General features: G+C 40.3%; 5 protein-coding genes across 8 annotated transcripts; 4 read left to right on the plus strand and 1 right to left on the minus strand.

Annotated features, from left to right (window-relative positions):
- Nucleotides 1-5,742: 5,742 nt before the first annotated feature.
- Nucleotides 5,743-13,766, plus strand: usp2b (ubiquitin specific peptidase 2b). Its single transcript, XM_085289731.1, has 12 exons — nucleotides 5,743-6,089; nucleotides 10,444-10,491; nucleotides 10,585-10,708; nucleotides 10,800-10,911; nucleotides 10,992-11,102; nucleotides 11,400-11,464; nucleotides 11,566-11,669; nucleotides 11,837-11,917; nucleotides 12,018-12,096; nucleotides 12,363-12,470; nucleotides 12,561-12,681; nucleotides 12,934-13,766. The coding sequence occupies exons 1-12, from the start codon at nucleotides 5,904-5,906 to the stop codon at nucleotides 13,037-13,039; spliced, it is 1,245 nt and encodes a 414-aa protein (XP_085145857.1). The 5' UTR covers nucleotides 5,743-5,903; the 3' UTR covers nucleotides 13,040-13,766.
- An 11,531-nt stretch (nucleotides 13,767-25,297) lies between these two features.
- Nucleotides 25,298-29,070, minus strand: LOC146566183 (uncharacterized). 2 transcript variants are annotated; one of them, XM_085289736.1, is made up of 4 exons: nucleotides 28,949-29,070; nucleotides 27,725-27,820; nucleotides 26,494-26,883; nucleotides 25,298-26,088 (listed from the first exon to the last, which is right to left on the minus strand). In XM_085289736.1, exons 2-4 carry the CDS (start codon nucleotides 27,768-27,770, stop codon nucleotides 26,045-26,047), a joined length of 480 nt encoding a protein of 159 aa, XP_085145862.1. In that variant the 5' UTR covers nucleotides 27,771-27,820; nucleotides 28,949-29,070; the 3' UTR covers nucleotides 25,298-26,044. The 2 variants fall into 2 exon arrangements, with proteins under 2 accessions (XP_085145862.1, XP_085145861.1); XM_085289735.1 differs by lacking the exon at nucleotides 28,949-29,070 and adding an exon at nucleotides 28,236-28,323.
- An 8,089-nt stretch (nucleotides 29,071-37,159) lies between these two features.
- On the plus strand, nucleotides 37,160-90,268 carry tlcd3a (TLC domain containing 3A). Its single transcript, XM_085289746.1, has 5 exons — nucleotides 37,160-37,504; nucleotides 55,898-55,984; nucleotides 61,111-61,330; nucleotides 70,309-70,404; nucleotides 81,810-90,268. Exons 1-5 carry the CDS (start codon nucleotides 37,374-37,376, stop codon nucleotides 82,122-82,124), a joined length of 849 nt encoding a protein of 282 aa, XP_085145872.1. The 5' UTR covers nucleotides 37,160-37,373; the 3' UTR covers nucleotides 82,125-90,268.
- A 1,316-nt stretch (nucleotides 90,269-91,584) lies between these two features.
- LOC146566185 (uncharacterized) lies at nucleotides 91,585-107,026 on the plus strand. 3 transcript variants are annotated; one of them, XM_085289738.1, is made up of 13 exons: nucleotides 91,585-91,734; nucleotides 91,871-92,672; nucleotides 97,139-97,205; nucleotides 97,282-97,392; nucleotides 99,021-99,152; nucleotides 101,558-101,767; nucleotides 101,852-102,001; nucleotides 102,129-102,191; nucleotides 102,301-102,358; nucleotides 102,464-102,589; nucleotides 102,676-102,790; nucleotides 104,464-104,615; nucleotides 105,250-106,610. In XM_085289738.1, exons 2-13 carry the CDS (start codon nucleotides 92,190-92,192, stop codon nucleotides 105,524-105,526), a joined length of 1,944 nt encoding a protein of 647 aa, XP_085145864.1. In that variant the 5' UTR covers nucleotides 91,585-91,734; nucleotides 91,871-92,189; the 3' UTR covers nucleotides 105,527-106,610. The 3 variants fall into 3 exon arrangements, with proteins under 3 accessions (XP_085145864.1, XP_085145863.1, XP_085145865.1); XM_085289737.1 differs by having other exon boundaries at nucleotides 91,587-92,672; XM_085289739.1 differs by lacking the exon at nucleotides 105,250-106,610 and adding an exon at nucleotides 106,617-107,026 and having other exon boundaries at nucleotides 91,589-92,672.
- Nucleotides 107,027-108,211: 1,185 nt separating this feature from the next.
- LOC146566186 (adapter molecule crk-like) lies at nucleotides 108,212-119,436 on the plus strand. Its single transcript, XM_085289747.1, has 3 exons — nucleotides 108,212-108,711; nucleotides 112,829-113,433; nucleotides 117,061-119,436. The coding sequence occupies exons 1-3, from the start codon at nucleotides 108,492-108,494 to the stop codon at nucleotides 117,193-117,195; spliced, it is 960 nt and encodes a 319-aa protein (XP_085145873.1). The 5' UTR covers nucleotides 108,212-108,491; the 3' UTR covers nucleotides 117,196-119,436.
- Nucleotides 119,437-121,754: the final 2,318 nt, after the last annotated feature.

Below are 121,754 nucleotides of genomic sequence, written 5' to 3' on the forward strand. Positions count from 1 at the left end.
ACAGTTTGAACTTTGTCTTGATCATGCCTGCATGAGTTGTTGCCATGTGACCATAAGACGTTTGAGAGGCTGAAGAACAGCTGCACCTCAGAAAGTGATCGGCGGGTGTAAAAGTATTGCATTTCTACTGTCCTCCACAGTCACCAACCACAACAGACCAAAGCATTTCAGCGTGCATCTGTTCCTCATTTCATAACGCTGCTGGTATTTCATTGTTCTTTATTTGCTGCTCTTTGTGAAAGCAGTTAAGTGAGTGACTCAGTGTAAACTTTATGTAATTGCATAGCTTATAAGAAAGGATTCCCTGGGTTTGTTCAGGCACGAGTATTTCCACAGGCACAAAGGCCTCGCCTGGGCGTGGAGCAGCAAAGTGGAAGTGTTTGCACGAGAGGATTAATGCCATCTTTAAAACAGGGTGTGATTTTGTTGCAATTGTTTCTTGTATAATTATTTGGGGCAGAGCTGGCAGGGTGAGTTTCCCTCACAGTGCCGACCTTAAACGCGCATTTGTTTTTTTTAGTTAATTAATTTTTATGGCATGCATGTGCTCTGGCTGGTTGCATAACACAGCTTTCAGGCATGATTATTATTTAGAGGTCTTATCCCAGTCTCGGTTCTTATCTCAATTTTATCAAGTGCAATTTCCCCCTGTTATTAATTCACCATGGTTCAAACTGAGATACTTGAACACTTCAACGCTGATGAGATTGTGCACAGTAAGAATGTACATTTCCTTCATTAACTAGCCAGGTTAATAATTAATCATCTATTACAGGCTTGAAGTAAATCAAATTATTTGAACGCATATAAATCCTGCTAAGCAACAACATCCAGCCCATATAATCAGACACACGACGGTAGCTCATTAGAAATTAAGGCTTTCAACCTACCAATGCAACCTATAGGATACAATATATCTTTACAACCCCATATTTGTTTTTACAATACAAAAAAAAATTATATCAAATGTTTAAACTGAGACGTTTCACTATGTCATGAAAGTATTCGCTTATTTTGAATTTTATGGCAGCAACGTCTCACAAAACTCAGGATGACGTCAACAAAATGCTGAAAGAGAAAGCAAGAAACAGCTGGAGGAACTGGTCAGGTTAACTGGCTGCAGATCAGTAACATGACTGGATATAAAAAGAGGATCTTAAAGAGGCAGAGTTTCTCAGAAGTGAAGACGGGCAGAGGATCACCAATCAGCAAAATAAATAAATGAAAACTCTACAAATTGCGAAACAATTTCAAAGTGATGGTCCTCAATGTGAAAATGTGAAGACTTCGAGTATTTCATCATCTACAGTCTATAAAATTATCAAGAGATTCAGAACATCTGGAGAAATCTGGAGAAAATTTGTGTTCTGCATTAAAAACCACTTCATGGGTTCAGAAAGACTTCCAGAAATCATCGTCTGTGAACACTGTGTCATTCACAGAGGTTAAAGCTCTATCGTGCAAAGAAAACGTCGCATGTGAAGATGATCCAGAAATGCTGCTGTCTTCTTAAAAGAGACTGAGCCGAAGTGGAAAACTGTTCTGTGCTCAGACGAGTCCAAGTTTTCTTTGTGGAGAACTTGAACACCACTCCCTCCGGACTAAAGAGGAGAGGGACCATCTGGTTTGCTATTAATCAACAGTCCGCTTGCTAAATACAATTTCCACCCATCTGTTGAAGCAACCTGGCAACACACAACCTGATTCAAAGAGTGTGTGCAGCTAATCTCACTGCAGACAGCAGCTAGATGCTGAATGAATTAGCTGCTATCTTAGCGGCTGTTTGACTATTTAGGGTCTCGGTGCTTCAAAGTAAGAAGTGAACATTTAATAACAGATAGTAAACAAATAACGGCAAGTTGAGCCATTTTTGTGATTTTGGAGTTCTGAAATCGGCACAGCTGCGAACATTTTCAACATTTTTTACTGATTCAAGCTTCCAGAATTATTAAAAATAATCAAAATGTCTGATGCATCGTTCCAACTGGCTCTCTTCCACACCATGTTTTTTTTATCCTGTCACTCTCCCATCACTGGTGGTAGAAGATGGCTGTCCCTCCCAGAGCCTGGTTCTGCCGGAGGTTTCTTCCTGTGAAAAAGGAAGTTTTTCCTTCCTGCTGTCATCAAATGCTTGTTTATACAGGGTCGTCTGATTGTTTAGGTTCAAATAATTATTAAATATTAAATAAATATATGAATATATGAATTGAACTGCAGGCAACAACCTATAAACATTTCCATCAAATTTATCTGAGGTGGACAAACAGCACTGGTCTCTATGTAATCAGCTGTGAGACGAGTCCCTAAGGGGCCGTCTACGAAGTGTGACACAGGGAAAACTTCAAAAAATAAACATTTAAAAGCTCATCAAAATGATTTCACACATTTGTTTTCCTTTTGGTCACTAGACCAGTTGGTGACCAACTTGGCAACCACTGGTCGCTGTAGATGATTGTGTATTCCCAACCAGTTGGTGACTGGTTGTTGGGCGTCACTGGGTATTTTAATGTTGGTTTCATTTTCAGTTCTGGAGCCCGGTTTACCTCACAGCTTCGGTTTTATTTTTTAGGTATGTTTATTTACATGTTACCCTCAGGATGTAGTCCTGATTTAAATATCTGAACACTTATCGTAAGGACTCAAGTAAACCCATTCCTTCATATCGGGTTCACAGGTTGGTTTTGGACCAAACATCTGCAACACTTTCATCATCCTCACCTGAAGTCTGTGGTCATTTTCAAAATACAGATTGTGACGATGGGAAACGCAACACATGCTGTTCCAGGTGACTCACTGTGACTCGGTGGGTTGGGTGAGCGAACAGTTTCTCTCTGAGTGTGCTGCTACAGAGAGTTCAAAAGGTTAGACAAGAGGAAAAAGGTCAAGCTTAATCAGCAGAAAAACTACAAAAAAAACCCTTTTTCTTATTTTTTCTTTTATACCAGCTGCATCAGTGCAGCAGCACACGAGACAGTGAACAATTACTGAAACTCTCACAGATTATCATCCTAAATTCACCCTCTCATCGAAAGCTACTAAGCCAGTTCTCCCTGATAAACCTGCAGCTTTACCCAGTGAAATGTGTGTCATGTTTAACATGCAGTAACAATTATCCATGGCTGGAATGTCAAGAAGCTTCATTCTTCCTGTGCGTATGGAGAGTTTAATTATAGGGTTGATTAAAAATAATTCTCGAACTCTGTCTTTTAGCTGTGCTTGCTTTGCTATTGTTTCAGGCGTTGCCTCACTGACCTACTTAGTGCACATTCATTTTTTCCACAGTGTGGTAGTTTGACGGGGATCGGGCTGCATGTTTGAATGTTATGTGCTACAAATCTGTAAGTGGTCAGATTCTCATTAAATGTGGAGCTAATACTCATAAAATCCAGAGGACACTAATGATTGACTTCCCTCAACCTCTCTTCTATCTCTTCTGTCCACATTTTCGATTATGTCATTTTCAAAATGACATCATTTGTGGAACTAAAAGCGTGGTTTCACCTTTTCCTCATGCAGTGCTACATATAGGTATAAAATCTGATTCACCAGCTAAGCGTTGCGCTACGTGACTATGAGGCCACCGGACTTTGCTCCAGGATTTTAATGGTCCTGCCGTTGCAGCCAGTAGATGAAATCATAGAAGCAAACATGGACCTGTTAAAGTTTACAAGCCTCTTATCAAACTCAAAGCTGTTTTATATAGTTTCTATAAACCAAAATCATTGAGATAAAACATGACTGTTTCTTTCCTATAGCAGTGCAGCAAACTATTCCTTGCTGTGTGATGTTGAAAACATCTTGTTAGAAAGCTGTAAGCAGAAATACTTTCATCTCTGCCTCCTCGTTTATGCTGTTGTTGATGAATATCCTTCATTAAAACACACAATACAAGAGATCAGCTGCTCTTTGAGCTGTGTCTGAATTATCAGAGCTGATAGGCTGAAAGAAATTGTGATCAAGCTCAAACATTACCTTTGTCCACGTGGCCATAAAATGTAAAGCTCCTTCTTATACATTGTGTACTTCGTATAAAAGATATTCACCTCTTAAAACAACAGAAGGTTACAATATGACTTTTATTGTATTTACTTACATACAATGCAATACTTATTGTAACAAAGTAACTTATTAGAGAAAAAGTGTTCAGGTTGTTTACTTACATTAGAGTCAACTGAACATTTGAACTATTATAATTAATATTGTATGTTTTGGACCTTTAATTCAATTCAATTAAATAAAACTTTATTGATCCTGAACGTTGGCCCCGAAAGAAATTGGGTGAAGGCTGTCGACCTTACCCCAGTGCCATCTTACCCTTCCAACCATACATACATTACACAAACATCACATGGGGAAGACGGGGCAGAGAGGTATAACAATGGAAAAAGCACAACATGAGGAAAGACGAGGAGAAAAAAGAACTCCCCCCAGACTGAGCTCCTTACGTATGGATGATAGGTATAGTAAATAAAACCCATAAACACATAAAAACAAGACAACACAAAGAAAAACAAGTTAGGGGGGTTATGACCCTCCAAATAAAATTATGAATTATCTTGCATAAATAGGCTGTTGATTTTCTTCACTCATTTCAGTGATTATCAGCAAAATAGTTGCATTTTTAATCATCTGGGAATTTACCCAGATTTATTTATTTATTTAGACAGAGCTCTCGACCCCTCAATGTTCAGCACAAAGTTACGCCCATGATAGGACAAACTAAGTAGAGAGTAAATACGGTGTTTGTCTCCCAAACACAAACTGGGAGCTGTTTCCACAGGACTGGAGCCTGAAACTCAAGTAACCGCAAGCAAGATGCCAATATGCAAGAAATATGCACTCTTTTTCTAGTCCCTGTAAGAATTTATTAAGAATTGTCATTGAAAGTAAAACTTAAATTAAGCGTCACTTTAAGAATAATGTAAAACAGCTTACTAACAGTAAGCTATTATAGTAAGTTACTATAATGACATACAGCATTAGTATTTAGTGCTCTAAAACTGGTGCAGTTTTGCTATTGAAACTCTGACAAAACCCATGATAATGACGCTCAAAGTGGGTTCTAATAATTGCATTAAAAAAATAGAGATTGTGACACGTGTTTAAAGAAAGAAAGAAACAAACAAAAATGAACTTGCTTGCAGTTTTTAACAGAGCTTAATTTTCATTTTAAGTCATGAAAATGTAATACAGACATCTCCTGTAGAACAAAGACATTAAGTGAGTTACGTTAATTATTGATCGTGAATTGCCCACATGTATGAATGTGAGTGTGACTGGTCGTCTGTCTCTCTGTGTCGCCCTGCGACAGGCTGGCGACCTGTCCAGGATGTACTCCCCCTTTGCCCTACGGTAGCTGAGACAGGCTCCAGCTGATGGATGGATTGATGATCTCCTGTAGTTATGAGGAGCACAAATTTCAACCCATTCCTGTGTACTTCAAGGGAATGTAATTTAGAAAACTTTGCTTTTGTAAGGAGGTAAAATTGTGGATGGCGTCATTAAATATACAAAAGTTGTAAATTTTTTAACGGACTTTGCAATGCTTTACATACTGATTTCCTGAAACAGGTTTTTGAATAAGTGATTTAATCGAAGGTCACAGCTGCTTATTTCACACCTGTCGATGCGCAAAGTAGAGGTAATCAGATTTCCCACAGCACGTAAAGGCAGCACCAGTCATTTCGGAGTGGGAGGGGACGCACGCAGTAAAAACTCCAGCTCACGCGCTCTGATAGTCACAACACAGGAGATCTGCGTGCAGGTGAGATACAGAAGAGACATACTGACTTTGCGCACGCACAGCGGGATCCCACGCGCGTCAACTCAGCATCCATTTACCTACACTTGACTTCGTCTTCAGTGAACGACCTGCGTGTGCGCGATTTGGAGCTGCTATTTGGATGACGCTACAATCTTTCTATCGGACAACGAACATGCCGTCTCTGCGACACTCTTACACCGTGACGGTGCCGGAGGACCCGGCCGCTCTCCCCTGTGACAGACCGGAGATGAGGCGCAGGAGCCACCCGCTGTCCCGGTCCGTGCTGGTGTCCACATTCATGGGTCTGATCATCAACCAGGCCAAGGTGAGTCCAGCACCCCCTGGATCTGTCTCATCTGTGTCAAAGCATCCTCCTTCTGCATGATTTTATTTTGGTGCCTCTCTGAATTTATCAGACTTTCTGAAAATATATAAAGAACTAAAGTTTTTATGCCTTTGTATATAGTCCTAAACTGATTTTCCAGGGGTGTCACCACGATATATGGTCGTGAGGGGGCCTAGGCCCTGACGAGGCTAACGTTTCAGTATATTACTGCACAGGTATTGGGATGAAATTATTAGCAATGATGCATAAAGAGTAAAAATATGATGATAAATGAGGAGAAATGGGATTACAAGAGCAAAATAGACAGCAGATACGTAAGGATCACACAAACTAGATGAATTTGTGAGTGAGGCATAAGGTACACTGACTTAAAGGAGTCAGTTTTAACAGCTCTTGAGCCTTTAGTCATTAAACTTGTAAACCCTGTGAAGAGCCAGAGGATTTGAGGTGGAGGTCTCAGTTTGACCTTTAGCCAGTCATTGGTGTCGAAATGGAGAAGTACTGGGCTGAAAGCGCACACGCACACACAAGCGGGCAGGTGTAGGGGGGGTTAAGGGCTGCTCTAACCCCTGCATCATCATTATTTACTATTCAAGCTGGTTGTGTAATAGGAAGAAAAGCTGTTGATAAGGAATGTCCACTTATCATTTACGCAGGACATTTTGTTCACACGTAGAGCTGCACATGTGGGTCCATGTGGGTCTGCGGTGTTTACCTGAGGTCACAACGTACACACATCCAGTCGTCGCTGATGGGGGATATTATTGGTTTACTCAGAAAGTGCATTTGTCGGTGTTTACACTGTCAATAAGTCTCTAATTAAGTCGCTTTTGAAGGCGTATTTTAATATTTTGGCTTTCAGTGAAATCCCCACCCCTGCCGAACAGATGCCCAAGAAAACCTGGTCAAGACTTTCTTGGTTGTTTTGTTTGTTTGTGATGATGGCATCAGACATATTTAGTTTATGGTCACTTAAAAAAAGCAGAAGATCTGTATATTTTGCAGGACATTTTCTGAATATCTGAAAAGGTGGAAAGAAATCTACAGCCGATTAGTTTATCCGCTGACTGTAGCAGAAATGCCAGCAGCAGTGAATGCCTCTCAAAGTCAGAATTTCTTGGGTTTTCTTTCTTTCTTTTTTTTGTTTTACTTTAAACATATCAGCATGCTTTAGCTGACTTTAGCCTTCAACTCAAAGTCAAAGTACAGCCAGAGGGAGCTGTTAGCAGGAGCTTATCCGCAGCATCAGGGTGCAGCTTTTCACAGCTGCCTTCAAACATCTGAAACTGGCTGTTCATTAAAAAATAATAATCGGATAACTTATAAATTCCTCTGTTCCTGCTCATTATTTCGTATCCTAAGCACAGTCTAGGGAAAGTAATAGTACTTCTACTTGAGTATTCTGGACTTTTCCCAGCTTTGCTTTTCATGAAGCAAAGATTTATGTTTCTACTGTTTCCAAGGGAGTGGTGTAAGCTGGCACCATGCGTATGCAGGAGGGCTGCCTGCTTCATCACATGTTATATGGCCTTGTGCAGGCATGCAGAGCTGCTTTAGGGCACATCCTTGCGCTTTCTCTCTCTGTCTCTCTGTTTTTCTTTGAAGTCACAAAGACCAGCGTGGCGAGCTCCGGTTCACCTGAACGCATCGCTTCCACCGATTTTTGGACGGGTCGTTTAAATCAAAAGGCGCCCGCTGAGTGTGCCGAGCCCCGCCGGCTGGTGCTCACCGGAGCAGATGGGGGGCCCACACCATATGGTCACCTTCGAATAGTGCACAGAGGAAGAGAAACACAAAGATTTTAGGCAAAGGGGAATTAATCGCTTGTTTAGTCATACTTCTATTTTGAGGGATGGAAACAGTGATCACGAGGCACCAAAGCTCTCAGCTAGAAGTACTTATAATCACAGCGGCACATAAGAGGGAGGAAAGGCGGGAACAATCACATTACTTTGTTCAAATATATTAGATTTGTTAATGTTCAGCATTACTAACTAGTAATCTGATACACTCATCCTGCTCGGCTCAGGTTTCCAAGGTTAAGCACTGCAACGCAGATATAATCCGGTTGTCACGGAAGAATTCCACCGGACGCTATAAAGACAACGTGGAATTTTTCTTGCAAATGTTTGTTTCCAAGGTTCCAAGGTTTCTCAAATGGCCAAAATCCCTCTCTTTCTGCTCGGTTCAGCCAGTTTCTTCCTGTTAAAAGCGAGTTTTTCCTTCCTGCTGTTGCCAAGTGCTTTCTCATAGGGGGTCATGTGAGTGTTGGGGTTTTCTCTGTGGTATTTTAGGCTTTTTACCTTACGATATACAATATAAAGCACCTCGAGGGGCAGTTGTTGTGATTTGATGCTATATAAACAATATTGAATTGAACTGCCCATCAGGAGATTTAAAGGGAGCGTTCTGATTATGTAACCACTTACATCCAGATGTAATCCAGAACCCAGGATGCCTGCAACCTGTGCTGCTTTAATATGGATTAAAAATGCACTATTAGAGGATTAATACTTAATGGGCTGCAGAAATGAAATGCATAAATGTAATTAGTGTACTATAGTTGCAACTAGCTTGGTTGTTCTTTGTGGAGACGGCTCTTAAAAACAGACTAGAGTCCCACAAGCTAACCCCAGCATGTCATTTCATTTAAAAAGAAAGAAACCATCAGGCTTTAAGTTCATTTTGGGTCTGATACAAGCTACAAACTAGATTTAAGTGTCAGTCTTTGGCTCTTCCAGGACATTGTTAATACTAAAAATGTGAAATAAATGGATTCCATGCTCTTTAATAAATGTCATCATTGTTTCTTCTGACATGCATGATAGCTGTTAACAGGTTTGTGACCTGTAGCCCGTCCTGCATAAGGGAACATTATAATAAGAGTGTATCATGATGTCGAAGAGCAGCTCGGCACTGTCACGCATCGACGCCTTTGCTGACAGGAGCAGCGTGCAGAAGTACCGTCATCGGGGCGCTGACGGAAACATAGGCGGCACAAAGTTTTACGCACACGCTGACTGTGAACCGAGCAGCAACATCAGCTCTGACTCATGATCTTTGTTTAATTATGTTGCAGATGTTCAGGTTTTTGAGCTGAATGTCTTTTCCACCCTCATACTTTGTGGGGGATAAAAAAAAAAAAAAAAAAAAAAAAAAGCCATAAAGCATAAAAATGTCATAATCACACATCAGCTGTCTCGCTCTGTAAAAGGATCCTGTCAGCTCATGCACAGCAGACTTTTTTTTTTTTGACACCTGCATCACTCCCGGGCCACAGATGATTTACTCCAACCTACGGCGGCACGAGTTATGTCCAAAACTAAACCAGCTGATCCGTGACTTCAGGCAGTGATGTGAAACTTTACACAAACAACTGAAAGCCACGCTGCGCTCCTGCAGACCGGGGGGACTTTTTGTCTCCGGTCAGCGTCACATGCTCACGTTATGTCACCGTTGGCGTGAGCTGGTGGGCTCACCACAGTCACGGGTGCAGGGAGGCGTCCCAGCGAACCGTGGTATCTAATCTAAGCACGTGGAACTCTAGCCGATAGCCACGGCAGACCCGTGCCAGCAATGTGACCGTCATAACGCACACATTGCACGAATGCCATCCTGTCTTTTAAGACTCGTTCACTCTTAAGGAATCTGACAAAGCTGCTGTTCACACAGTGGTTTGATCACACTGATGGTGCATGCAGATCTGTTGGCTTCTTCGGCCTTTGTTTTGTTTGTTTGTTTTTTTAGCAGGTTTGCATTCATTACAATAAAGTGCATTTTGAGTAGGCTGCACTTGTTTTCTCGTAAAAATGGTGACACTTAACCACAGAGCCGAGAAAATAGAGATTTAAAAGTGGCAACAACTGTGTTTTAATCCAAACCATGATCTATTTCAAAACTTAACCGATTAGCCTTTTTATGAGGATAAATAAAATATTAAAAAACAATACAATATGTTTAGGATTCAAACTCAAAGTCAAGCTGACTCTCCCTAATCCTGGTTCTTCCTGTTAAAAGGGAGATTTTCCTTTCTACTGTCGCCAGTGCCTTGAAAGAACAGTTGCTGTTTAACACGTTATAGATGCAATTTATAGAATTTTGACCTGTTGTTACACATGTTGGAAAAAACACTATAATTTTGCATATTCCATTCGATTCCATTTTTGTTGTGCATGGTGAGACTTTCACTGGTTTACTGTCCTTCTCACTACCAAGTGCTTGTGAATAAATGTAGCAGTGCCTCCGATCAGTTGCTCTGTCATTTGAAAAACACATTTACTGTCATGTAAATCTTTAATGTTGACATCTCTCTTTTCTTTTTTTCTGTGAGCAGAACAAGAGTCTTCAGGGCCTGGTGGGTTTGAAGAACCTGGGTAACACTGTAAGTGTCACGTTTTGTCCTTTAAGTGCAAATAACTCTGTTTAGTCTTCACTTTAATAATTACCGGGCCTCTCTGTTTGATGTGATTTGCAGTGCTTCATGAACTCCATCCTCCAGTGTCTGAGTAACACTTTAGAGCTGAGAGATTACTGTCTGAGAAACGGCCACATCACAGACCTCAACAACAACTGCAGGTCAAACACTGCTCTCATCGAAGGTACGATGAGTTATTTTTGCAGATCTTAAATCGAGTTAATTCCCTACCAAGTTGAGATGGTGGTCTGATTTCTGCAATTTGTCTACCTCAGAGTTTGCAAAGCTGACTCAGAGCCTGTGGACCTCTGCAAACAATGAGCCCATCAGTCCCTCTGAATTCAGGAACCAGGTCCAGAGGTGTGCTCCAAAATTCGTTGGCTGCAAGTGAGTTTTCCGCCTTCTTTTAAAGTCAACCTGAAGCCGTGCACATCAGTAAAATCAAGTAAAAACGTCTCCCTCTACAGCCAACAGGATGCTCAGGAATTTCTCCGCTTCTTGTTGGACGGTCTCCATAATGAAGTCAACCGGGTGACGGTCCGCCCTAAAGTGTCCGTCCTGGACTTTGACCACCTCGCGTAAGTGTGGCCTCACACTCAGCCTGTCTGGGTGACTGCTGTATCCCTGATTGGGCTGCAGTGGTCAACATAGCGAGCTTTCATCTATAATTATCGTGTAATTGACATTTTGTGGCCATTGGAGGAGAAACGAACCCCAAAATTGGTGAATTAATATTAACAATAAGTTTACTTATCAATATCTGAGTTGCAAAGGATCTTAAAGAGGCTTTAATTGAAGTTTTTATCACTGGTTTGCAGGTGAACATAACATCGGTTTGACTTTGCTGTTTTGTTTTGTTTTTTTTTATTTTACAGGGATGACGAAAAAGGCAGAAGGATGTGGAACATGTACTTGGCGAGAGAGGACAGCAAAGTAGTGGGTGAGTGATTTCTTTATTTTTTAACCCATAGCTGCATAATAATCTTAAATAAGCCTTAAAGGAATATAAATGTTTAACATGGCCCTCCATCCTGCCCATAGATCTGTTTGTGGGGCAGCTGAAAAGCTCTCTGACTTGCACAGCTTGTGGTTTCCGCTCCACTGTGTTTGATCCATTTTGGGACCTCTCGATACCTATTGCACAGGTAAAATGCCTGCTGTGGTCTTGGATTATCGCATTGCATAAGCCACGGATTTAAAAATTATATCCACGTTGTAAATGTAATTTTTGTAGAGGTTACCGATCTTAATCATAAGCGTTAGGCAAGTCTTCACGCAGGGCTTGATTTCTAACACTTGTCTGCCTCCACAGAAGAGTTCAGGCGAAGTGACTCTCAAAGACTGCTTGAGACTCTTTACAAAGGAAGATGTGTTGGATGGAGAGGAGAGACCGGTAAGAGGCAATGCATAAATAACCCAAGTCTCACTTTCCTCTGTAAAGATGATGCAATGTATTGATTACACTGCCTACACCGTGTTCATCTCTTTCTTAGACGTGCACCAAATGCAAAGCCAGACGAAAATGCACCAAGAGGTTCAGCATCCAGAAGTTCCCTCAGGTCCTCGTACTTCGTATCCTTTCCTCACATCTTTGCATTTTAATATTTCCAGAAAGCAGAGAGATTTCAATGATGCCATGTGCGATAAATATATTGAGCATGGAGACTGGCTGCTCACACCCTGGTAATCTCCAGTCACTAGGAAAAAAATGTCCATTTCCTGACCATTGGGCAGGTGTTCCCTGGAAGTTGCTGCCTGTTGCCAGTCGGTTGTAGCTCGCATGATCGATGCAAGCTATCTTTGAACCAGTTTTGATCCTTGACCCAGTGTTCCCTCAGACCTTAAACGATTCTCAGACTCCAACGTCCGAGCCAGCAAGCTCTCCACTTACGTCAACTTCCCTCTTAAAGATCTGGACCTGCGGGAGTTTGCCTCAGAATCCAGCGGTATGTATTTTCCAGAGGAGAGAAGGACAATCAATCTATTTTAGCTTTGCCGCTGTGTTGACTGACAGCTGTGTTGTCTCTTCTCTGCAGAGCGCCCTGTGTATAACCTCTATGCAGTGTCCAACCACAGTGGAAACGCTTTGGGAGGCCACTACACAGCCTACTGCAAAAACCCAGCTCTGGGAGAGTGGTACAGCTACAATGACTCCAGGTATCAGCTCTCGCATCATCGTGTTACTTAGCGTATCATCTTATCAGACTGGCAGAAAGGGTTAAAGTCTAATTAAGCTGTATATACCTGCTGTCACATGAAAGTGACCTAATCTTAATTGCATCAAGCTGACCTCATTACAGCTTTACAGCAAAGTGTGCATGTTTGGAGCCTGGTTCATAATGTGCAAATATTTAACTTTGTGCTAAGCTGCCCTCGCTTCAGTGTTTCCCGTGTGCTCTCTCTGTGCAGGGTGAGCCCGATGTCCTCCAGCCAGGTTCGCAGCAGCAATGCCTACGTCCTCTTCTACGAGCTGGCCACCCCTTCACACAGCAAATACCAGACGTGTCGGCTTTAGGTGCCATCGAGGAGCGATAAGCCGTGCTAAACTCGGACTGATAACAGGGAAGGAAAAACAAAGGAGTCAGACGCTGCCTGCTGGGAGATGGCTCCACCTAGTGGAGAGAGTCCGACCAATGCAAGCTGTGAAAAAGGAGCGCCGAGACGCCAAACGGTGGATGTGATGGCATATTTACACTGAAGGATTGAAAGCTTCGCTCACTGGCTGGGTTGAAGTGAAACAACAGTGGGAGGAAATGTAAAAAGTGTGAAACTTGCAATACACTGCTTGCAATATGCAAGCATGGTTTGTTTGTTTTTTTTCCTTATTTCACTCAAAAAGGACATTTTGAAGCTTCTCTTTTGTCACTTGAGTGCATTTTTTTTCTCTTTTGAATATAGATTATTAGTGTTAAGCATTTATTGTTATTACAGAGACTTGAGAAGCACGCCTCACACACCAAATGCAAGATATAATTTATTCTATTTAATATGATGTCAGAGCTTGAGCGTGCATTATGTGTATATATAATTTAACAAAGCTTTATGGTTTCCCTCTCTGCCAGTGCAGAGGGAACGTCCTATTATATTTTTGTACAGTATTTATCAACAGCGCAGCGAATGTAACTGTACTGTGGAAAAGTCACACCAAGCACATACCAAAGCAGCTTCTTCCAGGAAATGTGACTGACCTAAAGCCTAAGACAGTCCAGCGCCTGTAAATTATTAAAATCCATCACTAACTTGCCCTGCATGTGTGATTTTTATTAATTAACCCTTTATTTTCACACTTCACAGCAGAAATCCCGTGTCACGTGCAGCAGACACTTGCTGATCCAGTCGAATAAATTAGAATGAGCTGAATACACAGAAGAGCCCATAGAAAGTCACCAGCAGTGTGTGCTGATTAAGACTTTCTGCAGAACGGTGTACGGTGGCCCTGAGAGGCCAAGCGGACTGCAACATAAGAAAACACCAGCAATAAGGAAAAACACTGCAAAAGCACACAAAACACAACGGAAATGGGGAAAAAAACTGTTTTCCACAAGCACAAGGGAAGTGTTTCTGGGGAGACAATAACCCGACGGACCAGTTGCAGAAACCAAAATATGCTAAGAATTGCGCTGGGAGACACTTCAAAGAAGTGGAGGATCTATCGGTTTTGTGAGGAAAGAAAAGATGAAAGGTAAGTGTGTTAGCCTAACTATTAGGCTAAAAGTCCGTCATCAGTATTATATGAATCATGATAAAACACACCTAGCATGTTTTGGGTTCCTGCAACTGGTCCGTCGGGTTATTGTCTCCCCAGAAACACTTCCCTTGTGCTTTTGGAAATCTTTTTTCCTATTTCTCTTTTCTTTTTGTCGTTTTTCTATTTTGATTGTGTTTTGTGTGCTTTTGCAGCGTTTTTCTTATTGCTGGTGTTGTTTTAAGTTTCTGAAGTTGCAGTCCGTTTGGCCTCTCGGGGCCACCGTAGGCAGTGCCTTTGTGTACATCGTACGAGACAAGTGGCTCTTTAGGCCTTACAGCGACCCTGAAGTCAAATTAATGCAATAAATCCATCCATCCAGACAGGGGGTGTCCCAACTCCTGTTAATCAACACTTTCCCTTCCAGAGTATCATTTTGGTCTCACCAGTCACTTGTGATCCACTAATCATCAACTACACCTTCATTCCTTCCAAAGAGGTTTACATATTTGCTCGGCAAGCAAAAAGCTGCTGGTTCGCGTCCAGCCAGAGACCTAAATTCTCTCAGGGTTACATCAGGAGGGGCATCTGGCTTAAAAATCTGCCAAAACAAAACATGCAGGGCTGCCTGGTCAGTTGACAAAAGATCAGCTGACAGTAGCACTCAGGTGCTGATGATCAAATGCTCTTTATTAACTGATCAGCAGGTGAGCACTTCTATAAAAGCAGAGGTTTTGCCAGTTTTCCTGGTAACCAGGTGCGTGGTAGCTGTGCACTGCTCATGTTGAATGTTAAAGTTCATAACAGCACAATTAGAAAAAACAAACAAACAAGTGTGTCCTGATGATGTCATCATGTCCTCGAGAGAAATGACCTGGAAGGCACTAGATCTTACTAATATATTGCAAAGCCATCCATTGGGCTGATCTAAACTGTGCCTATTTTTATAGATAACAGCTGTAGAAATGCTGCATTCCCCTGATTATAATGACAGATGGCACTTACACTGTGATGCTCAAAGCTCGCCAAAACATACATTTTATCAAATCATGACCCAGTCACTTAAAGAGATCCTCAAACCTTGATGAAAGTGTTTTGATGTAAGAGTGGAGAACCTTTGAATTTTCTCTTTCAGCAGCTGGGTCATGATTTCTGGAAATAAATGTTATTACCTTTGAGCACCACAAGGTAAGAGGCATTTACTTCCACTGTAATCAAAAGAAGGGGTTTATTTCTGCAGCTGAGTTCCAAAACTCAGGTAAATCTTACTAAAACAATCAAACAGAGGACAGGCCAGAGGAAAATAAGTAAGATTTTCCCTTTAATGTCCCCTTTTTTGCCCGCTTCAGATGCCAAACATGGCAGAAAAATTACTTCAATGCATTTTGTTAAACAATAAAAAAAGAATCAAACTGCATTTCATTTAAACAAACACAGTAAAACAGAGTCTGCAAAGTATTGTTTCTTGTATTTCCCTAAAATAGTAAAGAATCATATTCATTTGCCTTAAGTTTTCTTCATGTTTTTAACCTTTCTCGTACTACTGTGGCACACCTCAAAAAAACCCTGAAACTGACGAAGATTGGAGATATTGATGTTTTTCAGAGTTAATCGTGACACAGTTTCGTACCATTCTGGCTCATTTCATTTTTTAGATATATAAATGATGCTTAATGGTGCAGCTCTAAATTGTATTGCTTGTAGGACAGATTAGTTTGTCTGTGAAGGTTCTCAGTCATCCAGGTCAGCGTAGTCTAAGGAGCTTGGAAAGAAAAGCGTCTGGACTTCTTTAAGTTGTTTGAAGACATTTCACCTCTAATCCGAGAAGCTTCTTCAGTTCTAAGGTCAAACGGCGGAGAATCCCAGATTAGATTAGATTAGATTATGTAAGGAATTGCAGCTTCATAAAGCAAGATGACCTACTTTTCTGAGTGTGCTAGTAGTGTAAAAACACAACATCCTTCTATTTACCATCAACTTTATAAGATATTAATTAATATTAGTAATTTACCCAAAAAAATTCCTCTGTGCTAAATATCAATTAGAGGCTTAAAACTGCAGAGAGAATGACCATTTTCACCCACATTAAAGCCACATTCATCATGTAGGTCTTCCCCCACTAGAGGGAGCTCTGCGCAGTCGTGCAACATTCATTGATTTTTTTTTTTTTGATTTTTTTTTTGTGGCCTGTCCCGTTTGGCTCTTTTGCCATCAGAATTGTTGTCTAAAGGCAAAGAAAGATGCCCAACGGATTTACTTTACCAAACTGACCATCCCAGCCTTGCCGTAATGGTCCATTTGATTCACCTTTTATTGTTTATTTTATTTTCACTTACTGAATACGGGACAGACTTGACTGGGGGAAAGAAGGGGAGAAAGAAAGAGGGAAAGAGAAACAGCTGAGAAGAGGGACGGGGGAGAAGGGCAAAAAACAAAAACCAACAGAATGAGCAGAAAAAAAAAAGAAATAAAAAAAGCATATATCAATCACCTGGATCGCCTGCTGAGAAAGAAAAAAGAAAGCAAGCAGAAGAGAACAAGAGTAATAGAATAAACAACATCACAATGATATATGGGAATATGACAGTAAATACTAAATGTTAAACATTATTGTGCAGCACATAAGATCAACAGAACACAGTGTGCTTTGAGGTAGGAGCCAAAAAGGGTGTAGTTTGTGGGTGTGATCACCCGTGTGTACACCTGTGAGCATGGACGCGCTTGTTTTTTGTTTTTTAAAAGGTTCCTTCATGTAATAATCTGCTAGAGGGTGTGGGGGGGCCACAGCCCCGTCCTCCAGGGCATGAAGCAGGTGTGGATGAGATCAAAACTCCAGACATCCAGAGGCCCCCAGAACACAAGAGACCAAGGAAGACCAACAGAGGGGCAGCCGCGCCACTGTCCCAGAAAGAGCTGAGGAGAGTCCCAGATGAGGGCTCACTCAGCAGCCGCGGAGCAGAAGCCAGGGGGAGTTGCAGTGACGCGCCCGTGAGCTCCGCCGGCAGCCAGCTGCGCCTGAGTGACCGAGCCCCAGGCCGAGAGGCCGGGGGCACCCCACCTCCGAAGTGGCCCGAGCGAGCCCCAGGCTCCAGGCCCCGATAAGCGGCCGCCAAGGAGTGAGCCGGTGTGTACCTGGACGCCCATCCCCGGACACAAAGAACCACCAACGCACCGATGTCTGAGGGGGTCCGCCACTGGCAGGGGAAGTGGTGGTAGGGGGAGATAGGCCTCCAAACCTTGGAGGGCCTGAGATGTCCCCAGAGAGGTGGCGCCTGACACCCAACCTGACATATAGACACAGAAATACAGGCACACACAGATGCAAACATCCATTCCCACCGTCATGCTCTCATATGCACTTACTCCACACTCAACCAACGTGGAGACAGACATAAAGAGACGTTGTACACACGATCACACTCCCCAAGCGTACTCTACAAACCGGGTCTAGGTGCCCCCGCCCCTGGAGGGGGGAACTGCACCCAGACCCAGGTGGTGTTTCCCTTTTCCCTGCGGTGGGGGGAGGCAGACCGCCCCGACTCCGCAGCAGCAGGAAGGCTCCACACTCCAGACCGCAGTCGGACGGCCAACTCCTCCTCCTAGTCCTAGCCCCCCTGCTCCAGCAGGTCGCAGAGAATGGGGGTGAGAGAAGACTCCGAACCTCCCTCCACCCGCTCATTGTAATGTTGATGCATGTGTGTTCTAAGGTGCATTTAAAACCCAGGAGGGCTTGGAGCTACCTGCCAGAGAGCAGCAGGTAAGCGCATGGTCCCTCCTGCTAGCCCTCAATGTCTACGTGTATTTAAAATTGAGAGGTGGGCAACGATGCCAGGGGTGGGGTGTACACCCTGATGGTACTTTGGACTCCGTGTATCGTGCCCACCCCCAAGATCCTATATGTATGTGTAATGAGAGTGTGAGTAATGTGAATGTCTAAGTTGTGGAATAAAATTGAGGCAGAGGCAGCCAGAAGGGGACAGAGGGGGGGGGGGGGGGGGGGGGGTAGCCTCCTCTGCACCCTGGTGACATACCCCTACTCCAAGGCCCTGCATGTGTGGGTGGTTGTGGTGGAGCGGGAAGAGGGAGGCAGCTGGAGATGGGGAGGGAAGGAAGGGAGGGGCAGGTGACCCCTCCCTGGGGCCAGCTCCCCCGCTGACCCCAGTAGGCACTCCCATACTCCGCGACCCGCCAGGGAAAGGGGGCCCAGGCCCATCCAGACCGGGCCCAGTGCAGCAGCGCCGCCCGGCCCCACAGAGCCCGGGACAGTCCACCCAACCCCACCACAGAGAAAACTGCACCCACCCCACCATCCACTCATCTTCCAGACTACATAAGACAATAAACACCCAGGCTGAGATCTTCCTCCACCTCTCCTGTATCTCCCCCTCCTGCAGAGAGAGCTCCTGAGGAGAGGAAAGCTCCTGCAAGATGTGACAATCTCCCCCACCAGTTGAAGAGCCCCCCAGGTGGCTCGACGCACCGGCAGCACCCTGCTCCAGGGCTGGGCCCCCATGCACCCACCCGCCCACAACCCCGGCAACACACCAACCAGGACCCAAGCCCCCGAGGCCCGGTCCGGGTCCCAGCCCAGAGACGGAGCGCCCCCAGAACCTCACGCCCATCCCGGACCCACCCAGGGGCAGCCAGGCTACCAGGTCAGTAACCCACGTCCGTCAGCACAGACCCTCCCCTAGCCCCGCTGCACGCAGCCGCGAGGAAACAGTCACCTGAGAGCCAACAGAGCCCCTAACCGGACATGACCGCTACCCCGGGTTGAGCCCCCCAAGGAAGATGCCTCCGGGGAACTCCCCGACGCCCTAAGCCTGTCCCTACCCCCACACCAATCACAACAGTGAAGGCGGGACCAAACTATGACATTCATTGATGACTAGAAAGAAGTTTATCCAGGAACCTCTGAAGCAACTCTCAAACCTTTAGCGGATACTGTCTCTGCTGTGAAGCAATTAATCTATTCTGTTTAATGGGAACAATACTTTTCATGAAAAAAGGAAAGTATTTAATATTATTAATATTAATATTATTGAATATTTAATTGTTATTTTTAATATATAATCAAACTAACACATCAGTCTAACCGGGATGGGAACCTTTGCTGTATTCACCTCCACCATCCTCTCTTCTTTTCTCCCCCACTTTGACTTAAACTCTTATCCTTGAGCCACTGAGCAGGTTAACGCCTGAAGGAAAAGCTTTGTGTGTGTGTGTGTGTGTGTGTGTGTGTGTGTGTGTGTGATTAGGTTTCAGGGGCTGGGACAGATGATCTGTTTGTGACTGGGCCAGTTTGTGAGGAGCAAAGATAAAGTTATCAGAGCAGGCCTAAGTGTTATCACCACTGCAACACAAACTGAGTTTTAGCACACATGGTCAGAGGGATCAGTGTATCGTCGTTAGCCTTGAAGACAAGAGCTGTGGGTACATGGGGACTGGTATTTATCAGCTTGTTATAAATTGGATGTGGTCTATTTAATGAAAATAGATGCGATGCAGATTTATTCATTCACTGATCATTATGATCATTAAGCCTTTTCAACTTTGTCCTGCTGATTGTTTCAGGTAGTGCTTTGAGCTAGTTTGGGCTTTTATGAAAGGGTGAAAGTGCTTCACTGTTAAGGACAGGGATACTCCTGATTTAGTGCATGAGAAAAAATGAGCTTCATGGTGAAATGAGAGTAAATGTTTCATGCTGATTGTTTTTGATCAAACCCTTGATGATGATTCCTGTCTATGTGATTAAACTGAAGCCTTTTTACAGACTTTAAAAATAAAAGAGGTGTTTGATATGGGTCTAAAACATCTGGGTAAAGTCTAAACTAACAATATTGAAGAACGGTGATACATAACCTGTTAATAAAAATAGATTTATCTGATGTGTAAATGCTAATTAATGAAGAAGAATCTATGAGAAGACTAGTTTGGGTTGTATCTAAAATGCATGTTGAGGCTTTAGATAAGGCGCGCCAAACTCTTCTTACATTGTGAGCAATATTCAGTCCCCCTTGAGCTTAAGCATGGCAGACCCATATGCAACTACTGCCCAATTAAATACCTCAAATGGACATCGGATCCCTGATATTTCTTATGAATTTTCAAGAAGACCCCTCAGTTTTTCTACATTATAATGAAAAGTTTCTGCAGTAAATCAAAGAAAATTGTCAGAACGGCTCCTTAAAGTGTAAAATTACTCATGAAAAAAGTACCGGCATCTCTTTACTGTGATTTTATCAAATAATTAAAAACAAAAATGTTTGTTAATTTTCAGAAAATGTTCTATTTTTAACCCACTGTGAAAACAACACAGAAGTACACTCATGACCATGTAAAACTGTTTAGTTGCTCATTATCGCAAATATCTAATCAGCTGTGCAAGCCATGCATTTAGGAATAAAGACATGGTCACGATGGCCCGGAGTTCAAATTGAGCAATGGTGAAGAAAGATGATTTTTAAAAAATATATACAAAATATCCAGTCAGCAGCAGTTCTCTGTTCTCGTAAATGTCTTGTTATTACCAGAGAAGAAGCAGCAGAAGACCACACCAGGCGCCACAAGGAATCTGAGTATACAATTCACACAAGTTCACCAAAATTAGACAATAGAAATTAAGAAAAATGTCGGGGGTCATTGTCAGTTGGACATTCTGTCACATCCCCACGAAGAGGTCTAGAGGTGTGAGTTTGGGGACCGGTGTTTATTTGTGTGTTTATTTCTACTGTATCTGGTACAATCTCCCCAGTTATTGACATTGATATCACGGCAAAATGTCTAATAGACACACTGATCTCTCCAAAGTGTGAAATGGACACACACAGTATCAGTAGGGGGAGATAATATACAGTATTTAAAGCCAAGAAGTCAACAGTGACCAAGGATATGAAGTACATTCCAGGGTCCTTCAATGCCAGAAACGGTTAAGTTAGTTGGCTAATATGTATTTACATGTAAATGTGTTATTAATGTCTCTTTAAAGGCTGTCCTTTGATCCTTTTATCATTTTAATGTCGGCTTGAAATAAAAGATCTCCCTCTGCTGGTACTGTAGAGTAGTGCTAGCCTGATATTAGCAAGTTGAAAAAACAGGATCTTTTCTGTTACTATTTTAATGGAATAATAACAAGAAAAACATCTCTATTTCTGTCATTTACTGTATATCTATTACTACTATGGATCATGTCCTTGTAGAACTGCAGAAAACACTGTTTAAAGTCCATAATTTATTCCCTCCTCATTTGCAGTTTTCACATTTTCCAAAGCCAACCAGTGGACCAAACTGGACCCTTTCACAGGCCAGTTTTGGCTGCCCCAGTCCATATGTTTGCAACCCTGGTTTAGATGGAGGATCAAAACGAGAAAAATAAATAATTATAAATCAACCCTTACAGATCTACTTGATGATATGCCAGTGACATCTGTGGGAACGATGATTTTCTTTGGTTGTTTGGTTATTTATAAAATTTGAGAGGCTGCTTGTCAGAAAAACGAGCCCATAATATAACACAACATTACATAAGCCCATAGTCAGTAAAAAATGTCCTTTCCACTTTCATACACACACAGGCAGGACACTCCCCTCCCCCATGCACACGCAGTTCCTTTGGCGCCCATGCTCACCATATGGGCTGATCACACAGCTCAGGGTATTAACAGCTATTTGCCTGCATGGGGAGAAATGTTGTTTTAGATGTTGTTACCAAGCACTCCCAGTGTTGACACTTCCATAGCAAATGACCATACCATAAAATGATGAAGCTGTCACCTGGGCTAAAGTCCACTTTACAATGCAGACCTCACACTGTGGGAGTTTGGCCCACCGGTCACCTCAACTTATATCAAGACCATTGCTTTAGATTAAGCAGCTTTCATCAGTGTCTACTTTGGGGTCAGCTTATAAGTAATGTTAATAATGACCTTATTGTAAGTAATTCTTTAACAATAAATAACCCTTTGAATGTTGAATATTAACTTCACATTAAGTGTTCAAAGTGGTAGTGGGAGCACTATCTGACCCCAGTGCTAGTTAAAGTTCTACTAACTTTATGGTGAAACGTGAAACGATCTCCAGTTTGGTTTTACCAGAACATATCCGTAGCTGATTATAAGCTGTGATATGGACGATCTGCACTTGGTGCGCAGAGGTAAAATGAGTAAATCTAGCAGAGAGGATTATCATGTTGACTTTTTAAAGCTGAAACTGTATCACTACAGTCCATGACTCTGAGGCTGAGTCAAGATCTCAATAAAAATACTGAGCAGCTGTAAATGATGACTCTCCCTTTGCTGCATTAAACATTTAGCAGTTGGTGAATAAAATAACTGTGTTTTTACTTTGTACTCTCGTCCTCTCTGTCTTTTGAGACTAGCTAAAGGCAACTATTCTTGCTTGAATAGTACCTCACTGTCCTGAAAGTTCGTGCTGAATTTGGAAAAAGCAGATTTGCTTAAATCTTAGGGAGCCGAGAGGAACACTAGAAACAGTTAAATATTGCTTGGCTTTCTTTTGTTAGCTGGCCTAAAAAACCCCGCTTGAGATAATGGGCATAGCGATGGTAGTCATTATTAACGTTCTCTTTTAATCTGTTTCAGGCAGTGTACACACTCGTGTGGTTTTTTATGTGACTCTTCTTCCTCGCAAAATGATCCCTATGAGTGACACCCAGTCCAATTCAGAGACATTATCCGATAATGGTAGTGATAAAATATCTATAAGGAATATAAAAATATGATTGTAAACTAGAACACACAAAAACTGCAGGGGTAATGCTCCACAAAATCGTTAACCTGGCACATAGAGCAGTAAAATAAACATTCTAATTGAAATTACCTTTATTGCCGAATGAGCACTCAGTGCTGCTGCTTATTTTTGAAGTGATGTATGGTTCACATTAGAGCTCTAAAACTTTACACTGGATACACTGAAACATTAAAAGTTACAGTCCAGCAACCTATTCAGCTTTAATTTGATGTTATAATGACCGCACCTTTGGCCACATCCACCTCCAGTTTGTGCTGTTGTAACTTTACAGCTTGACATCATTTGTGAAGTTAGTAAGGTAGGGTTAATAACTTGCACACATGAGTCACCCTGCAGAGGATGTGGGTCACACTTAAAACCTGCTGTAAAATGATGAACTGGTGAAAAGTGGCTCCTCCAGATGATTTTAAACTAAAGCTCTGAACATAACCTGCTCCAGTTTTGCTTTCAGCAGAAGTTATCATGGTGACTTTAAGCCTGACATAACTCACCAACTTATTTATGTCTTGTACACCACTAAATTAAACCAAATTAATTTAAGGTGATTTTAAATGACCTGGTGGTAGTAACTTAACTTTTGCCTTCCCTGTTTGTTAGCCTCAGACAGACAGTGATGTCGTTCCTGTATTTTACTGGGCTATTTCACATGAGGATTGGTGTGTCTATATGTGCGTGCGTTTGTATTCCTAGTGTGTGCGACCATCATAGTTTGTACTGCTATCTATCTTATCCAGGACAGTATCCTGGTTAAATAAATGTTAAGTAAATAAAATAAAATCTGCTGAGTTAGTTTTTATGTCCTCAGTTGACTGTAGGGAAAATTCAAACATGTTAAAAACCTGTTTTATTCAAAAAGTCTTTTTTTAAATTAGTGTTTGTGTAGATTAAATAAACAGAACTTTTTCCTTATTTTAGTGCTGTTAGCGTTAATTTTTTTAAAATGACGTTAACAGTTAACGTGGGACTGCACGGCACTAACGCGTTAACAAGCTAACCGCGCTAACGCCGTGCAGCCCCACGCACGGGGCGGTTCCGCATTAACTCGCTAACTGAGATTTGCCGCATTAATGTGGTTATGCCGTTAACTTCTTTTTAACGAGATTAACGCTGACAGCACCAATTTAATTGCATAATTTTCTAGGCTGTATTTCACCCGTTTCCAGCCTTTTTGCTAATGTTTATCTGAGAAAGTACTGGTATTAACAGTACCCACTGACTATCTTCCTTAGGGTGACCTAGGGTGACCATATTTTGATTTCCAAAAAGAGGACACTTGGCCCAGTCATGAAGAACTTTAATGATACTGTTTGCTTAAAGAAAATGTTAACATATTTAAACGATGCCTTCTCTGTGCGGTTAATGAATGTTGAAATAAAAAATGTCATATGGGCTTTTTCAAGTAAACAAGTGCTAAAAATTAACTTAAAAACCCCTCAAATTAAATAATGGTACAGAAATAAGGCCTCATCTGTATAATTTTTTTTTTTTTTTACCAGTACTGGGACTTTACGAGGAAATTTCTTTTGCAGTTGATCTGAAATGCTTCACTTGCGCTTTGGCATCTTTTAAACATCATCAGCGCGCCGTCTGTCCCGTCTGTGAGCGCAGAACAACCACTCACGAAACAGCAGCTTGGGATGACGTCACACATATGGGTAGGCCTATAGAAAAACCCGGACATTTTCATCGATCTCAAAACTCCTCCCAGATGGCCCGGACAGAACGTGAAAAGTGGACATGTCCAGGGAAAAGAGGACAGTTGGTCACCCTACCATAACCATGAGTATGGCATCAACCGTTTCACACCAAAGTTTTGGGCACATAATTGTCATAGTTGGCATTTTGGATTTACTTCAAGTACAGTTTGATTACTTTTAGTTTTCTTTTCTTCTTGTAGATTTTCACAAAAAAGTTCTACATTTGCTGGTCGCTAGCTAACACTATAGTGTTAGCTAACACTAGAACATTATATATTTCATGTCAGTTTCATTGTTTTTTGTGTTTGACTGTATTTGTTATATGTCAAAGATTAAATTCTTTTTCATCAAGCTAGCATGAGCTGGGCAAGTGTCTCAGAGACAAAACTGCATAAAACCAAACAATGCAAGACCCAGATTATTGAGGAAACGCTAGGTGTTTGAAAGCTTGCAAAAAACTTAGCTAGTCCCAAACAAAACATTATTTTCTCAATCTGTTTTCACTGATAGACTGTTGTTCTCAATCCTAACCATCATTGTACCATAAAGTGAAGCACCAAGCCTATGGGTGGAAAAGTCATAAACTCATAAATTAAGCAAATAACTCAGCTACTAAAGGAAGTATGTGTATAAATCAATAGCCTAGATGGCTCAAGCAACACTTTTATTTGACAGCTATAGAAAGCATATTATATTTTTATATTTATTTATTAATTTACAACATAGTGATTGCAAAGCTTTTCACTAGGAAATTACAGTATTTGAGCAAAATGCCAAATTAATCTTAAGAAAATGTTATCAATAAAATTTAATTATTTAGCTTAAAGGAAATATCGGTATTCACTTACAAAGATTTTTTACCTTTATAAATGAACACAAAAGCTTATGTATTCTTGTTTCTATACAAAAAACCTTTTTTATAGTTAAACAGTCTACCCTTTATATTGAAACAAAACATCAAATGTGAAGGACATTAGGAAGATTAACTCATAAAATTAAATACATTTAACTGACTAGATGAGTAGTATCTGTCAATAAGATAAACATATCAAATAAAATATGAATACATTTCATACTATTATGTAAATGTTTTGATCAGCTAAGGATTATTTTCTGGCCATCAGTCAAGCAATCAAAATAGCAAAGTGGTGAAACAGACATTATTATGTCTTCCTCTTGGCCCATGAGATCATAATCTTGAATATACATATACTATACATATATCAGTTTATTCCTTCTTGAGCCATTCAGACATTTAGGCCTTACTCTATCCACTCAGCATGGTCAGGATTAAGTCTGATCTCAGGATAGGACATGTTTCATCTGACGATCTACATCCACTTCGATCCTTATTGTGCAACAGCTGGTCTTAGATCTTCCCTGTGTACTTCAATAAACCAAAGATACCACCACCTGCAATAAAAATGGATTAACTATTATTCATTTATTAATGTCTCGCAAAACAAATATGAGTCCAAGACTAGTCGAGAAATTACTGATTAAATACTCAAAATTGTGAAACACTGTAACAAAAGTCTCAATTATTATTTTCTATCATGTCATTTATCTTAGAGAACCAATTTCTTTCCTAAGAATATTGTAATCCTTTACAACTATCACTAATACATTTTCATAATTTTCACAACTTATTTCCTTCTATATTTGCATATTTTCGTGCCAATAGGCTCCTGTATCTGTAAATAATATTCTCGGTTGCTATGGCTCATCCCCAGTGCCATCCTGGTTAATGAATAACAGATTATATGTGATAGAGGAAGCAGAAATGATGGTAAATTCATGCTCGTGTGTAGTACTGACCGACTGCTCCCACACCGGCAATGGAGCCGATGGTGATGCCCGCTATAGCGCCCGGTGAAAGCCCTGAATTGGATTCCTGAACAATCTCAGTTGTAGGAACTGATTCAGTAGAATTAGTTATAATGGTGGGGATAATGGTGGTGGTGTTGGATGCGGCGTCTGTGGTCGTACTGGATGGGCTGTCTGTGGTCGTGCTTAATGGTCTGTCTGTGGTCGTGCTGGATGGTCTGTCTGTGGTCGTGCTGGATGGTCTGTCTGTGGTCGTGCTGGATGGTCTGTCTGTGGTCGTGCTGGATGGGCTGTCTGTGGTCGTGCTGGATGCGTTAGTTGAGGCAGTGGTTTTTGGTGCGATGCTAGTTGATGTAATGTTCTGTCCTCCACACAGAAATACTGACAGGAAGATCAAAAAGGGTTAAAAGGCAAGATCATACAAAGGTTTCCCAAAAGGTTAACAAACCTCTGTTCCTGTGATGCTCACAGAAACTAGTCACAACTTCTGCCTTAACACATGTTTTCTTTTAAACAAAACATTTTCTAAAATTGATTAAAAATGTTTCCAGATTAAAGATCTCAAATTTCAGCCGTTGACATTTATTGTCCAATATCAAGATAATGGAGTTCAGTACTTATTTACAGCTTTGCATTCTTAATGGGAGAATGTCATAGATAATAAACTCAACCTTTGCTCTAATGACGCTATTGAAACCCCCCCCCCCCCGAAGGCCTAACCCTTTCAAGAATTTCAACATTTCCTACTCTGTCTACATGGCCTCCCATCAACCTTCCCTTTGATTACCGGGAAATGCTTTAACTTTGGTCCACCACCATTAAAATTCGCTACGATGGTACGCTACAACTATGATTAGATTCTATGCTAACACCATGAAACAGATCATCCTTCACACAAAAAATGAAAGGTCAGTCTAGATATAGATGTGGCCGAAATTAACCATAAAAACTTTTTCTTTTAAACTTTAAAAAAAAATCATAAACTATGAATTAAACAAAGTTATTTAATGTATATATGCCGAATATTTCAGTCAGCTTCCATTTGAGGGCAAAGTGGCCAGAGATGTTTTTAAGATAATCTTGTTGTGATGCTTTGTGTGTGAATAACAGTTAATTAATAATCTTTAGTTATTCTCTTCACACTCTCTTTAAAAAAAGGTTTTGTCTTCCCTTTTCTAAAAGGATCTTTTTTAAAGGTTTATGTATTGTAATTTTTTTTTACCTGTGGTAAGAAGGCAAAAAGCCGATAGAACAAGACTCAGCTTCATTGTGCTTTGAAATAAATTGACGTAGTCAAAGAGACTCCTCAGGTCAAAAGCTGCATGAAAAACATAAAAGCACAAACATGACAGTGAGTTAATTTCTCTAAAATCTCTCACTTGCAGACAGAAAATCATGAATCCTGAATTTATCATGTGAGACAGATAAGAGTAACTTCAATCAAACTCAGTCATCAATAATATGTGGGTATAATGTATTATACAAGGCAAAAATAATAAAAAATATATTTTTAAATAAGTGCCAATTGAGCCTAAATGAATTTCCATGTCATGGCTCAATATCACCAAGAAATCACTGATTTGTAAATACAGTTATAAAAAACACAAAAACTCTCAAGCGAGTATTTGTGGTCACATCAACGGTAATAAGAGTATTTACCCCGATGCCACAGCAGTCTATGAATGAATCCAAAAGATTTAAGAAAACCTCAAGAGAAAAACCGACTTACTCACCTGAGAGGGTGTCACTGATGCCTTGCTTCCCTTCTGCCTCCCATCGGATATATTCAGACAGCTACTTTTATGACCCTGTTATCACCCACCCAGTCATTTCCAGCCCTCCCACATATAATAGCATGTTACCAGAGGTCAATGGAGGATAGTGTTGCAACATGTACAGGATTATCAATACTTTCCAAGGAGATGTAATTGGTGTGCGCTTCCTGTGTGATAGTAAAGCTAAGGTGCTAGGAGTGTGGGCAGGCAAAGCAGTATAGGCCAGCTTATGACGTTTTAGTCCTGTCTGTGTTTTTAACTTCACCTGAGTGTCTTAAACCGTCAGAAAAGTGAATAATATGTGGTATGAATGCAGCCAAGCCCTTTATAGAAGAAAGTAGTTGTGAGGATGTCAGATAATCTATAATGTAATAAAGCAAGTGGCAACATCAAAAACAGGCTATCTTTAAGAGAAGGGAAGGTCATCTGAAAGGCACCTGTTGTGGCCGAACTCCTTTTTTTCTCTCACAGGCAAGAACGGAATTACATAATCATGTTACAAATTAATCTGGTATTGATAGTTTCCATACAATTTTCCTATTAGTACTCGATAATCATTAACTTTTCCCTCGATTTCGCCTCGTGTTGTATCTGCTTTACTATGTATTTTTGAGGAAAACTTGCAAAAAAAGAGGGAGCCATAGCAACCGTTTCTACAGAGTTACACTTACCTGAAAATGTTCAGCACGTCACATACGAGGTCTTTACGTTATTTTTACTTGCTTCTTCACCTTATCTTTGAGGCACTTGCTAGCAGTGGTGGCTGGAAAGACTAAATACAGAGGCTACAGAGCTGGGTAAATCGTGGTCACTGCCTCCTGTTTGCTCAGCTTGGCGAGCTGTCCAGCCAACTGTTTCTGAAAACACACCGTCACTATAGCACAGCAGCATGTCCTTAACACAATTTGGCGTGAAAGAGTCAAAGCTGCCAGTGTTTTTTCCCCCCACAGTGACTAGCAACTGTACAACAAATGCAAAACAAATGCAGCGATGGGAGAGTTTCACTTTTTCTGAGCCGGTGAAAAAGGCCCACTGTTGATGATCATGTGTGAACCTTAAAAGTTTACTACATTCTAGAGAGCAATATGTCAAGTGTACTCTTGAAATTTTTGATATTCTTGAATTTCCAGTTTTCTTGGAAAGTTTTGAAAAGTTATGCAAGCAAATCGGGGATCAGAATGAGCTAGAAATGCAATTTAAGTGACTTTCAATGTAGCATGGCTACTGAAAAGTTTAGGCTTTGTAGTAAACGGTCTAAAAAGGAGGAAATATACAGTGAGAATCAGTTCTTCTTGTTGGTGTTGTATGCAGAGGCATCTCTGAAGGCACAATGCAGATGGGGAGATGTGATGGCCCACTATGCCCTGCTTTCCTTCTCATCTGCAGGTACCGATGATACTGGCAACACCTGGGCCCAGTGTGTCAGAGCAAGATATATGTTTTTTAAATGGGGGAAAAGGAAAGAGGAAAAAAGGAAATCTAGTTTTAAATGCTGCTCGGCTACATGAGCCAAGAGCTTCCTCAGCAGATCTGTGCTCTCTTCTCAGTTGTATGTCATCTGCTATTATTGGATTGGGTTTAAGCAGCGCAAGCGTGCTAGCAAGACAAACCATTAAGTGCTTTAATGCACCGCAAGTAGAATTTATAAATGGTTTCTGCATCTCACTGTGAGCCACAGAAGTGATTTGCTGGAGGGATAACCTGGGTTTGACTTTTGCCGAGGCCTCTTGTTTTTGTTCTTTAACAAAACAGTCGAGGAAAAAGAGAGAAAAGAAGAAAAAAAAAGAAATTGGTGTGTGTTTCCAGAATGATATTCACACATGAGGCTTCTTTGTATTTTCAAGTCTTTAAAGTGAGCAGTGGATATTCATTTCAGCTCATTGTTGACTGAAAGTTTGGACGCTCAAAAGCCCAAAGGGGTGAACAAGTAGGTGGACAAGAAACTCTAACAGGCTCCGTGATCCATATCACCCAAGAGCCAAGAAACTAAACAAACAAATAAATGAAATGACCAGAAAAGTAATTTCTTACATTTTTTGTTTGAGTGTAAACACGATTCATCCAAATATCAGTGCAGAAATTCACAAACAAATGTAACAAATGGGCTTGTTTAGCAAATGAAAGAAGAAAAAAGTGCAGAGAGGTTAAACTGACCTGTATTTGAAAGAAGCCACCAACTAAGAATTATTTTGTTAAACAAAAACAGGATGAAACTAATTGGCATCGAAGTGATTAGGAATGTTTAGCAAGATAATATGCATATTGAGGATTCAAATGGAGGCTGTAGCAACTTTGGCTGTCTCACTTCAAATCTAATATTTGACGCTTTAAAGCATTTTGAGAATCAGTTCTTATATAGCACTTTTTTACTCAACCTAAACGCCTCATTTACCTGAACCATTTTTTCTATGCTCAAGTGCTTTCTAACATTCCTGCAGATATCTTGCCCAAGGATATTTGGCATGCAGACTGAAGCAACCAGGGATCAAACCACCAACCTTCCAATTAGAAGACTACCTGGTCTGCCTCCTGATGCACAGCCACCCCCAGTGAGGTAAAGGTCTCTATATAATGATTTAAAACTATCGGGACTACCGAGTCTGTACGCTGATGACAGCAGCTGCTCGAAAAGATCGAATAACATAAAAGCTGTGTAAACAAAAGTGCCACTTCAGTTCTAACTCGATGACCTCTGACCTGAGGAGAATGTGTAATAAAAATATAACTTTGTAGTTGAAAAATAATGCGACATGATGAAATAAGTCACTAGAATAAAGGTGTTAAATTGTACTGTCTATAAACTCGCCAAGCAAAAGCAATTATTTAAAAAAGCAAATGTCTGAGAAAGAATCCTTGTGGAACCCCTGAGAGAAAATTAGTTTTCATTAAACATGAAAACTATGATGTGGGATGTGTGAATATTAACCCCATCTTCTAGTCAGTTTCATTATTATGCAGTTTGCGTTCTTAGTTACGTTTTTCAGGAAATGCAATTCCAGCCTGGATTATGATTGTTGGATCTTTTCCAGGGAACAATGCAAACATACAGAAGATAATTTGTTCTTGGACCACATCCAAGTTATACATCAGCGAAGGATGAAGGATGGCTGTGCAGGACTTTGTACTGTTAGGTGAAGAGAAAGTTGCTCTCTACTTTTCATAGAGACATATTGTAGTTTTAACTACATTTTTTTGTATAGCTACCAAGTAAATTCCTATAACTCTTCAGATCATCACATCACAATTATGTCAGAGAGGCGAAACCCTCTACAGTAATATCTGTAGTAATTACGAAGGAGGCAAAGGGTATATTTTTATGGGGCAAAAGATAAAATGAAAGTTATTTTTATCACACTTATTATCTTAAAGGCTAACAGGTTGGGGTCATATAAAATGAGCTCAGTGATCAGATTACGTTTCTTCAAGGACATAAGAATTTTTCCAGATGCTACAGCATGGGGAATCAAAATCTGATGGTACTTTTCTGTGTTCATAATTCCATCAATTTTTACAAGATCTCCAACACCAGTGACTGAAACGCAGCCCCAAACCGTGACAGAGCCTCCACTGTGTTTTACAGATGACTGTAGACACTCACTGTTGTAAGGAGGAAATCACTTATGTTATCACTGGTTTTCAGTCCAGCTTGTGTAATTTGGCATACATCAGCATTTCCCTGTTTAACTTCATTAAGAATGGCATCTCAACAGTAGGGCTGCCACAAATTTTTTTGATAGTCGACTAGTCACCAATTATTTTTGCGATTAGTCGACTAAGATCATGCATCCAGTGGACGTAAAACGTACAGCTTATTGTACCAGCATGCATCTGCTCTTATATAACTATCATTACCTTACAGCTTGAAGTGTTAAGGTATGTGCTAACTAAAAATAAAGACATTATGATAGTTTATTACACTTTTAATGAAATTTGCAGATTGTCTCGGTGGAGACAAACTCAACAGTCTGCTCTTTGCTCCCTCAAATATAACAGGACAATAGCTCACATTTCTGTTTAATCAGTTTTCTGTTTGATGTTTATTCAGCTGTGTGAAAACTATAACTTTAATCTCAGCCAAACCGATTTACTCAGGAACAAATAAAACACTGAAAAAAGCCAGACAATAACATTTTTAAGTTATCTAAGTAAGCTGCCCCCAACCCCGCAAGAGTTGAGGCTCGGGTGTGAAATTTATGGTTTTCAGGATTTTTATCATTAACTCTGTTTCCCTGGGTCTTTTTCTGTTTTGTAGTTGTGTGTCTCATTTTGAAAGAAATATTTACATGTTACCATAGCGACCAGAGAGCATTAAGGGGCATAGAGGAGGATGTTACTCTCAGTGTTGTTAGTGCATTTCAGGAGGACGCTGCTAAAAAAGTTACACAGTTACACAGTGAATTCACGTTTATTATTTTATTTACAAAATACCAGTTTTTGTCTTGGTCGTATCATTTTTTTCAGACAAATTCTTCACCCACTTGTCCACATCCTCTGTGTCGCATCCTTGTCTCTTCTGGTCACTGAGGACACGCTCCGTATTTTGCGGTGGTTTCCCAAGTACAACAAGCAAGTCAAACTTCCTTTGTTGCCTGGTCTTAGACTTGTACATCTTTCGACATCTTACAATCCTGTGATTGCAGCCATTCCCCAACTCTCTGTGAATGGTACTCATGGCCATTGATCAGTGGTCTTTGATCAGTGGGTTTTGGTCAGTGGTTGTTGATCAATGGTCATGAGAATTTGCATAATTAAGATTAAGGAACTGACCTCCCAGCCCATTGTTCCTTCAGTGGGCTGGTTTCAGTCATTATGCAAATGTACTGTTTATAAGATTGGGGAAACCTGCAGTCAGCTGAGACTGAAGAAGTCACCTGGATGAGTGACGAAACGTTTCTCCCACAAAACGCTACGTCCAGATGAACAGAATCAACTTTTGGAGACATTAGATTTTATCTTTGTTGAGTGGAATTTATTTTGTACAGAATCCACCCAAATCTCCAAAACAAGTCTGCACATGGCCTAATCTACACTGTTTCACCCATCCCCTCTCAAATGACATCAGCATCTGTCCTGATGTGGCACTGGTACACTCCACCGATTCTGTGAGTGAATTCTGAGTATTTTGATGTCACTCAGCGATAACGGTGGTCTAAGAAATAAGATCAAGACACATTTACCGCTACCCCTATAAAACTATTTACTATCCGCTTACGGGACAGCAAATAGGACACAGCACGGTAAAGTTTCAACAGTTTTTAGATTTTCTTTGCCTCCCAGATTTTCTCTTCTCTTGTTTTCTAGAGAAAAGGCTACAATGGAGTCTTAGGGCTACATTAAGAAAAAGAATATTCATTTTGAGATTAAAGTTGAAATTTCAAGATTATACTCAAAATACTATTACAGTACTGTAATAGTATTGCCATGACATGACGACTTGTCATGTCAAGTCGAACAACTGCCGCAGCTCCTACACCTGCTACAAAATAGCCTCGTGTAGATGAGTTAGTGAAATGAGTTGATCCGCCGTCTTATCGTGCATTGTGATACGGCGTACATCCTCATTGCTGCACGAGGGTGTAACCAATCGCCAGCCAATTTATTTTGCACAAGCCAGGCCAAGAGAAATCCATTTCCTGTTACCTAAGCTGATACTGAAGTACGATTTAACTAAGTCATCTACAAATATTGCCAACTAATATTTCTAATTGTATCTCGAAATTTCAACTGTATTCTCAAAATGATCAATAATATATTGTACGTAGCCCTATTACCCCTTCGTGGAATTCCGATAGCATTTATGGCTCCTTTCAGGACAGATGTGGTTTACACATTACACTCCCTTCAAAGATCTTTAGTGTCTCTGACAAAGGTCATGCCTGTTTCTGAAACAATCAAACACTCATCCGGCAGCCACACGCACACTTTAGACTTTACACTTTAGATTTCTTCACTTTTTATTCATCGTTACACATTTTCAGAGGAAATGAAACATCTCAAAATGGTCACATTTACAATAAGGAATCACAGGCGTGTTGTCATGGTGGAGCTTTTTAAAGATGCAACTTGTGGGTTTTAGAAACTCTGACATTTTTCTGTTTATCTGATACTTCATAGCAAGTCTGCTATTTACTGATTACTTGTATATAACTTATAACTTACTTGTATATAACTGTCAGATAGTGATTATCTTTTATTATTAATCTATCATCTCAAGCACTGTTGCTTTGGCATCTTGTTTGTGAGTTCCTCTGTCCCTCATAACGCCATCACGTTTTAATTTTAGGGTTTAATTAGATTAATCTGAATTCTATTCTATTGACATTCATGCCAATGAATGCACCTATTATAGCCTGATCAATACTAGCTGGTGTGTGGATCATGTGGAAAATATAGTTAATCATGTGAAAAGAATTTCACAGGTACCTGTGCAGGATTGTAAAAGCATGGTCTTACTGTTCCAAATGGAGTTAAGAGATCAAGGTGCTGCTAAACACATGCACATGATTTAATGATCGTTAGCTAATGAGACTACCCACATAAAAGGTTTGGGGAGTTTGACGGTCACAATCCTCCCAGGAGTGGATGTCCCAGCAAATTCATCCTAAAGTCAGACCGTGTAATTCTCTAAGAAACTGCTAAAAACCAAAGAGCTACACCTCAGACCCTAGTGGCCTCAGTTACCATGTTAAATATTATAATTCATGACAGTACGATTAGAACAAGACTGAGCAAGCATGGCTTGTTTAAAAGAGTTGCCAGGGGAAAGCCTTTTCTCTCTTAAAATAAGATGGCAGCAAGATAATCACACCTCTCCTGGAACAATGTCACCTGTGCAGACCAAAGTGGAGAGGTTTGGCCATAATCACAATCAAACACAGCATATCCACAGGGATTATGATCACCACAGCATAAACACGGTGGTGGAGGGAGCCGCAGGATCTGGGCACCTTGTAGTCATTGAATCGACCTCTGTACACCAAAGTATTCTAGAGTCAGATGTGAGGCCGTCTGTCTGACAGCTAAAGATTGCTTAAAACTGGTTCATGCAACAGGACAATGATCCTAAACAGGAAAAAGAAAAGAGTCAAGGTGATGCATTGACCAAGTATTGCATAAACAAATACTTACAAACCTCAGTGAACTGAAGCCACCCAAATTTCCCCACAACAATGTGAGAGAAAAAGTCATGCAGAAAACAATATATTCAAGAATTTGATCATCTAAAAGTGGTTCTGCAGGGTATTGAATCATGGCCCGCACTTTGTTTTTCTTGCAAATAAAATGGTTACATTTTTAACAGTTCCATCCACTTTGTGGAATGTCCAAGGACGGTAAATTTAGGTGTGGCAAATATGGAAATTAGTATTGGGGGGGGGGGGGGGGGGGGGGGGGGTTATATTATGTGTCTATGACAGTGATAAGGAAAGCAGCTACCATCTGATATTTGCATTCAGATAAGCTGTATGACCCTTTACATTGTGCTCAAACTGAATTCCTTTTTTTCCTTTTGAGATATCCTAAGCTGCCCTCATTCCCGGACCCTCCATGCTAGTATTCAAATATGCAATAAACAATGCTCTGTTTCTCTATTTATTACACATTTCTTTACCATGTTGACCTGAAGCCAACATTAGGACCCACTATTAGGAAATAATGATAAAACCTGCTCAACTAAATAGGTTTTAACAAAGAAAAAGGCACTTTAATAGAGGATATTATATTAAAAAGATATGTATTAGAGAGTACATTAATGGGTTTTTGCTCAAAATTGATTAAAAAAAATACCAGAGTTAGAAGAAAACACCAATTATATCCCCTTATTCATATACAGACGAGCTCATTGTCAAAATAAAAGCAAAAATATATATAGAAAAAAACACATACAGGAAAAGCTTACTGTTCTGTGCTCAGTAACACAGAAAAGCACATCTTTAAATCGCTTTTTCACAGGACTGAATAACAAATTTAAAAAGAAAAAGCGCCACCACTGTTTGCACTAGTTAAACACACAGAAATAAAGGATTAGATAAAATCTCAATGCCAGACACTCTACAAGCAGCTATCAGACACTACCTGACAGAGCTGAGCGAAGTCAGGTTAACTGACTTTAAAGAGAGTGTTTACTTGACAGCTGATAGCAGTATCTGAGACTGATGACCTCAGATGAGAGGTGGACAGATACAGAGACAGAGTCACCGGTGTTAATTCATTGGCGGAAGGTTTTCTCTCTATCTCTCTTTCTAAGCCCCATGGCTCTTTAACCTCTTTTAATTTGCTGTTGAAGGATTTTCATCATTTACATAACCCCTTATTTCCAATGGCAGAAGGCTGCTTTCAGCAGCAACAAATTACTGACGAGCTGCTGAGCACAGAGGACAATTTAAATGCCACACATGGCTTTACTCAGTCGCTCAGCCGAGGGCGAATACTACACCCGTCTCTTACTTATCTGATAATTTAGCTCTATCTGCTGACAAGTGCTCCATAACACATCCGTCACACAAACTTGGTGATGATATAACACTTGCACTGCCCCCAAGTGGAGAAACAAAAAATTGAATGCCTGCTTACGCAACTACTGATTTTGTTGTATGACTACTTTCGCTAAAGGAGGTAGTTCGTCTATGTGCTATAACACATACACAACAGCTGCAAAGGCATTAATATCTATATTTAAGTTAAGCTGAAAACACAAGCCGCAATTTTAATAAAACACTGTTAAATTCCAAGTTGTTAAATTTACCGTAAATGCTGCGAAAAGAATGACCTTCAAAATAAAAGCCTAGTGGGGTTTGTGTTGCGATATTACCGCTTCCGCTAGGGGAAACACGCAGGTCACGCCTTTTATTTTGAAAGTCTCCACGGGTAGTTGACGTCTGTTTGCCGTTAGCTCAACACTGGTGCTGCTGCTGCTGAGCCTTGGCGGAGTATGTGTGAGTGTATGAGTATGTGCGAGTGTGTGCTGATGGTGGACTGTTCCCGGTGAAAGACGCCGAACCCGGCCGCGTGAAAAATGCCTCACAGCCGCGTGTAAACGGTCGAAGCTCGCGGAGGGGAGAGAGAGAGTCAGGTGTCCCGGCGGCTAGAGAGGAAAATATGAGCAGGATGTTGCAAGTTTTAGCGTGTGGCGCCGTAGTTTTCCCCGGTCTCTTCTTCGCCTTCAGGAAGATCTTACCGTGTGTGTTCAAACACTGGAGCGATGCCGACGTGGTACTAGTCAGCGAGAGGTAACCCAGCTTAAACTCACCACTTTACACAACACAAACTCACTAACTAGCGCCCGGTGCTAGCTTACTCCCCGCTCTGTAGCTACGGACATTTTCCCTCATCCCGTTAGCTCCTTGGTGTGCTGTATTTTTTTCCATACATGACGGAAACTTATTTATGTTGAGTAGCCAGTGTGGTCATTTTAAGCGAAATATATTTTTCTATTTATTTCTACATTTTTGTTGTGCTCCTTTTTCTGCAAATTGGGCTCAATAATCACGAAGAGTATTTGTAACGGTGATTTGCAGATACAGCAAATCCAAACTATGGGTCCCCTGTAGGAAAATACCACAGCAGGCTTTAAAAAGAGTCTTTGTAAGCATGATGCGCCAAGTGCTTTGTTATTTGTTTGCATGATTGCGAAATCGATGATATGTGCTTAAAAAGGTGCACTAACATGCATTCAATTGTGGTCCGAAGTTTACATGTACTTATCATGGCATGATTGTCATGGGGCTTTTAACGAGTTTTTTGAATAGTTCTTTTTCCAACGTGGAATGGTTTTACAGCATACATCTTTAAGGACTTTAAAAAACAAGAATTGGTTGCACAACTTTGAATCTATTTTGGATTTTCTCCAATACACACACACACACACACAAAAGTATCCATACAGGTTTAAATATTATATACATACATTTACTTACACCTTTTAATAAGTGAAGGTTTACAGTGTTAAATTGACAAGATCATGGTCTGTTTACTTGTTAATGATCACTATTCACTACAGCTAGCAGTTTCCCTTTGCAAAGGAAAAAAAAGATTTGTTTGACAGTACTTATTGGACTGACCAATACTCAGAATAGTGAGAAAGGCCAAACTATCACCCTCAGCTGATAGGAAATTGGCTAGGATGTTCAGGGACAACCCAGGAACCACCAGGGCTCAAGGCTGCCGTGAACTGGAAACTTCTGGAACAGCAGTGTCCTATACTGAAATGAGTTTTACATCGCTGTTAAGTGACCGGGTACTGAGCAAAAATGAAGCCCCTGCTGCAAAATCGACGCCTTCAAGCTTGACTAAAGTTTGCAGCTACTCACATGGACAAGCCAAATGTCATCCATCCAGTCTCTTTGGCATATTCGTATTGGGGTCACGGGCAAGTGAAATGGCTTCTGGAGAAAAACTTTATCCATCCATCCATCCATTCACTTCCGCTTATCCTTTTCAGGGGGGCGCTGGAGCCTATCCCAGCTGTCATAGGGCGAGAGGCAGGGTACACCCTGGACAGGTCGCCAGTCTGTCGCAGGGCCAACACACAGGGACAGACAACCATTCACACTCACATTCATTTGCACATTCACACCTAGTGACAATTTTTTGGGTTATCCAATTAACCTATCCCACAAGCTGCATGTCTTTGGACGGTGGGAGGAAGCCAGAGTACCCGGAGGGAACCCACGCAGACACGGGGAGAACATGCAAACTCCACACAGAAAGACCCCGGCCTGATGGTGGAATTGAACTCAGGACCTTCTTGCTGTGCGGCAACAGTGCTAACCACCGTGCCACCGTGCTTCGAAAAAAAAAAACAAAACTTTATGATCAAATGAAATAAAGATTTAGCTACAATGACAGCAAGTATGTTTAGAGGAGTAATGGGCCATTATGCTTGCTCTGTCCTGTGTGTCACTCACCAGATTTGACATCACATCCTGTGGCGCTATGGCTGGTCATGCACATATCAATTTTTTTAACATGGTGCGTTGTGCTGTGGGTGCCACAACTGGGTTAAAGACAATAGTCTGCAGTCGTGCTGGTTTTTACTGCCATATTAATATTCCAGTACAGAAGCTCAGAGGCGTATAGATATACAGAGGGAGATGGTGGAACAGTTTGAGAGTCAACACTTGAGAGTTTGTGGAAAAAACACTCAATGTACTTCTTCTCCTATATCAGTTCTCATGTGATGCGCTATCGTCTGAGTGGCGACACCTAGTGTTCAGGAGAATACTGCATCAGCGCGTATAAAAACAAGTGAGTGTGTGACAATGTTGTGGTGGCAAGTATAGGGCTTTGGAGTTGACGTCACGCCGCAATGTATTGTGGGAGTGCGGCGCCATTTTCCGGGTCCACAAATCAAAACAAACACACTGTGTTGGAACAACGACGACAAGAAACATGCTTAAAAGCAGCTCAAAAGAAAACAGACGGTATAGAGACCAATTGCGTCCAGAGGTGAAGCAGCGGTACTTGAAAAAAATAGAGTGCACCGCAAATGTGGACCTATATGAAATACGGCAGTGGAGTAAAGACCCAGACAACTTACCGCCACTGTCCTACCCCGATATCTTCACTTATCTTGTTAACCCTAACCCTAACCCTCACGTTCGGATTTCGGAGTGCCCCCTGTGTAACGTTGGTACCCAGTCTGGATTTGTTTGATCCATTTCATAGGCAGGCTTCCCTACAGTTGTGCGAAATAATTAGCGAATCGTTACATAGCACGTATGTCTGCACAGTCACTCAATTCTATGTTTGTTCGCAATTTCTATAACCTCCGAGAGCCCCAACAATAATATTATTAAGCTATAAAGAGTGATATGTACATATATAGAACTTACCGGAGTGAAAATGTCTGGAGCACACCAACAGATATCTGGAGATGGAAGCGAACTGGATAACAGCTCGTCTCACGGCTGCTATCCAGGCTAGATGCCTTCGTTTTGTAAGGTCCACCATATAAGCTCCCTCATGTTGCTTCCAGGTTGGGAAAGAATAAAAAGACAAACCCTTTTTAAGCTTATTCCAGCGATCGAACATTGCAGCCGACCACACAGCAAGTACGAATCCTGGCTGTTGTGTGTGCCTTCGGTCCTTTTTCGCTTGTGCTTTGTTTGGACCCGGAAAATGGCGGATCAGGCCAAAATCCTGTCCACGCCCACCCCCGTGACATCACGCTCCAAAGCCCTGTACTGGGGCCTTAAAGGTGACGCATTCCAGCCTAGGAACACTAACATCTGTCAATCACGGTAGCGGTGGTAGCATCATGCTTTGGGGCTGTTTTGCTGCCAGTGGTACTGGTAATAATGTAATAATAATGACGGAGGTTTATCTACAAATTCTTCAATGTCACCTCAAACCAACTGCTAGACAGTTGAAACTTGGACACAGTTGGGTTTTCCAATAGGACAATGATCCCAAACACGTATCAAAAATGGTTTGGGATAGATAAAGGAGGTGAACATGAAGCTGCTAGAATAGCCTTCCCAAAGATAAACCTCAGCCCTAATGAAAATCTGTGGACTATGCCTAAAAGCCGGGTCAGTGCCAGGAAACCAATCAATTTAAATCAACTCCCAATTCTTCCAAAAAGAGGGATCAAATATTTAGCCAGAATTATACCAGAATCTTGTTGATGCCTACCAAAAACATCTGGTTGATGTGCACCTTCCTAAGGTGACATTTAACCATGTGGGGATGTATGTATACTTTTGACCCTGTGTGGATTAGAGAAAATCCAAAATTAATTCAGACTTGTTCACCCAGCTTTTGTTTTCTAAAGTCCCTAAAGATGTATGCTGTGCAGTCATTGCACCCTGGAAAAAGTAGCGTTCAAGGAAATCATTAAAAGCTCAAATTTATCATGAATTTCATCCCCATAATGATTGCATGTTAGCTTTTGACCAGAGCATATATAAAATGGTCCTAACTACAGTGTGACTGTAATATCCGCTGATCGATGAGATGAGTTTCTTTTTGCTCAATACAGAAAGCTGTCCACTATGCAGCAATTAGAAAAAAGGTTTCTCCATACATAATACATCTCTCTGAAGAAAATAATTTGTTATACTATTTGTTACATTACTTTTGCCTTACAAGGATTTATGCTTCTGTCTCAAGTCACTGGTGTAGATACGCAAACCCATGGAAACCCTACGACATAACCTACACTATGCACTTCGCTGGAGATGTAACTACATGTAGCTTGGCAGCCCACAACTAGCGCTGTCAAGTCCTCCTAAACATTTGTCTACTTTTTTTGCTGCAGTTTGCTAATTTATCAGTGAAAGAATAATTATTTTTACCTCAATGTAAGGAATAATAATCATAGATGTCAAAATGATTGTATCTTGTCCTATTTAATCTCAACAAGTCCTAAAAACAGTCAGTGATCACGGTCTTCCTCTCTTGGTTTTTATTACCGCTATTCGTTTTAAAGCTCCGTTTTTAAAACCATACGTAGTAACTACAGCCCAGCTCATGCAGCAGTAAATTAATGACTAACCTCGTATTGTGGATCGATTATCTCAGTTGTTCTCCTGACTGAAGTTTGGTCTGTTTATAACATCCTGCCATGCGATTTCTTTTGTCCCTAACCATCTGGAACCCTCAACTTAACTTTTGAGTGGAAAAACGTTAGTGTTCATCCTCTAGCTTCACTGTGTTTATGTTATGCTAACATTGCTGTGTCGCTAGCGATCATGTACCACATCATTATATACCAGCTAGCCCAACTTCAGTAACCCTACAAACGTCACTGCTGTTTACTTCCCTGACTTCATTTATATATCGGAAGTAGAGCAGGGCGATATGGCCAAAAATATTTATCACGATATATATTTGAAAATTTGCGATAACGATATAACCGACGATATAATTGATGCGAGACAAAATACAACTCCACAACATTACTAGCGCAAAAAGACAACCTTCCATTTATTTTCACTTAAACAAGAAGCTGGTTTTTATGTACATTAAAGCTTTATAAAAATGTAACAGTGCAAATGCAAATTCCTTGCTGAAAGTTTAACCAAAAGGCATTTCCAGTAGAAATGGGCTGACATATCCTGAGCATAACCATGTTTAATATCCACTGAAGTTAAAAAGAGGTGCTTTGCAACATTAAACTGCAGTGTGCATTACGCATTTTTCGGACCATAAGGTGCACGGGATTATAAGGCACATTAAGCGAAACAAAGCAGTCAGATAAATCAAACTTTATTAAACTCATTCTTCTTGCTTCCTCCACTTCTGTACCATTGATTCATTAATGTTGAATTCTCTGGCAGCTGCTCTATTCCCATGTTGCTGCAGTATATTAATGACTAACATCGTATTGTGGATGGATTATCTCAGTTGTTCTCCTGACTGAAGTTTGGTCCGTTTACAGCATCCTGCCATGCGATTGCATTTGTCTCTAACCATGAAGAACCTTCACGTTAACTTTTATAAGTGGAAAAGTGTTAGTGTTCGTCCTCCAGCTTCACTGTTTATGTTATGCTAACATAGCTGTGTCGCTAGCGATCACGTAGCACATCATTATATACCAGCTAGCCCAACTTCAGTAACCCTGCAAACGTCGCTGCTGTTTAGTTTCCTGTCTTCATTTATGTTGGAAGTGATAGCAGAGGTGTACGTTTGATTTTTTTCAGAAATCTCTCCGTCAGAACATGCAATATCATGCTTAGGTAACTAGCGAAACTAGCGAGCTAACTTCCGCTAGCTTCCTGCTAACTTCTAACTCCGTTAAATGTAATAACTTTTGTTTTCATGGATGCCTGGAAGTTAAACTTTATAGTTACACCTGGTAAAGCAGCAATGCTGATCGTTTTATTAAAGATGAAAGAATTTAGACAGTTTTTAACTCTAAGTGATGCTGCAGTGTTGTTTGACCTGAAGAATACGGAGTTTAGGACCCAGATTACTCCCAGATTTAAGAGCATCTTAGTCAGACAAATATGACAATAACAACGGCTGCTTGCATGTTCTGCAAAAAAATGTGCTTTGTTGTGTATCTGATGGACAAACACCAAACCAGTTCCACATCACGGAAGTTGCACCATTTTTACAAACCAATTCTGGTTCATCTGTTTCACTCAACAATCGGCCATGTGCGTATGAAAACAAAGGCACTGCGCATGCGCGTTTTACTCCCATTCTATCGCGATATTTCATTTTCCTATCGTTGCCTAACATTATACCGGTATTACCGTGAACGGTATAATATGGCCCAGCCCTAATCGGAAGTGTTAGCAGGGCTGTACGTCTTAATTTTTTTTCAGGAATCTCTGTCATGGTATATTATATTGAGATGGAAACTAGCGAGCTAACTCCCTGCTAACTTCTAACTCTGTTAAATTTAATAAATTCTGTTTTCATGGATGCCTGGTAACTTAATTTTTACACCTGGTAAAGCAGCCAACATATTATTACAGATTGAAGAATTTAGACGGTTTTTCAACTCTCAGTGATGCCGCATTGTTCGTTTGACTTTGGGACCTGCAGCAGAGTTTGGGTCCAAACATGACTAATAACATCAGACTTTAAGACCGGATAGTGCTATTTTATGCAGCATATGCAACAGAATAGGTTAGACCAGTGGTCCCAAACCCCCAGGCCACGGACTGTTACCATAGCGACCAGAGAACATTAAGTGGCAGAGCGGAGAATGTTACTCTCAATTTTGTTGGCGCATTTCAGGAGGACGCCACTAAAAAAGTTACACAGTGAATTTGCATTTATTATTATATTTACAAAATACAACCGTTTTTGTCTCGGTCGTATCATTTTATTTTGTTGTATTTATCTGTGACACCTTAAAGACCGGTCCGTGGTGCAAAAAAGGTTGAGGACCACTGTGTTAGACAGTATTCATAGACTGTTTATAAATACTAGATTTAGCTTCTGGGTCTAAAAAGTGACTTTAGTTTTTACCTCTATTTAATTAAATTAAAATGCTTTTTCACTTCTTTTTGGTTTAGTTTTTATAATAACTCTGGTTTAAAATGCTTAGCTTGAGTCTTCAAAAACATTTCAGTTGCCACATCCATCTTTCATATACAGTCTAGCTTTTAAATGGCATCTAGTTTCTTAAAAACAATAGCGCAGTTTTCAAATTAAAAAATAAAAAATTGGGGGGAGTAGAAAACAATCCTTAATTACATCAGTTTCCCATTCATTACACCTTAGAATAATGCTTATCTACTGATATCAGCCAACCACAACTATGCAGCGTCAGTTCAGTTCTAGTACTTTCACTCCAATAAGTAGTCACAGAGAAATCCCAGGAAGTTACATTTTTTATTAGAGTTGAACAAGCCACGTGAATGAACGATAAAATCATTACATTAGAAACGTTTTTAACTTTGGATCTCATTAGTATTAATTATAAATGTGTTTGGGGGGGGGGCATCAGTGTGACTTGCTCACATTTGCACAGTTCAGTTCAGTGCTCATTTGTAAGCTGTCACTCTAGCTAATCCTCTTCTGAGCTCTGGTCAGGGCCGACTGCTGAGTTAGCTATGCACTGAAATACACCGAAGCCTACTGCCGAATAACGCTTCTGCTAATTTACAAATGCTCAGCTATCGGAAAACATCGTTCTTACAAGCCACAGTGCCTGCAGGCTGTCAGACTGCTCGCCCTCAACCACTAAACTGGCCTTTAATGTCTACATCTTCTGCCTGTACCATGCTTTGTATCACAGGCTTCCAAGTAGCATAAATTGGACACCTGAAGGATTTGTGTGTGTTAACACAAAACAGTTAGCTTTATTTTAACTGTAAATACAAGTTAATGGAATAAGTGTGGAAGATATGATCATCTCGGCATCGGGGTGATTTTAGAGCTCAGCGGGGACTCCAGTTCCTTCTGTTGTTTACCTCCAGCTTCTCGCTTTCCCTCTCATCTCTGTTAGCTGATTTAACACATGCGGGGCTGAACTTTTCGTGACTTTACTGGACAAAGAGATGGATCAAACATTTGCTGACTAGGACCTACAATCAGACATGAGCTTTAATATGCCACTTTTCCCATATGTCCTGTGCGAAAAGGTGCAGGTAAAACTCCTGTTGTGTGCTGCAAGGCACATGCCCATGGGGTGTATATACACATGGACATGTTCCCGTAGGATGTAACTTTTTTTCTCTAGTTGAAGCATTTTAACTCACCTAAGTCTCAGTCACACTAGAGAAAAAATGGCAAATAATGAAACCTCAAGACTAGAAGAAAATCAGCGGTTGCCTGGTTATTGAATTGAATTTTTGCTCTCAGCAACTGATTGCAGCACCATCAACCTCTCGGTGGCAACTTTTGGTTACACAGGTTGCCTGTTTCCGCACAACTGGGGTCTTACCTGTCTAGACTGGAGTCACTCTTGGATAGATTTGTGAAGGTTTGCAAATGTATGAATTCAGACAGATAGGCAGCACATTACAGTTGGAGTCAGTCTGCGCCAATCAACACAACCCATATGCGCCCCCATTTATTTCTCCAAGGGAGGATACAATATAATTAAGCACACAAACTTGAGTTACTAAGGCTTGTGGCAAGCTGTTTACTGGAATTTAATGCCAAACAACAAGTCTTATTTTGCCCCTGCAATATGTGTGATAGTTGTCACTAGGAGTTTATTTGGAAAGAGAGGGGGAGATGTTATCAGAACAAGTGCATACCTGTAATGTCTAGATTTGGCACAGTGCTTAAATGTTTGCATATCAATTGGCTGACCAAAATGACCGTCAAGCCACCAGGAAATGTGCTGCTCTCCTGGCTCAAACTCAAGATTTCCCATATACGCAGCCAGTGACATTCCAGCATCCATTTATACAATCAAGGGGTTCTGATGGAAGAGTGGGAGAGTTCCTTCTTGCCATGAAATGCACTTTACCCTGTTTGCTTTTTTTGGTTCTGCTGTCACTTTCTTTTGCTCTGCTGCAGTGCCCATGGACCTACACATTACATAGCCCATTTACTAGAGGAACAAAAACACCACTTCTTGCTGTCAGACACTGTGTGTGTGTGGGGGAGAGAGAGAGAGAGAGAGAGAGCACAAGACGGAACACGAAAGAGCAAGTCCATGTGTAACAAAACAGTCAGTGCGAAGACCTGGTAACACTGAAAGGGAAGCTGAGGTTGTTCGCTGGCCTGACACAGTAGGGAAGAAAAGACAACATTACCGAACAAGGCAACAAAGAATTCTTCCCCTTTTTCCCCACTGCACGCTCCTCACCCCGTCGAACTCAACTTTTCAGCTGCAGGGGGGAGAGAGGGGGTTATTGGCGGACACACAATGAATTGGCTGTATGAACTGAGTCTTGTGACAGAGTATGAGACCATACAGCCTTAGAAGGCCGTAAAGCCGGTGTGAGGGGATTGAGTTTGTGGGGGAAAGAGAGAAGGCGGCCTGTTAAGTTTTCCTAGCTCAGACCTGTGGTTTTTGTACTTGCGTGTCACATGGCTATTGTTCACTTGCTGATGCCGGTATCATTGCTGTGGTCCCCCGCCGTAAACCTTGGTTTGAGCTGACTACAGGTTCAAGCAGGAAACCACAAATACTCTTTGTTTCTCAGCACTGCCATTTGTGAGTGCACTGTTTTAAAAAAAAAAAAAAAAAAAAAAAGGAAAGAAAGCAGTCTTTTGACCTTCGAAACTAGCCTGAGTATGTCTGAGTGCAAACTGTAATCACTTACTCACTCAGACTAAGAGAGTTTGGTGCTTTGTGGCCAGAGTTGGGAAGGTTACTTTTAAAATGTATTCCATTACAGAATACAGAATACATGCCCCAAAATGTATTCTGTAACGTATTCCATTACGTTACTCAATGACAGTAACGTATTCTGAATACTTTGGATTACTTAATATATTATCATGCTTTTTACAACAACATGAATGTACTATTGCTGTGATTTATTACTATTACTGAAGGTCTGCGACTCCGAACTGTAGTAAAGGGACCTCTGACTAACACGGCGGGGTCCCTGTCGGCTCGTAGCCGAAAAATAGCTTTACTTTGTTGTGTGGGTCAACTTTTCTTGCGAGAGACAGAGAGAGGCGTTGAAAGACTGCTCCAACGGAACTTATTGTTTTCGGAGGAAAACACGAACACGGTGTACAGTCGAGTCTTAATAGCTTACTTACAACTGGGCTCGTCAGGCACTCTTCTTGGCTGAAGTGGTTATTATTATATTTACATGCTTCCAGCTCCCGTTTTTCCTCGATGACAACTCGTACCTTTCCACTCCCCTTTTTCTCCCTCCTCGCGCTCACAGACCCATAACGTGTATGGCAGTCCATTCTCCCTGCAACACGGACTACACTGCCCATGATGCTACATTCTTTAGAGCTATGCTTGTAGCATTCTGCCTGTTAGCTTAGCACAACAACAACGAAAAGGCGCTCTCTCACCCAGGAAACACACAGTCGCAGAGAGAGAGAGAGAGAGAGACCGTCGCCCTGTAACCATGGCAACCATAACGCTGCCGCCTGGAACAACAGAACGTAGCTGTCAAACAAAACCCAAACAGTCCTCACCCGCGACAATATGAAACAGGAAAGTACCGCAGTCTAATCCATTTATTTCAACAAAGTAACTGTATTCTGAATACCACCTTTTTTAAACGGTAACTGTAACGGAATACAGTTACTCATATTTTGTATTTTAAATAGGTAACGGCGGTACATGTATTCCCTTACTCCCCAACACTGTTTGTGGCTGTATGTGTAATACCTTGGTGGATCTATGGGAACTCGCTATCAATTCACGTTAAAAGGTGTGCTATCATCATAATCATGACCCCAAAAAAATGCACGAATGGCATTTTTTGCTTCCCTTTTCAACTTCATCCACTTAAAACAAATGACGTAGCTTCTGAAAAGTACTCTTTTTAAAGGCAACCAGAGATGATACTTGTGGATGCAGAAAAGTCCTGTAGAAGTCTATGGATAAAAAGGCCCTTGACTTTGACCTCTGTTAACACTTTTCTGATGATGTGACTCATTCTGAGGAACTGTTTCTGATCCTATACATTACTAAGTCGACTAGCATAAGGTTGCTATTGCACAAATGTTCAAATGGCAGTAGAAGGTTCTGTGGATGGCTTACTGGCAAAGAGCTAATTAATAAACCAAGACTCAGCCAGTTCATTTCAGTACTAACAAATCTTATCTACCCAAAGCATCAGGTTTAGAAATTAGTAGTAAACTAATGGAACAGTGTAAGTGCAGGTTTCAGCGTTTCTCTCCAGAAATAGCAAAGTGTTTTTGAGAGGAAAAGGAGAATCGATATATTTCTGATATAAGGGCGAACTCTTCTGTTTGAAGTTGCTGGGGAGCTGTCTGGATAAATCTGACAGTTCTGGTGAGGTTCAGGATTCATGCAGCAACATATTAATAACTAGCCTTATGTTATTACTGAGCTCATCTCAGACTTTCTGTTGGCCCATTATGAAAGCGTTAGCAGGGACTTTTATAGAGTAACAACAGTTTGTCCCTCATCTTACAGTTTGTGTTAACCTAAGCTTAATTCTGTAGCTGGACACAATGCAGAAGATATTTTTGTCAACTACTCCACCTTAAACCATTCGAGTATTATTGTCAGTAACTGCTTTTTTCCCCTCACAGAAATACTTTGGACAGAACCAGTATATCATCTTAAGATGTCAACTTGTTAGCCTTAAACTACTAACTTCTAAATCAGATAGACTTTGTAAATCCCATTTTTCATGCATGCCTTTATGTTAAACTTTATTGTAACACCTGGGAGAACAGCCATGGCTTGATGGTTTTAGTGTTTGTTTGCCTTTGGAAACTGAAGGAGTTTATGAGAAACCAATAAGCTTGGTTAAACAGTCAGCTGACTTATATCTTAACGGATAAATAATTAAATTAGTCAATAAATCTTAGTAAACTCTATAACACTGCATTAGTAAAGACTAGATCTTTGCCATACCTCAATATAATTACTGTTAATATATGTACATGTGATTAATCTTTGCTGGAAAATTGAAAATGAAAAGTCCATAGCCAAGAATTTGTGCAGTGTTAAGTACCCCAGTTCTCAAGAAATATGTAATCATTTTCCTTGGTAGTTCGCTCAAGCCTCTCATCTATTATTTACAAGGGCTAAGTAATTATCCCACTTGTAGCTTCACAAGACATTCAATTTAAGGAGGTCCAGTTAGAGACGATTTCAACAACTGGGTGTCAAATAAAAGTGCAGTTCAACAGTATTTCAGTGTTATTAATTTTCGCAATGATGTGAAGGATACTTTAATAATATTAAAACCATAAATAAAAAAAAATAAAAAAAATAATAGTAAAATGTTCTTTTTCCTTAAGTACATTTCACATGCACATAGGGGTGGGCAATAGAAACGATATAAATTTGGCCAACGATAGAGATTTTGACTATACCGCTCTATCGCGATAGCGCATGTTGATGATTAGGGCTGCCACAAACGATTATTTTGATAGTCGACTAGTCACCGATTATTTTTGCGATTAGTCGACTAATCAGATCATCATCCATTGGACATACAGCTTATTGCACCAGCAGCATCTGCTCTTATATAACTATCATTAGCTTACAGCTTTAAGTGTTTAAGGTATGTGCTAACTAAAAATAAAGACAAGATGATAGTTTATTAAATTTTAATGAAATCTGCAGATTGTTGTGGTTTAATAAACTCCTTGCTATCTAAAATATAACAGGACACCGGAGTAAATTCTTGAGCATCTCACACTTCTGATAATCAGCTGTCTGCTTGACGTTTATTCAGCTGTGTAAAAACTTTAATCTCAGCCAAACCGATTTACTCAGGAACAAATAAAATACTAAAAAAAGCCAAACAATAACATTTTGAAGTTATCTAAGTGACTTATATATATATTTAACCTGAGTAGCGAAAGACGGCGGTCGGTTTGAAAATGATTTGCCGGGAGTCCGGTGTTCTCACGGCTCTAGTTAGCCTAGCCTAGCCTCCGGCTAGCTATCGAGCTAGTGGGTAACAGACGTCTCTGAAAACGTCGGAGCACTTTTGAAAATATGTGGTGTCTTGATAAACTGAGCAGGTATTTGAGGTTTACACAGCTACATTCTCGCCTGAAAATATGTTAAACATTTATTTTGTGACCGAGAAAGAATAATAAGAGTAAAACCAACTAGCTGCCACCATTGTTGGAAACTGAGCTGGGCCGCGCTATGAATTCTGGGACACAGCTTCTTCTTCTTCGGGGTTTAACGGCAGTTGGCATCCTTGTACATGCAGTGCTGCCATCTTCTGTTTCAGTCTGTTATTACACTCTTAAATCCTGCTACTTATTCCTGCGTCTTTCAGGATCTTACAAAGCTTCAAACGACACGTCGACGATTTTGATAGTCGACGTAATCGTGACTAGTCGACTAATCGTGGCAGCCCTATTGATGATGTCATCAAGCTGCGCCTGTTTTGGTCGAAAGCATCGCAGCGGCTACAACCATTATCATCTGCAAATTATGCCAGGCGACAGTCATAGCAAAGAGATGAAGCACTTTTGAAATATGGGGAAAGCCAAAAACTGCGCTTCCTCCACTTCCGTAACGTTGATTCATTAATGTTGAATTCTCTCGCAGCTAGGGCTGCTTGATTATGGCAAAAATGATAATCACAATTATTTTCACTGAAATAGAGATCTCGATTATTTGACGATATTTATTTAACCCTTTAAGACCTACCATAGAACCAAGTCCGCCAGAGCTTATATTATTTTTTTTACATGCTGTAGTGCCATTTTTGGGAGCATTTCAAGTTGCTATACATCAATACAACTGTTATAGCCCATATTTTAATAATATGTATGCATTAAGTCCATAGTAACTACATCAATTGCAAAAAAGTGCAATAAACTACAAAAAAATTAAAAATCGTTTTTGTTTTTTTTACATATATTTCTACTTGGAAAAATTTAAGAGGTTTATCCCTCAAAACTTTAAATACCAAAAAAATTGCAAAAAATTGTTTACAACAACAGGAAATTTATTTTGAGTGTCTTCATAGTTTTATTTTGGAGATACAGCAATTTTTATATACACTGCAGGAAAAACGAAAAACAATCCTGTGATGCAAATTTGCAAAGAAAACAGCATGTGCATCAAAATAAACTACTTCCAGCAGTGCAATTCGAGTTCTAAGCATCACAGAAACTATTCAGAAAAGTCAAACATGACTTATAAAAACACCAGTATAGGCTTTTAAGGCCTACAAGTAAAACTATATTTTCCGCGAAAATGACGTCACTTCCGGTTTCGGGCAGGAAATGGCGGACATGCGATAGTTCGTATTGAAGTTTTTTTTTCAATGTGGGAAGTGTTATGAACAGCTGGTCAGATCGGCAAAGCGTGTTTCTGGAATATTATGTTTTTGTTCCTGAAAGCCCTTTTATGCAATTTTTGCAAAGCTTTATGTGGAAGGAAACCGTGACCTAGGACAAGCTGATGGCATAAGATGTAAGTACAACTCCTCCGGTTTCATATGGAAAACAAATTATTGCGCTAGCTTACACGGTTCCGGTTCTACAGGGATTTAAAAATAGTTACGCAAAACGGAGCGTGCTGCTCTGTCCGGCTTTAAAGGGTTAACAATAACAATGTATTGAATAATGACTTAAAAAAAAAAAAATAGTGTGCAAATACTGATAACAGTGCAAATGTTTGCGATATAAGAAATAAATGAAAAATGTAAACATCTATGTTTAGTGAACTTTGCAGTGTTGCTCTGTGGTGCAGCTACGACACCATAGCAAAGTTTACACACTATGTCTACTTGATCCACGTCTGACTCCGGCGAACCCATAATGTTTCCACACCACTGAAGTTTTTTTTTTACCTCTCTTTTCAACCAATAGCAGTCACTCTCCTCTCCAAATAACTTCTGCTTAGCTTTCCGAGCTTCCCTCGGGTCCTCTTAATTGTTGTGACGGGTGTTCGAAATGCAGAGAGGTGCGCTCGATTTGCCACACGGAGCAGCGCGAGAGTAAAGCACGAGGGAGGTGCTAATAATCGGCTCAGTCATTTTTGATGATCGTTGAAAGCCCAGATCATAATCGTGATTAAAATGAGATTAATTGAGCAGCCCTACTCGCAGCTGTTCTATTCCCATATTGTTGCAGTATATTAATAACTAACCTTGTATTGTGGATGAATAATCTCAGTTGTTCTCCTGACTGAAGTTTGCCCCGTGTATAGCATCCTGCTATGCGATTGCATTTGTCCCTAACCACCAGAATCCCTCACATTAACTTTTATCGAGTGGAAAAAAAGTTGGCATTCATCCTCCAGCTTCACTGTGCTAATGTTATGCTAACATAGCTGTGTCGCTAGCAATCACGTAGCACAACATTACATACCAGGTAGTCCAACTTCAGTAACCCTGCAAACGCCACTGCTGTTTAGTTTCCTGTCTTCATTTATGTTGGAAGTGGTAGCAGAGCTGTACGTTTTACTTGGTTTCAAAAATCTCTCTGTCAGAACATGGTATGTCATGTTTAGGTGTAAACTAGCGAGCTAACCTCCTGTTAACTTCTAACTCCGTTAAATTTAATAAATTCTGTTTTCATGGATGCATGGATGTTAAACTTAATTGTTACACCTGGTAAAGCAGCAACGCTGATCATTTTATTAAAGAAAGAATTTAGACCGTTTTTAACTCTTTGTGTTCATTTGACTTTGACCTGAAGCAGACTGAGTTTTGGACCCAGATTACTCCGCGAAGCTCCTCACTATGGCAGCCGTAATGCTCTGACAATCCATCAAAACATTTTTTAACAGATTTCTGCACGCCAAAATCGGTTCGAGGTCAGTAAGCACAACCAGAATTCATACATAAGGCGCACTCTCGATTTTTGAGAAAATTAAAGGATTTTAAGTGTGCCTTATAGTGTGGAAAATACGTTATACAGAAGAAAACAATATATCGCGATATATATCGTTACCGCACGTGCTTCAAATTATACCGCGATATGAATTTTAGGCCATATCGCTCAGCCCTACATGCACACCATCTCAGCTTCTTTTTTCCCTTATTTAGCTGCTTTATTATTTATTTATTTGGACTTTTGCGTCTCGTATTGTTTGCACCTGCTGTAAATACATGATTTGATCAGCTGGAAAACTCATAACATGGGTTATGTAACTGTAACAAGTTACAGTTCATGTGTTTCCTGTGTACATACCGTCTGTTGGGTGGTGGGGGGAAAACATAGGCAGACAAAACACACATAGCCTGGTAGTATGTGTTTGTCTCCTGATGAGTAGGTGGAGATGAAAAACAGACCCATTGGGAAAATCAGTCAACAATACGCTGTGTTAGATGGGCGGCTGTCTGTCATGGCCGCAGTGACTGCTGGGGAATAAAGGACATGTTTTGTCATTTCAAAGCAGCTTAGTGTCAGTGCTGCCAAGTTGGAGAGCATCCAGGGAACGAGCTTCTCTGAGCAAAAGTCATTCATAGTTTGAAAAAAAAACAAAAAAACAACCCACACACAAAAATTTAATTGGTGAAATAATCCAGCTTTCTGTTTAAATTAGACAAAATAAATCTGTTGAACCAAGAGAAAAAAATCTATTTCTCTGTGATTGTTCACTCATCAAGGTCACAACATCACAGCCACTATTTATTAAAAATAATTTTGTAATGAAGTTGCTATAAACGTAAGCAAATAATTATAAAACACAAGTCAGATCTCAGTGTAGGAGTTACTTGTTTCATAGGTGCGAGGCCGGTGAATGTTGTGCATGCCTTTCTCCACTCCACTCCAAGTGACACTTCAAATAAAGATGTACCAAGTTCTCCTATGTCACAGGTCTGTTTATAGATGAGGAAAGTTGAAGCCAAGTACTGCTAATCCCATCACGGTACACTGATCTTAAGCGGCTCACCTGAAGCAGCACTTGTGTAAAACTGACCTGTATTTGTTGGGCTTTGCCCTGTCCTAGAGCTATTAATCACATTGAAAACACGCATAATTTGACTTGGCTTGGATTGAAGTAATTTGTTAAATTTTCTTGTAGCATTCAGTTTTACCAGCTCAGATCTGAGTGAATTTTATTTGACCCAATAATTTCCCACATGGCATCACAAAAAACTAAGCCAACGCCTGCCTTTTTTATTTTGAGTTTATTCATAATTGTAGCAAAGATCAAACTTTAAAACTAGATGATGATAATAACAGGGAGTGTAGTAACACAAATGTTAACTTTTGTATTACACTGGTGTAATCTTCTAAGCAAAGTGCGTATAGAAACAAGTCTTGGCACTAGGCAGTCATCTTGGCAGCACCTCTGGGCAGTTCTTTAGGTAATTAGTGTTGAGCCCCGGGAGAGACATAACTTCATTTTCAGTGGTAACCAATTAAATCTCAAAACCATTTCACAAGTATGCTGAAATTTCCCCAGAATAAGTTTTTGAAACTTTTTATCCATGTAGGTTTTACTTAATGACACTGCTGCTTTTTGGCTTCATTAGTGGCTCAATCCAGACGGCTGACGCAATCAAGCTCTGTAGCCAACAGGACTGAACAGTTGCTATAGTAATACACCTTATCCAATAGTTGGTGAAGAAATTCCATAAGCATACTTCCATGTATCTTTGCTATGATAACATATAGATATGTCTGCTGCCACACATGTGAAACTGTCACCTGTTGATTGGCTGTTTAAGATCAGAATTATCACCATATCTGCTGTTATGAAACTGTTATTAGACATATCAGGCAGTATCTTTGGCATTGTGTCTGTACAAGGGTTTTGTTTGAAAAACTATGGCTGTGTCTGACTTCCTGACCTCCTTACCTGCTCTGCAGCTTGACTTGGGTTTTGTTAAAGACAAACACAGTGCCAATTTAAGTGTCATGAATGCCCTTCTGAAACACACCGCCGTGTGAAGTTGCAAGCATTGGCTTGGCTTGAGTGGATGTGATGATCTCTGGCTTTGATGCAGGCCTGGTGTATTTCTGGGGTCAAGGAGGGTCCACTAAGTAAGCAGTTCACAGCAAGTTGGGGTTACAGGGTTACACAGAAAACTGGAGCCTGGAAGGTCCGCCAGCAACTAACCGTCAGCTAGAAAGCTTCCTGTGTGTACACAATTGTTCTGGTGGTCCTCCTTCTGGGCAAGGGATGAAACCTCACCAAAAATGTAATAGAAATATTTTGGCTAGCACCAACAGGATAATGCATAACCCTCGTAATGTAGTCATGCATAAACTATATGCAGACCTCACTTGTGCTTCATCAACCCCAAAGGCCCCTGGTGACTCACAAAAACCCCTGGGCTCAGCTGTGTGTTAATATATTGGCAGGTTAACAATTGCCTATTAGTGCTAAAAACAAAGTGCAGCTGAACTGATGGCTATGTTGATCATAAACCAAGGAATTAAAGTTTTGGACTAACAGGGCCAGCAGAACAACATTAAGATACTTCAAAGAAGTTTTGTTTTCCTTCTGGGGTGCTGGCCATATTGAGATTAAACAGATTTCTAAAGGCACAATCGGGACAATAAATATCTGAACATATATTACTTTTATCAGCTTCACTGAAGTTTCTATTACATGTTACAGCCATCCAGTGCATAAGTGACGATGTTCTCCCTTTTTGCAGGCTGGTGTCCTCTATCCATGCTGCCATGGCAACCACAGCAGGAGCTGTTGTCGTGTCATCGTGCTGCGGCAACGTCATTAATGACAGGTGAGACTTCATGTAAATAACCCCTTTAGTGAAACATTGGTTATCACTGGTAACACATGAAAGCAGCAGCTATGCTTCCTGGGCCTCCCTTTGGTGGGATCTGTTATTCCAAAGACTCGGGCCTCAATTTTGATTCACTGACTCAAACATAAATGTTAGTCACAGCCTGCTAACAGTGAACAAAGTTGCTTAATCTGTCTTAGAAGCTACACAATCTCGGCGTGCTTGTGAGGTGAAAATGCGAATAATCACTCGGCCCTAACACAGTTCGCTGAAGTCTTTGACATAACATTCGTGCTGTTAATTCTTCACGTTCTTCACACACACAAACAGTCTAAAGTGTGAACTTGCATACTCCACTATTAAAATAAATTGATCGACACGCTCCTCCTCGCTTTATTCAGAGACCTGTTTGTCTCCTCTTCTCCTGCGGTTACTGTTCCTTGTCCTGTCAATTCTAGATTGTATTAGGTAGTATTTTTCCTTTTGGCCCACTTAACTTATAGGTGCTTTTAAGTTTTTGTTTTTTTTTCGCAGCCGTTTTTAGTTAATCTGTGGCTGCCTGCTCACTTGACTGTTAGCGATACAACATCCTATCATTAACATAACCTTAGCTGCTGAGATTTCTTCTTCCTGTTTTTAGGTCAAAGATATAAAGTCCATTATTTGGGTGTTTTAGTGTAACTGGGAAACTGCAAGCTTGTCATCCAGGAAATAGAAGCAGCATTGCTGTCCTGAGGGTTAAGCAGAAATGTTAAGAGGACTTTTTGTTGCATCCCATCTGAGTGATAGCTCTTACCTTTAACGGCTCTGCTCATTCAGCAAAGCGTCTGAAGACTAAATGCGCTAATCTGTGATGTCGGAGGGGTTGTTGCACCAGAGCCTCATCAGCACATATTTAAATGGTTTTATTTTATTGGGAATTGGTTATAAATCAGAAGATCTGGTACCTACGCTGCGATTATAGCATGAAACACTCCCCCTGCTGCTGAATATGATGCAAGCAGTCATGTAATGTTAAAGATTTTCAGACTAACTTCCTTTGTGATTGATAGGTCAGTATCTTTCCTTGGGCAGCAGTCTGCCCGTTTCTCTTATTGAACCAGTTGCTTTCATGCTGCCTCCACATCAGCCAGCTGGCAATGAGTTACTGTTAGCGTTAGCACTGGCCACTCTGTGCAGCTGAGGAAAGTGTGACGCTAGGTTAATGCCAGCCTATTAATCCTTCACTGAGTCAGCGACCAGACCCTGGCAGTCCCAGTTTCAGACTGCTAATCTCTTGCGCCCCCCCACTCCAAATCACCCACAGAGCTTAATTCCTCCACAACGCTGCTCAGTTCTGCTGTCCTGTGACGTGCGCTCAACCCGGGGGCTTATACTCCAGAGTTAGACCCACAAATACTCTAATTCTCCATCGCAACCTGTCCCTTCTTTTAGCCTTTAGTGGTTAAGTTGCAGAAATGGTGGTGTTCACTGTATAAACTGCAGTAGAACCACTAAAGTAGCTCAAACGCACCTGATTCGCCAGACTCTAACATTAGCTCCAAATAAAGTGGTTAATATGATCTGGCAAACACTGTGTATCTAATTACTTGTGCTTTTTCCCTCATTTAACAATATTTTCTATACTTTATATTTGAGAGACAAACAAAATTAGGAATGCACTGAGCTATAGGGCTGCCTTGAAAGCCATTTCTTTGTTGTAATCTATAATAAACAAAGCTTCATTTAGTGGTGCAAATGAGAAGGCCAGTGCTTTTCTTGTTGTTATTGCTGAAACAGTCTGAGCAGTCCTGCATACCGCCACCAAGGCTGGAGATGACCACCACTCTAAAAATGAGTAAAGACACAAAATGTTTAATTATGCCCTATCTTGGAATGGCAAAGATTCCTTCCAAGAATTCTTGGATCCAGGCCTGAATTCAGATCAGCTCACAAAGTTAATAATTTCTAAGCTCCGTCAAACCAGAGCCATTGTAGAAGTTTAACATGTATGTGTCCATATCTGTTTAAATAATCGTGCTAATAAACAGGTAGGCAAACAGAGCATAAGAACAAAAATAACATAAGCACCTGAGGACGGTGAAATTCTTATTTATCTTCTATTATTATGCGAGTTACACCAATGAGAACCTATACAGCAAGAGACCAGGCAGTTCTGTTTTATGTATGTCTGGGGGACTAGTGCTTTCTTTTGTGTTATTTAATACAGAAAGTACATACATTACAGAATCAGCTCATGTAGCCTTCCTTCCTCCCTAAGCTGTTTGTTGTGCCTTACTGTTCTTAATCTCCATCCACTGACCTTAAAAGCTAGAGAAGCCAGTGAGAGGTCAGGGGTCAGTAGCTCAGCTTTACCCTGCAGCTTCACTCCTTTCTGTCCACATAATTAACCATCACAGTAATCAGTGCTCATTAGGCTACTGGAGCTATCCAAGCTGTTGATTTTACTGTACTTACACAAGCTTGTCTTAAAGCTTTCCGATGCTTTGCACAGGACAGAGGGTGGTTAAAAAAAGTGCAGGTTTTTATTTAAATCTACTGAAAGTAAATGTCTTGTTTTGTTTTTTTTACATGTTTTTTTCTAGGACTGTGCTGTGATAGTGCCTAGGCCTCCTTCTGTTCTATATTCACTGCCCACTGTAAAGGTTAAACCCAGCATTAGCAAGGTGTACCTAATAGAGCAGAAACGTTCCTCAAAGATGTTGGTCCATAATGAAATGATAACATCACACAGTTGCTGCAGATTTGTCAGATGCACTTCTAGGATGTGACTCTACTATTCCACCACATCCTAAAAGTGCTCTATTGGATTCAGATCTGGAAACTGTGGAGGCCATTTGATTACAATAAACTCAATGGCATGTTCAAGACACCAGTTTGAGATCATTTGAGCTTTGTGACACAGCATCTGATTTTGCTGGAAGCAGCTGGATTTCCTGGATTTTGCTGGAAAATTAGTGTGTTGTGGTTGTAAATGGATGGGACATGGTCAGCAGCAATACTCAGCTGGGCTGTGGTGTTAAAACAGTGCACAATTGGTACTAAGGGGCCCAAAGTCTTCCAAGTAAATATCCCCCGCACCATTGCACCAATAACTACACCACAAAGTCAGTTAAATCACCTTTCGTTCCTACTCCATTTGGATCAACTAGGATTTTCCTTTAGGTAGTAGTATCTGTTACTGGGCACTTTTTTTTTTTTTGGTACCTACTCGACTGGGATTCCAAGCTCCCTGAGTTAACGCCGCATTTCTATAACAACCCCACCCACATTGAGGTGGCACTCAATTGTAATTACTGAAACTGAGCTGAGTTGAATCTGGTCTTTAAGTCTGACGTCATTAGCCGTTTCCGGGTCCAAACTCCACTTCAGGTCCCAAAGTCAAACGAACACTGACATCACTGAAAGTTAAAAACGGTCTAAATTCTTTCATCTTTAATAAAATGATCAGTGTGGCTGCTCAACTGGGTAATTACGTTTAACATCCAGGCATCCATGAAAACAGAATTTATGAAATTTAATGGGGTTAGAAGTTAGCAGGAAGTTAGCTTGCTAGTTTCCACCCAAACATAATATACTACGTTCTGACTTGGGGATTTCTAAAAATATTGAAATATACAGCTCTGCTATCACTTCCAACATAAATGAAGACAGGAAACTAAACAGCAGTGACATTTGTAGGGTTGCTACGTGGTGGCTAGCTACATAGCTATGGTTAGCATAATGCAGTATAAACACACTTGAGGATGAACTCTGACTTTATTCCACTTGATAAAAGTTAATGCGAGGGTTCCCGAAGGTTAGGGACAAAAGCAATCGCATGGCAGGATGCTGTAAACGGACCAAACTTCAGTCAGGAGAACAACTGAGATAATCCATCCATAATACGAGGTTAGTCATTAATATACTGCTGCATGGGCTGGGCTGTACTTACATTGTAAGGTTTTAAAACTTGAGCTTTAAAATGAACAGTGATAATAAAAACCAAGAGAGGCCGACAGTGATCACTGCCCTTTTTAGGACTTGTTGAGATTAAATAGGACAAGATACAAAGCATTAAAACATGTTAAAAACACAACAGCCTTAATAAACATAGAGTAGTTTGGTCCCAGAAACAGGGTTCATATGTCATCACTTAAATATCGGATAGAGTCAAGTTGAATTGGTGTGAGTGGAAAAGAGCCATAAATGTGCTGAACTGCAGCCATGATATTTGTGTAAATGAGCAGCTAAATGGGTGCTCCTAACAAAGTGACCTGTGAATGTAAGACTGGTAAATGATTAATATGGTTTTATAGTTCTGGTAAAGATTTTTTCATGATTTTTATATAAATAAATCAAACATACACGGGTCATTCCATAAAAAACATTTAAAGCCTTCCACCTGACTCCCTTAGGATCAGGCAAGATTTTTTTTGTTGAATTTTATAAAGCCAAGCAAAGTTTTACTTTTATATTCTGAATATTTTCCACATTACAGACTCTCAGACTGCAAAGGCACGAGTCTGTATTTGACTTTTTCTTTTTTCTTTTTAAATATACCTCAGTTTCTATAGCTTCTTAAGCAAACTGTGCAGTCATATAACATTTTCAGGTCTGAAAAACACACTTAAGATTTAAACTTTAAAATCTAGCCATATCAGTTTAATACCCGTTACAAACAAAAGTAAAATTAATGTACTTGTTCAGCACTTTTTTTTTAAATTTCACTAGCCTGTGTCATGTAAAATTATAGTTTCAGTGGCAAAACTTCCTCAGTTTTGTGTCTATGTTGTAGAGAAATGGAGACAGACACTGATACCCTGGATGTTTAATGTGTTTTCAGATCATTCACTGGAGAAAATGTCAAAAAACTCACTCTGTGTAAACTTTCAGGTATCATATCACCATGTAAAATAGGCAATTGGTCAAAACGAGTTGCATCTCATGAAAGGTCTTTTTTTTTTTTTTTTTTTTTTTTTTTTTTTTTTTTAACCCGCATTGTGATAGCAGGCTCAACTTCTTAATAATGAGTATTCATTTATTTGAACATCATGGTCATCCATTTTCGATAGAGGCATTCCTGTGGGTGATTCTGCTGTTAGTTGTAGACACTGATAACAATTTTATTTTGTCTTCCTCAGGCACTGGCTGGCCACCTACTTTGTCATCTGGTACGGTGTCCCCTACATGACGTACGACATCTTTGCCATGTACCTCAGTCACTACTACCGCTTCCACATCAAAGGGCATGAGGACTACAAGCGGCATTCACTGAGGACCATAAACTCCTTTGTCCGTAAGGAGTTCCTGCTGGTCCTGCATCACATCGCTCTGCTCACCATCCTGCTGCCTGTCACACTGGTGAGGAGGGCTGATGGGGAAAAATTAGGGAGGGGCTGAGATGGCATTTAGTACCACAGATAAATAATTAAGATAACTAATACATGCAAGTACTATTAGTGATAGACTGCTAGATTTGTATATGTGATAATTTAAGGAATATACAATTAGCTTAGGAATATATATAATTAGCTCTTTTCCAACACAATGCTACCTCAAAGAGAAGCCAAACTTATAAGACACACCTGGATTCATATCTGTGAGAAATAGCCCCTCAGTATCATCTGTTAACACTTCTTTTGCTTGTAGACCCATTTGATAGCATATCACAGCACCTGAACCTAGCATGGGGTCTGTAGTTTTTGTGTTTTGCAGAAAGCCCCACTTGTATGTAGCTTGCCTCTATCAACAAAGAGTCTCACTGCCTCTGGTTCAGATTGAACGTTTGGTAGGCCATGTATCTGTCAGAATGGGTGTGTATTCTTTTTTTTTTTTTTTTTTTTTTTTTTAAACAAGAGCCTCTTTAGCTTCCTCATCACCATGTTAAGTCACTGCATTGGTTAGTGACACCGTGGGCATTTATATTTGGCGCTTGAGGTGTGCTGCACGAGCTTGCAACTTTTCCAGAGCACACTACTCAGAAAAACCTCTACATTGGTGCTGTGATTGTGATGGTGTTCCTTTTCAGACAGTGACAATGGCTAGCATAACCAGGTCAGTAGCATTGTGCAGTGGACTTTTGACATCCCTGGTCCAGCTGAAGCCATAAAACTATTAGCTTTTCCATAAATTACACTGATAGTTCTTTAAGTGCTGGGCATCTGCACTGGTGTCTTCTTCACCCTGAGTCAGGGCCTCTGCTGTGTGCTAATATAGTAAGTTCAAATTTCACTCATTAACTTCTGTGCAGGTGCACTAATAATGAATGTTTGACACAACATCCTGATCCACCTGAAATGTGCGCCAGTTTGCACCTCAATTGCAAACTGAAGCACAAACCACCTGGGAGGGAAACATGAGAAGGGCATGAAAGGCTGGAACTCACCATTTAGCAGACTGACCTTTCAAAGTAAGAGCGAGGACATTGTTCAGTAGTAAAGTCTCATAGGGGTTAAACAAGTACAATTAAAACATGCAAAAAATGAGTGGTCAGAGATACGTTGCCTGTGAGTGGACTTTTTAAAGGAAAAATGGCATTTAACATATAATGACTTTATTCTTTTCCTGGTATTTTCCATAATAGAACATTTAATTCCTTATTGATGTAGGGAAATGGGCCATATTCAGTGATTTGAGGAATCCAGCTCTAAATTATTAATAAATCACAGAACTCATGTTATGTTTCTGTGAATTTAATGATGTTAAATGTGTTGTACTTTCAGTCAGGCATTAGTTTATTTCAGTGTAGCACTAGATTCATCTTAAAGGGGGTTAGTATTCTCTTTCAGTCTTCTTTAATAAGTGTTCACTGCCAGTAATACTTTATTACTGAGTACTCTAATGTTGTGCAGTGGTTTCAAATCAATTCTTGCCTTAAGCTGCATTATCTCCTAATGATTACTTAAGTGGTGGCAAAAAATAGATTTCATTCTGCATGTCCTTTTTTTTTTTTTTTTCAAACCTCAGTTGAAATAAATGGACAATAAATGGACAATAAATGGACAATAAATGGACTTCTGCTTGGAATTAAGAGGAAAAATGCACTTCATAATTAAAAAAAATTGCTTTGGAAAGTGGTTTGCAGTTATATCAAAGACGTGCGTCATCATGCTAATCCACCTCCACATAACATCTGTTATCTCACCGCTTTGTTAATGTACAGTAAACACTAGCTCAGAACTGCTGCACATGCTTTTAAGGCTGTTTGTTGCTTATGGAGTCAAGCAGACGTATAAACAAATTTTCAACACAACATTTTCATACTTAACCAAACATCTGTGTCTTTTTGAATTCCCCGTAGTGGCGTCTGAAAGCATCATTATCAGTAAAGCTGTGATGCAGAGTGCTTTACTTCCTCTTTAGAAGGACCAAGGAAACCACAGAAACAATGATGGTGTCAGTTCTGTTACAAATAGGTGGCTTAAACTAATTAAGAGTCCTTTCACAGGCCGTACTGAGTCAGTACTGAACAGCTTTTTATGTGACACAACAAAATGGAAATAATTGTAAAGAGTTACTGAAGCTGTTCCTAGATGCCTTTTGGGGAGTAAAAGATGTTGCTAATATTGAAGTTGGTAATGTTGAAGTTAAAGTTAAGTATAGTGGTGACTGTTGTGAGTGAATAGTATGTAAACCCAAATCTACAAAGCTAAGTCTGGGTGCAATATAGTCTGGTGAAAGGGTGGAGTGCCAAGTTATAAGTTAACACAAGCAAATATTGTTAGCCGGCTGCACCCATAAACTAATTTGTATTGCTATATTATACTGTGTGCAACTTCTTACATCTTACAGTTGGATAACTACCACCCATGTCACCACAACAAAAACTAAAACTAAAGACCTTTGCACACCGGACATGTAAAATCTGTGAAAAAGTTTCTCACTTTAAAAGTAATTTTTGAGACTCCCCTAATCTTAATACATTTTTGTGACATTTTTCTAATCCACATCTGACCAATCAGACTGCATTTGGGAACAAGTCCGCTATAGCTCAAAACCTGCACCAGTAGGGACTATACAATGAGATGGAAATGGTAGAATAATGCTGTTTTACCTCAGACACACAGCTAGATGCTGCTCCGGGTCGATCGACTCTATGAAATGAGTTCTCTCCCTACTCACATGTGTTCTCACCTCTGCCAACAAGAGCTCAAACTGCCCCACTGACATCCTTCACCTTAAAACGCAATAAAAAGCATAAATAAGTAAGAAATACAAAACTAAATCAACTCTATTCATGAGCATTCTTTCCTAAACTCTACTACTTGAATAAACTCTTTGATCCATTCAGAGGATGCAGACCAGTTTCAATGTAGAACAAGTGCTTTTCCAGTGGGAATATGTAGCTGGGAAAGAAAGAACACCCAGCTAGTGATTATTGATTACTTTCTTTGAACAAATGCAAGCAATGTATTATTTGTCCTTTGCATCCTTGAATTGTGAGCGTTTCAAAGTGGTGACGTGGAATAGGAACGAAGGGTCTATTTTCTGTTGAAATATGAGTGTAAGGAGAACAATGGCAGCCAGGCAAAAATCTCTGTGCCATTTAAAAATACCGAGGCCTGTAAGACATATATAAACTGAATATATAGTGAATTATGGGTTATTGGAGGGAGCTGGCAGCTGACCAGAGGCTTTCAATGCAGTTGTGACTGGCAAACTTCTGAACTTTTAAACTTGAGTCCACTTTTCAACAGCCTGAATTGGTCAAAAGATAAGATAATATAAGACGTTATTGAGCCCACGGCAGGAAAATTTGTGATCACTATACAAGTAGTCTTCGGGAATACGTCCTGGCTTCCTGAAGGATTATTTGGATGTTTCTGCCTTTTTCTCCATTGTCCGTCAACATGATCCCACACTGCTGCAGTAATTTTGAGGTCTGGGCTCTGGGGGAACCAATCCATGACGGGTAGTGTTCCACTGCGTGTTTGTCTATTTGCTTTTACTCCATTTGCAGTGTGTTGTCAGACTGAGAAATGAAGCAGCTGCCACTGTTTTGTAATTTCCAGGTAGTGCTGCATGGTGCATCAGATTTTGCCAGTACTTTTCCTTTTTCATAAATCCGTCCATTTTGAGAAAATCCTCAACACCACCGGCTCAAATGCAACCACAAACCATGGTAGAACCTCCTGTTTTACAGATGGCTGTAGACACTAACGTCTCTCCTGACGTCCTCCAAAAATTTCACATTTAGATCCTTCACTCCACAAGACCTGTTGTCATGGCTGCAGTTTTTTCCGCCTGACACTTCTTCTTTTTAGCTCTTTGGGAATCACCTTGATGCTTTAAAAATGCTTTTTATATCTGTGAAACTGTTTAATCGCATTTTTTTCAAACTATGAAACTAGTTAGTTCATTGCTTAGTTGACTGTTATGTGTGGACATATCACTGATTCAGTCCTTGAATTAGGTGCTTTTTTTGTGATCAAATGATTTGGATGTCAGTGTTCAATGGCGTGATAAACAAAATAAAAAATAAACACATTGCTCTGTTACTCGGTCTTTTATAAGGACTGAGTGGGGAAAAAAGCAGCCAATGTCCAAAGAAAATAACTATTCTTTAAGACCACTTTAAAAATGACAAGATAGCCTGCCTACTACAAAATATAATGAAATGATGAATGAGATTCGACCCCACTCTGTCACTGGAAGTTTAAAAATTATTTGCAAAGTATAAGGAAACATTCCTGTTATTTCTGACCATTTAATAAACAAAATTAGGAATTTTGTTGGAATAAATGTCAAGGATTGTTTTTTTGTTTTCTTTTTCTGTATAAACATTTGAATTATGTTGCGCAGGCTCTTTCTCCAGACTCCAGAGTTTACAGAACATGTAACATTGCCACTCTCTTTTCCAAGTAGTATCCCAGGTTAGCAGGCCAGGTGCAGTGGAAACCCAAGCCTTTGTTTACAGTGGCTACATGAGATCACATTACCTTACATTATTCAGCTCCAGCTGCAGTCATCCTCCCGCTTCTCTAAACTCTACTCACCTCCCTTTTTGTTTATCCGGTTCCCTCACTCATCAGCACCATGCTACTTGGGCCTGCCCATGTAATACGTGAGCTGGTAGAGTTTTCTCAGCAGGCTGAGTGCAGGAGGAAGAAGAGCATTTCATTTAGGTGTACCAGTTTAAGTGTCTAGTTTTTGTGTGTTATGGCTACTGGCCTGGCATGGTTAGCCTGTACTGTTCTTGTTTTGACAGGTTATGACATGTCATGCATGAAAGCTATTGCATCAGCAAAAATGGCAGTGTGATAATATCGGTGTGTAAAGACTTTACTAGGGTGGCCATGGAGGTATATCACAATTAGTAGTTTTTTCATCTGTTTAACATAATAATGCCATCTGCATTTTATTTACTAATGAGCAGTTTCCTTGCTTCTGTTCCGAAGGGACAACCACCTCTAACCAGCAAGCCCTGGCCCTTCCTGTCTAGTTTCTTTATCAACAGGCAGACAGATGGTGGTGGTAGTTCCTCTTCTTCTCTGGATATTCGCTGTGAGCTTCACGAGTAGTGTAAAGTGTGTCAAATTTATTATGGAAAGCCTGTTGTGAACCTTAGTGCTTGGTACATGTTTGGTTGTTACAGAGCTCTCCCATAAGGTTCTGCCCAGAATCTAGTGAGTGATAAAGTCTCAGGTACCACTTAACAAGCAGCCTGCTTTGTGCTGTCCTCCAGATAAGAACACTATTGTCAAGCAGCCCGATGGTACTCGGGAGTCATGGAGACAAAGAAATTTGTGTCAAACTTTTTGAACTCTAAAATAGTGGAGATGAAAATGGAAAGGCTAAAAAAAATCTTCAATGCTTTGCAGCTACATGCTAGTCACTGTTAACCAGAAAATTCTGTTTGTTGTTACTGGAAACTAAACTCTTTCTCTTCTTATTCACACTATAACCAGGGTTTGCCTCTTATTTGTATTTAATTTTATTTAACTTAATAACAGTACAGTACTCTGTTTTTGGTAACCATTGTCCCTGATGTAAATATGTAAAAATTGTGTACGTTTCTGTTTTGTGTCTTGTGTACTGTTTGTTTGTATTTGTCTTTCTTGCTGCTGTTACACCCAAATTTCCCCTTGTGGGACAATGAAAGGATTATTCTATTCCATTCTATTCTATTCTATTCTTTTCTTTTCTGTTTGTACTGCACTTCCTGGAAACATTTGTAGAACCAGGAAACTTATCAGGTTACAGACAAGCTAACTCGCTGTAACGTAAAGGTTTACCTCCTACTTCTGAAACAGCTGGACTCAGTTTCTTAGACGTTCTCATCAAAATTAACATTATAGGAAGCCTACGTTCAGATGCAATTTTGGTTTTGAATCCAGTCCATCCCTGATTTATCTACTGAGATCAGGACAACTGTTTGGCAGTTATTAAATGTCTCTATTACATTTCGGAATAAGGATGTGAGTACCAAGAAGCACTTCTAGACTGTCGTAGTTTGCCATCATTATACTGTAGCCCTACATTTAAGCACGTAGGTTGATGTTGATGATGGTGCATTGTGTTGCAGGTGTAGTCATACAGCTTCTCTTGTTTCAAGTGCATTCACACACTCAGGCGCTTGTATGTTGTATGAAATTGTAGCAGGCACAATTATATCCTTTATAGCCAGTAGCTGTGTGAAAACTAGAGGCAGTGGATTTAGCAAGATGACGTTTTCAAAATGTTATCTACCAGTTAACTCCATACAAAGTGCAGTAAATAAGAGTTTCTCATCCTTGGCAGGAAGATTGTTCCAGGCATGTCTGAGAACTTTCACAAAGAAAGTCTCACTATCTCACTGTCTTTGTAACGCTAGAATCAAAGTCAATGTATCAGATTTGACTAGTGATTCCATACATGCAAATTTTGTCTCTCTTGGCATTAATATTAAAGTTATTTTAAATGATGCTGCCCGGATGAGTGCCTGGAGGTTTTACTGAGATGGTTGACACATGGAAAGATTTTTGTTCTAGAAGGACTTTGCCCCAAACTGATGGTGTAATTTTGAAATCCGGACTATGGGAGCCAGACCACCTGTTGGAGGGCTTTTTGTCTTATTTCTGGTTGAATACAGTTTCTCATTTGTGACTAGTTCGAGTAATACTGTGTAACCTATAAGAATCTACACATCAAAAGGATATAGCACTTTAGGCAAAAAAGTTTTTTTTTTTTAGCATTACAGGCCTGGTGTTTGAGGGGGAAATACAGGCACAGTAATGTTGAAAGTGGCGTGTTGCATAAAGTTAACACACTTATGTCCACAGCCGCTGGGGTGGGATGAGGTAGCCAGGTAGTTTGGTAGGTGTGGTGTAAGGTTCCCCTCTGTGGTCTCTGTCATTGTTTTGTGGCCAGATGGCAAAGCCACGTCTGGAGCTGCTCATGCTTTATTTATTAACGGCACACAGAAAGCTGGGCTACCAGAGAGTGCTTGTCTTTTGTCTGGAGTCTCTTTATCCATCTAAACTGACTCATCTACTCTAGGGTGGCAGCCCCAACCACACGGGACTGTGCTGGTGGTCAGTATTTGAAAGCTTTGTTCATTTGTTATGTACAGAACATTACTTCCTCCCCTCCCTTTTTGGCCATCTTGAAATTGTGGTAGAGTAACATATGAACCGCTGGGGTTGTGGGATTGTACTAAAAAAATGGAGGAGGGTGCGATAATATTATCAGTTAAAAGGGTTTTCCTTTAGCCTCTTTAGTATGTAAGCTTTGAATTTTAACCTTAGACAGTTTAACCAGTTCAAAGTCACTTGCCGGGCTGGCTGCCCTCTCTTTGTTAATGAAAGCCCTAAATGAGGAAGGGGGAAAGTAAACTGATGACTACCGTGCCAGCCAGCATTGTTCTGCAGGTGTAAAAAATAAATAAATAAATAAATAAAACTGCATGACTGTTCTGGATATTCTTCAGCTACCTCTCTAGAAAGTACTAACGCGCCACCATCTCAAACCACACTACTGTGGTAGTCTTTGCTTGCCTTGGACATGTAGTTTGTTATATAATATTACTTGATAAATAATTTTTAAAAAGTGTGGTTTTACCTTCTCTCACTAATGGGTCTAATTGTTTAGGAAACACTTAAAGCACATGCTGCACCTCATAGTGGGACACGCTGTTATTATTAACAACCAAACCAATATCTGTTATTGTAGGATCTTTACTGTACAGTATAAGGTGACTTGTTGTGATTTAGTGCTATATAAATTCAACTGAATTGAACTGAATTGAACAAGGGTCTTCCCATTAGACCCATTAGACCTGTTGCTGCACCTGCACCGTCACTCTACAGTCTAGTTTTAGTTTTATTATTGTTTTTCAGGGATCATGCACAAAAACATTCACCTGATTTAGCTTTTAGCTTATGTACTTCCTGGACAGGTACACACAGGGTTAAATAGGCTATAAAACAGAAGTATATATCCAAGATATAAGATAAAAGTCAAGTGATATAATCAAATACACATACACAACCTAAAACCTCTCAACCTTACCTACACCCACAAAAAACATACACATTGTAAAACCTTGCTATGTTAAAGCATCCTCCCATTTAATACTATGGAAGAAGTTCAGGATTGTCATTATATTATTATTTTGTAATTATGCAGCTTTCCAGTAGCTACAGAATTTCAGGCACCTATGATAAACCTGGGTTTAAATTCAAACTCATTTTTGGCACATGCTGACTTTTAGCACTTTACACACAACAGCCCAAATCACAAAGTGCTTTTGCACCATGAACTGTGAGGAATTAGGTGAAGAAATAATGAATCCAGTCAGTTTTCTCTTCCTGGAGCTTTTGGCTGTTTATCTAACAGCAGCACTTGAAGGCTAGGGTGATTACAGTGAGCCATTTGGGGATTTAGGTCTGTCTCAGGTGCACCAAGCCTTTAAAGAGCTGCTGCTGAGCGATAACTAAAGAAAGATTGTTTAAATCTGGTCAGAGCCTTCCTGCTATAACAGATCCATGCTGATCTAGCGTCCTTCCGTAACGGACTGAAAAATACTAAAAACACTAAATAAAGAGAATATAAAATGAAAAATGTATAAAAATTATTATAGAAAGATACAGAAGCAGTGCTAAGACTATTTTTAGTAAAATAACAGAGGAAAAATTATTACTTATAAACAAATATTTTATGGTAATTAAGAGGAACATGAGGGTGGCTGAAAGCAGCTCCAGTCCAGCTGTATGAGTCAGTGTAAACACATGATTAAAGTCTGATATTTTCCTTGTCTTTTCAAGCATTTTTCCGCTGAGACTGTTCGAGAAGGTGTGTGTGTGTGTTTTCCATGCTTGCGCTTGTTTGCTCAGTCTGTGTGTGCTCTGTCTGCTCCTCAGTTCTTCAGAAAGGACCAGGGGGATTTCTTCATCGGCTGCTTGTTTCTAACAGAGCTCAGCACGCCCTTCGTGTCCCTGGGGAAGATACTTATTCAGGTGAGATGGCACATGCACATGAGCATTCACCTGAAACAAACTCTGAAGTCCTTTTCGTGGTAAATACGTATGTCTGTAGATATCATAGAGATGCAGATCTTTTGCTGTGTAGTAGCGGAGCAAACAAAGTTGTAAAATTATTTGCCAAACTTCTACTTCTGAGCAGGTTAGCAGCTGCAAATAGGCTCGGGCCTGCCCAGCTTTGCATTGCTGCAAGGAGTGCATTAATCCGGGGGCCAAACACAGCGCAGTTTTAAATAAAGTGAGCCAGACCAGTGAAGCTATTACTTTTTCTTTTTTTTTTCTCTTTTTGAAGACACCCTGGGATGTCTTAAGAGAAATAAGTATAATTTTTAAGTACACATCTCAGTTTTTCTATGTTATAAACAAATATTACTGTAGAAATTTAAGAAACCCACTATTTTATATTATATTAATAACAGAAATTCTGAGTAAAAAAGAGAACAGTGAAAAAGAAACGTTTCTGTTATGAAATTAAATACTAAGAACTCTTTTTTTTTTTTTTTTTTTTTCTATCTTACTTGGTTGCTTTGGCATAATGCACAGGCCACAGATGATGTCTTTGTAGGTAAAAATACAGTTAAAGACTTTATGCCCTCCTTTGACATATGGCAATAATTTGACAACTATCAAGTGGTAAAACAAACACCAGTTTACTGGTTAGTATAAACCTTTAAAAGTGGTTGCTAACACATAGACTAACATTATTATCTTTGGAGACGTGTGATTATTTGGCACTAAACTCCCTTTGACAAAAACCCCAAACTCTTCAACGGGAAAATCCATCCTCTGACAACAAAAAGAAGAACGCTTTGAATTTGCTGTGCAGTTTGAAGTAATGTTAAAATTCACACACAAAACTCACCAGTTACAAAAATATAAAAAAACATGAATGAACTCCATTGTTCACAGTAATTTAGAGAAGTAGACCAAAAGCAAGGTTTGTTGTTTGTCTTCTATTGTCTGGTTCACACAGGCCTAAAGACCAGTCAGGGACCCTCTCGATGCTCATAATCACCAGACACTTTGGTCATAGTTTGCATGAAGTATGCTAACTTGTCTGCAAACACTTGCCAACCTCCTAAGTGCCCGCACCTTTTGAAATGTGTTTATTTTGAAGGCCAGCAATCTGTTTCCAGTTTGCAGTTTGAACTTTTTCAACTTGCCCTATAGCTCGGTGGTTAGTTCACAAGTGTTTGTAGGCAAGTTATGGCTATACATATCATGCTTACTACGGGTCACCGTGAGAGTCTAATTTGACCTCGCAACAGCCAGCAACCACTTATGGAACATAAATTTCCCTCAGCAAGTGGAGGTTATATTTTATTTTATTTTTTATTGCAGTTTTTTAATTGTGATTTGTCTTCGATATTATTATAATTGTTTTTCTTCTGAATATAACCAAGCAGAAAGACTTTTGTGTGTAGTGGAATTTGTTTGAAGAGAATCTTTCACAGGTCACTCTAACATCTTCCCAGAATGTTTTAATCATTGTACCAAACACAGTCAACAGTGCTGAACAAAAATATGCATATTTAATAAGTATAAGGAGGAGAAAAGTGGAAGAATTCAAACACAGACAGTGGGCCATCGGATTCAGGCTTGAATAAAAACAAATGAAAACATGGTTTGACTAATAATTAGCTGCGGTTGAAGACAAAGGTCAGTGGTGATGGAGGAGACAGCCAGTCTGTCCCCGCTGGCCACTCATAACCGAATGAGTAAGGTTAATAATCAAAAGAAATAATGACCAGAAGGCACACAGTTGTAACATGCCACTCTTGAGTGAGTGATTTGTACTTGTGTACTTTTACAAAACGCAATCCTGTGGAGAAACCGTTTTTTTTTTTGTTTTTTTTTTTTAACTCAACTCATTCTTCTTGCTTCCTCCACGTCCGTAACATTGATTCATTAATGTTGAATTCTCTCGCAGCTGCTCTATTCCCATGTTGTTCCAGTATATTAATGACTAACCTGTATCGTGAATGGATTATCTCAGTTGTTCTCCTGACTGAAGTTTGGTCCGTTTACAGCATCCTGCCATGTGATAGCATTTGTCCCTAACCATCAGAAACCCCCTGTTAACTTTTATCGAGTGGAAAAACGTTAGCGTTCATCCTCCAGCTTCACTGTGTTTATGTTATGCTAACATAGCTGTGTAGCTAGCGATCACGTAGCACATCATTATATACCAGCTAGTACAACTTCAGTAACCCTACAAACGTCACTGCTGTTTAGTTTTCTGTCTTCATTTATGTTGAAAGTGATAGCAGAGTTGTACGTTTAATTTTTTAATTTTTTCAGAAATCTTTCAGTCAGAACATGCTATATCATGTTTAGGTGTGAACTAGCGAGCTAACTTCCTGTTAACTTCTAACTCTGTTAAATTGAATAAATTCTGTTTTCATGGATGCCTGGATGTTAAACTAATTGTTACACCTGGTAAAGCAGCAAAACTGATCATTTTATTACAGATGAAAGAGTTTAGACAGTTTTTAAACTCTCAGTGATGTCGCAGTGTTCCTTTGACTTTGGGACCTGAAGCGGACGGAGTTTTGGACCCAGATTACTCCGTGAGGCTCCTGACTACGGTAGCCGTAATGCTCAGACACCATCAAGAGGTGCGGCTTCGAAGCCTACCAAAGTCTGATAGATTTTTGAGCGCCGTGTACCACATAAAATCGGTTCGAGGTCTGTAAGCACAACCAGAATTCATACATAAGGCGCACCGGATTATAAAGCGCACTGTCGATTTTGAGGAAATTAAAGGATTTTAAGTGGCTTAAAAACAGAATAGCAAATATTAGATGACACTAGATCCCTAATTCAGTGTGCATAACAACCTCAAACATACACAGAAAAGGTTCCCCAACATTTTCAGATCGCTGTTATTCTGAAGAAATCTCTGTGTGCAACAGACAAAGTCACAAGTCAGCATTGGGTACCTGTGATCTTCAGGCTTTCAGGCAGAAATGCATTAAATGCAAACATGATTCTGTCATGGAAATCACTACATGGGCTCAGAAATCATTGACCATGAACACAATCTGCTATAAAATCCACAAATGGTACGTTTTCCCAGCTGAAATATTTCAAATTTTTTCTATGTTGTATTGTAAATAAAATCTGAGTGAATGATATTTGCATCCGAATTTAAACAGCATCCAGCTGTCCATGAATTAGCGTTGTTTTTCAGATAAATATTTATTCATCACTGTATTTTTTATACACTTAGACACACATAAATGTACGGTATATACAGTTTGATATGAACTTAAGCAAAACAGCCTTAGCTCTCTTAACCAAAACAAAGCCATTCATCTTTTCTCCAAACTGTTCCTGCACAGGTGATCTGCAGAGCACTGCAGCAGCAAAAACCCAAGTATCTCCATTTCATTTGGGATGTTGCTTGTCACTGTTCTATCAATAATTAAGCTGCATGGCTCACCAAAAAAACCCACATCAGTCAGCAGCATTCAGGCACCGCTTGCTCTCCCTGCCCCTGAATTGATCTGTTTCGGCTAATGTTCATTAGTTTCGCCATGCAAAGAGCTCTATAGCCTACACTTTAGTAAAAGGGCCCAGTGTCTTACAAACCATCCTTTCTAAGAATAGAAGAGCCTTACTGTGTAGCTCAGTGAAACCAGTGGACCGTGGACTCTCAGGTCTTTGCTGACATCTGGTGTCGGTGAGCAAAAAGAGCAGAGCAATTCTTCACTGCTGACCACTTTTAGACTTAGTCAGCACTAACAGAAACCGCACCAGACAGTTTTACTGCTCTCATCAGCAGTGCTGACTGCTGTTGTGTGGAAAAGGGAACATCCAGTCTTTCAAATTAAAGATGAGAAGATCCCAGATCATATGATTTTTGTTGTTGGATGTTATGGCCCTGTTTTCCTGTCTCAGTTTTCCTATCCCTTTGACTGAGAAAAATAATTATGGGATTTGGTGGGGTTTTGTTTTTTTGTTTTTTTTTGACAAAATGTAGTAACCTTCTCAACTACAAGTTAAGCTTTAACTTAACTTTAAGCAAGCAGCAGAAATGGAAAATATACAATAATAAAGTTTTCCTTATTTTATTTGCTTACTTCAATAATGGATGAAATGTATCAAAAGAATTAAGCAGCAGAATAATAAATTAAAACTACTAAGTAGATACTGTGGCTTAATTAAAAGTATAGTATATAATGTCTATAAAGCAAGCTCAGTCATTAGCATGGCTGAAGAGTGATAGGTTTAAGCTACAAACCTATTTGCTGGAACGTTCAAGATAATTTAATTACACAGCAGAGCAAGACACGAGTAGGCAAAGTTCTTTATGTTTCTCGTGCACGGGAGAGAACTGGGCAAACGCCGTTCCTTCGCACGACCCCAGTTGCTCTCATCTGCTCCCCCGTAACACTGCTCTTTTATTGTATTTATTTTACATTCATTCATTCATTCATTTATTTGTTCATTTCCAGGCACAACAAATACCTATATTGAACATAAAATGCACAAAACAAAAAACAAAAATTGCCTGAAAAAGGAGTGGGACGAAGAAAACTTATTAAATCCCACCCCTATACTCACTCATCAACAAAAAAACAAAACAAAACAATATACTTCCCGCAGCTACGCCCATTATTGCATACAGTCCCATCAACAGCCCCGGGCGCATACAAGCATCTAAACTGCAGCTCGCAAGCAACAATTAGAGCCTTCATAACTGAATACAGCATATATAAATTATAAATTACATTACCACAGGTAACAGGCAGTAATAACTACAAGTAACAAACACACACATACATATACATACATATATATCTACACACACATGTACATATATGTACATACATACGCACAGTCTTTTTTTTTTTTTTTTTTTTTTTTTTTTTTTGAATCCATACCAGCAATGGTAAGAGAACAGACATTACAGAGCACACTAAAAAACCATCATTGAGTATACTGTGACCAGACCAACTGTTTGTAGAGAAATTTAAATCTATGAATATTTTTGCATTGTTTCAGTTGTAAACTCAGACTGTTCCAGATTTTCACACCACATACAGACACACAAAAACCTTTACGGGTTGTTCGAGTTCTGGGTAATTTGAATTCTCCAAATCCTCTAACATTATAAACCTTTTCTCGAATTTCAAATCTAGTTTGTAAATTTGCCGGTAAAAGTTTAGTAAAAGCTTTATACAAAATTATGGATGTATTGTAATTAACCAGATCCTGGAATTTAAGTAACTTTGCCTGAAGAAAGAATTTGTGAGTATGATCTAGATAACCAGCCTTGTGAATTATACGCAGTGCTCGTTTCTGTACTGTGACTAATGGATTAGTTGTATTTTTATATGTGTTTCCCCACACTTCCACACAATATGTAAGATATGGAAGAACCAGGGTACAGTACAGAGTACGAAGTGCATCTTTATCAAGGAATTGTTTCACTTTGTTCAAAACTGCGAGGCTTCTGGAAATTTTGGTTTTTATGTGTCTGACGTGGGGTTTCCATGAAATTTTATTATCAATTACGACTCCCAAAAATTTGTTTTCACTCACATTATCAATTGGTACACCTTCAATGATAATTGGTAATTCTATATTATATTTAAAATTACCAAAAAACATTGCTTTAGTTTTATTTATATTTAATGATAATTTATTTATGTCCATCCATTTTTTTATTAATTGTAGCTCCCTGTTTACAGTCATTACAAGATCAGTATAATCATCGCTACTGAAAAATATGTTGGTGTCATCTGCGAACAGTATGAGTTTAAGTACTTGAGAAACATCAAAAATATCATTTATGTATACATTGAAAAGTTTTGGTCCCAACACTGACCCTTGGGGAACACCACATGTAATACCAAGTTTCTCTGAATGGTAATGCCCTATGCTAACATATTGTTCCCGACCCGTTAGGTAACTTTTTAACCAGTTACCAGCTTTCCCTCGAATACCATATCTTTCCAATTTATCCAATAAAATTGAGTGATTAATTGTGTCGAAGGCCTTTTTGAGATCAACAAAAATACCAACTGCATATTTATTTTTGTCCAGTGCATCAGTAATTTCTTCTACTGCCTCAATTATCGCCATTGAAGTGGTTCTTTGTGTTCTGAAACCATACTGACCAACATTTATTATTTGATGTTTTTCAAGGAATTTTTGTAATCTTGAATTAAAAAGTTTTTCTAGAATTTTTGAGAATTGAGGCAGTAGAGAAATAGGCCTATAATTGGTAAAACTATGTTTGTCATTACTTTTATATAGTGGTATTACTTTCGCAATTTTCATTTTTTTTGGAAAACAACCGGACTGAAATGATAAATTACAGATATATGTTAAGGGACTAGCAATATTCAGAATAACCTGTTTAACTACAGACATATTTATGTCGTGATAATCCATTGAAGACTTACTTTTACATTCTAATGTGATATTTATTACTTCTTGCTCATTTGTAGCTGAGAGGAACAGTGAAAAGGGATTTGATTTTATATTGCTGATATTTTCATTTTTATGACACGGGATGTCCGCTGCTAGTTCAGGGCCAACATTTATGAAGAATTTATTGAACCCATCGACAATATTACTCATGTTGTGATTTTCACCATTTGCATCAGTAAAATATTCAGGATATGATGTTCCAGAAGATCCTTGTTTAATTAAGTTGTTTAACACATCCCAAGTTCCTTTTATATTGTTTTTATTTTCATATAATCTTCTTCTATAATAAAGTTGTTTGCTCGTTCTTATAATATCAGTCAATTTATTTCTATATGCTTTATATCTTTGTTCCACTTCTTTTGTTTTTACTTTGATAAACTGTTTCTACAGATTGTTTTTCTTTTTGCAAGCATTAATAATTCCTTTTGTGAGCCAAGGACTTTTTATCTTTTTTTTCTTTGTCATGTGTTCGTTTACAGGACAATGTTTATTGTACCACATAGTAAAAATATCTAGGAAATTGTCATAAGCCTTGTCCACATCTGACTCTTCATACACCAAACTCCAATCTTGTTGTGCTAAATCGAAATTGAAGGCATGAATTGCTTCTTCATTTATTGTTCGCTTTGCTATCATGATCTTGGTATCTATTTTTTTAAAATCACAGTCACACAAAGTAAAAACTGGTAAGTGGTCAGTTATATCACAGACAAGCAGGCCACTATTAATTTGGAAATCCATGACATTAGTAAAAATATTGTCAATAATAGTGGCGCTATGTGATGTTATTCTGCTTGGCTTTGTTATTGTTGGATATAGTGATAAGCTGTACATCGTGTCAGTAAAATCATCAATGGCTTTTAACCTTGTTGGGTTTAGCAAATCAATATTAAAGTCACCACAGATAAATAGTAATTTTTGGTTCACCGAAGCAAACGTTTTTTCTATCCATTCATTAAAAGTGTCAATACTTGAACTGGGTGTCCGATATATGCAACTTATTATAACATTTCTCTTTTTTTCATTCATGATCTCAATAGTCAAACATTCCAAAATTCCATCAATAGCCATAGACATAGTTGTTACAACATTATATTTTATAGAGTTATGAACATATATAGCAACCCCGCCGCCCGCCTTATTTAATCTATTCATGTATTTTAAATCATATCCATTCAAACAAAAATCTATTCCTTTATCGACATTGAACCAAGTTTCAGTGATGGCTATAATACTAAAGGGGCGAGAAAATTGTTGCAAATAGTCCTTAATGAAATCAAAATTAGAGTACATACTTCTGCTGTTAAAGTGAATTAATGAGAGCTTCCCGTCTAGGTTAATTTCTTTTTCATATTGTTCCTGAGTGAAATAATTACAATTTTTAACAAAAGTAGAGAGAAAGTTACTTCCAGAATCTATTTCTGGATCTATTATATTATGCTCCTTATATTCACAATCTAGATCAATTACTTTCTGTTGAAGAATTAATTTCAACATGTCCATGTCATTTCCTGGTGTAATTAGAGATGTTGGTGTATTTATCATTTGATTGTCATTAGAGTTATATATTACCTCGATACATTAGTGTCAGTTGTACTTGTCCAGATCCTCCATGTTCCTCACTATCAGTACTTTTGCCTCTTCTGGTGTCCCGTTTAGCTTAATGAAAATCTTACAGTTTGTTACCCATGTATGTTGTATTTTACCATTCTTCTTCAGTTGCCTTGCCTTCCTCGCGATGTCTGCGTTTTTTCGTGTCAGATGCTCATTAATGAAAACATCCGTGCCTTTCAGTTTGCGTCCTTGTTTCAGCACTGCGACCTTGTTCTTCCGATTGACAAATCTCATAACGACGGCCGGCGGTCTGTCACTCCTCGTGGGCAGTGAGTGACATGCTTCTATGTGCTCCAGGTCCATCTCTATCCCCTTGCTTTGGAGGAAGGACGCCACCTGTTGCTCCACCGAGCGGGTCTCCTCGTCGCTGGGCTCCCCGACGTTCCCGGCCACTGCGTGCGCGTACGAGCGGGGCTTGATTTTAATACCGCTGATGACCACGTCGTTCGTACGGGTGTACTGCTCCAGCTCATCCACCCGCCGCTCGAGATCCATGATCCGTCTGTCCTTTTCGGCATTTTGGAGGCGTAGCTGTTTTACCTCCTCCAGTAGCCCCAGAAGCAGCTCCTGCTGCGCCCTGACTGCTGCCACGTCTCCGCACAGCGCTCCGAGGGAGGTTTTAATGTCCTCAACCTCCTCTGGTGTTGGGCCTTTCTTGGGTGGCATACTGAAGCGAGAGCACGAGGCGGCCACCACGAGGGACCCGGAAGCGGAATTTCTGATGATGGCGCCTGGCTAGGCCTGCTGGCTGATGGAGGAGCCTGGCTGTGGCCTGCTGGCTGGGCCTGCTGGCTGATGGTGGAGCCTGGCTGTGGCCTGCTGGCTGGGCCTGCTGGCTGATGGAGGAGCCTGGCTGTGGCCTGCTGGCTGGGCCTGCTGGCTGATGGTGGAGCCTGGCTGTGGCCTGCTGGCTGGGCCTGCTGGCTGATGGTGGAGCCTGGCTGTGGCCTGCTGGCTGGGCCTGCTGGCTGATGGTGGAGCCTGGCTGGGCCTGCTGGCTGATGGTGGAGCCTGGCTGTGGCCTGCTGGCTGATGGTAGAGCCTGGCTGTGGCCTGCTGGCTGGGCCTGCTGGCTGGGCCTGCTGGCTGATGGTGGAGCCTGGCTGGACCTGCTGGCTAATGGTGGAGCCTGGCTGGGCCTGCTGGCTGATGGTGGAGCCTGGCTGTGGCCTGCTGGCTGGGCCTGCTGGCTTGGCCTGCTGGCTTATGGTGGAGCCTGTCTGGACCTGCTGGCTGATGGTGGAGCCTGGCTGGGCATGAATATGAATATACATGAATATGCATAGGTTCATTAACATACGACGTCTACATACAAACAAAGAGTACCTTGCCTGTGTGTTGTGTAAGTGTGTGTGTGAGTGTGGGGTCAGAGTGTGACCCCATAAACAACTTCGCTAACCCTGCTGGTTTGGAAGTCCAACAGTTCATCTAAACAAAAGGCACTTAGACTAAAACTGACATAGCTACGTTTATCCTACCATAAAACAATAAGAGAAGGTAGACCTCTCCCATGCTCCCAGGATGTGGGCGTGAATGCCAGAGCACTCTGGAATGCACACCAAGCCTTTGCAGACTATTAAGGATCACACATATCACTACACAATCGATTATACACCTCTAAGCATATATGGTTAAATATTTCTAAGCATAAATGACAATAAGCAATACAAATCGAACAAAGAGTTTTTAAGTTCTCTGCTTTCAGGTCCTCTGCCAGACTGTTAACACCGTTTCAGTGTATTAGGGTACAAAAGTGAAGCATGAAATCCCACAAATAATTAATATGCATCACACCAAAATGCTGTTAATGTTACTGAGTAAAAAGTGTTGCATTGTTCAACTACAGTAACCTACTTGTGCACAGTTTGAAGCAACTTTTCTGGAGTCTCTCCCAGCTGTCTAAGGGCGAGAGGCAGGGTACTTCCTGGACACGTCTCCAGTCTAACACTGGACAATTAACAATTAAAGATGTCCCGATACAACTTTTTCCTTTTCAGATTCAGGTATCTGCCAGAGTTAAAGTAATCCTCACTGTGAGGCTCAAGGTAAATGGTCCTTTACAAACTTAAGAAAATGAAATTTGCCAAGAATATAAATTCACTAAGCTATTAATTCCTTTGGGCTTCTGGAGACACCTGGGTGTCACACTGGTGAGGTGTTTGGGGCGTGTCCTACCAGGAGGAGGCCCGGGGCAAACACAGTACACCGTGGAGAGATTACGTGTGTCATCTGGTTTGAGAATGCCTCGGTGTCCCCAGCTCTACATGCACAGACTGACACATAAATGAAAACCTTCACAAATATATAAACAAACAGAAACCTTTGCTGGGCAGTGTTATAGCATTTTTATCACTTTAATTTTTGAATCAAATGGTTGACCTTTAAGGAGAGGTCAGAGGTCAAATAGGACATTTTAAACTCGATACACTACTTTCTAAATGTTGACAGTGCACACCACACTTGTATGAATCATAGTTTCTAAGTTATAAGGCTTTTTGGCCATTTTTGATCAATAAATCATGAAGTTAACCTTCAAGACATTTGCAGATGTAAGACATATTTTAATAGACTGTTAACATGACCCCTACTCTACACCCCTACAAAGATTTATCAGAATCCATTCAAAGCTACCACTTTTACAGGCAGAGTACCGAACATCCACCTGAAACCTAACCTCCTTGGGGGAGGCCATAAAAGCCACTGATATAGTCAGTTAAGTAGCTCCAAGCTGCTGTCGCTTTGCTGTTACCTTCCTCCATGTTACGTTAGCCCTCCCTGCTAATGACTGCTGCTGATGTGTGATAATAATAATAATGGATTGGATTTATATAGCGCTTTTCAAGGCACCCAAAGCGCTTTACAATTCCACTGTTCATTCACACACTGGTGGAGGCAGCTACCCTGGGATAGACTGACAGAAGTGAGGCTGCCATATCGCGCCATCGGCCCCTCTGGCCAACACCAGCAGGTGGCCGCCTGCGAAGTCATAAAGCGACTGAAATGAACGGATCAGGTGTGGATCAGCTCGTTGTCACTAAGCTTTGTGAGTCAGGATCAGACCACCACATCAGATCAGTGCGTCTCCAGTTAGAAATGCCTGTTAACCTGACATGCATGTCTTTGGACTGTGGGAGGAAGTTGGGGTAATCTCTAATAGATCTCTGGCCTCACATTGGAGTACAGGTCTGCTTTTTACAGACCCAAATGTATATGTGTGGATGAGTCATCAAAAACAGTTGTAGTTTGGAAAATGTGTTTTCGCTGTGCTCTCTGAACGCATCTCTTCATCTGCAATTCCCTTTTTTCTCTTTTCTCTCCTCCAGCTCAGCCTCCAGGACTCCTGGCTGCACAAGCTCAATGGCGGGATGGTCCTCTTCACCTTCTTCATGTGCCGCATCGCCCTCTTTCCGTTCATGTACTGGATGTACGGCCGTCACTACAGCATCCCTCTCTACAGCGTGCCCTTCCACCTGCCGCTGTCTGCCAACCTGGGCAACTCGTGCATCTTGGCGCCGCAGGTCTACTGGTTCGTCCTGCTGTGCCGAAAGGGCTACCGTCTTTACCAGCGCAGCCGCAGCCCAGCCTCGTCTCCCACGGCCGACACCGCCGCTGTCACTGACAGTTCAAAAGATGATTGATACACGGACCACGACCGCTTGCTCTAGCCACACACTCAGCTACTAACGCTCAGCCCAACCATCGTACTGTAGTACACCAGGACTGCCTGCTCTCGTTCCACAACTCCCGGGCATTTTCCGCACACTTCAACCAACTCCTCTGCCTACGTGGACCTCTCCACCTCCAATCTAACTCTACTACTGAAGTTTAGTGATTTTAATTTTTTTGGGATGTGACTCTGACCTGGATCTCGCTGAAGTGCTTCACTGTGTCTGAATACATTTACAGCACTGAAAAAAGAAGAAGGAAAAAAAAAAGATCATGTTTGCTGCACTGCAAGTGAAATGTGGAGCAAACGTACCAGAAACTAAAGAGGAGATACGATCCTTACTCCTACTGTTTACAGCTGCTGATTGGAAAGTCCTGTTACAGTGTATGTTTGTGGGTGTTATGGCTGGTTTTCATTTAAGAGTAACATGTCAGATAGTTGGATTTCTTTTCAGATCATTTTATTTGTCACGCTGGTGACAAGGATTGGGGCCTGTGGTGGGCGGCATGGAAGTTCAGGCAGTATTAGCAGAGATAGGAAATGAGGAATACGTGTCACCAAGCAGTTACATCGTTACCTGGTTAATGTGATAGCCTCTGACTTTTCACCAGTTTCTCATAGTGCACGCAATTACCTACACTCTTATTTTCATCAGTGTTTCCACCCTTAATTTTCAGGTTTATAGTTTTCCATTATCTGTAGGGAACTATTTTTGACACCATGATTGATTAAGAAATGGCCTCTCTCACACAGGGTTTTTTTTTTTGTTTTTTTGTTTTTTTTTTTAAAGAAAACAGTAATATTGTAATGTCTTGCCCTGAAATAATTTTTTCTTAGGTGTGAAGTTCAGCTCCTAGGCAGATAAAATTTAAAAAAAAAAATCATACCTGGTTTAAATTTGGTCGAGGTCATCTTCTCATGGAGTTTTTCCTAAATTTAAATTCTGGATACTTCTACTTGTTCCTCCTCGATGTGTGGTGGCTCTCCTGCAGTGGATCCAAACTGTAACTGCTTAACTTTTGTTTTGTATTCTCAGTTAAAATGGGGAGCATCGACCACATAAGTGACGCCAGCACTAAAGTACCACACCGTCTTTAATTGGCCACCAGGAGACGACTTTTCTGGGTGCAGAAAGACTTGGAGGGAGGAATTAGCCCTCACCTCACTTTCTCTTCGACCGCAATGCTTTCCTGACGACTTTATGGGCTCAAGCGCTAGTTTCAGGGTCAAATTTTATAGTCAATCTAAGGGCCTGAAAGAAGGATTATCCAGGATGTGATCACTTGCTCCGCCGCTCTCTCATCACATCTGGTTTTAAAATACCAAGATTGCGACAGCAGGAGCTCTCAGCTTGTAGCTTGATAATTTTGTGACGCGAGGGTTGGCTGTGGGGGGTGAAAAGGGGTAGACGGGAGAGGAAGTAAAACAGGAAATAACCAAATGAGAGGTAAACAAGAACTTTAAAAAAAATGGGTTCAAACTAAGGATCCTTTTGGGACATTTTTCCCTTGTTGCTACACATCCTGCTCTTCTCACCAGTTATGATTCTTGACACAAAAGTTGGATCAATTCAAAAGAAAACCTGACGTTTGTTCACCTTGAGGTTGACGGTAAGGTGTGAGTGGACAGGAAAGGACTTCCAGTGAGTGATTTAAAAAAAAAAAAAAAAAAAAAAAAATAGAAACAAGCCCCAACCGAGGTGAACAGTAAGATTAGACCAGTGAACTTTATGCCAGGTATGGTTTCTTTGGGGGGTGGGGGCTTCTGTTCAATGCTTCTGTTTTTTGCCTCTAAACGTCACTCAGTCCAGTCTGATGGCGTGATGTGGAAGGTACCATGAGGCCCGGTGAAGGTCAAGCGGCTCCCAGCTGAACTCAGGGGCAAGGTCAGAGTGATAAATGGAGGGGTGTGGCTCATCGGGCCAAACAAACCACAAATAATCAAACAAATACTTCAGATTATTTATATGCACTTGTGTATCAGGGGTTGCACTCATCACATAGGGGTTTTTAGAGTTACATTAACTATCACTTAAATTAAATATATATCTTGACTAGAATAGAGAGGATCATTTTATTGTGCAAAATTCCAGTTATTATGAAAGAAATGAAACTTCTTACGAATTAATCAAATCAGAAAACAAAGAATTCTGCGTATTATGCATTAAATGTCCTTTTTTTGTTTCCTGTAAATTCAGTCTATGCAAAACAAATGTTGGTGCATGTATAACTGAACTAACATCAGGTCATATCAAGCTCACCCATCCCTCATATGATGTGCTCTTTTCACAGTTTTCTAGGAATCTGTGTTTATCTCTGCTCTACATTTCAGTCTTATTACTGAGTCTTAGTTTTAATTTTTTTATTTATTTATAATTGCGTAACGATTAAAAATAACTTCATATTCATTGTTAGTTTGTTTTAGTGCACATGGACACATTAGAGCTGAATCAAAACTCACTAAAAATCCATTTAAATGGAATGTCGCGCAGCTTACAGCTAACAGGCATGAAGCAAACCGCCTTATGTTAATCCAGAGTTTGTGTGTCTTTGCTTAAAAATCTAAATTGTTGTCTCCCTCTTTTTGGCAGCTTCCGCCAAGCTGTTGTATAAATGATAAAACATAATGTAACAGTAGTACAAGTTGGAGCACAGAAAGCTTCTGAACTCTTTTTCCCAGATTATTGATGGGATCAGAGTGACTGCTCGTGTTAGAAACAGATTCTGCATGACAGCTCAAATATTTTCCCTCTGTGAGTCTGATCATCACAACTTGTTGTGAAGGGGGGAGTTAAAGAAGAAGCCTGTTAGCTGAGCAGCAGTTTGGGTAAGAGGCGGCGAGCCGGGCAGCTGAATGATGGGCTTGTTTGTCGAGGTTGGCTGGAGTGCGTCAGGGTGCTTTTGTTACTGCAAACATTCCTCGCTCTTTGTGTTGCTTTTCTGCATCTTTCAGCTGAATTTCTCCCACTTTCTCTTTTGATGATTCTAATAGTATTAAAGGAATTACGATATCAGTTTATCAGCTGTTTTTTTTTTTTGTTTTTTTTTACATACATGTAGAGGGTTTAAACATTCTCCAAATCCCAAAAAAATCAGATCCATCCCCAGTTAAGGCAGTGAGTCTGGGCTACCTTAACTCTATGCAAGTAAAACCACGCTTCTCAGCATGTATTTACACACAAGGTGTTTATATTCATGCTAAAGACAGAACTACAGTTCAGAATTGTGAATGTTTTTATCCCAGATTCAGGTTTCAGAACTTTACAACTCTCACGCACAAAAAAATGGAGTGCATCTAGTCTCTTACACTGCAAGGAGGTGTTAATAATAGGACGTTGTTGTTTCAGCACCCTACGCTGAAGACGACTCGTCTCAGTGGACTATCTTCTTCCCCACTTAAATGTCCTCAGTGTCTGGTCTGCTTCTGGGATGACCTCTGAGATTGAGATTAATAAACTGGGCTTGAGTCTAACAGCTGGTTTAAAGTCTCCACTTTCACTGCAGTTATAATCAATAAGTTCCACTCTACTTAAAGTTACTGTCCCACTGTTTCTGCTCCTTTCATTTATTTTAACTCAGCCCCATCTCTTGGTTTTCTGTGAAGCTAGCGGAGCAGAATGAGCCCTCACCTCTTCTCTGCCGCCCTCTGCTGTCAGGCCCATCCATTGCTTGTCCACTCTGAAGGCTGTGCAGTTGAGATTAAATATCTCAAGTCTTCAGCCAGCGTGACCTCACCCTCCGCGAAATGTAGCGGAAAAAACTGACAGGTACATTTGTTTTCTTGTGTTTGGAGGAGGGGACGGAACAGAAAGAATTTGCTGTGGGAAAGTGTGTGCTTTTTTTTTTGTTTGTTTGGGGTTTTTGTGTGATACCCTAAAGTTGAGCCTGTCTTCATAGCTTGCATAAATGCCATCTTGTTGACTTTTTCCTAAGAGGACTTTTAGAAGATTGTTCTGAAGCTTTTTTTTTGGCCTGGATTTGGCCTCTCTGCTAACAGGATGTTGAAGTTTAGTGGCTTCACTAATAAAATTCAGTCTTAGTTTTGAAAGCGTGGGAAAGATGTTTTAAAATGTTAAAAAATTAAAATATATAAACATTCCAGTATCCTTATATAAAACTGACCCCAATTTCAAAACCTCAAATCCTTTAACCGTTTTTCATCCCCTATTGGCTCATTTATTTTTGTTTTTTCATAGCCAGGTGACAACAAGCCACATTACTTTCATTGCTTGAGAGCATCACTGCCACATGAAATCATGAGTAGTTTAAATGCATATCTTTCTACATCTATCACTAAGTACGCTCTGATTATAGAAGACCATGAATTCATCCTCTTTGCTCAGGGTTTGATGAACTTGTTAGGAAACAGTGTGTGTAATGTCGAGGTTTACTGTAAGATGACGAAGCTATGAGACTGATTCTGAAGAGGATCACAGTGTGCTGTTTATTTCTATGTGATATTTTTCAAAGCATCAGTTTTCCTTTCAGATTTTTCTCATATTTATGCCTCCTGACATGGCTTGTGATAGTTCAGCTTCTAAGGGTTGGTAAACCAAAGACTGATTGCAGTAACTATAGTCAGATTCTTTTCAGTCTTGTCTTAATGGCTTAAAGTTACCCACATGTCACCCCAACTAAAAACCTAACTAACCTCCCATTTTGTCGTCCTCTCTATAAGCTCACCAACACTGGGATGTACTGGAGGAAAGCCTCTGCGTTCACACAAAGTGGACAGAAGTTTGGGATCAGTTTGTTAATTAAGGGAAAAGCTAATTTTTAGCTCCATAGTTTTATTCATGGGCTCCACCATAGTAGCTTTGCATGATTCACGGTTCAAAATCATCCTTGTTCTGTAACATTCAAGGGTAAATTTAAAAAAAAAAAATGTCTGAACGACATTTAACATGAGCACCATTGTTATGACAGAAAATCAGGAAAAGCACAATTGACCCCCATTAGTCATAAATTATTAATTATGTTTAATAGATGCCTCCCACCAGGTGCAATCTGCTTGAAATCAAAGTGGTTATCCCCGAGTTAAGGGTATTGCATGCCTAACCTCTGGGCAAAATTCAGTGCAATCACCAGGCATTGCTTTAATAATTCTACTTCAGTGTAACTGCAAGGTTTTTATCATTTTAATCTCCTTGATAATTACATAAGCAAGACGTTTCTGTTCATCAAACTAGACACTGATGTACTTGTCCTCTTGCTTTCCCACAACTTTTTCACTGTTTCTGTTCTGTTCAAGGCAGCTTTTTTCAGCTTTTCTGTTTTATACAAACTGTGAATCAATTGACTCTTGAGGTGTTTCAGAAGAAAGCTATTTCTCTTTGGCTGTTTTGCGACTGCAGCCTAAAGATTCTCAACAAAGGTACTTTGTTTCAAAGACAAAAGCATTTTGAAGTGACCCTAGACCTTTTGGGAGCAATGTGCTTTATCTTTTTAGCACAGTGGCTGAAAAGTCATTGCTAATGTTATGTTTGGACGCATTAATACAAAAATCATATTAACTTCTTATATGTAAGGTTGTATTTTAACCTTGGAACACCTGTTCTATGGTTAAACTGGGAATATGGTCATTTAATCCACCTTTGAACAACACTGGATCCATTGGACCAGGCTAATGCTAGCATAGGCTAACACTCGTCTAAGCTAGTGGTAGCATAGGCTAATACCAGTATAGTGCGTTCTATTGTCTTGGAAGTCTGAGCTGGGAGTGATGTCATTTCCAGTAGTAAAGTCATAACAGCAAGAAAAAAAAAAGGATTTGTGTTGCTCCTTGGTAAGGTAGAATCATGCTTCAATAGCAATACAGGGAAATGTACCACTGCTGTACTTGCATGCATACAGTTTGAGCAGTGCTCTGCATATGATTTATTTAGTGGCAGTGCACATTAAAAGTTTCATAGTTTTATCACTTTTTACATTCCCCTGGATAAAGTCAGCCCTGTTGGGGCTGCTCAGACTTTTCAAGTTGATAATGTGATGTCAGGGTGCTGTGGCCAGCTGAAAATTCTGACTTCTAATTTTAAAGTACAATGGAATGCACTATAAGCTGGTGGCAGCAGATGGTAAGCATGATTTCAAGTTAATATACACAAACACTGCTATAAAATAATGCTAGCATAAGCCGTTGTATGCTAGGGGTAGCATAGCTTAACACTAGCATAGGCTAATGCTTTTTTAAAGTAATGCTAGCATAAACCACTATAAGCTAGTAATAGCATAGGCAAATACTGGCTTAGGCTAATGTTCTTATGCTAGCATAAGCCAGTGTTGATAAAAGCTAACAAAGTCCTACATAATGCTGAGTAATAGCTGCCTTTTTCTTTTCTTTTTTTTAAATGTTGTTGTTAGAGACAGAATACTCCATGTTAATCATTTAACATACACAACAGTGCTATAATATTGAGTGGCTGTAGACTGTGAGTGATTGAAGCTTCAAGTTAGCCCTTAAATGTCTTTTCGCAAACTGTTAAGTTTCCATGCTAATAATTTAGCTTTGGCTACTAATTTGTTATTTAAAGAGAGAATTTAGCGGCCAATTTCTATGTTACTGTCATGTTTATGTTATTTAAAGGTCAAAGTTGTGGATTCTTGAAATACAAATGAGGACAGTGGGGTCTCTTCAGGTCTTGTGACAGAGGATGTGGTAGTTTGCTGCTTTCTTTAGTCTCACATATCCATATATCAGGTTTAAACCTTCTGTTTCTGACTGGAGCTGGAGGAGGTTTAAAATAAACTGTTGGTTTAAAAGCTACGATGGGTTTTTAAATTCTAACCAAATATTCTCGTCAATTTAGATGAAGATTATGTGTTCTGGATTTGGGAGTAAATTTAACATTAGAAAACAATATTTTGCTGTTTCTTCTGATGAGATGTCAATAAAATATATTTAACCATAAAGATACTGAACGGGTTAGAATATTGAGCACTGCAAAAAGGAAAACTGTGTTGCTGGTACTGATTTTGATCTGTGGACAGTGAACCAAACCTGGTCTCCAGTGCCTTGTGAAAAATCTATTTGTGACACCCATAAAAACTCAGTTAAAAAAAGAGCTAAGATGGCAGGCAGTGTTTACAGGTTGTGGCTGTATTTGTCATGTTTGTTGTTGTCATCCTCAAAGAGAGATTATATTTCAGTTTTTTTTGGTCTTCACAGCAATCATTAAGACATATCTAATAGAAGCAAGATTTCAGAAGGTATAAAGTTGGCCTGTGATGCTCGTCTGTATTTCTATTCTTATGTTTTTCTCAAGTTACTTTGCATGATTCAGGGTTCAAAATAATTAGTATATGCTGTATACTTGGCTCTTGAGCAGTGATACTTCCTGCCCCTTAAAATGAACTTTTCCCCTCCCACAAGTGGGTGGGGCTTCTTTACTTACCATATTAGGGATGTCCACCAATGAGATCATACACAGCCAGGTGTGGGAAAAAAAACATTTTAAAACCAAATGTTTAAAGCAAAACTGATCCTGTTATACATAATTATTCAAACTTTGATCATGTTAAGAGCAAAGAAAATAGATGACAGAAAATATGGAAGAGCATACTTTAAACAATCTGAAACAAACCACCACACGTATATAGACATGTCTTCAGTACACTTTATTTGATCCTGCTGAAATTATGGCATTTATGTAATAAATATTCTAATATTTTGCATTTTATAGTATTTCATTAGTACTTGAACCATTCAAATGTCTCTCATAGGCTTAAGTTTGTTTGCAGTGTTTTCATCGATTTAGCGAGATGTGTCTGTTTTAGAAGTTTGGATTGAAATCTTTCTGTCCATATCACTGGCCCTTCCTGATTGACTTAAATGCAGCACTTTCACAACCTTTAACACTTCCTGCCCTGCATTATTTTTGATAACATTCTAATTTTTCATACATGTATATCAGGATTGATGTATCTGTCCTTTCTTTTTTGTAGTGTGACCGTTCGTTTTTTTGTTTTTTGGGGGGGGGGTTGAGGACATTTCCTATCTGAAAATGAGACTGGAGTGTTTTATGAGATAATATGAGGAGTCATGTATTGTTGCAGCTTGTGAATTCAGAGCACCCCTTTAAAATTCAATAAATTTGATTTGGTAGACTGTTTTGAACAAGTCTCTGCTTTATTTTTTTATTTATTGGACATTACTTCTGCCCATTCTTGGTTATGTTGTTGTAGTGTAAAATTATGGCCACCCAGAGGTGCTGCTGGCTCAAGCTGAGCTGCTGGAGTTGCACTGTAGAGGCTACATTAAGGCATTAAAGCTGGACTTCTTTAAAATAAAGCATATTTTATATGCTTCTTTACATGTGGGGGCTATGGAGATTAAGTTACATTTAACGTCATTTACCACTGTTAAGAAATCAAAGATATTTTAACAGAATACCATAAGAAATTGCCCTTTTTTATATAAGTAATTTTAAATGATTTTGGGACATTTTCTAAAATGAGTTTAATTTGAAGTTTACTGTGACATAAAATCTGCATCTATGGAACTGTGGGTAAAATATGATTTATTTATTTTTTATTTTAGTTGTTGAGTTTGAACTTAAATTAGGCTTAAAAAAAATTACGTTTTTTTTTTGGTTAGAAATTGATCGCACTTACTGTTTCTGTCACAGATTTTGATTCAGGAGTCTTTTAGTTCTTTCTCGTATACTGTTTATGATATCTGAAGGGATGGCAAACAAAAAGATGAAGTTTGAGGTAGTATGAGGTTGTATTTGTACAGGCTGGATCAGCCCATAAATTCCACCGATGAAGACAAATAAAAACAAAAACAGTCAATTACATACAATATAATAAAAAAAAAAAAAAACACAGTTCAAAGTGCAGTAATGTGCATATTTATTTCTCTTCTTTCTAAAAACAACTGATATTACACCACCAGAAAATGTCATTTACACTAATGAAGCTATCAGTGGAAGGACAGTGTGACAGTTATATTTGATATTTTTTGCCAACATAGCATAAAAACTGCAGAACGCTCAAATGTCAGAAAGACAGGTTTAGTCTGAGCAAGTTGTTTACACAGAAAAAGTCACAAAATTCAAAAAGCTATTTTAGCATAGGCAAAAAAACCCTGATGAGTTTCTAGCTGTAAGCTCATGCTGTTTAAGGGATATTGCTCATTGTGACTAAACATTTTAAAAATTTTTTGCATTTATCTCATATCAGCTACATTATACAATATATAAGCATAAATTATAAAATTACTTGTGACTTATCCTTTCATTTTTCATTTACTGTAAAGTAACTATGATTTCATAAAGCTTAAAAATGTACCAATGAGGACCGTGATCACCCCCACCAGCACCGCCAACCCCCCCAGAGACAAAACACTTGAACAATTCTGGCCCCTCCTCCTGTTTCATGTTTTCCCGTCCCCTTTATGTCCCAAAATAAACACACAAACCTGTTGCTCCCAATCTGAAGAGGCACATTTTAGCTCATACACCACGCTGGGCAGCAGGGCCAGCGGGGAGGGTAAAACGTCCAGGAAAATTCAGTAGTAGATGCCCTGCCACGGAGGAGGGTGGCAGAAAATCATTTGCCACTTCAACTGAATTCCTTTGAAAGGTTAATTTGATCATCTCCTACGCGCACTGAGAAAACGATCTGCCCGTGCAGCACATAATCTCTTTTTCCAAGATGTCATTGTGCACGAGTTTTCCATGACTTATAAATAACAACTCTCTGCTCTTGCTTTGGCCAGATGAGAGGGAAGAGTAAGAGAACACGCATGTTGAGAGAAATCCTCCATGGAGCTTGATGGGACTTCAGTGAGTTGCGGTCAAAGGAGTCTGTCTGCGACCTCCTTTTGAAACTTCCTGTGACTTTACTGGAAAAACTTTAATGGAAAACGTCGGATGTCCTTGAAACACTTTTAGAAGGAGTGAGAAGAGAGTGCAGACTTATTTGATTGGTTTAATTTGAGGGGATAGGGTAGAAGTTGAAGGTTTGCTTTAGAGATTTTTGCTGAGGCCCCGTTTCTGGATTGAAACTAAGGGGCGTTGAGGGTTGCTGAAGAAACCATGGATGAAGCTACAGAGCGGGGTCAGGAGGCAGTGATGAACGAGGCTCTCGTTCACTTCGAGGCCACGCTAGAAGCCGCTGTAAGGGAGGTGCACGTGGACGTTAGTGCTTTCAAGCATCGCATTGAGCAGAGGATTGAGGAAATGTGCATTTCCAATGGACCTTTGGCTGAGGCAGTTACCAGACTCCAGGAGGAGAACCTGCAGCTCAGGGCCAAGCTGGAGGCCCTCAGCCACCTGGTGGAGGGTCTCTCAGGGGTGAAGACTGAGGCGAAAGGGAAGAGCAAGGAGCAAAGACTAGAGAACGGCCATATACAAATTCAATCCAAGAGCCAGGAGGAGCAGAAGGGTCTGTTTAACTCTGAAAACAACCAGCCGGGTCAGGCCACGTCCTACGAAGCGTCTGGGCTCAGTGGAGGATCGAGCCAAGCTGCTACCCCAGCCCCTCCTCCATGGAGAGCAAAGAGAAATGCTGAGATTAATGTGAGTATTCAGCCTGTATTTCCACTGAATAAAGAAATGCGTAGTAGAATATGTCCAACCCTGTAAGATCAGTAATTAGCAGTGGCAGTGGTCTCAGATGATTAAAAAGAACAACATGAGGGAACCACAGAAGACTTTAGGGGTACGTTTGTGAGTGTGAAGACTTCAAAAACATAAAATCAAAAAGCCTGATGCTTTTTTCTTTAATCTACTTATTGTTTACACATCCAGATAAACTTTGTCATATAGCGTAGCCAGGATTTCAAGGATAGTTCTCTTTTCTCTCTCTCCACATAGACTGTTTACCTGCATGCTACAGCCTGCATCACTTGTCACCCTGCTGACAGGTGATTAGGTGACTCCAGTCGCAAATTAAGACGCTTCTAGAACCAAGAAATGTGTCCCTAGCCTAAAGGTTCTTCACATTCATACAGGTTATAGAGCAGCAACAATTGTAGTATCTCCACCAACAAGGTTGGGTGATGGGTTCTGTTATCTGTTTGTTAGCTGGACAACTCATCTCCATGTGTGTGGAAATTCACCAGAGGTGGAGTGTGACCCTTTGGGGTTGACCTCCAAAGTTAATTTTTTTTTTTTTTTTCAGGAATATTAACCTTGACACACAAACACACATACATCAAATTAAAATAAGAAAAACTGGCAAAGACAAACTGAAAAACCCCCAATCTGCTTTTGTATTTTAAGGCTGTAGTAAAATAACCATCTGAAATGCGATTATATGCCACCTGCCTTCACAAATGACAGCTTTTAGTGTTGGAGGGCACCGACGAACTCAACGACAGGCACGCCTGACCCCGTCCAGCATCGCTGTTAAGCAAACTCTCTCCACATGAATGCTCTGAGCTGCTTCCAAAATTCTTTTTGCATTGCTGCAACATCCCTCTTAACTGGATGCTTCTTAACAGAAATCACATTTGTGTACAATCATTTTATGCAGCCATGACTGCATCATGAAAACTGCTCCTTTCCAGGTGTTGAAAACAAATAACCCTTAAAAGAACAGATGAAGTAAGCCTACCTGATCTCTGTTCATGAAGAGGACACAGCTGAGGGATCTATAGTAAGCCCTCTACACTGTAAAGAGGACAGAGGTCTAGTGGTTATCACTGATTATATACTAAGGTGTCTTTAAGGGGGAAAGAGTTCAATTAATCCTGGTTTATCTTATACAGGGCTTTGGTGTAGCCATTGAATTGATCCTGTTGAATTAAGCTTTCTTCTGATTGGCTGTCCCTCACAAACAAAAGATTAGAAAAGCTGGAGCCAGAGCTGTGTATCTGGGATGACCATATTAGGACATCCATCGTCACTGATATCACAGAGAGCCAAGAGTAGAAAAAAACAGCCTGAAATTGAGTATTTGGAGCAGATTGAAGCCTGAGCTTTTCACTCACAGGGGTTACATTTACATTCACTGATCTCAGTATTTAAAACTTTATTACTATATGTATAAACACATATGACAGAAGTTTAGAAAAAGCACAATAAGTTCATGTTAATAGTCCAGTAATAACAGAGTAATACCATTCAGTTTAATTTAAGCACTAATGAGATTCTGTGTAATCATCCTTTTTGAAACTAACCCCACCACAAACACACACACTTACCCTCTCCCCCACCCCCCATTCTCAGCCTTCTCATCCTCATGACCCGCTTTTATAAGAGCAGGTCCTCCAAAGGGCAAGTGTATTTTTGGCTTTGCGATTCAAAAGAGAGCTGCAGCTCTTCTGAGCTTCTGCATGCTCACCAACAACTGCAACTTTCTAGCACACATAAGCACCAGCAAACATGCAAGCAAGAGAATCACGCTGAAGTGATCGCTTGATGCACAATCAAGGGCGAAGCGGATTTAATGAAAAGGGCACAAATAAGAATGGCACGCTGCACGACACGCTTCCAACGGCGGCCTCGGTGCACGTACGAGGGGGGATTGTTCGATATAACTCACATGCACACTCTGATGACAGGTGTATAAATAAATCCACATCCTCTAACCACTCAGGAACCTTGTTTCCCCGCCAGTGCAAGTCTCAGATCTCCTAATGGAAAGTTGAATTGCATCTATATCCCTGTCGGATAAACTCTCCCCCAGTACAAACCCTGAGAGAGACAACCAGCTGTCCCGCCAAAGTGCTCGCCCTGCCAGCATTTCTGTTTGCTGAGGTCACCTGGTCTTTTCCCAAACATTGATCCCCCACTAGTCTAACACACAGCAGTTCACCCCCCCCCCCCCCCCCCCCCAGGTTTTTAAATGATCTCACATGATTCTTTACTCCATCATTTTCAACTTTAACAAAGAGACTGTATATAAAAGATGGAAGTAACTAACGGTAAATCACTCACTGTGTTCTGGATATGGATATGCAGACTTACCGCATTTTTGGGGGGCTGTTATGTGGAATTTTTTTACCAGAAGTGGCAGCAGTCAATAACAAAGTGTCAGTGTCAATAAAGGTGGCCACGCCCCTAATGTTAAGCCTCATTATTCAAAGAAAATCCCCCCCAGTAAAGTTAGCTAAAATTAGCTATAAACATCAAACCCTTCTTTTGCACCAGACTATTTATTTCTGATGTAAAGAGATTGATGGGGTTTCACTTCCTTTTGGAGGCAACCCCAAGTGGCCACTAGAGGACCTGCAGTTTTCAGCCTCTTTCAACTTAGTCTTCTTTTTTCAGCCTCAGAGATGGCTTCTTAACTTGCTTGATCTGCCGTCACTCTTCATATTATCCAGGATAAACAGTTAGTAGGACTGGATAAAATAAATCTGGCTCCATGGACGCTCGGATGAGAGACTGTACTCGAAAACAGTGGCTGTCATTCAAGTAGTTATTGTTTATTGCCAGAGCCACATGCCTTAAGATGTAGTGTCTTTAGTGACCAGCAGGAAATCTCTGCTGTCAACACCAGATGTTCATACTCAACTTCAACTTCTTAAATAATACCTATAAACACCCGGCAGACTGGAAACAACACGACTGGAAGATATCTGAAGAATCTAAACACACACTTAATAAATACTTTTTAAAATGCTTTGCATGAATCAGCTTGTTAGTAACTCTCACTGCACGTTGAAAATGAAGTGACTGATACATGGAACTAAAGAGAACATCAAAAGGTTATTAAACCAAAACAATGAGGTTAAAGAAGTTAAAATGCTATATAGAGCTGAGTGGAACTCCAGAAGGGAGTTATAATCTATCGTTAAGAAAAGTGCATTAGCTTGATTGCTTGCATCCATTCATCCATCTTGTTAATTTTTCTAGAGCTAGGTTTTCAGGGGGCTGGAGCCCATCCCACTTGAGACTGTTTGAGAGGTGTAGTGCACTCTGGACAGGTCACCAGTCCATCACAGGGCTAACACAGAGACAGACAGATATTCATGCTCACATCCACACCTTCAGCTAATTCAGGTAAATCACTGGGCTCGGGGAGGAAGCCAGAGCACCCCCTGCAAACTTGAGCCCAAGCTGACCAGGAGGTTTGAACCTATAATTTTATTTTCTTTGTTGTAAGGGATAGCCACCACTGTGTTTGTGTGTTGGTATCTAACCAAAGCATGTTTCTAAGAAGGAGGTTGTTGGGTGTAAACCCATTTAGAGGTTGCAGATACTATCGAGGGTCAGATGGAGTCAGACATCAGCTACTGTGGAGCCTTCAGATGATCATGGTGCTAATCTCCCTCTCGATGACAGACTGGATATATACGCTGTGCTATGAGCACTGCTCGTCTCTGGAAAGCAAAAGGCTCCGGGGTGGGAGGTGGACTGAATACAGGCCAAAGCTTTGTGCTGATATACTTAGGTGCTGTTGAAGCTGCTCAACCTAACTCTCGTTTCCAAAGCATCCATTTGGGGCTATATTGGGACGTAAGAAGAGTGCAGCGGAAACTCTTGCAAAGGGGCTGATTGCAAAATCTAAAATAGCCTCTCAGTGGGAACACGGGTTTGTTGGCCACAGCTGTCATTAAAGGAGAAGCTGTCAGCCGTTAACAGCTGAAGATCACACATCCAGAGAAGTGAGCACAGACACGCACACACACAAACAAGTTTGCGATGAGTGATAAAGGTCTAAAATTAATTTTAGCTGTGCACAACAAAAGCAAACTGTGAGAGGTCCAGTGAATAAAGTTACCAACGCAAATGTATAAACACAATATAAACACTGTATATGTTGCATAACTTGTTTAACATGCAAATGATCGACTCATTTGCTCCTCATCCCACCCCCTCATGCTTTCCAAAATGCTAATGTCCAATATCTCCACTCTTACAAACACAGCCACATGAAGCAACGATGATTTTATTGGACGTTCCCTCAAAGTGATCATTGAACCCTGAAAATGCTTTAATCATCAAAAAATCCTCAGTAATGATAATGTTAGTTTATAATTGTTCATCGAAATAAAAGAAGTGGGTGTTTTGACTTCTTTGCCTCACCTAAACAGGGAACTGAAGCAAGAGGGGAGAAGAATATCGCTCATGTAGCCACCACCGCGCAAGAGAAACAGGAAGGTAGGCAGCTTCACCTGCACATCCAGACATTTTACTCTTCAAGCTGGTTTCATTGTTGGGTTCGTGTTCTCTGCAGACCCTGATGTAACCCAGACTGCAGAAGCTGCTCCTCAGTCCCACCGAGCTCTGACCGCCATCACCAAACCGACCTCAGAGTCTTCATCTGTGGAAATGCCCAGCAGGCCCGGTCAGTTCATGTCCTTTATGGTTGGATTTACAGAAAGACATTTAAAGTGATCTTCAGCTCAAACTTGAGCTTTTATGTTTCATCTGCTACACTGACGTTGAATAATACCAGGGAACAAAGTAAATGCATGCAAGTCTAAAAAACCCGAAATGATATCCACAAAACCAAATATTTTTCTGTATTTTGCTTGCAGTGTTTTGTATATACCTCACAGAATCCAAAATATCCCATTTTAAAATGCATTTCCTCTCACTGGTTATACTTATTCCATCTTATTTCATGCCATAAAACCCAGATGTTGTTTGCGCTTGCAGATATTTATATTGGCATTAAAACTGAGCTGTAAAACTGTGCACTGCAGTGGATTGTATTTACAGTTGTGATCAGAAGTTTATGTACACTAATCTTGGGGAAGAAAGTCATGGTAATTTGTGTTTTTTAGTGCTGTTTCTTTTTTATCTGTTCTTTTATTTATACATACATGCTCACTAATATTTGGTTAAATGCACGTTGCTTTTGATATCCATCAAGCTTCTTTACATTCACGACTGAATATTTGACCCCTCTTTTTGGTAAAATTCATTTAAATTGGTTGATTTCCCACGATCGACTTTGTCTTTAAGCATAGTCCACAAATGTTCAATAGGTTGAGGTTGATCTTTGGCGAGGCCATTCAAGGAACTCAATCTTAGCTAACCAGCTCTAATGTGTGCTTGGGATCATTGTCTTGTTGGAACACTCAGTTTCAACTATACAGCTGTTTATTTGAGGTGAAGTTGAATTATTTTGAGGTAGTTTTGCTTTTTTCTTATTCCATCCACTGTTTATAACGTACCAGTGCCTCTGGCAGCAAAATAGCCCCAGAGCATGATGCTACCACCACCATGCTTGAAAGTTGGTACGGTATTCTTAGGTTTGTAAACTTCACCCTTTCTTTGTCATTGTAGCCAGATAGCTTAATCTTTGCCTCATCTGACCATAAAACGTTTCTTCAGAAGTCAGTTGGCTTTTTGACGTGGGCAGCTGCAGATTTGGGTCAAGCTTGAAGGAATCGTTTTTGGAGCAGAGGCTTCTTTCTCTGCACCGTTTCACTGTGGACAGAGGTGCTGGTATTCCAACAGTTTCATGTTCATGGCAGGCTTGAGCCTTGGTGGTTCCTGGCTTGTTCATGAACATCCTAACCAATTTCCTCTCTCTCGGCACATTGGTGGGACATCCATATAATTTATATAGAATTTTTGAACTAATAACCTTGGAATCTGCAGTTGTTTAGAAATTAATCAAAGAGACCTTCCCAGCTTGTGTAAATCTACAATTCTCCTTCTTCGATCTTCACTGAGTTTCTTGGATTTTCGTCTTGTTTTGAGTATGAGATGAATGCTATCAAACAAATCCTTAGCATGGCATGGCAACTGTAAATGCACAATTTTTGTTTTTTTTCAGTGTCAAAAGCCAACTCTGAAGTTCCATGTGGGGAACCTGTCTAATATTGTAGACTAGACAATTTACCTTACAGTAAAAAGCACCTTGAGACGACTGCTGTTGTGAACCGAACACTACTGACAACAACAACAAACTACAACAAAAGCCATCACTTCCATTTGGACTTTGGATTATTTCTTTTTCAGATGCTGATGAACCCCAGCCTCATCTTCCGGTGACGGCCATGACAACTAGAGCCAGTTCAGAGGCAGCTAAACCCGCTCAGTCTGCAGCACCTAAAGCAGCAGGCGAAGCCGGAGAATATCCTTTTATAAGAGGTCAGTTAGTTTCTCTTTATGATTATTTGTTAGGATGCTAACCTTCAGGACATGGACACACCTTATAATACAAAAAGTATCAGGTCAGGGCGCCTGGAGGAATTTAGTCCTCAATTAAATATGAAAATGTCTATGCATAAGTGGCCTTGATTTTAAATACAGAGAGCAGAAGTTCACCTGTCATTCAAGATATACAATTTAGCTGATACCATGAAATATATGAAGTGCAAAATAAACACATGAAGTCATTTTTAGTTCTTTAGTTTTAATTCATTGACGAGGTGGCGTCTTTTTTCACGGTCCGTAGGTATTCAGCAAACTCCTGGATCAATTTAACTTTCTGTTGGTTACAAAATCCACCTTTTTTTTTAGCTTAGTTATGATTTCATCAGCGAAAACAAACTCACCTACGACAAAGTGAGGAAAACAGAGTGAGGCAGCATCCGTGTCAGCAGTATCAGACGATCTTTGCACCCCTATACTGTGACAGAGAGGTGCAGTACTTTCAACAAATCCATTCTTTTTTTTCTTGGCTCGACAAAACCTAAAGTCACACTAAGAGACAACGGGTACGCTTTCTGTTCCAGGCTCTGAGCGCTCTATGTGTAATTTCATCGTTCATGTGCTCAAAATTGGCCTGCTGAGTGTTGCCTACTTCAGTCAGACACATCATCAGAGGAGCAGGGGATAAAGATACCCAAAAAAGATTTTAAAAATAAGAATGAGACAGCAAAGGGTGATGGAGAGAGAAGAACAGCAAGAGAGCAGCACTGCAGAATACCTTTAATCTTTTGATCTATTTATTCTACTCTCACTGCTGCCATTTATTTCTAACAGGACAGCTGTTTAGAGGTAATCATTCAATTTAACACTGAAAGCTACTCAGTGTGTATTGCTCTAGCTGCTAGAGCAATACACGCTGCTAGCTATTACCTTTGGATACTTCATGCTAGAGTCTAGCATGAAGTATCCAAAGGTAATAGCTAGCATTAGCACAAAACTTAATTAAATAATTGACAAAAAATAGTTTCCCCCTTTTTATGATGGTATGCCAACAAACATGCTGATGTTTCCACCTTGTTACGTTCGTTAGAGCTTGAAGCGAAATATAAGCGAAATAACATCAGTGCCAGTTTGCGCTGCTGTAGCTTAACCACACGACTTCCTTTTATTTAGATAGTAAATTATAGATCATCAGGTAAATCCAATCCAATGCAATCCAATCCAATTTTATTTATAAAGCACTTTAAAATACCCAGCACAGGACCAAAGTGCTGTACAGAAAATAAGTTAAAAACAATAGAATAACAGAAAACAGCAAAAATAAATAAATAAAACACCTAATACATGAAAAATTAAAACAGCCCTATATTAAAAAACAAGATAGAGCAACATAGATTCAACTAAAATAAAACTAAAACTAAAACCAACATCTCACACGGTGTCAGGGGTCAGGGTAAAGAGGTGGGTTCTCAGGAGTGATTTAAAAACAGGCAGAGAGGAGGCCTGTCTAATCTCTAAAGGGAGATTGTTCCACAGTTTTGGAGCTGCTACAGCAAAAGCAGGATCTCCTCTAAGTTTACGCTCAGTCCTGGGTACATTCAGGAACAGCTGTAGTAAAAAATGTTCCTGCAGCAGAGAATCTGTATCACACTTACAGCATGCAAAATATGAAAAGGATCATCAAAAATGTGGTGCTTACAGATGATTTCACACAGAAACTCTGAACATATTTTAACACAGCCAGCTCCGACACTGTAAAAAAAAGTTTGTTAAAAAACTTTAAAATGGCAGCAGAAATAAACTGTAAAATCCAAAACAGTAGATCTCCGTAGTAGAAACAGTTAGTGGCTGTAAATTAAGAAACAAGACATCGTTTTAATTTTTACCGTCATAATATGTAGACATATTTTTACTGTGAACATATTTTTTTCGCTAACATTTTCCTGCATATGCTACAATGTCACAAGTAAGAGTTAGTTTTTGTCTGAATTACATATTTTACAATTATGTCTAAAACATTTCTACAGAAAGAAGATGTCATGTTTGTTAAATCATTTTGATTTCAAGGTAACATATTTGTATTAAAACTTTAGCAATTAGTTTATTAATTAGCTGATTGACAAACATTTATTCAGCAACTATTTTGATTAACGGTTTCAGTTGCTTTCAGAGGGAAAAATGCAAAACACTGCTTTTAAGATTAGAATGAAAACTTTCCTCTTTAAAGCTTGTGGTCAGGCCTGGATCAGGGCTCTGTGTGGGTTCAGGAAAACCTAGTCTTGACTTTTTTTTCCATTGTGAACCCAACAGTGGAGAAGTGTCTTTAAGTGTTTTACACTTTAGGTTTTTTAGTGATTTAGGTTCTTTCCTGTTTTAATGCTGTATCATCTCCATCTGTGCAGGTGGAACGAAGGAACAAAGGCCCCAGGCATCCCAGGATCAGTCAGCCTCTGTGTCTCAGACTCTCCCCCATCTTCCTCTCACAGTGTTAACCAAAAGCAGCTCTGACACTCCTGCTTCATCTAAATCTGATCCCAAAGCGGTTTCAGCGCCAAACCCTTTGATGCCAGAGTCACCGACGATAAAGCGCTGCGAATATCCATTTAGACGTGGTGCGTGCACTGCCGAAGTATCAGCAACGGTGTTTTGTTTGGCCCCCTATTTTTAAAACACGCTTTATTTCATCTCCTCTTTAGACACCAGTGAAGCCAAGCCCCACTCGCCTCTCTCTGCCATGACCAAACCCAACACGGAGTCTTCTTCGTCTGCTTTAACGGTTCAGTCTTCAAGCCTTTCAGCTTCACAGGACGCTGCAGTGAAACCTGGAGAGTATCCCTTTAAACGTGGTGAGTCTGACCGAGGCCGTCTGCTTCTCATCTGTTCCTATTTCCATTATTTTTACAGTTATTATTACCTGTTATTTATTTTTATGTTGTATCTTCCTTTAACTCTTGACTCTTGTTTTCAATTTAGTGCCAGTACTTAAGACACCCAGCCCCAGTTTAAAGAGAAGTGTGAGCTTCCCTCAGTCTGCAGGTAAAGCTTCTTCAGGCCTATTAAAACAGATAAAAGAAGCTTGTGAGTTCTCTCTGGTTATGCCTACTCATCACTTGTTGCCACCCCCCCCCCCCTTTTTTTTTTACAGAAAAATTACTTCCCTCCAAATCAATCATAAAATCTGGCTTCTCACCTAATTTGGAGAAGTAAGTTTTGATCAACAGCCCTGATTAATCTGAATGGCTGCTTCAGTCAAACTTCATCCAACTCCATCCTGATGTTTCGTGTTGTTGTCCGCTGTTTCTCCACAGGAGAGCGAACAAGCCAGTGGGGGGCGACTTTAAGCAGGACGTGATGAAGTCCCAAACGCTTCCACGCTCCAATGGCGCTCAAGCAAAGCGAGCCTTGTTTGAGAGGATGAACTCAGAGCCTATAAAGTAACAGAATACAAAATAAGTTCTGCTTTTTCACCTTTTGTCACTCTTTATTCTGCCATAAAATAAGCTGTGTTTGTCTCCAACAGGCCAAAAGACTCGAAGCCTAAACTGAAGCGGTCTCAGAGCTTTGGCGTGTCCAGTGCCAGTGGTATAAAACAGATCCTCTTGGAGTGGTGTCGCTCCAAAACCATTGGCTATCAGGTATGACAAGCTGGATATACATTTCTGTTCTCTTCCAGTTAGTAGCTCTAAAACTAATTTTTCTATCATTATTTTTAAAACTTGAACATTTGAATAGCTTCATTGTTTGTGACAGCTGGGGGGAAAAATAAAGGTATAAAACTACCATTCTGCTCCAGTACTGTATCTGATGGTTATTTCCACAGACTGTATATAAAGGATGGGTGTAGTCACCATGATGTCACCCACTGGTTTCTGGACGACAGACATCTAAAAGATAGATGGAAAAGATGGATCTGTGGAAATGCCTTGAACCTGCATTCTTTTTAACAGCCACCAGGGGGAGATAAGTTTTAGTCTCACTGAGGTTGTTCCAGAGTTGCCCGCCATATCCTCCTGAGAACCAGCCGATTCATTTATGTCCTCTGTAATGGACATTTGTTTTTGGTCTATATCTTTTGACTTATTTGAGCTATCCTAATAAGTCCTGATCGAATAAATAGAAGACATCCTGGTCTTTCCATTGATATCTCTTGTGTTTGGGTGGACTCTTAGCTCCAAAGAGGAAGGAAATCACAAAGTTCAATGGGAAGCCCTTTTTTTTTTTTTAGATGTGATACAATCACTGGTGCTGTGGAAAAATGTGTATATTCCCTGATAGGTTGACAATATTTCCTGGAGGTTTCTGGCTCTCACTGGGTGAAACTAGGTTCAAAGAAGGTCTTTCACAAAAATCTTCCTAGTGGTTGTATTAATTGCGACCAGATTGCCCCTGATGTCTTTAGTTTTTTTGTGTTTGTCTGCAAATACTTACTACCAAGTAGCTGAGCAATAGTAAAACTTGAAATAGTGCAATGCAAACCGTAAATCAAGAAGGTTCACCTTCAAAATAAAAGTTTCACTTTAGTGCTGCGACCAACATGTTTCAAAAGGTGGAGCTTTTACTTGGAAGGCAAATTGTCTGCGTTTTTGGTCTGTGTTGCACTTTTTCAAGTTTCACTACAGCTTGGAGTGTAGCTAGACGGTGTTTTAGAGACGTCCATCACTTCCATTCAAACTATGACTGCAGTCATTTTTGCCAGCCAGTTGGAGAATACATACCTTTCGCTAGCAACAGGAGTTTCCAGATGGTTGGGGGCTAATCTATAGATCTGTGTGACAGAGGCTTTGGCAATCATTTTTGCATCAACCTCCGCCTATCACTTAGTTGGTTGGCAATTTTTCTTGTCACTTGGTCTTACACTGTCACTGTGAGTTTTACAATGGTGGACAAGTTAACGTCACATGGTTAGTGGTCACATATCTGCAAAACATCAGTTAAAGACAGTAAAGACACTGCTTTCAGCACCGATCTGAAAACACCAATCTCAAGGCGTCAGAATGGGATCTGGCAAACCAGTGGTTGACCTCTGGCTGCTGCACTCTGGACTCATTCGATTTGCCAACATGAAGTCTTTTTCAGGTTGCGTGCTAAGTTATCAGCTACCGCTAGAAAGCTTGGTTAATAAGCTGTATCCATAAAGAGGTTCATAGCAAAGCAAAGATTGAACTTTATGGACGGGCGGTCTTCACCTCTTGAGCTTTCTGGCTGGTAATTTCATCAGGAAGAGATACTGTGTATTAGTGAATATTGCCAGCTTTGCTCTGAGTGAATAAATAAATGAAAAAGAAACACATGACTGTTTTTCTCTCAGAACATAGACATTCAGAACTTCTCGTCCAGCTGGAGCGATGGGATGGCCTTCTGCGCCCTGGTCCATTCCTTCTTCCCTCTGGAGTTTGACTACAACTCTCTGGACTCTTCAAACCGCAAACACAACTTGGAGCTGGCCTTCACCACCGCAGAGTAAGCTGGCTCGAAGAGCCACTGAGTGACTGTGCAGTGTGATAAAAGGTCTGTTTTAGGTGGAATAATAAATTGCTGAAGCCAGGAGAGGTGACACTCTTGCAACAAAAAACTAAATTTACCAGGTTTAACCCTGTAACGTCAAGTGTATCGTGTTTGATGCATGAATTTATGAGAACGTTACATCATCAGTGTAATTTTTAACTCTAACCTACTTTGGTTTGTTTAAGATTTAAAAACTGTGAGGAATAAATTGCCCAAGTGGTTGGCTATAGCAATTATTACAAAAATTAAAACTAATATATGCATTCTGATACTTACAGAAGGCTTGATAAACAAAATTACAATTTTCTGCCAATTCAGTTCAGGTTTTACTGGATTAAAATAATTAAGGGAAAAAAGTTTGATATATTTGGAAATATAAAGTCATAAATTTGTGAGAAAACACAAGGGAGATTGGAATTTTAAAGCCTTACATGTGAGAAGTAAATTCAAAGAGTCTCAGTGAATATTGGACTTTCCCCCCCATAAATGTATAACCTTATTCTCAATGAATATCACTCTAAAAATGATTTCTGGATTACAGTTTTTCCATCCATCCATCCATCCATTCGCTTCCGCTTATCCTTTTCAGGGTCGCGGGAGCCAATCCCAGCTGTCATAGGGCGAGAGGCGGGGTACACCCTGGACAGGTCGCCAGTCTGTCGCAGGGCCAACACACAGGGACAGACAACCATTCACACTCACATTCACTCGCACATTCACACCTAGTGGCAATTTGGATTATCCAATTAACCTATCCCCACAAGCTGCATGTCTTTGGACGGTGGGAGGAAGCCGGAGTACCCGGAGAGAACCCACGCAGACACGGGGAGAACATGCAAACTCCACACAGAAAGACCCCGGCCTGATGGTGGAATTGAACTCAGGACCTTCTTGCTGTGTGGCAACAGTGCTAACCACCGTGCTGCCATTACAGTTTTTATCATCTAAAAATCCTCCAGGATATAGTTCTTAAATTAATCATGTTAAACCCAGAGATTACACGTTTTAATTTTTCACAAAAATGCTTTTTAAAAAAAATTTATATGTATTTTTTTTTAAAATTTGACTTATTTCATTTACGTAGCATGGCTCCAATAGGAAATCATAGCGGTGATTGCTTTGTTTTGCTAATGTTTTCAAACACAGTGCTAATTGCTAAGTGTCTAATTTGTCAGTTAATAATGATTCAAACACAGGCAGGTTCATACTGAGCACCAGTGACAGGAAAGAGTCTGGAGACAGACGGCGGGGTCAGTGGGACAAGTTGGGATGGAGGCAGATGATGTAGCGAGCCCTAAAAGAGAGCAGCTGAAAGAAGAAGATAAATGTATCAGTTTAAGCACTAAAAGGACGTTCATGGTTTTGGTTAAAATGTAACCTTTTCCACTTATTTTGTGGGCTTGTTTCCTTGGTTACCATAGTGAAGCATCCTCTCTCAAGAATCCCACTAGTACTTCCTGTTTCAACATCACTTTCAGCATTAGCATGACTGTTACAAGAAAAAGAAGGGAAAATTTAATACCCAAACAAATAGATTAATCTTTCATCACTAATTGATAGTTTAGTCATGAAATTAATAATAATTGATAAATCATTAACTTTGTTTGTGTAGTGAAGATCACCCTTTGAATAACAGCACTGTCAAAGGTGTGGCCACTGGAGATTTATTCATTACATTTATTAACTCTTTAAAAAAATTACATGAGAGGGTTCTTTTGTTTGCTTACATCCTAAACAACTTTGAACTATGTAAACATGACACTGGCAACAACAGCCACTAGTTTACTCCTATTTTACGTTGCATTGATTTGCTCATAAAACATAATAATCTACAGTCGTACACATTTGGATGTGCTTTAAAAAAAAGAGCGGCTGTTTTAGTTTTTGTTCATATGCAAATACATTTATTGCTTATTGAACTGCTTTCTGTTTTATTCACCTTTATTTCTGTTTCAGAGAGCAGGCTGACTGTCTGCGTCTGATCGAGGTGGACGACATGCTGGAGATGGGGGACAAGCCAGACCCCATGTGTGTGTTTACATACGTCCAGTCTCTCTACAACCACCTGAAGAAGTTTGAATAACTCTTGAATCAGAGCACGTCCCGAAGCCTACATGGCGCTGACCACGGTGTGCTGTGAACACTTTGAGCCTAAAGTGAAGCAAGCTAACAGGAAATCTCAGTTGTCTGTGGCCAATCACAAATATGTTCATCAGTTTTATACTGTGTGTGTGTACCTGTACTCACCTGCTTCCCACAGTTTCTTCAGCATTTATAGTGGATTTCTTAAAATATAGTTTCCTGTGGCTGTTTCACATCAAATAAGGACACAAACATCACATGTAATAAAAGGAAGCGTTGTCTGCAAATGAGCAATGTCGTTTTCTTATTATTATTCTTACTTTAGACCCGGAAGTAGGATTCGTCGCGTCATCACTGAACAACCGGATAGGCTGCACACTGGCTAATGTGCATGTGGGGTGTAACTTACTGTAAATATACTGTAAATATTGCGATTATCAAGAATCCCCCCCCCCCCTTTTTGGCACACTAACATGTTTCAGATCATCAAAGAAATTTTATTGATAGACAAAGATAACTTGAATTAATCCAAAAAAAAGCTATGGAAACCTACCTGTCCCTATGTGAAAAAGTAATTTCCCCTAAACCTAATAACTGGTTGTGCCACCCTTCACTAAGAACTGCTTTTGTAACCTCCTGGATGAGTCATTGATTATGTTGGCTACTCCTTGGAAGATTCACCACTGTTCCAAGTTTTCTCCATTTGTATATAATGGCTCTCAATTTGTTTCGCTGGAGTCTCAAAGCCTTGGAAATGGATTTGTAACCCTTTCTAAATTGGTGATGTCCCTAACTTTGCCAGACAGGTTCTGTTTAAGTCAAGTCTTGATTCAATAGATGTGGCAGTAATCAGGCCTGGGTGTAGGTGGTAAAACTGACGGAGGTTAATTCATTATTTAATTTGTGATTTAAAATACGGGAAGAAATTAAGCATCAGACTAACTAACCTGAGAAAAAGGCAAATGAGATTTAAGATCTTTATTAATATTTTGTTTTCCTTCTTATAGAGGCATACTTATTTGGTGCAAGTCCATTCAAGGACGGTATTAATATATAAACAAAAGTTTATATTAAGTTTATTTTGATCTCTTAAAGAATGCTAAAAACAAACAAACAAACCAACAACTAACAAACCCAAAAGATGTATTTTACGATTTTCACAATGTTAACGCTTTTTAATTTCTGTGGTGCCTTTGTTGTTTCAACATAAACTTACGGTCGGTGAGCGATGCTTGGCTTCCAGTCATGTCAAGGATTTAAAATTTGTACATTTGTGAGCTAAGACAAAGACGACATAATCAGTAAAAAAAACACATGCAAACTAATATAAACAGAAGGCATCCGCATTAAATGTAGCCGTAATTTAAACGGAGATGAAAGCTCGTTTGGTAGATTTCCAATCTTTTAATGGGCGTGAACGCACCGCTTCCCATTGACCGGGCATCCCTTCCGGTAGATGAGGTCAACTTTTCCCTAGATCCGCCATTTCAGCCTTGGAGTTTCTTGTTGCACGATAGTTATGATTTTTTTTAGTTATTTTAAACAACAAAAAGTAGATCATTTGGATTTGTGGTGCAGAATTCGTTCCGCCGAAATAAACCCCTTGATATTACGCTTAGACGTTACGAAAATCGTGCCGTTGTGACGTTTTTCCAGCGGGAGTGTTAGTCAACCAAAGTTTTTGTATGAGTTGCGGATAGGGAGAGGCGAAGGGGAAAGGCCTCAAGCCTTGGAAGGGATTTCACAGCCATGGCCGGTAATTTTGATGCCGAAGACCGTGCAAGCTGGTATTGGGGGAGACTGAGCCGCCAGGAGGCGGTTTCTCTTTTACAGGGACAGAGACATGGTGTTTTCCTCGTGAGGGACTCGATAACCATCCCCGGAGACTACGTGCTCTCCGTGTCGGAGAACTCCAGAGTGTCCCATTATATCGTCAACAGTATCAGCAACAACAGACAATCTGGATCAGGTAACGTTGGTCTACTTCTCACTTTAACTGAACTTGACCTTCTTCGTGTTCCCTTGGCTCTAACATAAGGAGTACTTTCATTTTAAACCTGCTTTGCTAGGATTTAGCTCACTCGCTCTTCAAGCAGCGCCAGACTCCCTTTCGGAATTGTCTAATTGATCAAGACAGTAGTAGATCCACAAATATATCCTGGTTTTACCAAATAAATTTACAACCTTTCCGCGTTTTGGAGGCTTCTTTTTTAAGTCGGCGTATTTGTAATAACAAAAATCACCACTCTGTTCAACAAAACGTTATACATGTGGTTTACACACCTCTCTACCGCCCACTCAAACCCCAAGCCACGCCAGACTCCCCTTAGGAATTGTCCAATTTTAAAAAAATCAGAGTAACTCCACAAGCACTCAAATCTTACCATTAGAGATTTACACATTTATTTATTTTAGTGTTTTTGAAGCTCAGTTTTAAAATCATTATTCATATAATAATGAAATCTTGGATGCAAAACAAAACTTTGTAGGTATGCTGTACACATCTCTTTCCGCAAACCAGCCAGACTACCTTTAGGAATTGTCCTATTTAACAGATTTTACTAAATCCAAAATGTTTTCCCCCTATTTACCCTATAAATCTACATCTTTCTGGGTTTTTAAAACTATTTTAAAAAGTCGGCATGTATGTAATAAATCTCCACTATCCGCCCACAAACTCCTCAGGCAACATTGAACTCCTTTCTGGAATTGTCTAATTAACATTACTTCCCTAAAGCCACTAACATATATGTACAGTAACATGCAGGTTTATAACTTTCCGTGATTATTAAAGCTGTCTTTTAAAACTGGTATATAGTTTTACTAAGTTCTGTGAGTCAGTGTTGCTTTTAACTGAAAAATGAAGGTGAGTAGTATTATTGAATCTAATCCCCATGTGTGGTTGATGGAGGTTTCTTTAAAGGATAGTAGAGCTGGGCGATAGAACATAACGATATGTATCGCGATATAACTTTTACTCGATAGAGAAATTAAACTATCGCGATAGACTTCGCCGCTCTTGTCCTCTTAAAAAAAAAAAAAAAAAAAAAAAAAAGGTCAGCCAAGCCAATCCAAATTAAGTAGCGCAGAGCCGAACCAATCACAGCCGCAGCGTCACGTCGCGTGACTTGTTACGTACAGCACAAGTGCCAAGCCGCACGTGTGTTTGTTTGGGAAGCAGCCAGCGGGTAATGGAGCCAGCGCGTAATGGAGGAAATGAGTGTGCCGACTAGAAAACTCAACCGAGCGTGACCGAAGAGAAAACAGATGATGGTTCCAACGCCGGAGAGATTGTCGAACGGAAGAGCCATAGAAGTTCCGTAGTGTGAAGGTATTTCGGCTATTTCAAGTCTGACAAAAAACAGAGTAGCGTGCACTGTAAATTGTGCCGAAAGCAAGTCTGGAAATACAATAAACTGGTGCATGCGTCACACTGTGCGCCACGTTATTTCTACAATACTGTTACTGTTAATTCTACTCTCTGCAGTGTTTAAATGCTTACATATACACACAGTTACTGTCCCTCCACACATACGACTCGGTTCTGCTTCTATGCCCCAGCTTTGTTTACTTTTTCCCACCGAGGCTTCTAGACTTCTGATTGGCCAACATTTCTGCACGGTTAGGAATCTAGCGCCACCTGCTGCTTTGGCATGTTCATAGCAGCGTTTTCCTTCATTTCTGCCTTTATGTGTGGACGGGATTATTTTTTAAAACGAAAACGGAAAATCTCAGTTTTCAAAAATACCCGTGTACGCGTGGACGTAGCCTCAGTCTCTGACTGGAAGCGCTAATTCGTCATTCGGCTTTTGTCTGACTAAAGTAACTGTTAAAACTGTTTGAAAAGCTAAACTATACAACAAGGAGAGATTGAGAATTTCCTTTTAGTTCTCAGTTTATTTGATATTGACAAAAGTTAGTCAGTTTTGTCTGTTCTTCTGTAAAACAAACTAAGATTTATTTTTAGAATTAATATTTTGTTTCTAAGTGGAATTGACAATTTAGTCTGTTTTGTTTGTTCTATTTTGAAACTTAAACGCTTTAGCGGCTGCCTTTTGTGTAGTTTGTAATATTTGCCTTTATTTATCTGAAAAAGTCTCATGTTCCTTAAGTACATCTACCCTGTTGAACTTATTATGGGAAATAAATATTTAAATAAAAACAAGCTGCTGATTATTTCACATTTTACTTGTGAGCAACGGCACATTTAAATCTTACAAATATAGTTATTTGGCTTATATCGTGATATATCGTTATCGCCTGAAATGAAAAAAACATATCGTGATATGAAAAAATCTCATATCGCCCAGCTCTAAAGGATAGTAAACAACCGCATTTTAGTCATTCAGCCGCTGTTTTTGTTAAGGGTAATATATTTTTTGGCGGTGTTTTGTCCCTGTTTAGCAGCAGGACTACCCTTCAGCAGGTAAAGAGGTAAGGTGAGCTGGTGTGAGCAACTGTTATTACTGCTGTTGCTGCTGCTGCTGCTGCAGAGGTTGAATGAACTGGGGAAGTTCCGCTGTCACAACGGGGGGGATGACTGGTCAGATTGGTGCTTCAGGAATGTCTGTGATCAGGCCCTATTGCGCACACACACACACCCGTACTTGCAGGTTTTGCCGTTGTGCTTGAGGCTCTTAATGGCTGTTGCACAATCCTCGTCCTTTCTGAACTTCCCTGTGTCTTGTTTCCCAGTAGTAAATCAGGGGATGGCCTCATAGATGGTAAAAGAGACTGTACGCAAAATGATTCTCCTCATAGTTGTCACATTTATTTTGAAATGACAAACAAGTGCTTAATTCAGCTGTGGTGCTGTTTGAGTCAGGACAGTTGAACTCAAAGTGACACAGTGTCATAATTGAGTCATTCCTGAATCCACGCCCTGCAGAAACTTGCTCTGCTGCTCTTCTCTTCTGTCGTTTATCTGGCTGTACCAAGCCCTCGTGGAAGTTAGTAAATCAGTGAGAAGTAGGCTAGATACTGTTTGCCTTTATTGATGCATTATCAATTTTATTATCCCTCAAAAATCAATCTGCTCAGGTCTAATGTGTCAGTTAGTTACATGACAAATTTTCCCACAGGCACCAACAGCACAAACACAGTGGGCAGCTCCACTTCAGTGGGTGTTTCTCTAACACCACCAAGTTTGTACTTGTGTGCTTGCTCAGTACACTATTTGGCAAATGTACTTGAGAATTCAGACTACTGAGGATGGGAGGGAAGACAGTCATTCTGCAGTTACGATCACAATACAGTATCATCTGTTCCCCTGGGGGGGGTCTAGGCGGTGAGGGGGAAGTAACAAAAGTGACCGGGTCAGAAAAAGGAGTCAAGGAGGCGAAACAGTTTAAATAAAACAGTTTTATTGAAGTAAGTCAACTAAAAGAGACGGACAAGCCGTTATCACCATAAAACACCAACAAAACACAAACAAAACTCAGGCGTTGGTCAAATAAAGCAAAAAGTCAAAAGGAAAGCGCAGCTCACTAGCTGGACAACACACTACACAGCTCACTAGCTGGACAACACACTACACAGCTCACTAGCTGGAAACTACCGCAAACACTCAGCTCACTAGCTGTACCCACACAAAATGGCACTCTGGCCCAGAGCTCACCCTGCTCTGGGCTTAAATACCCTTAATTGCTGATGGGAGTCAGCTGTACAGGAGGGAAAGGTGGCACCTCAGGCAGGAGGTAGTGGGACACGCCCACACAGGCACCCTCAGGAGAGAGAGAGGCCCTGCTAGGGCCGTAACACATCACTGTTAATGTTGCATGTCGATCTAAAGGAACCTACCTGCCTTTGGTCTTATTCATATCTGTTATTAGTTGTCTTCTAATATCAAGAGATTTATATAACTGCTTATTAAGTTATATTAGGTAACATTGATCACATGACTTTTTGCACACTTTCATTTTCTCTTTCACTAAAATGGTTATGTGTGCACAGCTTAACGTGTTTATTAAAGAAAAAACAAACAGGCTAGGTGGCAAAATTATTATTATTTTATTATGAAATAGGGGTTTGTCCTAATTTTTTTTTTATTTTTCAGCAAGCTAATAAAGTCTCATTTCTTCCACCAGGATTGGCTCCTTCTCGGTTTCGGATTGGGGATCAGGAGTTTGATGGGCTGCCGGCTCTGCTGGAGTTCTACAAGATCCACTACCTGGACACCACAACGCTCATAGAGCCTGTGAACAGAGGCAGGCAGTCAGGCCTCATCAGCCCCCCCGCTGTCGGACCTCCCCAGCAGACCGAGGAAGGCGAGTATGTCCGGGCACTGTTTGACTTCCCTGGCAACGACTATGAGGACCTCCCCTTCCGCAGGGGGGACATCTTGCGCGTGCTGGAGAAACCAGAGGAGCAGTGGTGGCACGCCAAGAACCAGGAGGGCCGAGTCGGGATGATCCCTGTGCCTTATGTGGAAAGGTTCCGACCCTCTTCGCCCACTGCAGCCAGTCTTAGTCCGGTACCCGCAGGGACCGGACAAGGCGGCCATGTTGGCGGGGTAATGGGCAGCACAGATGGAACAGGTTCTCCTCAGGCCACCGCTCTGGGGGAACCGGGCCCGTATGCTCAGCCTGTGGTCAACACTCAGCTCCCAAACCTACAGAACGGGCCGGTCTATGCCCGGGCAATTCAGAAGCGGGTGCCCAACGCTTACGACAAGACGGCGCTGGCTCTGGAGGTACTAATCTTATCACCAGTTACTTTCCTCTTGTTTATTGTGAATCACTCTTCCCCCCCTTATTTTCCACTTTCAAAAGGGTCCGAGCCGAGGCGGCGTAGATTGTCCCGATTGTTATAATGGCTTACTCATGCATGTGAGCACGCACACTGTGTCTTTATAAATGCAGGCTGACAGCGAGCATGAGGACATTCAGAGTGGAGACATAGATCCTTTACAGTGGCCTCTCTTCATGCACACACTGCAGCCCAATGGGTTAATGTGAAAGTTGCATTGAACATTCATTACCACTGAGGTCCAGTGGAGCACAACGCTTTTAAGTTGCTTTGTGGTGATGTACTGAATAGTACATTCTACAGTAATCTGGACTCAGTGTCTCCACATTGCACACATTTGCCGTTTGGCCAACTAAACTTTTAGCTTTTCCATTTATTATTTTTTCAGCTCTGATATCAGGGTTGGGTGATTTGCTCCATAGTCCAGTCATCCTGTTACCTGTGTTGGATTGCTAATTGTCAACAGCATCCGTGCTAGGCGGCAGAGGTTATCCACCCTCCATAATGCGCAGTGTTTGGCCCAAACATGCTTATCTACCTTCCTCGTATAGGTGTACTGTATGGCCAGTTTGGGTTGTTTTCTTATGTGTAGATCTCACCTGTCTCTCACACACAGCTCAGTTTTTCACTGACAAGTATACCTGGTGGGGAAGAGTCAAGGAGAAGATATGAGAGCATCTCCAGCTTAAACGAGTCCAACAGTCAGAAATATCCTGCTGTTTTCTCTCATTTGACTATGATGGATGGTGTTTCTGCAGGTGTGAACCTGTGTGTGCACGCCCAGACACGTCTGTGTTGGAAATGGTCGTTGTATATGGAGATGCAATGTGAAACTGTAGTGAAGCACATCGCCGTGCATGTTGACCATAATCGGCGTTGTCCATCGATGGAACTATAGTTGATGTGCTCCATTGAGCTGTAGCAGTGGGTTACAATCTGATTACATTAGTCTGTGATTCGGAATATGAACAGTTTAATGAAATTGCAGCTAGTTAAACAGCAATACTGCAACCGCCGGACAGTAAAAGTATTTCCAGGATTTCTTTTTATATGCAGGAGAAAAGATGTGAAGCTTCTGAGGAGTGATTCTGATTTATAGCACGAAGCTGCAAGAATGTGACAGTAAGGCTACGTTCACACTGCAGGCGAAAGCGCATCAAATCCGATTTTTTTTGACCCTATGCAACCCATATCTGATCATGGTATGACAGTGTGAACAGCACAAATCCGATATTTTCACATTCGATCTGGGTCACTTTCGTATGTGGTGCTGAATCCGATACATATCCGATGTTTTAGAAAGCGACTGCTGTTTGAACGGTCAAGTCGCATTAAATCCGTCTTTTACGTCACTGACACGAGACAGACGCCAATTATCAGCACCGGAGAAGACATCGCGAACGCTTTCTGGCCATCAAGTGTAGATGTTAGTGAAACTGTTGGGAAGACAACGTGAACATTTTATTTGTACTGTATAATCTGCAGATTCTGACAGAAATCTGCAGCTATCCTTTGAAGCACCGCTCCTCTAAAACAGCAATAAGGATCATTATTAGGTTATCTACATTATTATGTAAATGACAAAATAACTTATAGCAAAAATTGGGAAACGTAAAGTCCGAAGTCTTTATATTAAGGGCCATTAGTCAAACAATATTGTTTGGTCTGGGTCTAAACAGAGCGCGCTGTGTGTGACGTCTTCTTTTGCGCATGCGGGCTGCTTTTAACGTTCACACTAGAGCGCGTTTGCTGTCGCATTTTTTTTTGTAGTGTGAACAAGCAGACAAAAAAATCGGATTTGATCAAAAAATCGGAATTGAGCATCAAGACCTGCAGTGTGAACGTAGCCTTAAGTTCAAACTGCTCTGGCCAGAAACAACAACCCACCACAGCGAGCATGATGGCAGGTCTGCAAAGCCAAATGCTGTGACGACCTGATAACGTCCTTTAATCTAAGGCAGGGCCGGTAACTGGATTTTAATTTCATTACGATTGTTTCCAGCAATTATGGAACTAAAAAACAAACAAACAAACAGGGATTTAAAAATATGAATCTTTCTGCATTTATTTTCCTTACAATGCTTCTGATTTCTTGTTTGCGTGTGGTATTAACGCCTTTTGGCTTTGCAGCGCTGCGTTTTCAGTCGTTTGTAAATGCTGAGTGCGAGCCAAGACCATACAGACCTACTATATATAGGAGGTAACACTCACAGGTTTTCTGTAAGTAAAACCTGAGGAAGGTTTATTAAGAGCCGCCTCTGTTTCCGGATCACTGAGGATCTCTCCCTCTGTCTGTGTTTGGCGGCTTGTGGCCGTTGGTAGTTTGCTTTGATTTGCTGTGCAGGTTTCCCGAGGCGTGCAAGCTCATTCCCACCCAGGCCTCTGTTCTCTGGCGGTTTCCCTTGAGACTCTGGCTTTATGGTGAAAAACACTCATTAGTCTGGACCCAAAACTCCTCAGTGGGTGACTTTGTGTCCCTCACCACCCAAACGAAAGATCTTCTGCGTGTCCTCATTACTCTGACAGCAGTATGAAAGGTTTAGTGTTACACTGTAAACTGGGAAGTTCACAGGATGTAAGCAGTGTAAGAATTTACTTTCTACAAGGAGTAAATAAGTAATTTGTGAGTGTTTAAAAGGTAAAAACTTACATGTTTGGTAACAGCCCCAACACTGGCTGGAACTGATTTAACAGGAAAAAATAATTAACAGTAATGATGCGTAGTTCCAAAAGAAAGAAAAAAGACAACTAAAGTAAATTTAATCTGCTTGGCGCATCCAGTCTTTGGATGAACTGCTGTCAGCAGAGCCCCCTGCTTAAAATCCACTGTTTATTTGACTCTCATCGGTAAGGACAGAAGCCACTGCAGTGTTTGAATGATCACAAGTGGAAGATGGTGTGAGGTAAAGCAGACGAGATGGCGTTGCACTGTTTTATAAATGTCTGCTGTTATTAAAGTGGTTGGCAGAAATTTTGCAGCCAGTATCCAAATATAGACTATTTGTGCATTTAATAAAGACTGAGGCTGGATTATTGGGGTGATACTAATTTCTAAGGAGTAAAAAGAAAACCTTTTATTAATGTATTAGCTGATATTGAATTAACTTTCATAGTATTTTGAAGGCCAATATACCCAAATCTATATCTAATTTATGAAAAATGTGAATTGCATCTGGTGTCCATTTCCAGCTTCTGTGTCCACTAAAATGACCTTCATGGGATAAATATGTCACTCACACTAGGAAGGAAAAATTCAGCCAAACACGAACACAGCATCTCGTTGAGTAAATGAAGCGGATCAAACCGGCCGGATCTGATTATCAGATGAAAGCTGACGAATGTGGAAGTCCTGTAATTTGGCCTGTATGGTTTCTCTGCTCTACAGCTGTAAAATGAAGATGGGTCAATCAATGTCACATCAATGCATTTCTTTCTGCGGGCTTTGATAGAAATCAGACGCTGAGCTTGTATTGATAACTTTGACTTGCATGTGTCAGAGTTTATTTAGAGCGTGAAGAGGACGTGTAAGGATTGCAGAATATGCCTGACTTTTCTTTTTATTATTTAACAGGTGGGGGACACCGTAAAAGTGACCAAGATCAACGTGAACGGCCAATGGGAGGGTGAATGCAAAGGCAAACGAGGCCACTTTCCTTTCACCCACGTTCGGTTGTTGGAACAGTACTATCCAGACGACGAGAGCTGAGAAGCGCAGGCTCCCGTCACCTCCAGCACATCCCCTCGCTTTCAGTTTCGTCATGCTGGAATAGAAGAAGATTTCTGCAAGCACACACTATATGAAACTCTGAGCTAAACTGGTCAGTGTTTCCTGCCCACCCCAACATGTGATGTGTTGGCTGATCTTGTCTAATGTCTTTTTGATGAACCCCAGTCATATTAAGAGTTCACCCTGTGGTCGGACTGATATCGGTTTGCCTGCATTGTGAAACATCACTGCAGACACACTGAAGTACATGGCAGCATGTATTGGTTCACCCAGGATGACACTGGAAGGTCCGTTAACGGTTTGACGAGAAAGGCCTTTATTTAACCCTTTTGAGGCAACCAAGAAACAAACAAGTCAAGAACTTGCTAAACTTTTTTGTATAATCATAGTTTAAAAGATATAAGAACAATAGGATTTTGCTTTAGCGTGCTTACACACCTAAAGTTTTCACTCAGGTTGGGGGAAACATGGGGTTTTTATCTTAACCAAAATCTGCAGTCGTACTCAGGTGCAGGTTTTCCAATTTAAAGTAACTAATATTTAATTTTAATACAAATCCAAAAGTTAAACCACTGTTTAAATACATGTGATCAGATAAACTGTCACAGTAATGTCCTGATCAATCTTTGTATCCAATCTCTATAATTATGCAAGAATGGAGTAGCCAAAGTAGTTGGTATGAGTGAGTTTGTTGTGCTTATGCAACAGTTTTTCCTTAAAACGTAAACTTTTTAATCGTTTTTAATCTTATTTTCACCCGTTGGGCACAGTTTATATAATATCAGGCCCAGCCAATAACCTTAACACATTTCTTTATTAGACTAGCTAATGATGACGTCTGCCTGTAACCACAGCTGTTACTGTCCAGTCTTTTTAACACAGAGCCCCCAAAGTCCACTAATGTGAGGTTTGTCTTTTTGAGCAAGGACGTATCTTCACTCTGGTGGACTTCAGCTCTGTGTACTTGTAGTAAATTTGTGTAAACTGGAAATGTCAGAGCCAAAATACAGGTATCAAAGCCCCCCCCCCCCCCCCCCCCCGCTCAGAGGGCGTTGATGCTACACAAGTGTACTGATTCTGAGCATGTTGATCAAACACAGCTAAACCTGTTAATACCTCCTATTTAACAGAGGTATTGAATAGAAAACGTATTAAAGACGGCACAGGTGACCGATATCAGTCAAACCCCGGTTTACATGCTTCCATCCCAGTATTGAAATCATCACATCACACAGCAGAGTCATCCTCCTCCTCTCCGTTGTATCCGTGCATCTCCAGCCACTACCTTTCACTGACACCTGCAGGAGGGAAATGGAGATAAAACGGGAGATAAAACACTGCGGCTCTCACAGATGTGTGTGTCTGTGAGAGATTTTTTTTGTTTGCTTGTGCTAGACTGTGAACCTCAGAGTGAAACCAACAAAGACTTTACCTGATGACTGTCCTGTGGAGACAGCGTCACCACTTTACCACACCCTACACTACAAACCAAGTCCTCTTTTTTTTTTTGTTGTTGATGTACAAAAAGTGGAAAATAATATTATAGAATTAACTCTATATACATGCACACCTTACATGCTAAATACTGTAAACGTTTCCCCTCTTTATGCTGATTTTCTCTTACTTTGTATGGCCAGAGAGTGTACACCTTTTTTATTTTTCTCTTTTAAGACGCAGAAATGCGAAAGAACAAAACGAGCACCCTGTCACAGAGGAAGGAACAATCCCGTGAGGCTGCTTTATTAAAGGATGCAAGGAGAAAGGTTGAGGGATTTTATTTTTGTCATCCTGGTGGGCTGATACGACAGTCATTCGGAGACGCTTTTAAGATAAAATCCACCACCTAAAAAAAGTATTACTGCTAAAACGGACATGTTTTTTCATGTTGTTTCTCGTGCCATAAGGGTGCCATGGATGGCATTTGCTGTAACTTTGTTTGTCATCTTGAGCACACAAAGCTTTTATAAACATTCACAGTCCTGCTGGCACCGTGGCATTATAAATAGAAAGCTGAAACTCATCTGTTACTAAGGACATGTTTGTTCTCAGAAACGAGGAGAGGAATCAGCAACTTGGGATTTTTTTTTTTTTTTTTTTGTAAATTTTGTCGTTAGTACAGACTTGACAATGGTTGTGAAATGTGGTGAGTGGCATTGAAACTGATAAAACACTGTGTGTGTGTGTGAGTGTGTGTGAGTGTGTGTGTGAGTGTGTGAGGGAGGGGGGAAGAGTCTTAAATTGGGGGTGTGATTGGTTGCACCCTGTATTTTTACCAGGTCAGAAACTCATTTATCATCTTTGTCAGGATGCATTCAAAGATTGAGTTGCTGGCAGTGCTTACTGAAACAGGAACCCCTGCTGCACATAGATTTTTTTGTTTTGTTTTGTTTTTCTTGGTCACGAGGGAGGGTCCGCATCCTCCGCGGACCTGCCTTATATTTGTTCTTGGAAAAGATGAGAAGTTAAATTGGGAAGTGACTGGCTTGAAGTCTCGAGGACACACCCAGAATTGCATGTTATTTTTCTGGTTCTCCAAAATTAAGAAGTTCAGACCTGCCCTGGAGCTAAAGCGATAAATGATGCCTACGTGTCCCTCCTATGGTTATTAGGGGACGGAGGATGAGAAGATGTTCACCTCACACCTCGCAGTACAGATCTGGGGTTCTCAAACTCTGTGGGAGGGGAAAAAATAACACCCCACAGTTTGAATTTGTCAGTAATGTGGAAGAGTGGTCCAAAAAAGAATTTTTATCTCAATGGAGATGGTCCAGTGCAACTAACAGATTCCCTAAAATACACACAGAACTATTTTTCATCTTGTTGCCCACACCTGTGCAGTTTGAGAACCACTTATGTCGACCCCAGTGTTAGCGACACCTGCCTTCTCTCAGATATTATGGAACTAAACTCGCCACGTCGCTCTCAGAGCATCCAAAAACAGACACGTGCAGATGTTCCAGTGTAAGGGTAGTGTGCTCGATGTGGAAACGGTAACTGTTACACTTTCACCTGTGAATAAACCTCTTCCTACATAAATGCATTCCCCCAGGAGGTAACTGCCCCCTACCGTCCAAATGTGTGCAGTAAGGGGGGGGCAAAAGAAATGCTTAAAAAAATAAAGAAACGCTGACCTTAAATTTGGGGAAATGAGGGGACAGATCAGTTGAGTAATTGGAGGTAAACATTTGTCTGCTTTTTTTTTTTCCCGCTTTTCCCTTTCACTCTTTTTTTTTGTGTGTAACTGTATGACAGCAGTATCTGTAAGCTAGTTACTTGCATACCTATCTTAAAGGTTGTAACTTGTCAGATTTTTAATATTTTTTTTCGTTAGTTTAGTAGCTAGTAGCCAGAAAGGGTTTGTTTATTTCACTTTAGTTTTGAAAGTATTTAGTTAGTTTGGTTTTTATTGGTTTCACGGGTAGTTTTAGTCATTAGTCTTTAACTGGCTGTCTTAATCTTTAATTTATTATTATACAGGGGTGTGGTTAATGTTGAGAAATATGACCAAATAGAGCAAAAATGAAATCTTCTCTATGTTAGTTATTGTTTGCTTTATTTTTTTCTTATTGTATTTCACACACATTTTTTTTTTTTTTTTTTTTTTTTTTTTTTTTTAAATAAGAAACCAAAAAAGAAAAAAAACTTTCACCACCTCCTTCTGCACAGGCTTGTGTGGTTGGGCAGAAAGGAAAAAGTAGTGCCCTACATGAAGCTTCTCACAACAATTTGTTGGGGATTTATTTGTTTTATTTTATTTTCTCTTTGTGTGTGGTTAACAAATGATTATGATTCTTGGAAGGAGATGTCGCTATGTGCTTTTCATATGAATTTCTGTGCGCTTGGAGCTTCACAGGGCGAGTCCAGTTTAGTTTCTATTCAAGAGAAGGCAGACGTCTCCAAAACATGATGCAAGAAGGTGAATCAGAACTTTAAAAATACCGGTAATAAATCTATAATAATGATGCCATCACAGGCACGTTTAGTGATAAAACCTACGGGGGTCCTTAAAGTGCTTTAAATGATCGCAGCTGTGTGTTGGTGGGGAGGTTGGACACAATTTTCAAACACATTTAAGAGCGCAGAAGCTGTGTTGAGTTTACGTTGTGTGTAATTTTCCTTCATATTTCTTTTGTTGAGATTCAGATTTATGGAAAATATTTTTGTACACCATTAATGTCATGTTTTATAACCGTATACAGTATGTACAGCCCCGTTTGTGCTGCATTAATAAATCCATGCAATATTTCCACGTCCCAAAGGAGACATTTTTGAGTGCTTTGTGTGGAACGTGACACAAATGAAACCTGCTGCTGCTGTCTTGGTGATTGTGGGGTGAAATGGAAAGCTTCTTTTAAAAACAAATATAAAATCTGGTGTGAAATGGTGATTTTTATTTTTCAAACGGTCGTTTGTGATTCCTTTTCTGGTTTACTGCTGATTTTTGGGATGTTCACCTCACTGTTACTCAGTTCTGCCACATTAGTTAAAGACCGATCACCTACAAACATGCACCTTATCTAGTGGTGATTTCAGAACAA

Source organism: Mchenga conophoros, linkage group LG10 (assembly GCF_057382185.1).
Source record: "Mchenga conophoros isolate Kocher_MC1m ecotype Shallow Benthic linkage group LG10, M_conophoros_male_GT1.1, whole genome shotgun sequence".
In the NCBI taxonomy this organism is placed as follows: Eukaryota; Metazoa; Chordata; class Actinopteri; order Cichliformes; family Cichlidae; genus Mchenga; species Mchenga conophoros.

What these genes read in the sequence shown, in the direction of transcription:
- LOC146566186 (XM_085289747.1), top strand. Translation starts at nt 108,492, where the DNA reads ATGGCCGGTAATTTTGATGCCGAAGACCGTGCAAGCTGGTATTGGGGG. An exon ending in CAACAGACAATCTGGATCAG is followed by an intron (nt 108,712 to 112,828) that starts GTAACGTTGGTC and finishes TTCTTCCACCAG; the next exon opens with GATTGGCTCCTTCTCGGTTT. An exon ending in AGACGGCGCTGGCTCTGGAG is followed by an intron (nt 113,434 to 117,060) that starts GTACTAATCTTA and finishes ATTATTTAACAG; the next exon opens with GTGGGGGACACCGTAAAAGT.
- LOC146566183 (XM_085289736.1), bottom strand. Translation starts at nt 27,770, where the DNA reads ATGAAGCTGAGTCTTGTTCTATCGGCTTTTTGCCTTCTTACCACAG. An exon ending in TTTTTGCCTTCTTACCACAG is followed by an intron (nt 26,884 to 27,724) that starts GTAAAAAAAAAT and finishes TCTTCCTGTCAG; the next exon opens with TATTTCTGTGTGGAGGACAG. An exon ending in TGCCGGTGTGGGAGCAGTCG is followed by an intron (nt 26,089 to 26,493) that starts GTCAGTACTACA and finishes TTTTTATTGCAG; the next exon opens with GTGGTGGTATCTTTGGTTTA.
- tlcd3a (XM_085289746.1), top strand. Translation starts at nt 37,374, where the DNA reads ATGAGCAGGATGTTGCAAGTTTTAGCGTGTGGCGCCGTAGTTTTCCCC. An exon ending in GTGGTACTAGTCAGCGAGAG is followed by an intron (nt 37,505 to 55,897) that starts GTAACCCAGCTT and finishes CCCTTTTTGCAG; the next exon opens with GCTGGTGTCCTCTATCCATG. An exon ending in TGGGGAAGATACTTATTCAG is followed by an intron (nt 70,405 to 81,809) that starts GTGAGATGGCAC and finishes TCTCTCCTCCAG; the next exon opens with CTCAGCCTCCAGGACTCCTG.
- usp2b (XM_085289731.1), top strand. Translation starts at nt 5,904, where the DNA reads ATGACGCTACAATCTTTCTATCGGACAACGAACATGCCGTCTCTGCGA. An exon ending in CCAAAATTCGTTGGCTGCAA is followed by an intron (nt 10,912 to 10,991) that starts GTGAGTTTTCCG and finishes CTCCCTCTACAG; the next exon opens with CCAACAGGATGCTCAGGAAT. An exon ending in GTTTGCCTCAGAATCCAGCG is followed by an intron (nt 12,471 to 12,560) that starts GTATGTATTTTC and finishes TCTTCTCTGCAG; the next exon opens with AGCGCCCTGTGTATAACCTC.
- LOC146566185 (XM_085289738.1), top strand. Translation starts at nt 92,190, where the DNA reads ATGGATGAAGCTACAGAGCGGGGTCAGGAGGCAGTGATGAACGAGGCT. An exon ending in AGAGAAATGCTGAGATTAAT is followed by an intron (nt 92,673 to 97,138) that starts GTGAGTATTCAG and finishes TCACCTAAACAG; the next exon opens with GGAACTGAAGCAAGAGGGGA. An exon ending in AGAGTATCCCTTTAAACGTG is followed by an intron (nt 102,002 to 102,128) that starts GTGAGTCTGACC and finishes TTTTCAATTTAG; the next exon opens with TGCCAGTACTTAAGACACCC.